Source organism: Micropterus salmoides, unplaced genomic scaffold (genome assembly GCF_014851395.1).
Source record: "Micropterus salmoides isolate LMB-PRFRI ecotype aquatic unplaced genomic scaffold, ASM1485139v1 Ms_hic_scaffold_2, whole genome shotgun sequence".
Classification (NCBI taxonomy): domain Eukaryota; kingdom Metazoa; phylum Chordata; class Actinopteri; order Centrarchiformes; family Centrarchidae; genus Micropterus; species Micropterus salmoides.
Window position 1 is genome coordinate 708,001 of NW_024041150.1, and position 144,179 is coordinate 852,179.

At 39.7% G+C, this 144,179-nt stretch overlaps 1 protein-coding gene across 3 annotated transcripts; it reads left to right on the plus strand.

Annotated features, from left to right (window-relative positions):
- The first annotated feature begins 6,111 nt into the window (after positions 1 to 6,111).
- cdh11 (cadherin 11, type 2, OB-cadherin (osteoblast)) lies at positions 6,112 to 96,449 on the plus strand. Of its 3 annotated transcripts, none has more exons than XM_038731501.1 (16): positions 6,112 to 6,626; positions 46,497 to 46,561; positions 68,043 to 68,449; positions 69,431 to 69,570; positions 70,319 to 70,613; positions 74,544 to 74,663; positions 76,362 to 76,529; positions 81,683 to 81,870; positions 87,003 to 87,116; positions 87,352 to 87,491; positions 88,176 to 88,312; positions 90,362 to 90,483; positions 90,653 to 90,770; positions 92,600 to 92,851; positions 93,482 to 93,633; positions 93,848 to 96,449. In XM_038731501.1, exons 3-16 carry the CDS (start codon positions 68,305 to 68,307, stop codon positions 94,211 to 94,213), a joined length of 2,457 nt encoding a protein of 818 aa, XP_038587429.1. In that variant the 5' UTR covers positions 6,112 to 6,626; positions 46,497 to 46,561; positions 68,043 to 68,304; the 3' UTR covers positions 94,214 to 96,449. The 3 variants fall into 3 exon arrangements, with proteins under 3 accessions (XP_038587429.1, XP_038587431.1, XP_038587432.1); XM_038731503.1 differs by having other exon boundaries at positions 46,500 to 46,561; XM_038731504.1 differs by lacking the exon at positions 6,112 to 6,626 and adding an exon at positions 44,185 to 44,200.
- The last annotated feature ends 47,730 nt before the right edge of the window (positions 96,450 to 144,179 follow it).

Consider the following 144,179-nt stretch of genomic DNA (forward strand, 5'->3'; position numbering starts at 1 on the left):
TTTCATTAGCACTGGTGTGTGTTAGGTCTGGCCAGTGCGGCAACCTCCTCTTTCTTTTTATTTTGTTTTTTGCTCACTTCCCATCAAAGTCCCCCCCCCCCCCCCCCCCATGTTTACTGCATCTCCAGTGGGCCAAAACAAGTCGCCTGTCCTTTCTCTTGACTTCTAACTCCCTCTTTTTCTATTGGTGGACATGTTTTAATAAAGCAGGGTGAAAGTCAGAAGTTTCTTCTCTCTCCTCCTGTCTCTGGCTCTGTTCCTTGCAGTCTTTCTCAAATGTATCCATTGAAAACTGACGTCCCACTGCCCTTGCACTGCTATATAAAGAGGTGGCTAATGTAGAGAGTTAGGGCTCTGATTAAATGAGTCTGGAGTGTAGGAGGCGAGCTAATGTTTAGCATTATCTGACTGATTAAAGCATGGCAAACAACTGATTGCTATGCAGATCTGCTCCTCACTGCTAACTCATACACAAGGCTGCTCTCTGTTCTCTCTCTCCACGTCTCTCCATCTCAAGATCTCTCTCTTTAATTCTCTCTTTCCCCCTTTTGCCTCACTAATTCTCTCAGTCTGTACGGATGGATGTCTTTTCTCCTTCTCTCTTCCACTGCTTCCTTGCTTCATGTTGCAAATTTTTTGTTGCATTCCCTATTTCTCTATCTCCAAATGAAACTCCATCCCTCTCCTATTTCTAAGACCCTGCTCCCTCAATTTCCCCAGCTCAGTTACCGTGCCGACAGCCAAAATTCAATTATTGCAGACTATGTGATAATCCCAGGCCGCTGATTGGTCACTGCAGCCCTCCATTAAGCAAACCCAGCATGGGAGAGGGACAAGGAGGCAGAGAGAGGAATGAGAGGAGAGAGCATACACAGAAACCGTAAGTATGCTAAAATGTGAAAGATGACAGAAAGAAAAAAAAAGGGTGAAACTTAAGACATAGTTTAGAGGAATAACACCAAACATGAGCCCCACTCTTTTTATTCCCGTAAAGCCCCTCGTATCCTTCAGGCTCAAGCTAAAACAAACAACCGTGCCCCTAAAAGCCTAGTCCATAATCCCTGTGTAATCACTCGGGCAGCCTCACCACACATAACCAAAACATGAGAATGAAGACAGAGATACGTGTGTGTGTGTGTGTGTGTGTGTGTGTGTGTGTGTGTTAAAACGAATTGGCTGGATTCCACATCAAAGACCAAGAGCTTGAACTAGTATATTATCCTGAACATTAGCCGAAAATGTAATTTGAAAGTTGTAATCCGTTTGTTTCTATCTGCAGTGTAAAATCAAAAGAGATTAGTTTGTTTAAACTATGCTGAGTTAGGACAAAGCATGTTTTCTGACTTCTAGAAAAACTCAAGAATTGGGTAGAAGATTATTTGAGGCCACTGTATAAACTGGGACTGTGCGAGTATCCTCCAGGAGTCAGCCACCTTTTACATGAGAACACATTTAACAACAACACAAAGTGTGAAAATGACACCTGTTGGGTATCTGGAGAATAGACCGTTTTCTCACCCTATATCCTATGGGCTTGATATAGAGCACATGTAGGCGAGTGAGTGGTAAATAGGGTAGGGGAGCAATAAAATGCAAAGATGCTGTTGAGAACTATATCTAAACTACTGAAAAGAAAGAAATGAATATAAGATTGGTGTCTGTTGGATTTATTTTCAATGTAGAATAAAGGTTCCCCCCCCCAAAAACATTCTGTTCGAGTATTTTCCAAAAGGAAAACTGTCGTCCTTTCAAAGCTCTACAAGTACCTGTTGTAATTATTAACACCTTGTGTTTAATTGCTATGCTATCAAGCATTTTATGTGTAACAGTTTTCTCAATTAAATAATCATTTTTCAGTGAATCTCAAAGTTGCACAAATGTAATTTTTACAAGCCACTCAGCGTGATATTGCCTTGCACACTGATCTTTTTTGTCATGGTCAGGGGCTTTTATGAAAATAAATAAAGCTGCATCAATTTATTAAACGAGTAAGCCAGTGACATGTCTTCACATTTCCACTCTGCATGTTCAATAATTCCACTGTTCACGACATGAAGCAAACAGACTTTTCAACCGCATGTTAACTGACAGATATAAATATAAATCCACTGCTTGGCGACAATATTGGACATGTAGCCAATCCATCAATTGAATTCCAATCAGCGTCCAACATGTTTCCCATTTAGTAGGTTAAAGGATCAACATCAACACTGAAGCGGTTTCTAAACTAAACATATGCCTGTTTTGGTACATTTATAGAGAACATCTAGTTGAAAATCAAACCAGTAACAGCATCAAAATGTAAACAACATTAGGCTCCTGCTGCAGAGTGAACGTAACACATTTCTGTAGAATGTTAAGTATGTGTTTCTTTCTCTCATGTCCAATCACCAGTAAGATGGTAACAGCCAAAATGAGGCTTAAATACCTTTAGCCATGACTGAATCAGCCTTAAGCACACACACAATCAACTATAATTATGTTTGTACACAAATACACCCTCGCTAAAGCACAACAAAATAACACACACAGAGGTGCATATGCAGTCAGATACACACACACACACACACACAGAGTTGTCTAAAATAGTGCAGTGTGCAGCCTTGCCTGTGTGTCTGCAGTTAGAGGTGTTCATACTTTATAAGGGGGAAAAGGTCTCATTCTGTCGTCTCGCTCCATGCCTTTAATTTTGCACGCTCTTGCAATCTTTGTGTAAGTTCAAACGGATTTTTAGTTTTGTGTTTCTGTTGTTTTCGATATGTCTTTATATGCATGTGTGTGCTTCCTGTGGGTGGCCCAGCTCTCGGCGAATATTCCCTTTCTGTTTGTGGGTCAGCATGTTCAACAACAGAATTGTCTTTCGACTCCAGACCTCTCAGAACTGCTGCCTCAGCTCAATGTTTGAGACTGCAGACTCTCACTGTGGCCACCACAAGCTGTATTACCGTACTTCTCCCAAATGTGCAATGTTTCAGTTTACAAATGCTCTTCGTGACATACATTAATGTAAACATCATGCCCGCTGAGAGACGGAGATCGCTTAAAGGTTTAAGGAGCGAGCTTGTGGTTTCAAAAGTTGTGGTTTGAATTTGCGGCTGGGTAAATCATAAGAGAAATACAATTTCCTCCTTTGAATATTTACTCTGTTTTCTCTTTTAAACATAATGATACTCTAAACGGTCATGTCTTTGTTTGATTATCAGTTTACCCATGACCTGAAAGCCCTCACTATATATTACTTTAGTCTGGGGGGCATGTTGACAGCTAGCCAGTTAGAGTAAACAAGGACATGTCAAAGCACCAGTGAAGACAGCATTAAAACTGCATGAGAAAGGCAAGACTTCAAATCTTTTTTTAAACGTGTGTCATTGAAAATTTGATACAGATGAGATGATGTTGAAATCAGTTCAAGTTGGATGGATATGGATCAGAAAATATCAGAGGTATGCTTTAAATTATGGAATTAATCTAAGAATTAAATGATCACACACCAAGACCTCTGACAAAACTACCAAATTTATTGTATCAAACAGTTTGTTTACTTAAAACAATTATGACTCAGACCATTTTGGGAGTTTTGGACAGCAATTAAACTGGGTTGTACCAATCTCTCACAGTAGGGGGGGTGACGCAGCTTCACAATGACCCTTCTGACACCAAACTGGTGTGGTCCGAATAAACTGACAGTTGTTTTACACTTGCCTTCCTTTAACCAATTACTTCAAAACCAAACTGCTCCAGTGACAGAAACTCAAATGACATTGGGAGTAAGTAACAACATATGAAAGGGAGTTCTTGGCACTGTTGTTGATGTACGGTAAGCGCCTAAAGTAAACCAATCATCTTGCATATTATTACTTTAATTCAATGTCTGATCCAACATTTGGAATTTTAACAAAAAAATTTACTTTACAGTTGTTTTGATATATTTATATTTTTTTAATCGAAACCAAAAACGTCCCCTAAAACCTAAGCAAGAAAAAAATAAATTGTTTAAAAAGTGAAGACCTAATGTTTTCTGGTCCAGTCATTTTCTGGAATGGAAATTGGTGGAACAGTTTTATCCTCACTCAGCACCGGTGAGAAAGGTGAGTGCGCATAGAGGCTTTAAAAAACCATGAAATTCCTCTGTCTTTGAAGAGGAGAAACAAATCAATCCCTCTTTTAGTTCTTAGCATTGCCTCGCTGTCCCTTGCACTTGCAGGCTCTGGCATGGACTTAAAAAACAAATAAACTAAAAAAGATATGGGGAGGAGTTGGTGTGCACTTAGAATTTTAAATACATGCAAAGACTGACTCATTTATTGAAACTAATTTTAATCTCTCTATATACCAGCAGGCACCCTGAAATGAAGGGACTGTGTGCAAAAAAAGGGCTGCAGTTGTTTACATGTTCATTCATTATGGCCAAAAATACTCTCTAATTACATTTGACAACCTGCCCTTTATCTTAATCTAATTATGTCATTTTGCATTCAAAGTAATAAAGGCCTGCTGAATGCCATAATGAAAATGTGTATTATCATCTACTGTTCACCACTGAATGAAAGCCCCTGCTGTCCCTCTTACAAATGAGCACTATATCAGAGCTTTTCAAACCTCTGCCATTAATGCCCCAAAATGCATCCAGAAATGTACAAAAGGGAGTGCTTTGAATTTTGAAATATTTAAAATTGACATCAGACATTGTTTTTTTTTAAGGTTTCCTGTCTAAGGCAAAACTATATAATTTATAAATGATTTATGTTGTATTATCCTAAATGCGGTTTTGTTTACACTTTCAAAACTGTGCAACTCAAATTACTTCTCTATTTAGACAGCACTTCTAATAGGCTATGGTGAATAATGTCTTCTGGCAACAGCAGACACTACAACGTTTGGACTTTAGAGCCACTTTAATCTGATCTGCTCGTTTAGAAAAATCTGGGGTTTTCTGAAAAACATCAAATTATGTCACTAAAACTTTGTATCAGTCAGCCTTTCAGGAGCCAAGAACTAAAGACTTGCTTCATCCAAATAGTTCCTGAAAGTGCACATAAGAATAAAACATTAAGAACAAGAACCCGTTCAAGTGTCTTTTGTTAATCAATGTACAATGTAGTGAGGAAGTAATGGCCATTAGTGCAACAAATTTCAAATGAAAGCTTTATAAGCCTCAGCAGCTCTGAAAAGACACATTTAGGTAGCGAATGAGTCAGGTTCTGACCCAAAAGAGTCAAGCAGCACACCAAATAATACATGAAAATATATTTTAAAAATGTTGCTGTAGTGAATACTGTTACAAGACATAAATGGAGGGAGTCATGAACCATCTGTTTCACCTGACTGCAATGATGATGAGATCTGCCTTTTTTCAAGAGTTTTGTACTCCTCTTCTATCATTGGCCAGGATATATTTTAAATGGGACTTTTATTCAGCTAATCACCTCTCAGAAAGAAGGGTCTTCCACAGCCGTCCCGCCCTCAACACTCCCCTCCTATCCCCTCATTGGATGCCAATGAGATTCTAAGTCTGCTCTGGCAGTGGTTGGACAGCGCTCTCAGCCAATGAGGAAAGAGCAACTGTTGCATTCATGTAGCCCTCCTGCAGGGCTCCTTCTTCTGCTGCTGCCTCTCAGTCAGGATTTAGATCTGAGACTGCAATGGTGTGCAGTGTCACAATGGGGACATAATGTGACCTGAGCTCTTCAGTATTAGGCCTAGCCTATAAACCAGACATATTGCAGCACAAGTGCTTTTTACAAACACAAATATATTGTTTTACTGTAGTCTATATTTATGAGATGTGTGGATTTCAAAGGTTCTGACATTTTGTTGCACTAGATCATTTATTTGTCCTCTGTGGTGCCAGAACTTATTCCCACAGTCCCATGACAGACAATTTAAATAGAATCCTAATAACCAAAATATTAAATGATTACTAGGCTATAGCAAGACACAATATACAGAGGGGACAGAAAGTGTGAGAGAGAGGATTACTCTAGTTTCCAACGCCCTCCATCGGCAGCGACATCTCTCTCTCTCTCTCTCTCTCTCTCTCCCCCCATCTACCATCCTCCCCCCCCTCCCCTCTCGTTGCTGCGCGCCCGTCCAGCTTCCCTCACTCCGCTTCCGAGGCTCTTGGAGGGAGGACGGATAAACGCCGCTGACGGTACCGGATTTGATACCAGAGGGAGGGAGGGATGCCACGGTGATTTCCCTCTTTTCTCTCCCGACACCCACCTCCTTACAACAAACACCACTTAATTCTCCTTATCAAGACGCACTACTGCTCTGTCTATCTTTTTTTTTTTTACCCTCTATTTTTTCTACTCATCTTTGAACCCGCATGGTTGGTTAGGTATTTTTGCCTCTGCGCTCCAGCGGATAAAACATAGGAGAGAGAACATTTTGGGTTTGAGGAGAACTGACTAGGCTCTGCTTTATTTTGTTTTTTTTCCCCATCTCTACTCAAAGCGCACAAAAACAGAAAAACTGGGTTTTCAATCAGTGGATGTGTTGGACATCTGAGGAAAGAGAGAAAAGAAGCAATACTAGTTGAGACAAGTGATCGTTTTCGCCTGGCTTGTATGTATTGGGGAAATTTCCTTGGAGAGACGGACTGCGCACGGACACTCACTTACAAGGTAAGGACCGCTCGAGTTAAATAACTGGGATTTTGCTGTTGTTACCTCAACACAGTCCCATCATCTCTTTTCAATCCCCAGTCTGTTTCTTTCTCACCCTTCCCGTCCGTGCGTCTCCTTCTGCAGAGGCTTTAATGAGCGTAAAAACAGGCGAGAAGGAACGAAGTGAAATGTTTCGGTTCCCGGGATGCTGGGGAGATTGTGGTTCGGTTCGGGATGAATCCAAACGCAGGGTTGTCACACAAACTGCATATAAATTTTAAAAAGGTCACTGTGAGAGGATGTCGGAGTTCGTTATGTTCGAGCACATAAGTAATAAGCCACGAAACCCCCATAGGGCCGTTGCGCATTAGCGATGGTAACAAAATATGAAGACTTGGGGTATTTGTTGTGCTGCGGGCTGTAACAGTGCAGACTTTCTTTGGCCCTCGGAGCCACTGAATGACGGTTGGGTTTCCACATAACACAGACAGTATTTTTTTCACATTTAAAGTAAATCGGCGTGTGTCTGCATATTTGCGCTAGTTTGGTGTGTGCGTGATCGTGCATTTGTGTGCGCATCGGACAGTGTGCGTGTCTGGCCACGTATATGGGGGCTAATCTCTACGAAGGCTCTCTTTCGCTGTCTCGGTGCCTCCCGGCGTCCCTGCGTAACGGCGACGCACAACTTTTACTTCGGATCGCCGTCAACACAGACTTGTTGTGTGTGTGTGTTTGTTGTGTGCGTGTGTGTGTGTTTTACGGTCAAATCGCAAATTCGCTAGCGGAAAAATAAACCATTCAATCATTCAAGAGACAAACAGTCGTTACTTTAGGAGAGACAGCTGGATTTGCATTTATTTGTCATAAAGGCCTGTTTCATCCAGAAATTCATTCAGTCAATAACTACACTACAGTCTAGAGAATTGAAATGTGAACCCCTAAAGACACCATACGTTTTAGTATTCAGTCCATTTGAATATTTCAACCGGAGCTGCGTCCTTGCCCGTGCCGTGTGCGCCAGCGCCTGTGAAACTACATAAAAATTGCATACAGATCACTTGCCCGTAGGCTCATTCAGGCTCATTCTGCACTCAATTAGGCGCGTGCGTTTGGCTTATCGCCCCTGTAGGCTCACAGATCATTTTTTAATTGTTGCACGGACCGAAATCTACTGAAAACGTGTCCTCGCTGGTTGAGTTTGAGTATGCTGGTCTGACATGAACGGAGTACTGTGCAATAGCTGAGTGGTTTTCAATGGACCCTAGTCTAAAGTGAGATATCGGTGTATAATTTGGGCAGCTGCAATTCTGCTGCGTTTTCAACGGGGGAGCAGAGAGAAGGAGAGAGAGGCGTTGACTGTAGGGCTGTACAGTCTTTGGTATTCATGGCACAGCTCAAGATTGCTGCTCTCAAGTAAGCAATAATCTCTCTCCCTCTCCACCTCTCTCTCCTTCTGTCTCCCACACTGTTGCTCTATGAAATGTCTCCCCACTCTCCCCCACCTCCTCTTCCTTCCCTCCCCCTTTGCACCCCCCCACTCCTCTTCCTCACCTTCTCCCTGGGTCTCTCCATCTCTCCTCACCTCACACTCCCTGACTCTCTCGCTCTCTTTCTTCAGTCTTGTGGGAGCCATTGAGAAAATCATTTGCTGTTGTTGTCTTTTATTTGACAGGGGCTTCTTACCAGCCAGGATTGGCTGCTATGCAGTGCTGTTTCTTGCAGAGCCTTTTTAAAAAAGAAGTCTGCAGCAAACAATAGAGTGAGAGATGCACAAAGAGAGCTCCTTGAGAGGTCCAGTTTGTTAAATAGAAAAAAGGGTTTGTAACTTCTTGTGTTACATTCTCACAGGCGAAAAGCTTTTTTTGATTCCACTCTAGTTTCCAGTGTTGCAACAGTGTTGTTGTCATTTTCCGCCACATTTCTTTATTATGTGGTTACTTCTCAGACAGCGATCCACCGTTTATTTTTGCCCCTTGCATTTTGCTAATGAGCCTACAGACCAGTCGGCATTGCAGAGAAGAAAAGCAGAATTCCATTTTTTCCTCTGGTGAGTTTACATTGTGGTTCAGTGGCCACTTAAAAGGCACATCACAACAAAAGAATGTCTCCAATATCCTAGTATTGAATGGCTGTTTCTTGTATTCTCTCCATGACTTGGCTTAACAGTCTGATTGTGGCTCAACAAAATGGTGTTTTTTTTTTTGCAAACAGCACCACAGTTGTGTCCAATTTGTGCTTTTGGGTGTTTGCTTGATTCACTAATTAATTCTTCTAGCTACTGTATTTCAGTCACATAGTAATACAGTTTGATTAGACGAAAGGATCGAAAGGATCAAGAAGAAAGAAAGAGGAGGCAGAGAGAAAATAAGGGGAAAGTGGAGAGGAGAAACAACAGGGCAGGCGATCGGAGGAGCAGGGCTAAGAGGAAAAAGAGCATGATTCCTATCAGAATATGAGGAGGAGGCGGGGGAGGAGAGGAGGGCAGCATGACTTCTATCAGCAGTGTCTTTCGGCTTACTCTTTTATGAGGGCCACTGCTGAAACGAGACCTGCAGCCAGAAACTGCTCGTCTTCACTTAGCTGTCTCAGGAACGAACATTAGCTCGCTTTTCACTTCCCACAAAAGTGTGGGTCTATGTCTGGGAAAGTGATTGTATACTTTAAAAGCAGGACAGAAACACAGAATCCCCTTGTACCAGTACATCTTTGTGCTATTTAGGGTGAGCGGTATACAGAAACCTGGCTTGGATGACAGATGAAAGCGGGGTGGGTGAGGTATCAGATTTTTCACTGATGTTCAGCCAAGAAATTGCACAGAAGCTGACACAGAAATGTCGTCAGATTTGTTGGAGCCATCGTAGAGGTTTCAGGATCTGGCATTGGAAATACAGTGCTTCATGGCTGTGTTACTTATAGATACAATTAAATCTGTGAACAAGTATGTTCCTGAAGCAATGTCTGAAAAGACACAAATAGTGGATGATGAGAACCGCACACTCAAACCAAGGTTACAGATTATGCCGTGTCTGAGGAGACATTCTTGGGAGTACACAATAAGTGCTTAATAGAGAGCCACCTGATTAAAAAGATCATCCTTTAGCAAACCATTTCAAATGTTAATGTTCTTCTGGCTTTGCAGACAAAACAAAACATGTACAGATGAGAGTTTTGTGCACATTAAACACTCAAAGATATGCTTATGTCATGCCTTTTACTTGTAAGTCTGACTTTGACTGGCTGTGAGCAAGATTTTATGGCCAAAGTTATTATTTCCACATTCTTGAAATATGATGGATTGAATTTCGAAGAAAAACTGAAAAAAAAAAAAAAACTTGTCTACTGGAATGGGTTTAAAGGCAACTGAATCCAAACACTGCTGACGTAGCTCACCAGGGGGGCAGCGAGATAGAGGGATTAATTTATTACACTGTAATCGTTATATTTATATTTAATTAGGAACCAGCTGCTCTTTCTCATAAGCCGTAGCATTGTAAACTAGTTTCTTTGAAACTGTAAAATAGGGAAACTGAAACATTAAACAGAGGGAGATGTTGAAGAAGAAGAGACTGAATTTGAAAGGAAGACAGAAAGACAAGTAAGGAGGGGAATGAATGAGAGAGGGACTCAACATTTTCCCGGTGACGACAGAGGGAGCTGTTGGGCTTTGCTGCAGCAGCGACTTCTCTGCTCTCTCTTTTTTCATCATTCTGCTTTTTCTTCCAAATTTTTTCCATCTCTCTCTCTCTCTCTCTCTGAGAGGGTCAGTCAGAGAGATGGAGAGGTAGTTAGGCTCCCCAGGGATGCAGGATTCAATCTGTACGCCCCAAACACACACACTCACACACACACACACACACACACACACACACACAGTCACAAAAAGTCTAGTCTGTCTGGATAAGCATGTCCACCGTGACTGGCTTCTGTTACCTTCAGATTCCCATTACCTCCCAAAGAGAGAGGGTGAGGGTGATAAACAGAAGGGGGGCAGCAGTAGAGAGGGGCTGGTGTTGAGGGAGAACTGACTTGATTTCTCCCTTTTGCCTCTGCACTATTTTGTTTTGCTTTTCCCCCAGTCCCTGGTCAATGGATGCGATAGAAAGCAGAGTCAGAATAACTGACAACTGGTTAAACTTGGGCCCTCTCTCTCTCTCCCTCCCTCCCTCTGACTTTTTTATCTGCCTCACCCCCTTTCTGCACCCCATAGTTCTGCTTCAGCTCTTCATCTTTGTTTCCCCGCTCTCTTCTCCTTGTCTAGTCAAGACAACATATCTGGAAGCCAGGTAGATGTCACACGGATTTATAATTTCCTGTGGCAGTACAGTGGGATTATACCTCTATAAATCTCCGGCCTCAACCAGATTAAGTGACAGAGTCAGTAATTAGTGTTTTTGACCTATAAACTCTTTACTTGCCCTAAAGAGAAAAAAAGACAGTAGCTGATTTATCTGCATTTAATGAGGGGTAAGGTGGATGTCGACATAATATCCTGGGTATTGGTGCAGGTGACGAGAACTGAGCCAGCACAGGTAGTTCACTGTTGTTGACACAGTCTCCTTGCAGTATTATGTCCTGGGTTTAGTTTCCTTCCTTTAAGCGTGGAGCTTGTATGTTTCTTTTTCTTGTGCTTGTGTGGTTTCACAAAGTCCTCAAGTGTTCTACATTCCTGTGACCTGAAAGTTATCGTACATAAACTGGAGAAGCCAAAATACCCACAAGTTCTACACATGACAAACAAGGTTTTAATAAATTGTGTCAACTTTATCGTTTAATCAAAACTAGAGTATGTTAGACAGCGTGTTTCCTATTGTAAGCCATATTATCAATATATTTCCAAAACTAGTGTGCTCAGTGGCTTCAAAGTAAATGACTGTCCATCTGTCTTTTAAATTTTTTGAGAGTGTTTCCCTGTCTTCAATCTAAGACGTGCTGCGGTTTAATTCAATCCCTGTAGCCCTGACAAGGAGAAAGAATATGAATGAATTAAACAGCAAGCTAAAGTCAGTAAACTGGAACATGCTTTTCATATTTTGGGCACAGATACAAACCAGTAACAGCGTAATTCATTAACATGTCCCGCGCTCTCGTTATTTGATGAGGAAAGTCACATTGAAGTCGTTAAAGTCGTGTAAGCACAAGCTGGATGGATGCACATAAGGACTCGGAGACAGGAAAACAGCGCCACAAATAACACCAGAAAACAGCAACGACACAACTTAGAGCAATTAAAAAACGAAACGTGTGGCGGCGCAGAAACGCTGCCGCATCAGTTAAATGTTGACTTTTAAAGCTGATTTGGTTTTTATCACCTCTCACCCTGGAAACATAACGGCAGAAGCTGCAGCCGAAATGTGTTGGCTTTTATTATTAAATCTCTGTCGGTTGTTCTTGGTCAGTTAGTGTGACCTTTCCTCCCGTACATTAGAGAGAGGGGAGTATGTGCAGAACAGGCGGTGTGGATTTACTGCCAGATTATGAGGCTCTGGTGTAATTGTGATAACGGCGTAGGCTGGATCAATGTTAATTCAGGATTAATGAGCGATTCCATCGATTTCACCACTGATGATCAGAATGCAGTGTTGACAGGGATATTGATCAGATTAGAATGAGAATTGATTACTCCGCATCGAGAGCGATATTGATCACAGCCTTTTCTTCCACGAATGCATGCATGTATGTGAAATCGAATTTAATGCCAAGGTGTGTTTGCAGGTGTGTAGATTTGTATATGTGTGCATGTGCGTGAGATACAGGGAGCATCTCTGTGCAATCCAGTGTAATTTGTTTCCTGTGACAGTCGTTAGGCGCAGTCAGGTGGTTTGTGGTCTCATGACACTAGTCACATGAGAGGAAGAAAAGCAAGGTTGGGCTATTTTTTTTTCTAACAGCCAATTTTAACTGCATTTTTGCTTTGGTAGACAGTATTCAGCAGGAAGAGACACTGAGAAACAGTGAAGGAGAAGGAAAGCGAAGGAATATGCGATGAAGGTCAAGTTAATCTCACATATTGAATTTCAGGAGGTACATTAGTTTGGTACAAAAACTGCTCCAGATTGGGGTCAGTGAATTTTTTGGGTTTGTTTTAATTGTAATTAATAATTCACAGCTGAAAGGCTTCTGACTTTGACAGATTTTGTATGAAGTACAGTGGACTCAGTGAGAAAAAAAAGGAAGAAGGAAAGAGAGGCTAGTTTCTGTGTGCGGGTCAAGGAGAGATTTAATGAGTCGTTTGCTTCTCATTATTCAGGATAATAATTAACAGTGTGTGTGTGTGTGTGTGTGTGTGTGTGTGTGTGTGTGTGTGTGTGTGTGTTCATTTTCTCTTTGGAGCCACCAGTGAAGCGGTCATTCATAGCTGTCTCACCCCACTCTCTCTCTTTCTACTGTCTCTCCTCTCACCCACATCCCCATTTTCTGCAACCAAAGTACATTTTCATTATTGATTAACCTCTTGGATTATTTCTTTTCCAGCATTCAAATAATTTATAAAATGTTTTGGTAAATACAAAAAAAACAAAAGGAGGTGACCTAAGGTGATGTCCTGAAATTTTTGGGGGTATTTCTTTTTAAATGTGATAAATAAATTATAATCATTCTTGTTGACTGATTTTCAGTCTAGCATCTTCCATCTATTTCTCTTTCTCTCTGTCAACCCCATCCTTCTCTCTCCCTATATCATTTTTCTCCTCTAAGCTTGACAGTATGTGAATCTCACTCTCCCTCTCTCTCACACACACACACACACACACACACACACAGGTTTTTGTGTGTGTTTGTAGACGGTGTGTTGTTGATTTGCATAATTAACATGGTTATGTTAATTGTAGTGAGTTAATTTTGCTGATGGAACACATTTGTAAAGGTGAACTCTATGGACAGACGGCTATGGCCTAAAGGTACAGTGTTTGTGTTTGTGCGCGCATTTCTGTTTACGTAGTGTGTGTATCTGCATGCATTCATACTGCGTGAGTATGTGTGTGTGTGTGTTCTGTCCACATTAGCGGCTCCAAACAGGTGTGTTTCATATGGAAACAGAATTTTTTAATTATTTTTTTTTTTGAATGCTGACGAAGACACACACAGTGATGTTAAGACCAGAAGCTGAACAACCTGTCATAAGACAGAAAGAAAGAAACACGCACATGAACACACACGCGCACAAACACACACACACAGACACAGCCTTAGTGGTCAGCCAAAACAGCAAATGCTGCATAGAGCTTATCTGATTATGAGCAGGGTTAGATAGAGGACTCTGCATCGTAGGGATGAAGAGACATGCAGATAAACAGACTGACAGATAGTTTAACTAAAAAAAAATACCCTCCTGGTGGATCACCAGTCTAAAAAACTGTGACCTCTGTCCAGCCAAAACCATTTTGCCATATGTTCCTCGCCGCCAGTTTAGACTAACAAGAAAATGGGAAATTAAACTGAAAGACACAGTGCATGTCGCACAGAAATAGCTGCATAATGAACATCCCTAACAAATAGACCTAGCTTGAAGGCAGAATGCACAAATTGTTGTGATGTGTGGTGTCCGATGTCATGGTGAGAGGAGGGGCTCTGGCACCTATTTATAATAAATTGTTCTCTGGAAATAAGTGGCCTGATCTCCATGTTTGTGTTTTTACAGTATTTACAATCTTTTAGCTTCCCAATGTGATTTCTAGTTCCTAAAGAAAAATCCTTTTGTTGTTTTCTTTAGTGCCTTCCAAGGAGACAGAAGTGTTACGGCGAAAACATTTGGATTGATTTGCCGGTAAAAATAATTTTGTAGGTTGCATTATTTTGAAAAATATCACAAAAGTAGAGTCATGGCAACCAATTTTTCAAACAAGAGAATGGTTGTATGTCCGTCTGCTGTTGTATATAGCTGGTTATGACAGTCTTTGTCAGAGAAGTTGAAGCGCGTTCTTTTACATACCTTGTGGTGGGAGTGGGTGTGCGATAATGGGATTTTTACCCATGATACACCTGTGTTTAAAGCAAATGAAAGTCATTAGACACAGACAATCAGAATTCATGTCTTTGACCATGTTTGGAAAGCTATGAGACCACAAATCCAAATACTAAGGAGTTTTAAAACCTATATGTTTTTTAGAAATGCAGTCTATCTTACTGTGCATATTTGTATTACTTGGACAAATATGAGAAAATGCTTCTTAGTCACACATATTTTAAAGTTTCAAAGTGTATGTGCATTTCTACATTAACCAGTCAGCATCCTGGCAAGGCCTGCCCGTGATGTCAAAATAATGCTTTGATCAAAGTGGGACTTATCTCGTAGTTCTCATCCTTTCCTGTCTCTTCTTCTCTTGTCTTCTCATTCCTCCCTTTTCTGTCATTCCTACCTGCCTTATCCTCTCCTCTTTCCTCCTATTTTCCCCACCGGCCACTTCAGCTTGCCCCCCCCCTTCTCTTCTGCATCTTGCTCAAATGTGCTGTCGATAAACAGAAAACAGTTACTCACCTGAAAAAGGTTCCAGAAATAAACCTGACTACAACAGATATGTTAAAAAATTTATTTGATGGAGTTATATTGATAGATATACAAAACTATATAGTTACTGAAGATGCTTTTTGTAATATCACTTAATATATTTGTTAAATTAAGCATCAGACAGAAATGCACAGATGACGTTGCCCTCTACTTTCTCATCACATAATAAGTATGTTTTCGTGTGAGTCTCTCACACGAAAATCTGAACTGCTTGTGTGAAAAGAGTCCTTATTGATTCAGCTCGGCAGATATGAAGGTGTGCGCTGTCTTTTTTGCACATTCACACACTCTGTTGCTACAGAAAGGGCCTTGAGAATGTATAACGACTCCGAGACTGAACACACAAATAAAAGTGCACACGTTACAGACTTATGTGTCAGATGATGGTTCTCCTGCTGGCACATACACAGAGAGAAATAGAGATCACAGTGCATCCTGACACACACACACATAAAAAGCCTCTTTTCTTTTCTACAGGACAGAGCATTACTGCAAGGTTGACCTCTTTACCATAATAACCTATTTTCTCTTTCTGTGTATGTTTCTTTAGTTTTCCGCTGTCCTTTCTCTCTCCCCGTTATCACTCTAACAAACTCCCACACTCTCGTCATGCATCTTTCCTCCTTTTTCCTGCCCCTCTGATTCTTTTTCCTTCCTCTCCCTCTGTCTCTCTCTCTCTAGCCATGCTTCATTGACCGTGACACTTATAATGGTGTAATATGATTGAATACGACTGCTGCTTCTTCGTTGGACAGTATTAATTTCGCTTTTTCTTCCATGCGAACGGCTTCACTCCAGTATATTTATTTGCCTGCTCTATGCCTTAATCCCTGACCATGACTCAGAGACTTATAGAGCATCACTTACAGCAACCTCTCTGTCTTTGTTCTTTTTTGTTGTGTCATCTGTCCTGTAAGTTTGTGTTGGTATATCTGCTTATTTCTCTCATCTTCTAAATTATCTTCATTTCTCATTCTCTGTCTGTCGTCATCTCTCGCTTCCAGTTTAGTTGTCCTTCCACTGAAGCAGTGAAGGACAACTAAAGCCACCTCTATAACAGGTTAATTGTTATTTCTATATAGAAGGACCAGGCTATATATATATACACACACACACACATATAAAGGGCTGATTCTGCCCTTTAAACCTTGATGAGGATGTGAGTGAGTGTTACGTCTGTTTCTCTTAACTTCAACTTCAAGATGTGGTGCCAATCACTTTGAATTTCAGCAGGAGTAATTATGAGTGACTCTGGAAAAGAGCACTTCCTTGACCTGATCTGTCAGGTTGCAGTCGTGTAATATTAGCTTACAAATATTGTTTATTTTATTTATTGTTTTGTTTAACAGAGACAGTGCACATGAATAAACATTGCTGTAAATGGGAGTTAGCCAAGCAGTAATTTTTCATCTTTCGTTTGTGGATGTTTACCATACTGTAGCTATGTTTTTGATGGGCTAAACAATGGCAGTGGTTGTCTTTGCGATTCATATGAAATGTAAACAGATAATCCAGTTGGAGATATTTTTAAATCCAGTGAAGTAGCAGTTGCTTTGAGCCATTTTCATACATTGTATGTGTTTTCAGTGTTTATGTGGGGTGACATCAAATTTGTCACAGCAATGCTTATTTTTATTGCAATGTTATGAAAGCAAGTGCCATCAACATTGTTTATATTCTACTGGCAAGGTTGAACAAACAAGGTCACAATGTGTGTGTGTGTGTGTGCATGCACATGTCACTCCAATGTGTCCGTGCATGTGGGCGTTTTCACATATGGGGGCTAAAGCTGACCATGCAAGGTCAGTGTGTAGTCTGTGTGCACATGCCAGTGCACCTGAGCATGAGCATCACCAGAACAACAAACAGTCGTTTCAGGCAGTTTGTCTGCATGTGTCCGTCTCACCTAAAGGTGAGATATGCAAGGTCAGCCTGAGCTCTGTGTGTGTGTGTGTGTGTGTGTGTGTGTATGGAAGTTTAAGCATCCGTCTTCACTTGTGTTCTTATCTTTAGTTTATTCCAATTTAGTCTAGTATACTGGAAGAAGTGAAAGAGGAAGAACAAGATGAAAAAAAAAGAAGAAATGCTTTATTAATCCCATAAGGGGAAATGATAATAATACAAAGTACTAATGGTAATAATAGTATGCAGATGTGTTTGGGGTCAGTCATACAGGGGTAAATACATCACCACTTGTCTAGACAGCTGTTTTGACCTTTTTATATGAGAAAATAGGCAATGCACCAATCTTCAAGAGCAGTTTAGAGCAATAAGAGCTGCATGTCACCAGGTTTCACTCTTGAGATGAAAAGAAATATATCAAAGAATATATCTTGCTGTGACATTTGGAGGTGATCACAGAGTAAAACCATAATTATCCCTGCTCACTTTTGGCACTAGCACCAACACCTGGTCAATCAAATCCAAAAAAGGGTGGCCAATACATCGAGGTGGTTGTTGTTGACAGACAAACATGCATCAGTTTGGGGAACCTTTGGCAAAAGGAACAACTTCTGCAGCTTTGTTGAGATATGCGATTCATATATGGGTCTTTGGTTAGAGGGAAGTTTGAGACCCAACACTGAAGGCTTATTGAAGTATTGCAGCTCAGAAGAACAAAGGGCTCTTTATGTCAACCTGGAGAAAGAAGGGAGGGGATTTAGCCTCATACGGGGATAGAAGTGCGGGTGTGGGGGGGTATTATCAAGTATCCAGCACGTCCATACACTGGTTTGGAGCGGGATGAGGGGGAATAGAAAATGGGTGAGGGAAATGAGAATGAGGGGAGAGCATGGGGGATCGTTTTGCAAGGGAGGATGTTTTGGCACAATGACCCTTGTGTCCTCCAGTTTGTCACTGAGTCGAGTGTTTGTCGGTGGTTGCGGGTGAGGGGTGGGAGAGGGCGATTCAAAGGGGTAATTAGGGTCATTAAACATGCATGGTAGGTGTAATTGTCTGCGACATTGCTGATCAATTCCTCCCTCTTACCTCCATGCCCACCCCCTGTTCCCATCAACTCACCAAAACTCATTCATCTTCATAATGTTTATTCCAAAATAAGTTATGAACCATTTGAACTAAAAGAGCAAAGGCTAATTTCTCTGGTACAAGACATTAAACTACATTGTTTAAGTTAAAGACATTTGCTTAAAATTGTTTATAATGTCAAGCCAAATCTAGCATGTGCAAATGTCACATATAGATTAATACCAGGTTAAAATGAAGCCCTTTAACCATTTATCTTGTGAGGTGTTGTATTTGGTTTAATTGTGACAGGATCAAAGGTCAAATCAATTGAGGATCCAACCATACTGCAAAACATACTCTTGTTTCAGTAGTACAACCACAAAAACTAGGATTTCTTTCCCATTTTTTTCTTTCTAAGGTTTCCTTGTTCCTAATTTCATTTTGTAATCCATGTTAAGATGTCCAACATAGAATAGCTGACAAGAGAAGAACTTGCTATTAAATATTATTATATATAAGTTATTAGCTATCCCCTGGCCTTTACTTTGGGGGAAATGAAGCATTTGATAGTGCACATACTGCTTTGAAATCAAACCCATCATTGCACTTTATTATTGTGAATAAAAACTGATTCAGAGCTATTAAACCACTAATAATCTCTAGGTGAACAGATCATGACCTGCCTTTTAGACTGAATGTTCGGCCAGTAAGGTCTCCATGGGCTAATGTAAATGTAAACGGTGTGTCAGTTACTGGATAAATGGGATGGAGGGGTGTACATCCCAGGGTGAAGGGTGGTCTTTAAAGGCTTAGTGGCATCCACTAAGACTCTATGTTCTGCCCCTTGCCTCCTCAATAGAGCAAATCTAATCTGGGTCTGCATAGGGCTGCTTCTTTTCGTCTCTTGGGCGACTCTCTCCCTCCCTCTTTCTCCATTTTCCATCTCAACCCTAAGCGACTCACTGTCTCGCTCAAGGACACTTTGACTGGACACATGGTTGTTGATGCACATATATTGCACTGAAAGAAGTGTTGACCTTTGAGCTAGAGACTCGTCTGCCAAACCACTTGATGAAAACCTCCCACCGGTGTACAGAGGTCTCCATCAAGCTCTTTCTCTCTGACATATGTCTGTCTCTCTGTGCACTCTTTCCTTCACCATCATTTTAGTAGTTTTCTGCCATGTTTAAGGAACACACACACTGTAAACATACTATTTCTATTTGTAAGCAGGTTTAGATATCAACAGGATATCATAAAAAATAGTATTTAGTATATGTAGTATAGTTACCTCATGACATATCAGTGCTTGATGCTGTATCATGTTAGCATTGAGCACTAATAACACTTAAATAAATAAACCATGTCACAAAAACAACAACATATTGTGATTTTCCTTCAGCTTAACTTTTCAAATTAAATGTTTTCCAATGAAAACAAAAGGTGTGTCTTGTCAATGTATGCATCTTTCACTCCCCATCTCACTATCTCTTCTGTCTCTCTCTCTCCCTCACTGGCTCCCAAGGGTCATGGTGTCAGCTGTTGGACAATGGGACAGCTGTATCCAGATCAGCTAAAGAGCCACAAGCCCCCAGGGGTGGGATTAAGCCAATTAGTAGATGTCAATCACCATGACATATCATGGACAGCTAGATCAATACTTGGATGAATGGAGGGAGGGTGGGACAGACGGATGGATGGAGGCTTGCAGTGGGTGCAGGGATAGATTGAGGAGCAAGTGTGGCCGGGTGGAGGGATAAACGGATGGAGAAAGGAAAGAAAGGAAGTCTTGAGGATGCAAAATGGACATTGGAGATTGGAGGGATGGTTGGACAGAAGAAGTAAGGGAACACAAGTGAGCAGCAATCAAGTGGGTTTTTGGATGGAAGGTTGGAAGGAAATTTAACTACACCCAAGCAGCGTTTGGACAGATGCAGATAGACAATGTAAGATAGTTCTTCTCATGAAGGCACTGTGATAAAGAACTGGAAATCATTAAAATGGTAGAAAAAATGGAGATATGGAAGAAAAAGATTAAATCAGGAAGAGAAAATGCTGGTAAGAGCCGAGTGATAGGTAAAGAGACATACGGGAGCAAAAATAAAGAAAGAAAGTGATCCACAGAGATACATAAAGACTAGTGCCATAATAAAGTGTAGCCTCAGCTTGCAACCCCAAGATACGTTAAAAATGAATCGGTCTGCAAATCAGTCCTCCCTCTCTCCCCCAATCTCTCTCTCCTGATCATCTCTATCCCATCTGTTTTGCATTTAAGTATTTGTGGGTGTGTGCTTTGTAGTACAAAGATTTTTGTGGGAGACATATAACTTGTTTATCATGGTTGGGGACATCAGAACATCCTATCTCCTTCTGACAGCTGAGAGATGAAAAAAGGCCCCAGAAGAGAACCAACAGGCCTCAGAGAGAGAGAGAGAGAGAGAATGACAGGGAGGAGGAGGATGTGGGGATACTTAGGAGGAAAGGAAAGCAAAAAATTATGCAAAAAAGGAGAGGAAATGAGGGGGGAAAGTGAGTAATAGGGATGCAGATGGTTAATAAAGAAACACACCACCAATTTCAAGCGAGAAAAGAAAGAAAGAAAGGATTTAGGAAAGACACAAAAAAATGAGTGTGAATGAAAGAATAGTACAAAGGCGGAGACAGGGAGTAGAGTGGAAAAGGAACGATGAGGATACTAAAAACTTTGGCACATCTGTCATATCCAGACTATTAGGAAATAATTGTGAATGAATATGCCTTCAATAGCAAACCGCTACTGTTCCTTTTAATGTTTTGAGCTGATTGAGCTGAAAGTGAATGGACTGAAGAACTACAGAATATAGAACTTGATTTACAGTAAAGGGACGTGGAGGAAGTGGAAAAAAGGAGAAGAGGGAGAGGAAAGGAGGGAAGACAAAAAAAAAGAAAGGAGGGGAAGATGGTGTAAGAACATCCAAACAAATTAACGATGGGGTAAAGATGCGGAGGCTTCAAGTGACACAAAGAGTAGAATGGAACAAAACGGGAAGGGGGATAAATAATGAGAAAAGGGACATGTTTTAAAAGCAATAAAGCTGAATGAAAGGATGGGAGAGGAGGTTCTATAAAAATAGAAAAATATGAATAAAAGGCCAGATGAGTGAGAAAAGGGAGGAAGCACGACAAAAGAGCAGAAAAGGGAGACAGAGGAGGAAAATGAGGAGGAGAAGATGCTGTTGTATGAATATTAAGCTTGGAACATCTGGCATGACTCTCAAAAAGTTCTTCAGCCTTTTGAATTTGTATGTTCGAGTGTGTGTGTGTGTGTGTGTGTGTGTGTGCGTGTGTGTGTGTGTGTGTGTGTGTGTGTGTGTGTGTGCAAATGTGCGTATGAAAGGAGGGTATTGGGTGGGGGTTTGTTAGTCTAAAGCAGTGATGCACAAAGACACACAACCCAGGCCTGCCACACTCGCTTATATACGCTTGGATGGATATAGAAAGAAAGATCGAAGGTTTGAGGAAGAGAGGAAATGAGATGGGGGAAAAAGAGAAGCTAAATATGGGGATGGAAAGAGGGGACAGAAAGAGGGAGGAGAAGGACAGATGGAGAGGACCGGAGGGGAGAGACCGAGAGCAAGACAAGGAGGGAAGGAGTCGGAGGAGAGATTTGTTTTTGATTGATTTACCTCGCTCTCCAAGGCCACAGAGTCATGTAATCATCAGGAGGATTTTTGATCTGCACTCTTTATGGAAGGGATGTGTCACTTCTTCAACTCATTCGTGTGACATACAAGAAGTATATTTTCTCTCTCTGACATGTAAATAGTACCCATCATGACTCTCACATATTCATAGAAATAGTCATAAACAATGTATTTCTGTCCCTTTTTAAACACATAAAAGCATGTGTTCTACGTGTTTGTACTCTCAACGAGGCTTTGGATCATTCATTTGTTTTCTATGAAATGTTTAGTTTTATCCTTTTTTCATAACCTCTGAGAATAAGGGCAAATTGTGCTCTTTAAATTTAAAGAAATGTATTTTGTCCCTTTTTTATTATTTCAAAAACCCTGTGTTTCCTGCCTGTTTTCACTTGTAAGGAGGCTTTGAATAATGCATGGTGTTTCGTCAGTAACATATTGTTCTAACTTTTGGTGGAGAAAAATTTATTTTTCTTGTTTTCACTTTCAAATTTAGAATGTGATTACTTTGATAGAAGAAACCTTTTTATATTTATTAATTCTGAAACTTCTTAAACGAGTGTACTTTCTCTCTCGCCTCTTTTCTTTCTCATTTTCTCTTTTTCCCTCTTTAAAAGTGTATTCTGTCTGGCCTTTGAGATCTTGACAGGCATATTTTCCGCCTGTTTTAACCCTTAAGGAGGCGCTGAATAATTCATTGGGTTGTGCTCCCACTAGTTTTTCTAATGGTTCAGTCACAAAGCCATACATTTGTAAATGAGGGTAATCCACCTTTATGAGTCCCTGCGTATGTGTGCAGGGCAGTGTGTGTGTGTGTGTGTTTAGACGGGTCAGGCTCTCAGGTTTTAAAACAAGGAGCGTTTTGTCCAACAAGAATTTTGTGTTGTGTGTGTGTGTGTGTGTGTTTTAGCTGTCGAGGGCTGAGTGCTGCCAGGATTTGTAGCTGTGCTACCACAATGACCCTTTCATCCAAAGAACCATCTGATTGTGTGTGTGTGTGTGTGTGTGTGTGTGTGTGTGTGTGTGTGTGTGTGTGTGTGTGTGTGTGTGTGTAGTCCATGCATCCATGTGTGCGTCTGTGCGTGATTTTGTAGGCCTCTTTTCTGTGTGACCCAATCTCTTTATCTGTCCAGCACAATAAAAGATGGAGGCCTGAAGGCACAGACACAAACGGACAGACATCAGACACAGAGACAGACAGCAGGAGGATAAGCAGACAGACAGAAATGGACTCTAAAGAGCTGTATAATTCAGGACACTGGCATGGCCTAAACACACACACACACACACACACTATTTAACCACAATCTGTCAATACAGTCAAAGCCTCTATACCTGCCTTCCTATCTTAACCTTAACACAGGTGCCTTGAACTGTTAACACTCCAGGAAAAAGAGGATCAGCTATCAGAGCTATTCTATCCACCAGATGGACTACACATCTTGCTGAATGTTTTGCTTACCTTTTTATTGCATGAAACTGACACTATTACAGCAATAGCAGAATATGGTAAAATTCCTAGATTACAAACATCAGCGGCGTGCAGTAGTGAAAAGTGCAAGAGTCAGACCGCAGGAGTGAAATGAGAGCCAAGCACTGAAGTAGAAAAGCTTTTCAGCTCCAAGATAAGAGCATATTAGGGCGAGTGCAGGTGGGGAAAGACGTGGGGGCCTGAAAGGCTTTATTAGTTCTTGATGAGACGCGTTTTCAGTCTACAAGAATAAGTGAAAACTGGGACGAGTGACTACAGTTGTGATTGGAAAGGTTGTTTCCACGTCGGGGAAGCACAGAGACAGATCAGACTTAGATTATATCTCCTTAAAATAATGTACAGGAGTATTGCAGCTTTACTCAATGCATCATCTATAACAGTAGTCAGCATTTTGCGGGCCTCTTTGTTCACTGGGTATGGAAAATGGATGCAAGGAGAAGAGGTGGAGAGAGAGAAACAAAAACGGAGATAAAATGAGGAAGGAAAGGTAGAGGAGTACAAAAATGGAGATGGCGGAGATGACAAAGAGGAGGAAGAAATGAGGCAAAAGGAGAACAAAGAATGGAAACTCTGGTGGTGCAGGACATCTGTGTGTGCATGTGATGCCAGTTTCCCAGCTGTGAATAGATCTGTTGAAACAAACCTTGTCTGACAGCAATCTCACCCACTCACCCCTACCTGCTTTCAGGAAATGCCATTTAGACTTTTTTTTTTCTTTCTGCTTTCTTTATTTTTCAGCAGACGTGTTTTTTGGCCTTGTAAGGCTCCTAATTTGATGAGTTTTCCATGGATGTGGCCCCCCAGTTCCTCTGCGTGCATGAGCTTGTGTATGGTTTTGGCAAGAGGGCCGAGCTATTTCTGGCATCCTTGATCGGTTGGACACGCTAAGCAAAGTCTGGGTTTATTAACCACCACTGTTTCTCGAATTTCACATATTCTTTTGCTTTATTTTTTCATTCCTACTTCTTTCCTTTCCTCACTCACCCGTCGACTCTCTCACTCCTCTCCTTTTCTCTTTATTTACCTCTCGACTAAACCACTTTTAGCCTTACGTTGTGCAGTGTGTATAAGAAAGAAGTGACAATGGTCGATTGTACCAAATTAAAACAGATACTTTTTGAGCGAGGAAATATTTCCGAGGTCCTTTATACCTTCAGACAAGAATTTCAACATTCAACATTTTTTCTTTCCACAATTCAAAGAAAGTTTTAGAGTAGAAACTGAAAATGATCTGGGCCTCCACAGTGACTGAAGAGTACATATTTTCATTTGCATTGCATTTAAACAGTCATGCTTGTTTTCTGGCACCTCTGGTTACTCAGCATACAGTATAACATTAGCATTCACCTCGCCTTCCCAGATACTAACCTGCTTATCAAAGTCTGTATGTGCATAGAAACACCCCTCTTTAACACGCTTCTCGTTGAATTATATTATCAGTGGAAAGGTCACACTGAAGTGCGTTGCAGTGGGAAGTTGGAGCACATTCACAAGTTAAATATATTTCAGATTTTACCAAAAGAGAGACACATAGAGAATCAGTACAATCCTTTACCAGAGATTTCCAAATGCACTGACAAGCTCATGCTGAATCGTCTGGCTGCTCACAAGGTCATTTCGGATTTCATCTAATGGGTTCAAAAAAAGAGTTTTGCCCTCAGCACAACAGTTTCCTTTTCAACAGGTTTTAGAGAAACACAGATGCTTTGTGGGTGAATGACGCACTGTTCACCTTCATGAGAGCACCATCATCATCAACGTGTCTCCAGTAGATACTGACAGTGTTGATCCATGCAAACATACAAAAACATACATTTTTGATAACAAGGTTTATAGGTACACGTCCATGTATTAAACATTAATCTGCTGAAAGGGGTCTTTAATCATTTAACCCATGTACCGTTACTGCCCACTAGGTATACTTCTTATATTCATGTAGCTTCAACCAAGTCCAGTTGCCCTTTGAACCTTCCTTGGATAACTGACCTGGATGAATGAGAATCTTCACAGATATCGTGCTAAGCATTTTGGGGTGAAAGTATGAAAGGAAACCACTTACGGTTTAACCTGAGACCTGACAACATAGAATTAAACCAAACAGTCTACACCGTGGATCCACTCCGAAAACACACAGAGCTGGAATGATCCTGGAAAAGGCATAAAACCAGCTACTGAATGAGAGTGATTCACTTCAATGTTGAAGAGAGTCTGACGGCGTCCTCCACAAACTGTAAACACATCTGTCCAGTACAGTATTGGAAACGGTCACTGAATCATTCCATGTATCCACAACCATTGCCCTTGATTATAACCTTCCTTGGATTCCTATTGATAGTACAGATAGTTCAAAAACCATTTGATTAACCTTTGATACTTCTGCCCTCTAACACTCAGCTAAATGTATGCTTAAGTGTTTGCAAAACGGGTTTAACTTTCTGGAAGCTGCAAGTTAATTCAGTCTGCAGTGACTGTGAAGTCTGGGTGGTCCTGAAGGAGGCGAGGCTATCGCTACAGAAACAATGGTTGGTATTAATGTCTAACCATTACATATTAGTAGAGGGTGGATGTCAGAGGCAATGTAGTAAAGTAGTCAAGTGCTTTGTGCGTGAGGGAGGGAGAGGGAGAGGTGCTGTAACGTCACACATTTACATAACACTACTGTCAGCTGCAGCAAAGGGGACACGTATTTTAATGGTGTGTGCCGGACCCACAGGGAGACACAGTAGGAGGTTAGAGAATACACTACACACACACACACACACACAGTAAACGGCTAACAAATGAGCTGAGTGTGATGTAAATGGTTAGTCTTTTCATGGTCCTTTGTTTGTTCCTGTTGAACAGTCAGTGGCAGCTCACACTGCTCAGCCTTTTCACCCCAAACTATAACCTCCAGGATGTCAGAGAAGAAGCCACACAGGCTGCTTTCTGATGCATTACAATGCACAGGAACGTGTGTCTAAATGTGAATAGTCTTTTCTGCCAAATTAAATTCTGTGTTTGTTTACCTAGCCTGTTGTGACACATCAGGAAAGGACGCTTCCTGGTGTATCACAACACACAGAGATGCTGATTTGAATGGAGGTGGACTGTTTGTTCCTCTTAGCCTCCATATTACCAAACACATACAGAAAAGGACAAAGCTGCATCTGAGGCTATGTTCTTGTGTAGCTTCACTCAGACTCCAGATTTTTTTGTTAACAACAAACTGTTGCTTCAAACTTTTAGCTCCTAGCCATGAGCATGACAACAGCAAAGGTACAGATGTTTTTCTCTGTTAAACACATTCTTTTAGTTCATGACTGCATCAAATATTTTCTTTAACAAAGAATGGTGTATCAAAGTGAATGACTGAATAATCATTTCAGTGCTGGATCATTCAATTACTGTCACTGAAACTACATCTTAGTTTTGCTCTTTCTTTCTGGGGATACTGTATCAGCCAAAACTCAGTCTTTACTTTTCCAAATGAGTTTCAAATAAATATATAAATTAGTACCATATGTAGATACCGAGATCAGGAAAGAGACAAATAGGTTTTTGAATGGCAAGGCATTGCATGTGGATGTTATCATAGCCACTTGTGCTCACAGGTAATGATGCCTCTCCCTTTACCTTTGTCTTTGTGTGTGTCAGAAAAGTACGACAGCGGCAGACAAAGTAGCCTTGTTCTACACGTATAAAACACTTCAAAAAGCGCCTGTACACTCACCACAAAGGGACTGGAGAGTGCAGGGAGGTGTGTGCCTGTATGTTTGTGGGTGTACGGCGCTGAAAAAAATAGTCAGAGATTTGAGTCACATTGAAAAGCAGAAGCCTGTCATTACCATGTCCTTGCAGGAGCCACTCCGTGTCTCTCTGTCACTCTTTCTTTTTACCGCTTCTATTTGTTTTTTCTGTAGATGCATCAAACCTGGTGTGTCCACTTATTTATCATCACAGGGCCAAAAAGTTCACCATTACTGTGATGCCATGATTTGTTCCCCCCTTACAAGACTCTTTCTACAGTGGTTACATCAGTCAGACTGATGTAAGATAAATGTACGTCACCAAGATTAATATAACAAAAGTGGGTAAACTATGTTTCGCAAGGTGGCCCTAGGTTGCCTCTTATTTCATCTGTTTATCTGCCTCACTCTGTTCCCCTGTCTGTCGCTCACACACTAAAACCAACCGACACAAAGGTCTCAACAGTGGGCACGACCTGCAGTTGGTTTTGTAATTGTTGCTATTATAGAGCCTACAATCTGTCCACTTGCTGGATTGATTAAACCGGAGGAGAACTGCCCCCAGCTCTGGTTTTTAGACCGCAGTGCAAAAGCAAGAACAGCTTGAAGGATTTAAATTACTGCAAGTTGCAACACACAGTAAAATAGTTCAAAAAACAATCAACAGGTTTCCCAGGAAATCGTGAGGGATCTGTAAAAGATGGAGGGCTCAATTTCTGATAGTCTCCCAGAACTATACGCTGTCACAGTGAATCAAAGCTTCCTCCTCTTGCTCCAATATGTAATGTGGTCACTGGGGTAAAATATTATTTTATAGCATTTATCTATCTTTAAGGGTGATGATATATTGTTCCATTTTCGGTTTTGAGGTTTGGCTTATTAAACCATAACCAAACATTATGCTGACTATGAACAAAAAATGACTCGCCTATAGGAACCAGTGTTTGGTTGCCTTATCTTTGCTCTTATAGTGTGAGATTTAATTAACTTTGGATGCCTGTGTCAACAATTTATTGTGTGGAAAGCGGAGCCACACTGTCAAGTGAAGTTTCTACAGATGAGATCATCAGATAACAGTGGAAAACAGAACATTTCCAAGTTTGAGATTCTTGACCATTAATATATTTTGTAGCTCACAACACCCGTAAAACAGAATGTGTTTGTAAAGCATCTCAAAGTCTCCTGATTTGGCCTCACTGTCACATTCTAACTGATCTAAATTAGCAAGACTGACACAAATAAATCAAAGCCTTAATGTCACCGTGCACCCTGAAAATGCCTGAACCAGTAGTACTGTGAACATACTTTAATCCACGGTTAGATTGGTTTGACCTCTGGTCATGTCTCTAATCAACCTCCAAGACTTACCTCAATCGATTTCTGGAAGGGTTTCATTTCAAAAGGCTGTATTTCCACACAAGCCATCGGGGAACCTAGAGGCCACCAGTAACTCGCTAATAGCTTCACCACTGTCTCTTAAAGCCTGTGGCTTTACATGTCATTTAGACTGTAGCCAGCAAATGTCACAACTGGCTAATGAAAGCACAAAAGAACCTTTGAGATTTGGTTTAATGGCACACTAAAAATAGGTGGTTTGCCTGATAATCTGCGAATGAGGGAACAGGTGTTTGCCCTCCTAGTGTGTTTTGTCCTGGTTTTCATTTTCCTTAGCACGGCTTCTCCATGCTCATCTACAGCCCAGGACACACCCAGCATCTCTGCTCTCACTCCTCTCTTTATCTTTCCGTGGATCCCCTGAGGCTGTTTAGAGGGGATCTGTGACAGATTCTGCTGTGTGTGCATGTAGCTCTAGTAGTAATGACAGGCAGATGGGGTTCTTCATCACCAGCCAAGTCTCTGCAAGCAAAGGAACCATCTCCCTCTCTCTCTCTCTCTCTCTCTCTCTCTGTCTTCCTCCGTCTTACATGACCTTCTGCAGTCACAGGTGTGTTGTCACTGCACTATAGCTCTGACTAAATTTCACTGTTTGAAATGTTGTTTTCCTACAGAAAGCAAAGCAAATTTTTGCCTCACTTTATGAGAAAACACAATAATCATCCAGGGATCAAACTCGTGTAGAACCACAACCTGTGTTTATACACCCTTAATATGGTTTACTACAGTACAGCAGTATAAACCCAAAATAAACATTTTAATATACAAAATAAACATTTTAATATACAAAATAAACAAATTAATATTAATAATAATTTGAAGTGATTTAATTGTAATAAACAGATCAAAAGGATGCTGAAACAACTATATCATGATGCCGATATGTTAAAAGTCTGAATTAACGCTTTTTCAGGTCTGTCCGCAAGATGACAAGATGACGCAAATTTCTGAATGGCTTTCCGATTGGTCAGGGCTTTTTTCATAGTAAAGTACAACCGATAATCAAATAACAAATACTTATTTTCAGACTTTACCTTTCCTTGTTTACTTTTCTCCAAGGAGAAAATTGGTGGCGTGCTGCTGCAGACAGGTTGAGAAGCGAGAGTTAAGATAAATACACCTTTTTAATCCCCAAAGTTGTTTTTTTTAAATTACTCTGAACCCCTACCGCCAGTAAGACAGCTTTTTTCCTCCACGCAGCACAGTCCACCCAATACAACACTCCACAAAGCCCCACATTACGCATACATTTTTTGCTAAAGTAGGATATTTTCAGCTCACGTGAATATGTGAATACGCACATGTGCAGATATGCAAATGGTGTGTATAATTTGTGTCACCCAATCTGTATGGCACAGCGCAAATTTGCGTCAGTTCGCATCTTTGCATTGGCATTGTATATACTTGCGCTATGCAAAAATTCCGCTTTGCTTTCTGTGTGAACCCACCATTTCTCATAATAGTAATGATCAATGAGATGAAGACTGCTCTCACTAAAAGTTATTCTGGGTAAGACTTTCCCTTTAATGTAAAACTGAATTAATTAGTCCATATGTCAAATCCATATGGGAAGACATTAAAACCAATTACAGCCTCATTTGGGAGCATTTTGTATGTGTGCACATGCAAATCAAAGCTCACACCCTCTCTCATTATCCATCTCTCGAACACACACATTCAGAAAAGCAGCCATCAAATAGGTCAAATCCCATTGACCAAAACCATTCGAATATCCATTTATACATCCCGCCTTGAAGAGCAATGCACACTTTCTCACACAAACACACACACCCACATACATGCTGCAGGGCTGCCACAGCTCTAGTATTTTTCTGAAGTGGCTTTTCAATTCCATGGCTGACGCTGGAGGGTATGTGTGTGTGTGGCTGAAGCTGTGATGGGTAGGGGGTGCTTGACAAAAATTGTGACATAAACCATTTATAGTGCTTGCCCTAGTGTTTGAGTGTAGGCTCGTGTGTGTGTGTGTGTGTGTGTGTGTGTGTGTGTGTGATTGCTGTTGACATTAAATACTCTGTCCAGGCTAGTTTGGCGCAGGACAATGATGAGAAAAAAAAAAAAAAGATGGAAAAAAAAGAAGAGGAAAGAGGAGAGGAGGGAAAATTGTGATTCGTGACAGGAAGGACGAGTTTGGATGGGAAACCATTTCCTATATTTTGCTCTGACCAGTAAAAAGTGCATCTCCTACATGAATTATTTGCATTAAAATGTATAATCAGTGTCTAATAAAAACAATTTCACTTTACAATCACATATCCTCAGCTGACACAAAAAAAGCTCAGTAATTTACACAAAAGGTGGCCCAACACCTGCTGTGCCACCACCTGGGGACAGCTGCAGGTTTCCATTGATGTCACGGATGGTTAACAGACAGTTAAGCAGCCAGGCAGTAGAGAAAACAGAAAAGAGGATGTAGAGAGCTTAACAGGCAGCCAATTTAGAGGGAAAATATTTGACACTTGCAAGGTGTTTGGACCCGACTTGGAGCCTCGTGATGGTAAAACAGAGAAAGCATATACGCAGGGCAGAATAAAAGAGAAGGACACAAACAGATTCAAAATGGTTAAGACAACAGGCAGAAAAGTGAAGCAGAAGAAGAGGCAGAGGCAGTTCACGATTCTCCACCAGTAGTTGTTTTACCATTCCAGCAGCAGTTAAGAGTCTAATTGATCACGGCAACCCCTATTTTCTAACTGCAGTCTTTTCATTGATCCGGTTACTGCTGCTACTGTTCAGCTCTCTCCAAGTGATTGTCCAACTCATTACTGCCAAGAATAGGGCCGCTTCTCTCTGTGGCCTCAGAAACAACTATAATGCAAAACCTCAGTCAACTCTTCAGGGATTGTTAGAACGAGTAAAACAGGTTGATCTAAAGACCTGTGGTCAATCTCTAAGGCTAATTTAACCAAAGCTAAACAGAATTCATAGTAAAGACTAGGAAATGAGCTCTATTAATAAATTGACAGAGGAAGGGAAGACATGTTTTTTTCTAACAGCCAACATATAGCAGTGAAAAATGAAGATATAAAAAAAAATTTGTTGATTTCTGAGGTAGTTTTTGTCCGCCATACCATAATGGAGAATAACCTTTTGCTTTTCTTATAGTATACAAACGTACAATAGTGCTGTCACACACTCCACAGGCAGCAGCCTCATATGTTCAGCTACTTTACCTTGAAATCAATTTCATGTTAGGTTACAGTGTGTGAGTGTCCTCTAGCAGAGGTCACAACCTCTACCTGCTGACTGTGTCTCCTTTCCTAAATTAAAAGACTGCATCACATTACACACACACACACACAGCACATCATATTACCTATATAAGGCAAAGCTATTGCAGCTTGTGCAAAGAAACTCAATAGGCTTTTAACATTCATTTAGCCTGGACAGCAGGGCTGACTTAGGCTACACCAACTAGATCTGATAGCTCATACTTTACATTACAACCTTCTGACAGCATAGTGCTGTAGAGGTGACAAAGAGAGAGTCCCGGAAAAGGATGGCTGTGGAAGGAGAAATGTCTAAATATATAACAGGTAAGTAAAAAACAAAGACAGACCTGAAGAGGATAGTTGTGTTGGGGGTGTAGATCAATTCAACATACAATCGCGCAGCCAATAAAAGTAACAGAGTGGTAGATTTGTTTCCAGGTTTACTGTATTGTAACACAGCAAACTGTCTTTTTTTAGGCCTCCATGTCGGCAGAGTGGGCAGGTTGGCTAGCTGAATATTTCTCACAGCCTCTGGCCTCTCTTAGCGCATCCTCGCCTACAACAGGTCGAAATGATATCCTGTAATTGGTTTGGTTTTCATTTCCAGCATTGTATTTCTGGCTAACTTTAATTCAATAATTCTGCTTCTAATATGCTTATATTTGTCTTTGAGGAACTAGCGAGTCATGTTGGCTTCCACAGCAACTTCCAAGCTGGCACAGACATTATATGAAAAGATCTGGAGTCGCAATGAAAATACCGGCGTTTGCTTGCAGCGCTGTATTCGACAGCAGTTTGAGAACATGCCAAATTCAATTTAATTTGGAGTTTACTGCCTGCCTCGGGTAAGAAGAAAGAGGGATGCAGTAGGGAAGCAATAATGGTGATGGAGACAGGGAGACAGGTAAAGGTATAGAGGAGATTGAGGGTAATCGAGGGAGATAAATGAATATCTATAAATGCCCCCCCAACTCAGCTGTGATGCAGGGAGGGGCTGAATTATAAAACAAACATCCTGTATTTAATGGCCCTCTCTAATTTCTACTCCAGCTCCAGATTAGGGCTGAACATAACTCAAAAAGGGATGTGTGTGTGTGTGTGTGTGTGTGTGTGTGTGTGTGTGTGTGTGTGGCTTTGGATATCAGTTCCGATCTATATCAGCTTGTCTGCAAGTCGAAACTAGAGAATTAGACGGGAGGAGATTAAAGGGAGGGATGGCAGGGGCTGTTATAAACTCGAAATATTAAAAACTGCTTTGCATATATTCCATATGTGTGTGGGGGTGTATCTGTAAAAAGCATAACACAAGCTGAAAATGTTTAGAAGAGTGTGCTATCCTTTCAGCGTGATTAAGTGAAGTATGAAGGTTTCATATTAGACACAGAATGAGGTCATGACACTTGGCATACATTCAGAGGTAACGTTATATATTAGAGGGCAACTTGTGACTATGTTTCACATTTCTCAAAATCTTATGATCACTGTAAGTATGGTTACAACCTCATTTAAACTCATATTTCCTGCAGGAATGGGATTGAAATTGGCAGGCATCCAGTCACACTCCCACCTACTCTATAACCTCTAGGTCTCCTTTCATGCTTATTACTATTTATAGACGTTTACAGAATGAAAATCTGTAGTACAGTATCATCCATTTCAGACAGATTCTCCTTGACATTAGGTTGATGGTCAGCTAATATTTTGAGGGATGGCTAGCGGGAGGCATTTTTCGTTTCTCTGTGTGCTGCAATCTTTAAGAAACACCATGAAAATATACCTGTGGGCCTCTTCAGTGGCAAAATTAAACATCTTAATACCCTTAAAATGCTGTTCTTTCATCCTGGCCTTTAGATGAAAATACACCACCAAAACAAAGCTGCCGGCATGTTACAACTGAGGAGGGACTTTTTTTGTTGCATCAAAATGACAAAGGCTACAAAAGGTACAGATTCCTTCTTGCATTGATAAGAGTTAATACGGCTCACTGTTGCTCAGCTTAGCTTCCCATTACTAAGGCATATGGTGGGTATTTTTTGCTGATTTATCATTGCCACAGGCTTTCAGCGGATCTTAAAATAAACGGCTAAGACGCTGTGAGCCTAGAAAATCACCAGATGTACAGTAACTTTCATATCAAGGCACTTATTAAGTCTACATGTTTTTCATGGTCTCAGCTTAGAACAGAAATCCATACAGCATTTTGCAGCCGCTCTCCTCATTCTTCCTCTCCTTTTCTCCCCTCTCCCCAGATGCCTTTTAGAGTTGTCATTGGAGAGTGACCTGTATTATCTATCTCTGACTCTCTCTCTCCAGCTCTGTCTCTTTCGCCGTCTGAATGGAGATTTAGATAAGAGAGCCTGAGCTGCAAGAGAGCAGTCGCTGAATACCAAGAGACAGACCAAAAGAAAGAGTGCAGGCCAGAGAGAAGCAGTGAGTCACGGCCAGATTTACGGAGCCATTTGCACCTTGTTTCAGACTCCCCCTGCAGCTAGAGAGGTTCCTGTTATTTATCAGGTGCACTGGGCTCAAAGTGCAGTTTGACTGTCAGCTGCAGCTCATCTTGCTTGTCATGAGAGAGCTTTACCATTCTCCTTTACACATTTGCATGCAAGGGACGATCATGCAAATACCAGGAAGACATAAGAAAAGTGTGGTTGTGCTTTCAGCTGGATTCGCTAAGGTTAATGCTATGTGGTGGTCAGTTCCTTGTGTAAAAAGAGTAGGCATAAACAGCTGTGTGGGAAAAGTACATTTAGTAAATCTGTATCATATACTGTATAAATCTAAATCATGACAAATCATTAGTTCAAAAACAGAAAATGGGTGGTTTCATTATAGAAAAAGGAACAGGGAGTTAATAAATAGAAGTTACAACTCTGCAGCCTGCGTGACCCTGTTTGTGTGTGCATGTACGTAACAATGTCCTAATCTTTTTTTGTGTTTTTTGTTTGTGTGTGTTGGAGAGCTGCCTGATGCATATGAGACACACACACACACACACACACACACACACACACACACGGTCCACCATTTAAAATGTCCCCAAGGTGATCGATGAGGTGGTGATGGAAATGTCATCTGGTGCTAATACATTTATCATCGCTCATCCAGCCTCATGAATTTCATCTTTTGGTTTTCAATCATTTTTGCTCTTTTACCACGAAACCATTTGAATGCGGTGATTCATAGTTCTGCCAGCAGTTTTCTCCGAGGAGGCAGACCCACCGTGCAGGCATCCAGCACTCTGACTGGACTCATTAATTAGTGGGCCGGACAATGATAGCCTGTGTTTACATGAACCCATGTGACGGGGTGGTAAATAAAGAGCTGGGAGAGCCGGAGATCTCCAATCAACCTACTATTTAAATTTACATTCTAACACTGCATGATTTCTTTTGGGGATGTTTTAAGTTCACAGTCAGAGTCAAAGATAGCCTCATCACATTTTAATTTAGCTTTAACTGTATAGTATTTGTTACTTGCAGCAATCTGTTTGTCCAAAAACTAAAAATAACCCTATTTTTTACTGGTGGAGTCATACACTATAAAAGACATGGTGGAGCTGTAATGTGTTATTGATCCCTACAACTTTTTCCCCTTTGTTTTCTTGCCCCTTCGCCAAAGAGGTGAGAACACTGGGTCAGCAAGAGAACAGCGTCTTGCAGAGAACAGTTTCCCAATATTTGGGTCACAACACCACAGAGGGTCACCTGATATCCATATGGCGCAGGTGATTATTTAACTGATGTGCAGGATAATTCTGTGATCATAAACAGGATCAAGGGGCTAGGAAAGGTTTAGTGACTCAGTGTCTTGCTCCTGGGTAGTGGAGCACAAAAGGATGCTTACTTACTTACTTGCAGCACATAAAAATGGAAATCAAAAATAACATTTCTAGGTTAATCTTCCAGAGTTCATGATGAGATGTTTGGGAAATGGTCTCTTCATCTACACGTGATGAGGTGTCAGCAGCAGCTACATGCTGATCTGATTGTAGGGTTTTTATTTTGGGTTGGTTGTTTTTTTTATGCTCTAACTTCAAAGAGTAAAATCACACTGCCAAGCTTGCGTCAAGATTCAGTTGTGAGAGATCATTATATATTCATGTGTATTAGTGTGTGTGTGAACTGCAGGCTGAACTGCTATATGAGTAAGAGAGCGTGTCATACAATAACAAACTATCTAAATGAAAATCATTGACAAGTGAGGCAAGTCATAACTGAGTGTGCACGTACATACATAAGCGAGCCAGCCATGCAGAACTGAATATGTAAAAAGGAATATTTATTTTCTCTCCCATCTTCCTCTCCTCCTCTTTATCCATCATCTATCTCTTTCCTCAAACTTTGTCCCTCCTCCCCACCCTGTCAGTTAAATGACTGCTGCTCGTTTCTCTCTGTCTCTCTAAGTCAACATGTCAACTAGAATATATGTCTTCCCTCAGTCACGTTGCTGGGAAGACACACCGTCATTATCTTGTTTGTGTAAGCACTCACTGCATGTGTGTGGGCATCTCTGTTACACATGAAGATGTATACTTGTTGGCCTGCATTTAGGTTAGTATGAAAATGTGTCGACATACTTTATGTATGAGTTTGTGTGTATCTCTGTGTATGTGTGTGTCTGTGGGAGTCTAAGCCAGCATACAGTATGTGTGAGTGTGTGAATTTCTGTTTAGAAGGATATGTAGTAAATCAGCTGCCTCCCAGCTTCAGATGTCACAGTTTTATTTTATTTTTTTTCTCTGCCCCCCCCCCCATGTCTCTCCATCACCTATGGCACAGAGAATACCAATTACTGTAAAGGTGACACAGGATGCAGTGATGATGCTCTGAGCAGTAAAAGAAAGAAGCCTTCAGAAACAATCTTGCCTTATGAAAATCTGCCAGATTTATATCTCCCACTCCAAGGGTAGCATATGTGTTATTTGCCAAGCTTTGCACTGCATCATCAAAATTCGTTTTCTTTGAATCCTGAAATAAGGAAGTTTTTAGTTTCCTTATTTTATTTGCACAGTGATAAACAGGGGAAGGAGAAATTACTGATACTGTCCAGTGTGAAGAAACGATGAATACACAAGATGCAAATGACTAGTTTGTGCAAATAAGAACCTCAGAGGCTAATAAAGGCTTCTCATCTTAAAGCAACAAAGAAGCCCGTGGCGGTGGGAATGCTGAGGGTGAAGTCTTAAGAGTTTTAAATTACTTCACTGATTTTTTTAAACATGGTTTTGTAAATGATCAACACTGCCATCTCTAAGGACAGAACCAAAATAGGCTACATTTACAATTTCAAAAGCAATAGTCATCATCTATAGTATGTTGCTTTTAAATAGTTCCCTGTGTAGATGTGATTACAAAGTCTAGACAGAAAGATCAGATCACGCTGCGTCATGCTGGCCTTGTAGAGCTAGCTGTTAGCTGAGCTTGAGTAGCCACACTGGTAAAGCAGCACATTTAGACAGCTAGGGATTAGTTTGCCTGCGATGGACTGGCGACCTGTCCAGGGTGTACCCCGCCTTTCGCTCAATGTAAGCTGGGATAGGCTCCCGCCCCCCGTGACCCTGTACGCAGGATAAGCGGTTGACGATGAATGGATGGAATTAGTTTGCTGACTTTGGTGGCACCTGTGCCAACAAAATTCTTTATGTACTTCTGGTAATGTATGACACTTAAATTAAAAGTGTGTTATGTTATATTTGGACATAACAATTGTTCAAATTATTCTTGCAGTTGGAACAGTTTTGTCAGATACTTTGAACAAGTCAATTAGTGGCTCTTAAGGAGGGGGAATAATAAGAAAAATAAAACTCTCTCCCAACTACAGGGGGTTCTCCATCTTGCCATGGCTGTTCAGATCAAATTCTGCTTTAAAAGACATTCAGCATCAACATGTCTGCCGGTGACCTTACACCCATGCCTGCTGCTCACAGAGATTTAGCAATAGTACCGAGTTGTGCTTTGAAGTGACAGTAGTTTACTTTAAAATAGCATTTAAATGTCCCCTTAATTGTATGTGGTCTGACATATGTTCGTATTTCATGACAATATAATTAAAGGCCAACATTGATTGATTTTGTTGTCTGTCAATTGTCACTGTAATTGCTGTAATGTGTGTTTTAGAGTGTTGGTAGGACAAAACAAGCAATTTGCAGCCCTAGTCTTAATTTGAAAACAAAAACAAGTGTAGTCATCAGCACCATCACAAACTTCTTTCTTCCAAGTTCCAAAAGTACTGAAAATGCTGGGGTTTATGTGTGACCTATATCACAACATCAAAAAAAGTAACATACGAGGGAAATGCAGTCACAAAATTACTTGCAGAGTAAATTAATGTATTCAAATCTGGGTTCAGTGATGACTACAAAATTGTCTTTGGACGATGTTAACAATGAAACACCGGGATGGACGATGACTTTGATAAGCTACGTAATTAACAAGCTGGCATGTGGTACACCTGCTGCCATGAAATATGCAATTCCACATAATTTTGGAACATTGTTGTTACCACATCTGTGAATAATAAGTAGGAAAATCTAGAGCAGATTTTGAATGAACTACACCCCGAAAGCTAAACTTGCTAAATAAGTCTTCTGGGTTTGAATTATAACAATTAGATCCTGGAAAATTCATGTGATTAGTTTTGATTCTCTCCACAGTGATTTTACATTCATGGCACTGAGCTGTTTTGAGCCTCACCACCTTATAATGGCAGGAAAACACTGTTATTATGACCTCAGAATTATTACAGATAGGACTGTTCTTGTTTGCCTTTCATGTCTTCATTTACTGATTTATACATTTGTTGAAATTACCATAAAAATAAGCAACATGGGAACGACCTCCCTTCTATATAATTCCAAGCATTTCATTTGTACATTGAAATCCAAAAGAATAATCTCCTCATTAGTTTGACTAGTTTGCATCCCTAATTTGCATTAACGTTACTAACCTCAGCTCCTCAGCTAGCAAACCCTAAGCTCTGTTTCTTTCAGGTAGCACTTTCGAACAGCTGAAGAACAAATCTGTTTTATATTTGTGGTAAAATCCGAAAGAGACTCGCAGCAATAACACGACAGCTGCATGTTGGTCTTTGTAGTCGTAATACAGCAAATTATATTTGGACTAGCGAAAGAAAGAACTACAACACCACGGGCGGGGGATTGTAAACTACTGCGGAAGCATTTTTAATTAGCAATAGAGGTAGCACTACATGGACGCTGGAAATTAATACCTTTTTAAAATTATTTAAGACCTAGAACATAAACTTCAGCGAACTTTTTAAGGCCTTAAATTTGGATTTTGAAATGTAAGACTCTTTAAGACCCTGCGGACACCCTGATATAGTAACATCTTAACGGTGTATATTTCATAGAATTATTTGTATGTCCATGTTTTGAAGCAAGTCCGTTAAATATAAAATAAAGACACTACATATTTCAAGGGTAGAAAGTTATTGCTAGACACTGGATGGTAGAGATAGAAAAAAAATAATACTAACTTCTATCTTTCATACTTATCTAACCACATTGAGCTATTTCAGAGCATCTGACAGAGAAGCAGTCTTATATTTTCAGATGAGAACGTGGAAAAATACACTGCTGTCTAGAGCAAGTGTTGTAGGAGTAGCACTATTGTGGGAGCTGGCAGTCTGAGCTCAAAGATAAAAAAAAAAAAATTAGGTCTATAGTTACCAGCCAATCCTCTGTAATGTAACAGCCCGCCACTTGCACCTGCATCTCCTGTGTAGCATTTTATTTTAGACTCAGCAATGAGTCAGAAAAGAGGTGAGAAGAAGAAGAGGAGGGAGAGGAGGAGGAGGAGGATAGTTAGAGGAGGATGCTTGCCTGAATATGAAATATATGAAAGGAACAGTGCACCAAAAATAAGTTTAAAGAGTGTAGATGAAGAAGAGTCACATAGTTAAATACAGTAGGTGATTATTTTACAGACTGGTGCCAAATTTAGACAGGTGTCATAAATTCTTGACTCATTGCTTGGCCCATGTTGAAGGTGTCACTTCTTTCCACGATGCTCTCCAATGCGACTGTGATTGTGGAAATCTTGCAGGGGTATTTAAGCAGCTGAACAATGTGTGTGCAAGTGTGAATTGACAGTACATGGTAACTCTTTAGCAGCTTGTATACACTTAAAACAATGAAATGTGCCTGTGTGTGTTTGTCTATGTGCCCATACACCTGTGAATGCATGCTGGCACATGGATAATACTGACACAGCTGGGATCCACCAGTCCCTGCCAGGCAATATGTTTGTGTATGTGTGTGCAGCTACCAGCTGCGCCCACTGTGCTGATCTTCAAAGCCGCCATCCCAGTCTGCTTGCATCATTTCATCACAGTCGTACCAAGAGCGTATAACTCACAAACACATGCTCACTGTTACAAGCCCATACTCACTCTCATATTCATGCATGTGATCACTTTCTCACAAACACCCATTTGGTGACATGAGATATTATTACATATCATGGGTTTTAAGCTGTTGCTATCAAACATGCGATTTATAAATTAGATTTTTGCAGCACATGGAGTTACAGCAAGCTGCAGTCATCCTTCATCTTCTGGCCAAGATGGCGGCGTACCGTAAAACTGGAGAAGAGGCAGAGTTGTTTTTAGTGGCGTCTGTGGCCTATCCCTGGCTATGTGTACAGACGGCAATCAGAAAGACAAAATACCCAGATCTTCGTTGCCAAGAAGGCCTTCAACAACCTCGGACCTCAGCAAAACGAAGAACTTTATGTGACTGCATGAACATGATCATCTGACCGGTAACGGAGGTTGGGTTTATTTACTTTTGAGGGATCCTTGATTGATTTGTTTGGGAAGATGATTAACTCATGGATTAAAAACTGAACTGAACCATTGCCAGGGAGACTTGTTGGGAAGAGGGTTTACTTGAGACAGATCTATCTTTGTTAAATCCCCAAAGAGTGGTGTTTTTGTTGAACTCTGGACTCCTTATTGTTGGTGAATAAAAATTGGACTTGGATTATTTGGATGCCAGTAATTGACATTTTCTTTTATTGAAAGTGAGTTTTTCATTGTACCTAATACACTGATTTACATTGAAGGACCTTGTGTTGGCATCGTCACACTGCTTTTTGCTTCGATTATTTCTTGGTTCAGATTTATGATTACTGGGTTCGTGAGTGCTTGGAGCACTGATTCATGTTTCAATGTGGGGGACTGACTAAAATTTTCAAACAGTGACATTGCAATATGAAATTCTGGCTGGCTTCCTGAAAACAAATCTGCAATCAGCTACAAGCTGTTAAAAGGAACCACACAAAAAGAAAAGCTCTCTTATTTACAAAAGGTCATTTTTAACTGTTACACGTGGGATCAGATGGTGCAAATTCAACTGATGTGGTCAGTTAGTGCCGTAGAACACAGTCCTAAACGACAAGTGCCTTCCAATAACCATCCATTATTGTCAAGAAGGTCTACAGAGACCAAAATGGTTCATAAACTGAATAAGAAATGAGTTCAGGGCCCTTGGATGTAGCAAAGTTTCTCCATATAAAGGTCCTCTGTTATCCTGCCCTATAAATCCAAAGAGCAGTGGCTGTATGACGAGTAGAACATGGCTTTGACTTTGATCTCCAGTCCAGAAAAACTATTAGAAATTGCTGTTTGCCTTTACAGGTCGGCATAAAACTTGGCTTTTCTCCAGTTTTAGTGGCAATGTTGAGATTCCAATTGGCTGCTATCATGAAATAAATCCTAGCATCTTGATTTAGAGACTAGATGAAACACCAGATTTAATCCGAGAGAGTGTAATGTGTTTGGATAGAACTCAGCTAGAGGACTATAATCAGAATAATTATTCTGGTCTCACTCCAGCTTCAGGCCTTTTAGCTAATGACAGACACAACACTAATGGCTGGATTTCAAGCCGTCTATTTGCATGTATACATGAGATGTGTTTTGTGTGTTTATGCAGGTTTGCATGCCTTTTTTGCACACTGGTCCCAAAAAAAAGGTTTCTGATTATTATGGGTGGCTAAGCTGAGAGATGATGCCTGTTTGTATCCTTAAATGACCTTGTCCCTGGCAGCTGCAGCCAACATCATATCATACCCGCTTTTTTTCTTTTGTTGAATAGAACAGAACCGAAGAGAACAGAAGTCATACAACATCGTATCGCAATGTAACACGAATAATACATTTCTTGCAATATGAAATGAAAGCTGAGCACTAAGTGCTGGTGTTTTTGCCTCTGGATGCAAAAGAGTAGAATATAGGATGTGCATTGCTTTTGATGTATAGATCTACATGATAATATAGTCTGACACATTGAACAGTCCTATTAGGAAAGCACACTACAGACAAAACAAACAATATGTACACCCAGGGCTATGTTGGAATGCAGTCATACATCTATCAAATGTTTCTTTATTGTCATTTATTCCCCCCAAAATCTGTAGGTTCTCACCATGTTAATCGTCAGTAAAATCCCTCTTCAGATATGAATGCAATTCATCAAAATAAATCAATACAAAATATTATCACTTACTGGAAGTGCATGCAGTGAAACATGTAAGCAACAGAGTTGTTGGCAGTGGACTAACAATCAATAGGCCTTTATTCATGCACAGCACATTACACACAAAAACCAATTCAGATAGTGCTTTATGGAATTGACAGTATTGTCTCAAGGTCCCTTGCAATACCACAACGTGGCAAAATCCATTTTCACTCACATAACGAGCTGCCATTTTCTGGTTGGAATGAGCTCAATCGTCTCCGCATACAAAGCAGGCAGATTTAGCTGCAGAATGATAATAACAATAGCACAATAGTGATTGGTGTTACTCTACAGCTACATTGCTCATATCACACAATAATGATTAGCGCAGGGCTTCTAAAAGCTTGCCTCATTTTTAAAACATCTATGGCGTAGTTACAAACAGCACAGTGCACTGATGCTATTAACGACGTGTTGCTACAGATCCTCTGATGAAAATCCATTTCTTTTCTCCTTTAACAAGGTGAAATGAGCCAGTGTTCTCTGCAAACAATGTAGGGTAAAATTCAACATCACAATAATGAGAGCATGATGATGATTGGTGTTAGACTAGAGCGATATTACCAACACTGAATAATAATGACTTGTGATAATGCTCTGCTGATGAAGGTGTCCATGACACAGAGTTACGCAGAAAACTCAGATTATGTTGATGCAGCTGTGAAACTGACTGCACTGCTGCGTTCACTTTTTTGTAATGGACACAAGTTCATCCATTAATTAGATATTTTAAGGAACAAATGAGGGGAACGTGGCACTATGTGTTCCCAAAATACTATTCCATTATTAAAAATTCTTCTTGAGTTTTTGTTTGAGCAACTTGAACAGTATTGTTCCATTCTGTTGACAACTTGTTCGCACACATAGAGAAAAAAAAGTGTCTTCAAATCTAATTTTATCAATCACAACCGATATTAATTCACCATGTGCACACTTAGAGTAAAACAACAAAGTAAACTGAATTCACAGATGTTCAGAACAGCAGCACATTTCAAGGCAGTGAGGATTTTTCTTACTGCCTCGGGTACAATAATGTATACTGTAAGATCCCAAACTGTTAAGCTGCAAAAATGTAAAAATTTTCTTCCCATTCTGGTTGTTTAAAAACGGACACATTCAATTTCTTGTTTTGTTGTTGTTGTTTTTTTTGTGTTTTTTTTGTTTTTTTGCTAAAGCTACTTCCGCTGAGTGCTGATCTTTTGTTCCTGCAAAAAAATGGAGGGGAGGTTAATTATCACACCGTCTCGGAACTGTGTGATCTCTCACTGCACATTTATAAAGATGTGGAGAAATGGGGCACAGAAGATGAAGGCAGTTTTTGGCCTTTTGATATTTAGCCATTACGATGTTATAAAATATCTCCCTCACAGTATTTTCCCTCATACTTTCACTCATGTATCATCACACCCACATAATTACTAGATGGAAAGGAGCACATTCTTTTAGAAAATCTTATGTTGCTAGACTACAAACCACAAATTTTCATTTTCAGTAATGCCCTGCTTCACACTCTCACAGGGGAACTGCTCTGTACAACCACTCAGCACCACCACAGGCCCTGAGCCGCTCCACTGGGACAGGCCAGGGTTAAGTAGCTTGCTCAAGGGCTTCTCATTGGTAGTTACTGATGGAGGCAAGAACACGCCATGTTCATTTTCCTGCCTAGATAACACCTCAGGTGATCTGGGGATGCAATTGAAACATAAAGGCAGTGGCTTTATTACAAATATCCTTAAACTCATTTGTGTACAATTCAATTCTAAGCTATCTTTGTGCCCTGACCCAGACTTTAAAGAAAAGTATCAGTTAGCTCACTTGCTGCATGCATGTGCTGCTCCAGTCGCTTAAGACATAAAAACATAAGGCTTAAATACTGTGTGTGACATACTGCTGAACATATTCATTTGGTGACATTTGTGGTGACCATTACCAGCAACTGGTTATCTAAAGTTGAGATATATCTGTCTATGTTTGGAGTTGGCAGGTTGGCTTTGCAGTCAAGAGACAGTCCCATAAGCAAAGGGTCATGCTGAAGTCCCACTGTGTGTCATGTAAGTTGTAACACATTAGACAGGGTACAATTTAAGACTTTTTAAGACCTTTTTAATGAAATTTAATACCAACTTTACTGCCGTATAATGATAAATCTGTATGAATATTAAGCCCGAGAAAATTATTTACAAAGTTATATGAATTTAATAAAACATTTTATTAACATTAATATTTAACACACTATAGCTTTTTGGGATGTGTTTGTACTTTGATATGAATCAAGGACGTCACTTTGTGTTGAAAAGTGGTGGGGACGTAGGGGTTCAAATTAGGGGTGTGACAATACACTTAGCTCACATGCACGATTTACAATATTGGGTTCACAAGAACAAGACAAGAAGATATTTTCTCTCAAAGTATTTTCACATTTTTTTTGTTTCAAGCCATTTTTCAGAACATATTTAACAAATGCTTCAAAAAAAGTGCTGGAAACATGAAATTACACCTATGAAATGAATCTAATATTTGTGCACTAAGAACTCTTAAGGGGTGAAATCAAAAATACTAACAAATTGTGCAGTTTGAGTTGTTACAATTAGTTACACCTTGGCTAGATAAGGAAATATAATATTATATGCCAATTGCGTCAGTGATTATTCACCCCGTTCGGTTGTTACATCTTAAGGCTGTTTGAAATATAGTGTGACATAGTATTGGCTTGAAAGCAGCGAAGATGAGGAGTTGGGCTCCAGTTTGTTTTTTTCCTCTTCCCTGGTGATCAGCACATCTGGGTGATGTAAGTTTAATATGCGTTAGCATGTGGGATGTTTCCATTCACATAACGTTACACTACAACAGCGGTGCAACGCCGACACACAGACACGGTCCTCATCCACAACTGTCTCTCCGTTGCTGTTGTAACATCCCCTGACCGGGAATCTACAGCGGGTCTTCCAGCTCCGCTGTTTCATTAGCGCTTGCCATAGTGTGAGCGCCACTGTACTCGGCCTCAACCGCCACTTGTCTGTGTCACTAGCTTTCAGAATTTCAGACACTTTCCCATTCTCAGGCGACAAGCTAGCGTTAGCTTGTTGTTTAATACTTTTTAGACCCTGCGGGTACCCTGATTACATGTCCTGTTATATGAAAATAATGGCCATGGTGAAAGCAAAGAAGGGACGCCACTCTGATATGTGTCGTGGGGGGTTCCTCCACTACGTCCGGCGTGCCCTTATGTCAGGACACCTTGGACAGCAATAAATCACTAAAAGAAGAGAGACTGACTGAGTTCATATTGTCATCCTTTCTTGAAAGTGTGTTTGTTGCCCTTGACTTTCATTGCATCACGAAAAATAGCTCATAAAAATGTAATACTGAAAATAATACCTCATGGTAACATTTAAAATTTATAGCAACACTTTTTTAGCCCAAACCAACCCCTGACAGTATGCACGTGAAAATAAAATGCAGAACTCCAGAACCCGGAATGAATTTGTCAGATTTTTCAGATTTTTACCTTAGGGCCAATCAAAAAGATCATATTTTCTGTTGTGAAGATGTGATTTAATCTGTAATAAATCAGGAAAACTTTAGAAAAAGCTAAACTCTGTCCACTATGTGCTCATACGTCAGGCTGTCGGGTTAAACTCTTAACAATCATAAACTAAACTAACTGCAAGTTGGTGCACTGTACATCCAGGAAGTGGCTTGGTGAATTTAGAACAGTACTGGCTATGTCAACACATGAATTAAATATCCATTATTCATAATTTACTCACTCCAGTCATGCATCACTACAGTGCAGTTGTCTTGATATGAGAGAAATGCAATAAATTTGGGAAGACAGCGAGGGCAATATGAACACTGTTTAAAAATCTCTGCTGGAACGCTGTCAGCCTGCTGCGGGCTTTATTGTTGCTGTAGTTATTTAATGGCTTACAAAAATATTTTAAACTTAAAATTCAGTTTCAGAGAGATCTGACAGGTTCACGTGTATTTAGAGGTTACAAAGGGTTTGTTTGTGAAGTTGGTAATGTTCAAAGTTGTATATGAGACTATTTTAAGTATTTTGTGTATTTCTCTTTCTTATTTTATTTATTCAAGTCAAACATTTCACTTTGTATTTGTTTATTTCCTGTTTTTTTTATAAAGCCACACATATCTCCACTTACTCTATGCCATGCATAATTACATGCATAACATAATGAGATACACAGTACATTAAATCACCACATATCTAATTACATGAAAATCACAATATATTTGTCTTCTTTGAACCCTTTCCTCTTCCATAAATGGTACTTCCTGCATATGATTCATCTAAAATCCCTCTCTCCCTCTCCTCTCTCTCTCCAGCAGATCTGTGTTGCCGTCTAGAGGAGAAAACCCTCAACGTGTCCGACACCAGTAATGAGCTAAAGGTTCGTTCTGCCATTTTTTCCCTGTGTGTGTGTGTGTGTGTGTGTGTGTGTGTGTAATCAAAGGCCTGTGAATTGGCATTGACACATCAGGCCCCACTAGCCTGTTTAGCATTCTGTTAATCTGACTCCCTGTCTTTCAGAGAGATAGCACCAAGAGTGATGAGTGAAAGCACTTTTTTCTGAGAGCTTTATCTCCAACTCTTTCATTCATTCTTTTTGTTTGTTTCTTTTCATTATATTATTACATCAGTTTGTGTTGTCTTTCCTTTCTTTCTTTATAAAGACATTTCCTGTTTCTCTCTCTCTCTCTCTCTCTCTCTGTAATGATCTGTGTCCTTCATTGCTAATAGAAAATTATTCTGAATTGTTTAGCTTGTATCTGCCTACAGCAGCTTGTTAAAGAGGACTTGTAAAATGCATATTTAATATGATTTCATGCCCGAAAATGTAGCTTACAATGCATTTGCCCTCTGGACACATGTACCCAAAGTCACCGTATCGCGCACCTCACATCTCCCATACTAAGCATTTTTCCATTCGCTTGAAAAAGTTGAATAGATTAAAGGCAGATCTAATCGATCCTGAGTGTGCTTATCAGTGGCTGGCAGGCTGACGAGCCGATTTCAGAACAGCACATTCTAATCCTTCAAGTGCAGGCTAGGAAGTGGAAAAAGACAAATAGGTAAAAAAGACTCACAGACAGTAGGACAGACAGGAACCACAGTGAAAAACAAATCACTGAATATTTATAAGTCTGAAAGAACTGTTGGAAGACAACAAACCAGCAGATTATTGCACAGATATGTTTAAACTCTACCAATTAGAAAAATTTGCAACAACAACTAACAACTTTACAACAACAATTAAAAAGGCCAAAACTCCAAAAAGAAGTATCAACACACTACTCATGATTCAGAGTATGCAAATACATTGCTCTTGCCAATGCATTTCTAAAGTGATTAGTATATAGTTGTGTGACTTGCACTGGCAGGAGTATTTTGACATTATTCCATGTCTGCATACCAGCTATGGGTGTTGCAGCTACTATATGAGGGCAAGTTTATATGAGGGCACCCACTTTTAAGTTAAGGCAAGGCAAGTTTATTTGTATAGCACATTTCAACAACAAGGACATTAAAAGTGCTTTATATAAAACATATCCTAAGGGGACTCTAACCCTTTAACACTTAGGGACTCTAACCCTAAGGGGACTCTAACCCATCTTTCTTAGATACAGTCGTCACTGTAAATCCAGATTGTCCATGCTAAAAATTCTGGTAAAAGCAGTCTAAACTAATCATTAAAAATGATGATGACATACATGTGAGTGTGCCAATAATGTTGGCTAGTCATTGATGACAGGTAGCCAGAAAATGTTCAGGGAATTGTTAACTTATCAAAACGATTATGGATTTATGTAGTGATTTACTTTAACAACTGTCCAGTAGAGCACAGTCCAGCCGATGCAACGAGCCAACATTGTTCGTACAGTCCATCAGCCATTAAAACGATTCAACATTTGTTAAAATCAATCCTTGGGCTTGGTAATCAATCAAGAAAACACAAGGTTAGATCAAAGAATTTGTTTCCCATTAAGATCACAATTTACCTGTTATTAAAAACCAGATGTCGGCCAACAGGTGTCATCAACATCTGATTAGATGAATGTGATGAACTTCAATTAATTACATGCTCATGGTGAAATTGGTCCGTATGCTGTTCAGTGTTTGGTGAGTTGATTATGGCTGTCCAACGAGATTTAACACATGGGCCTATTATTCTGACTTTATACTATGAATATACTCTTCCATTAATTTATCTGTATCTAAGTAAGCATGGCTTAAGGTGTAATTAATGTAACGTAGCTCTTCCACTATGCCATCACAATCAGATGTTGTCAATACACTGTCCGCATTCAGTGCAAGCAGAGCCAAATTCATAGATATTGACAGCCAATGTATCAGTTATTGGAGGCTTAAACATTGTCCTTTAAAAACTTATATCAGTCAGACATAAATGAAGACTTAAGCTCTTTGTCCATCTGGTTTTGCCTGGATTAAACTTTGTGGCTGCCTATTAAATGTGTCCTCATTGACATGTATTGATTCTGCTGCTAGCTTATTCTGATCTTTGGTTTTAAAAGGGTTTAGCTATGCTCTGTGCTGATTGGATGTTTAACCTTCTGACCTCCAAATGGGGGATCTGAGCACATATCCCATAATAGGAGGCATTCATCCTGATGACCTCTTCTGTCACTGTGACAACTCAGCGGCAGGCAAACTGACAAAGAGATTGTGTGTTAGCTTTGTAGAAAAAGAGAGCGAATAGGAACAAAAGTGCTTATCTGAACCAGTCTCAGGTCGCATCAGCTCCCTCTCACTTTCTGTCACTCACTGTGTATCTCTACCTCTCTCTCTCTCTCTCTCTCTCAGATTAGTGCCCTCTCCTTTTGGCATATTGCCGCTGAAAGAAAGAAACACACGTGTTATCCTGTGTGCATGCATGTTGCAGCCCTGGGCTATGTTTTGCAGTTATTTCAGTCTATACCAGTTTCACACACAGAGACAGTAGGAGGACATGAGGACAAGCATCCATTCGCTATCTTCGCTTGCTGTGCTTTTATGAAATGGGTTAATAAATCACGCTCTATTTCGGTTTAGATGCACTCCAGTTACAGAGTTTTGCCTAAGTCACAGGCGTGTGGCTTGGTGGAATTCATCTTGTTGAGATGCAACCTTTAGCTGGACAATCCTCAGCACACTCCAGATTCAGTGAGACAAGCATTGTCACTGCAGAATTTATGTCAAAATATAAAGAATTTCTCCAAGCTGGAAGTTAATTTCAACACAAGAAGTTCTGTTGCATCTACATCACTGCTTTGGGCTTGTTTGTATGCAGATCAGGTATACAATACATTTATTTTACTTGCATGCTTATCTTGCATGCATTAACAACAGCAAATGTAAAGCTTAGAGCAGCATGATTGCTGATTAAGTGTAGCTGCAGCGTAACGATTCCAAAATGAGATATTAAGTGAGAATTCCCCCCAAACGATGCCAAAGGTTTATACCAAACCACATTAAAAAGCCAACTCAAAAACCTTGTTTTCTACTAATGATCTGACCTACTGTGTATAAGTCAATCATGTCACATTTGCTCCTCTCAGTATTTTTTGTCCAATACACACATTTTTGTCAAATTTAGCGAGCCTCACAATCCGCTAGCTGTCCGTTCTGTGTGTGTGCTGGAAAAGAAAAACAGTGTTTGTACACACACAAACACGCAACACTATTCCAGCTATGATTTGTGTGACAGGTAACGGACATTCAGCTTACCTTTTAGTTCACAAAGGCTGTTGTGATGTTATCTATAGTAGCAGGCGAGTTGTGAGTCGCTCTCAGGAGCTGGTGGACTGGTTCTTGAAAACAGTCTCCTCCTATGTTGGCGTCGCAGAAGCAACTGCAGCGACTGTTTGCCAACACACAACCTAGCTAACGTTAGTTACATTACATGCTGTCGTTGTTCGCTCTATATCATGGTATTTGACAAGGTATTGGATTTCTCCAGAATCGCATTCCCAACCTTAAACAATAAGAAAAACATGCGTAGAGATGAGCACACAGATGCATGGATCCATCCAAGGGAAAGAAGTTATCAGGTGAAGGACTGATTATTTTGTGGATGCCTTTGTTGTCAAAATAGTTTATAGGTTATGTTTAATGCCACACTGGTAGTTAGAAATGATTTCCTGTCTGACATTTGCAAAACACAACAAATTTGGGTACAACAATTAATGTTAACACAACAAGCAGAAAATGCAAAGTGCATTAGATTCCCGTTTTAAAAGTATTAACACATAAAGTCAGTGGAGAGTGCAGTACAGTCCTGATAAGCCTTTCTCTGGAGTGTAGAGAAGGAAAATGCTGTTAAAATGTGTGAACTATCAAGCTCATATATCTTTAAAAATGTGACACTGATGGGTGTCTGGGAGGATAGATAAGGAGCAGGAATTAGAGAGGAGAAGATTCCCTTTCCAGGGATTTACACAAACACACACAGAGTGAGTTTTAATGCCCTCTACCAGTATTGATTACCCAGCAGTCTGACTGATTGAGAGTTAGATATAGAAAAGCACACATCAATAAAATACTCTGGAAAACCTGGGGAGAGTTTTAAAGACACTGCCCTTTCCCACCCATTCACACAAGCACAGGGGTGATGTAATTAAATTATACCATAAGTCAGCTGAGCTGCAACAGGGACAGTTGGAAAAACTAAACAAACAAACAACAACAACAAAAAAAAACACCCTTCTCTCTCTGACACACACAAGATTGATTATTCTGACCACCTGCTTGGTTATGACTGATCTGTTCATAACTCAATTACAGATATTGCTTGTTTTCCATACCATAGCTGCTTCCATCCCCATCCATCATCTGGCGTTGTCTTATTGGGATATCAGAGGTTGAAGTTTGTGTTTGTGTGTTATCGCTTGTGTACTTGTTGTGAGGCTGGAGAGCAATAGAAACTGGCAGTGGGTGAGATTAATCTGCTCTGGAGGCTCATTATAACCTGTTGATTGTGTGGCCACTTAAGAATGACAAAAAGGCTGATTTGCAGACGGCTTAGCTGACGGTGATGCTGGCAGATGGGTGGATGAATCATCAGAAAATGGCAATAAGGCACATACAGTATCAGGCGTCTTTGAAACATAAATCCTTTAATGGAACGTGAGGATAAAATAACTGCATTCTCCTGCTTACTCAGTCTGCCATCACTTCTCTAGGATCATTTGAGGGCAACAGAAGCGTGTCACTACAAATGCCGTCTGGATACCGACTGTGGCTTTGATGCATTCACCCTCGCCTGATGTCTTTTGTAATAATTGCAATGCAGTGTTTTAAGCTTATACTACTCTTGCACTCAGCCTTTCGCCATTCTGAGTAAAAGCATTAGCTTAATGCCTAAAACATGAGTGTGAAGTACATTACATCAGAAGTTTTGGATAAAGATTCTTTTAGCTTTAGATGCTGTTCAGCTGCACGGATCCAAAGTGAGAGTTGGGGTTTTTTTGCAAGATGGCACAGTAGTCCGTAAGTGAGCAATGATGAAACGATTGTGTGGATTGACATTTACAAAATAGCATAATTGCAGTCTCATTTTATAAAATATCTGGCAATTTTAAATCCCTGAAGGAGCTTACACTGGCATTAAATTAAAACTTATTTATTCCAGCCTTTTTATCCCCTTAGCACCTTCGGAGGTTGGCTAATTCAAATGGCACATGAAAGATGTGAACTTGAGTACCCAGCAATCTTCAAATGTCATGCCAGAAAATAGCAACTCAACTTCAGTTTTTAAATCACCCAGTCTCTGTACTCAAGTCAGTAGACAACAACAGAAAATAAAACACACAATACTACATGTAAAAGTACACACAAATGTACCCACACAGACCTGCACAGGTAATAATGTTAATAGGAAAAAAAGGTTGAGGTTAGTATTTTTTTAGAAAACAACATCTGACAAGGTAATCCAACTTTCTCTGGAAGGAGTGAGAGGCTGTTATGATATAATTTGTACTTCTTTCTTAAACTTTGTCACTTGGGATGCACCAAATATTTGGCCTCTGAAGGTCAAAAGATCTAACAAATTTTACCGAACAATTACGTTGACGTGTCGGCAGTGTGGAAGCATTTTAAAGTGTCCGAGAAAGACCATTCGCAGACACTGTTCTGCTGAATTGTCTCACATCCACTCCATCTGTGGCTGACTTCTTAGAAAAGGCAACAAACGGCCTAACCTAGGGCTGGACAATTAAAATTGAAAAGTAATCGAAACCGAAATTCAGAGCCTCTAACTAACGTAAGTTCCCCATGTCGGTTATTTAATCCTGTTACTGTTGTGTGTTCATGTACTTTCCCCTTGAAACATCCTACCGCGTGTGTAGTCACGTGACTCCTACTTCAGACACAGGGAGATGTTAGCTAGCATTAACCGCCTTCACTTTCCAGCAGTTGCGGAAACAGACTAAGACTAACGGAGACATTGTGACCTACACTGTACATTTACAGCCAGACTGACAACTTATCACTCGCTCGCTTTCAGGGTCACTTTCTGCCGCTCTCTCTATCACATGCACTCGTCCGCTCACTTGCACATTACACTGCAGTTGAAAGACCTAACTCTGCTGCTCTCATAACAGCACCTGTCACGTAGATGTCCTTTGATGAATGAGGAGAAGAAGCTAGCAAGGCGTGTTTTACCGTGCTCACACAGTGTGCGGGTGGAAATCATTAGTTCCGCACTGATATTAAATAACTGAGTGAAAGTTTAGTTGCAGCGGTCAAGCCACGTCTCTGTAATGTGCACGTCAACATTACCATATTTATTAAAATTAAGATAGTCTAACGGATCTTTGAAATCTGTGAATAAACCCAGCACTCCAGCTAGATGAGCGTATTTACATTACAAACCTTTTCAGTGAAATATGAGGGGGGAAAAACAACAAAAAACAACATTCAAAAACAAAATAATCATGAAATGTTCAATTAATGTGATTTTGATTTAGATTTCAAAATAAGGTGTCTATACAGTAGGGAAAAAAGATTAATTAGATTATATTCACAGAAAGTATAAAACATATCATGTGTACATTAAAAGTAAATGGGCATATGGCCTCGGACCCACCCACCATAGTCTCTCCAAATCCTGTGGGAAACACTGAGTAAAGAGCAGATTTTGACTATTTAATTTATGCAATGGTTAAAAAAAAAAGGCAAAATAAATGGAGAAAGTATGAATGTACTTGTTTGGTTTCAACTTCAGTGAAAGGATTTTCATTTTGGTGCATCCATATTTGTCACCTCCTGCGGGCAGAGAGGTTAAGATACCTGACACCAGAGTTTCATTATGGCAAAAAGGGTCAACCAAAGGCTTATTTATGGGCTTTGGGAAGCTCTTCTCTGAAGCCTGATTTTGTGTAAAAATCTGTCCTAGATGTATTTGCTACAGCTACACAGGTGATGATGTAACCACCAGATCTTTGGGAACACCGTGTGATGAAATCAGGTGACATTGTTTAATTTGGAAGCTTACGGGATCTACTATCAGGAGGAAATGGCATTTCAGAATGGAGAGAGATTGCTTTTTGGGGGCTCAAAGGATGCATGATATGGAGTTATCCGCCAATATGAGATTACAGGCTTGGCTTGTTCAACCAAGCCTACCTCCACAAAGCCACCTGCGCTGGATTTCCGCAAGAACCAAATGTGATGCTTTTTTTTTTTATTACTTTTTAAAAATAGATAAACCGTTACATGTGAATCAAAAGGAATAGGTAGATAGAAAGATTGATAATTAATATGCCGGTAGATTATTTTTCTCACAGATGTTTGACTTTTTCCCTTATCCCTGGATGTAGGCCTCGCATGGATTTCATTTTAATTCTGCTCTGCTCAGTGTTGGCCGTTATGTGTGGTGCTCTGAATATGTATTCACTGCTCTGTTAAGTCTTGTTCAGCTCATCTTTACTATCTTCTGTTCTGCGTTCCCTTCCTCCGTTTTGTTCTGTTGTGCCCTCTTCTGTTCTTCTGTCTATACATTTCACTCTGTTCCATATGCACAAATCAAATGTAAATATCCTATAAGCATCATCACACAGCTCAGAGCCCCGCTGAGCAACAAGGGGCGGAAAAGAAAGAGAGAAAGGGAGATAAAGAATGAGCAAGATAAATGTGTTTGCGGTGAGATTACCATGCATCATAAACCCTGCAAGGAATCAGAGGGTTGGAGGGGAGAGAGACAAGAAGGGAGAGAGGAAAAGACGGGGATACGGTGACAGGAGGAATTCAACAAGAGAAGGACATGGAGGGGAGAAAGAAGAGATGCAAATATGGGTGATGGTTAACAGCAGAATGAGATCAGAAAAACACCAAGAGAGAATGAGAGGGAGGAAAAGTGAAGATCAGGAGGGAGCAGAGAGAATGTCAGAAGGCAGAGATGCTGAAATACAGAGAGAAAAAACAAATGTAAGCCCCTGAGGATTAACTCTCTCATTTCTCTATGGGGAAGAATGGGGGAAAAAAAGAGGATTTCCACCTCCTATCCTCTCAGCCTCCCTTTGATATCTCTCTCTCTCTCTCCGTCTCATATTCTAATATCTTTAGTCTCTATTCATTGTGTTGGAACAGACTCGCTGAGCTTGCTAAGACATGAACACACATGGCTAACCTAGCTGGACACAAATCCCTCTCTGTTGCTCTCTTTCGTCCTCTCTCCCCCCTACTGCTTCGCAATCTCAGTTGATCTCTTTATTTCTCTGTCAACATCACTCATTATTTGTTTCCTCATAATTTCACATGTTTACCATGGACTTGAAGGCAGCATTAATTCTTTTTACCTGCCTCTTTCTTCTCCATCTGCAGCGGCTTGGCAGCTGTGTAACAGTTGCACGGGGCCAATAACACACAACAGCGCTCATCATTATTGCGGTCCGTTTAATGAGCTTTGCTAATAAGATGAACAAGCTTCCTGCTGATCAGTTAATGGCACATTCACTGGTCCTCCGCAGCGTAGTGATTCACAGTTTCCACGTGAAAAACCCTGATCTGATGGGTTGATTTTATTTTTAATGCAAGGTTATTTAAAATGTCTACCAGTCAGAACAACAGATTATTAAATTTTTCCATTTGAACGTCCTCGTGCACACATTTCTTTGGATTCTTTCCTCCACCTTTGACCTTTTACTGCTCACTTTGAAGGTGTCAGTTCATAAAACTTCCAAGACTATAATATGCAAACACTAATCTGTTACAGTTATGGCTAAACATGATTTACTTGATTCCTCTTTGCACTGTTACAGAATAGTGTCAGGGGTCTTATCTAGTGTTCTTTGTATCATATGTGTTTTTTTTCCCGATCACTTTGTTTAGAAACGTGCTATACAGTTCACGTTTTACGTTCAAATAGTGAAAGTAATGATTGATTTGTCTCACAGAAAGGACAGGAGAGAGTTCTCTTTCATCTCTTCTCTGCCACTTCAGCTTTTAATAAAGATGTTTAAGTTTAGCGTCCTCACAATTCTTAAAGCAAATCTTCAGTTTCAGAATGATGATATATCAATAATATATATCTTGGATTAGTTTGTTTTTTTTTGTTTTTTTTAAACCTTTTTGCAGTGTTAGTGGTTCAGCGCTGTCTGAATGACCTTGTCAAGAAACGTTCCTACATGTGTGGGGATCACAGTGCTTACACAGTGCTTTTGAAATGGGATAGAAAATAAACAGTTTCACAGCTGTAGTGTGAAACAGGTTTTAAAGTGAATATCAAGACACTGCAGCAGCTTCTCCAGTTACTCTCCTTCCCTACTGCTACTCACCCCACTACGCTGTCTTTTCCTCATCTTCCCTTCACTCCAGTTATCCATAGATTTTTTTTTCAATGGCCGATTCCGACACTTACAGAACAGGGCGGCTGGGGCTTATATATAATGCAGATGTCAAAGCAAAGAAAAGCCATGCATGATTTCATTATTCCATGCAGAGTTCAATCTAAAAGACCTGTGTGGCTGAGCCAGTGACATGTTGTTTTAGATGGACTTTTTAATAATTAATGAAATGAAAAAAGTACACTGGCTTATGCTGTAGATTTCAGAACGAGACTGGTGTATAAGGGAGAGTGGGGTAGATATTTCCTGTCATTTAGGATAGGAGAAAAATTTAGACAATTGTGACAGAGGAAATTTAGGGCAATTTTAAGGGGGAGTGCCAAAACAAACACAGCAGCCACACTGATAAGGCTGCCTGTAGATGTGTCCACAGACATTTATTGTTCATCAGCCTTGTGAGATGCTGATTATCCTAAAATGCCAGATATAGGTCTGTCACTGCTTCATGGTAGTTGCTATTCTTTCCTATTTCACCTCTTCTCTTCTTTCCATCTATTTTCTCAATCTCCCATTTGATTCTGTGGTCATTCTTTTCCTACACTAAACCTCAATTACACTTCTGCATTGTGATTTTGCTGTAGCTACTCTGCAGGTAACTTCGACAAAGTGACTCATTCATATTGCTGCGTGTGGCTTCATTGACTTGCACTGCTGCAAAGTTGGTGTGCCAGAGCTGATATTTCTCTCACGCTTTGAATATTAAAGTCATCTGGCAGTCCTTAAAATCTGTCTTCAAATGCTGTTTTCTCTGTCAACAATCTATACCAGTACCAGACACAAAGACATCAAAATTGGTCCAAGCTGAAGAATCACCGTCCTCGTCCACATAGCCTGTATAACCCTTTGTACATTTCAGAAGAGGTACACATATGATTCAGCAACATTGTACATATGGCGACCTCATAGACTTTGCAGAAGTAAAATTGTCCTTTAGGTTAGCTTTATACCCCCCCCTATTTTCCTCTCTTGTGTTTGTGTGGCCTCTCTCTTCCTCTCCTACCTTTCTTCATTTCTTTGTGGTCGTCTGTCCCCGCTCCCTGAGACTTTAAGAATCTGAAGCATTTTATTTTTCCTTTAGCCTCAAATCAATTCCAGACGCCACCGTTTCCTGCCCCCACACCCCCCTTCCGACCCTCCACCCCCACCTCCTCTTCTCCTTATGTCCCTCCCTTAGGGGCTATAGACCTAAACCACACACACACACACACACACACACACACAGAAATTGAGTGAGAAGACAGAGTGAGCAAGGGGGCATAGAGAGTCTCAGGTGTCGTTTGCTTTTCCATAGCATAAATTCCTCAAACTTTTCTCCCTCCTCTATTTCTATTCCACAAATTGTGTGCGTCTTGTGATAGAGCAGCATCTTTTCCCAATGAATGTTCCCCTTTTCTCTCTGTGTTTATCTTGGCATGCCTCCTTTTGTACTAATCTGTCTTTTTATCCACCCGATTAAAATGTGTAGTGACAGTGTCATCAATCTATTGTTATGGAGAGTGTGTATGTGACCGTGACCTCTGAACCTCAGCAGATGTACTGTAATGAGTTGTTTTTGAAACACTTCATTCTTTAAACATGTGTGGATGTGTGCAAATATGAAAAAGACTGGATGATTGCTTTTGGACATTTTTGATAGCTGTGCAAGAAACTTTCTGGCTGTGTCTGAAGGCCATGAGCCATTTTTTTCAAAAAGAGAGATAAAAAGTCAAATGGGATCCACACAAATAAAAAAAACCTGTGATGTTCTGCAGCACAGTGTGACCATCCATATTCATTTTCCATTCCTAAGTATATTCTAAAACTCCTCCGCAGTAATTACAGCGTCATTCTAACACTGTAATGCAAAGCTATAATTGCTTCAATGCATCCTACTGGACTGTGGCAGGAAAAAGAGAAAAAAAGGATGAGCAATATCTAGGGAGGAGGAAAAAGACATAAAGCAGGAGAAAGGAAACAGACAATATAAACAACAGAAAGGGAAGGACAGAGCAAGATAGGGAGGGATAATTAAAGGCTTGTTAATTAAGGACGCCCTCCAACACCACATTCAGAGTCTTAACACAACTTTGACTCTTTTTTTTTTAAATTTCCACACTTCCACACTAATTCTAGTGTTTGGCATTTTGGAGATTGCTCGTCATAATTAACTGCGAACATCTCTTATGTGGAGTTTGTCGTTCCGATTGTCAGGAGTGAACAGCCTAATACTCACAAAGTTAATGCTAATGAACAGGGCATTCCCATGCAAGCCAATAAACAGCGGTCAGCAGGCTAATTGGGGCTACATTGTTTTGCCTCAAGCTTAACTGTATCTCATCAGCTCGCCTGTTGTTTTACTGTCTATTCCGGCTGCTCATTTGAAAGCACACAGAGAGCTTATTGGTTCGGTCATCAACTTGTTTTCAGCCCAGAGGATTTCCTTAAGAATCCAAAGTCCAAATCAGGAAAACACTGTACTGAAACATTTCCCCCCCTTACTGGCATTGTCATTATGTTTCACTGCACTGAAAACATATTTTTCTTCCCCAAATTCATAGTCTGTGCTTTTTATACGAGGAGGATGTTAGCAACAGTCTACACAGTGGATGAGGCCTTTACTTTCTGTTACAGTAAAGATGCCAAAATGATCATTTCAATATTAAGTTCTGTGAAAGTGTGCTTGACTGGACAACTTGAATGGTACTTAAGTAGGGTTGTTACGACGATCAGCGATTGGTTTTCCATGCGCTGATATTAAGGCGATTTTAACTAACTCACTATCAGAACTAAGATGACATAAAAACAGTCTATAGAATCTGCACCACACTGCAGTGTTTTCCATTCATTGATTTATCTGTGGCGACACAACACGACACAATATCAACGCTGACTGCCACATACAATTTATTATGAGTAAAATAATTCATTGTGGAGCAACACGCGGCGCATAGATTCACTGAGCACCTCCGCTTGCTCGCTCGCTCGCTCCCTCTCTCTCTCTGGCACACAAACACATTTAAACAGAGCCGTGTGTTTATAGAAAAACTAATGCATTGAAGTTAACTGTGAGAAGTTGGTCTATATTTTCTTAACACAACACTGTCAATGTCAGAGATGGATATGTTAACACTAGAATACAGCTGGGTTGTCAAGGTTGACACGCTGCACATAGCTGCTATTGAGTGCCCCCTCGTGCTCCCTGCTGCGTGTGCGCGGCGCCACAGTTACACGGTAATTATGTGGGAAACTCTTTACTGTGCATTTACAGATGTTTCTGGTGGTTTCTCTTAAAGCTAATAAGCTCGTTTCTTCCATGCTGGCATTTCACTGACTTGCTGCAACATAACTAACCTGGAGATCAGATTGCCAATCTTTGATCTCAAGTAGCCATGATTAGACGATATGAAAATAGAGACGATCGCCCAACCCTATACTTAAGTTTGAAATAGTTTAACAATGCAAAGAACACTCTCACATGTGGAAAATACTGGCGTTGTGTTGCAACCAAGCCGTCCTTTGATTAAATATGATATGAAATTATGAGGCAGCTGTCTTTATAGAGGTGAACCATGGTCACAGTGATATAAAACAGGAAAGAACAATGGTACTAAAAATATATTAAAAAGCACAAAACATGTTTGCCAAATGATTTTAAAAAGCCATGTCTGTCTCATTAGCAGAAAAAATTGTTCTGATTGCACATAATTTACCACAAATTGCACAAATTGTTTCTATACAAATTAGTGTGATTCTCAGTAATTGAGGATGCTAATCAAAATGAGCAAAACAAAAATACACGCGTAAACTGAGTTTATTTTTATGAAATAAGGTACTTTAAACTGAATAATTTAGCTGAGGGTGAATTAGACTTCCCAAACACAACCATGGCACAGTTAATTAGATGCTAGTTAGCTGAATACAACAAATGAAGTCTGTGTGTGGTGTCAGCACATTGTTTGTCTTCTTCATTACCAGCTTTGTTTATTTAGCATTCTTCAACTTAATAAAACATTACACAAGTTGTTTTTTATTATGCCAATAAAGTTGGAAAAAAGTTACCAGTTAATTTCTATAACTGTAGTAATGACATTTCTGTAATCATTACTCTGATAAATGTAACTGTGCTACAAATAACTTTTGAATTTCACACATGGATCTGTATCAAAATAAAAAAGTATAATGATGGACAGTGAAAACCTGATGATGTAAAACAAACAACAACAAAAAAAAAGGATGTAGCTTATTACAAAATACGTAGAGGGACATTTGTCTACTTTACTGACTGTCCGCAGAACAAAGCAGAACCAACACGCACATCAAGGATGAAACAACAGACTGCCTCCACTGCAGAAAACATTTTCCTTAAAAACTGTATCCAACAAAGCTATCATAATACTGAGAGGCATGAAGCAAGAGGTGAACACTTCCTGTGCCCCATCTTCTAGAGAAGACTGGCTCCAGGATTATCTCTCTCTGTAGCGGAACTGTTCCTGTGTGCAGCTTGTTTTCTGCTCTTTCGCTGAAATCACTGACTTGTTTCCTAACTGTTCTCCAAGGCCCACAATTCTGTTTACTAACTAGGTTTACTGCTTTCAAGCTATGAGAGTCCACATTCACTTACGATGATTCTGCTTCTTCCACACAAGGGCATCGGTTGATACTTTTGTGTCTCCCAAGAGGAAGTAGATCATCTTCACTGAGGAAACTGATCCTCTTCAGGCTTTTCTCCCCATCAAAAATCTATCAAGGCCACATGACACAAAGTGCATTACCTTTAGAGAGATGGATAACAGGTGGTGACTAATGCTGGTCCCCAACACATGTACTGGGTGTGTATGCCTACCATCACCACATTTTTCACTGTACCATGCACCTCTGACCACAGTCTCACTATGTGTCTCTGACTGGGCTTTGTACTGTGTGCCTGATTCAGGGGAAAAGGTGCGCAAGATCAAGTAGGAATGCTAATAAAGCATAATCATAAACTGCACTATGATTAGATTGCATAATAATTAAATGTCCTAATTTATTATTTAGATTTCCATGTTCTGGACATTAACCATCACTACAACGTTCAGTAATTAATTTCCTTTATGTAAAAAGATACTAATGAGATAATGATAATACATGAAGAATATGTGTGTGTGTGTGTGTGTGTGTGTGTGTGTGTGTGTGTGTGTGGAGGTTGTTGAATCCTGTTAAGCCATTAGTGAAATTCATGTGCTAATTACCACCCACAAGACCCCACGTCTGCTGTTTTCACAAACACACACACACACACACACACACACAAAATGAAGGCTAACTTTGCAGTAAATGTGGGTCTGTGTTTGTGTGTCAGAGTTGCTAGCCTCTCATTAATACCTATTTTCGCGAATGCTGAGAAAGCTTTGCAGCTCTTTCTTTGTAATCGCTTCACCACCCACCCAGCCACCCCACCCCCCCCACACACAGGCCTATTAGTTCCTCTAATTGAAAGGCAATTAAGCCTCAGGTTTCATGGTGTGAGCTAAACGTTGGGTGTCTGTTTTCAGCACCGCTCTGTTTTTAAGCTTTTAACAGACCGCAAAAAGCCGGCCACCGAAACGAGACACCCAAAGTGAACTTTAATACACCGAATTTCTGTCTGTCTTTGCGTCTTTGAGTTTTCTGCATACCCCTCCCTGTCTTCTCATTCTCTCACTCTGTAGTCACTGATTTTTATATAATAATTCCTCCCAAAATAATAACAATAATGATAACTAACCTAATGATGAACATAGCTACTTATCAAGCCTCTATTCTCCGGGTTTTGTTTCGTAATTTTCTAGAATCTAATGCATTTGCTTCAACAAAGCAGATAGAAATAATGACAATTTATGGTTACATCTTTGCAGCATCTCAGAAGTTTGTGTAAATTTCACTCGTTGGACAGAAACTTGACCACTCTTTGTGTTTATTCCTGTCAGTCGCCTTCCTCTTGGTCTCTGGTTGGTTCATTTCATCCATCCCTCATCTTTCTAAAGCTGCCTTTGCAGAACATGTCGCTTGAAGGAACCAGACTTATCTTTTTTTTTTCCTTTTTTAAAGGGGGGGGGGGGCTTGCAGCCCACATATTTGCATCTACAGCAGAGTAGCTCTGGGATTTGTTCCAGAGAGTAGGAGGGGTTTTTTACAGTAACAGAAAATCTCATTTTAAACCTCACATGACCCCCTTTCTCATCCCAGCATAAACATGGAAAAATAAAACATCACATCTGGTTCAAATAGTGTTTAGGGTTCTAGAGGGGTCCAGTGGCTGGAGGAGCTCGTGTGAGTGAATGATTACAGGTTTTGTCCTGGCAATAGCCCATCATTTATGTGGTGTCCTTGAGTTCATCTCCTCAGGCAAGACCCATACTGGTCAGTTTACTGTAAATAGCTCTCTTTTAGATCAGAACAGAAATGGCCTTATAACATATTGATGCAACGATGGCAAAGCAGGGTAACGTAACAGTCTTTGTCATAACTATCATACAAAATACCTGTAAAAACTAAAGTTAAAGAGTTTATTCCAATTGCTATGGTTTTAATACATACAGCTTTGTTTCTGTGGCATCTTTTTTATTTCAAAGCCTCAAATTAATTAAAGTTGAACGAAGCAGCGACCCATGATTCTCTGCCGCAATGCCATCTTGGTTAATGTCAGAGCAGACTCACCACCATGGCAAATGACACCAATGTGGCAGGAACAAACGATGATACAGTGGATGCGAGAACACAGAAGGGACAAGTGTTGCCTTCAGGCTGCGCCGTGGGAACAAACAACACTTTCTACATCCATTTTGTGTTCATGTCATCCGCTTAGCTAATTCAGACATAATCCTTTAGTTTCCTGGCTTAGGGACAGTTGATGTTCACTGTTGGTCAATTCAGAACAGAAACAGCAACTTCCAAAATGTGAGTCAGCATTTTAATTGTGTAAAGTCATGTCAGCTATGATGTATTAAAACTGATCATATATTATCACTGTCAAAAAGCCACTTTCCCAGTGTTTACAACAGTCAACATCCATTATCTTAACATAAATTAGCCTTTCAGCTATGGATAAAAATCTCCGGGTCTCTTTTTTTAAGATCACATGATCACCCTTGTCCAAAGTGAAAAGGAAAGAGGCTGCGCCAAATACTCTCCACCATTCTCCTTTAATTCTCACATGTTGTACAAACGGTGTAGACAAGGTAATATCATTGTTTTCCTACACATCCCTGAGACAGGCAATATGTGGAGACAAGGGGAAAAAGTCTGAAAAGACACATACAGTCAGCTACATACACAATCACACGTGTGTGCCAAGACAGACGGGGATATATATCACATTTGTACATGAATGAATCACCTTTATTACAACTGACCCCGAGAGACAGAGTTGGAGCAGAGGTCTGTTTTTTTCCCTCGGTATAGTATCCAGGCATTTTCCAATGTTATTTTAATGCTGCTGCTGGAGGTTTGGCTCGAGGTGGGCAAGAGAAATGAAAGCACAGCCCAGACAGAGACACCGACACAAGGAGTTCTAAAAGATAGAAAGATGGAGGGATAAAAAGGGAGAGCAAAACCTTATTGTTGATTAATGGTTGAATCTTAGACACAACACGTCTCCAACATGTCTAAGATAGAGACAGTGAATGAGTAAAAAGAATCACAGTAGTTGAAATGATAATCCAAATTGTTTTGGGATAACACTGTTGAGGCCCTGCGATGGATTAACGACCTGTCCAGGGTGTAACCCCACCTTTCGACCATGTCTGCTGGGATTGGCACCTGCCCCCCCGCGACCCTGTACACAGGATAAGCGGTTGACGATGGACGGATGGATGGATAACACTGTTGAATCATGTTTATTGAACTCCAGGTTTTAAGTTTTGCAGCAGAAATGCAGTTCAAAAGCATCAGAGCCACATCTGTCAACACTAAACATCAATCTGTAGGGTGGAGAACTGACTGTAAACTATAAAAACCTGTACATTTACCATGGTTGGCGACCACACCATTGTTTATACCATGTTTACTGGGTTACCAGGCCACACTTTCTGGTTGACAGTACCAGTAAAGTTTCAAAGCATCTAACATCATGTCATCAAAGTCCAACATCAGCTGCTTTATTAGTTTCACAACTTGTGAGTCAAGATATTTTCACTTTTGCAGGGCCCAGTTCAATTACGCAGCAAGCAACATCTGTACACTATTCGTTACAGAAGATAATGTGTGGAAAGTATCTGATTTCAGCTTTAAGTGCGGAAAGGAAAACCACAACCTTTGACCAAGCACATCTCAGAGAGAACTGAAGAAGTAGTATGGTATAAGATAAAATATACATAATTATATGATGAAGGAAAACTACAGAAGTTTGAGAAATTCTGCTTTTAATGTGTGTTTCGGTTCTGGAGTTAATCGTTGCGATTGCAGCTGGGTAGCTATTACAGCTACTCTGACTAAAGAGGCACAGCATGACAAACAATCAGAGAGAGGAAGAAAGAGAGCATGACCCAAAAAAACAAAAGACTCGCATTTACCTTCTCAATCTTTCACTGCAGTCCCAGATTCTCTGTTTAACACGATTAGGATGACTGCTAATCATTATGTTCTATATCCTAATGGGCTTTGGTGCAAACTAAAGGAATGCAAGACGGATGAAGGAGAATACAGGATGCATTCAAAATTTAAACTATAAGTCAATATCAGAAAATGACCCAATCATACAAAATAAAATCTCAACTCACTACTTGAGGTTTCTCCTACTTGTCACTTTACTCAATACAGGAAGAGAAGAAGCAGGAAATTCAAATCTGTGTTTCAGTATAGTAACACCCCACTTAAAAACCTAAGTAATCTCAGGCGCACAGATGCACGCTCACAGTCACATGCAAACCATCACAAGTATACACACATTTAAAGACACATTCAGACAAACTCAAATGGACAGTCATAGTTATTCATATACACACACGTGGTCTGTTAGTGAGAATATGTAAGCCAGCGGGGACATGTCGTGCTGCATTTTTTGTTTTTTAGACCCTACTGAGCTGACCTCTGTGACACACACACACACACACACACACACACACACACACACACACACACACACACACACACACACACACACACACACACACACAGTATGGGTCAAGTTACCCTCTAATGTTAGGCAATGAATCACACTAGTCACTTCCAACACTTGACTCATAGATTCACAATCGCTCCGAGCCCAAGGGAATAGTACACACACAAACATACACACACACACACACACACGTATGCTGTTCCCTATTCTAATGTGACTCTTGAGTCGTGTATTCAGACAGAGGAAGTGGTCTGGCCAAAAGGCATGCTCGCCCTGGGGAGTCATTATCACTGTCTGTTTCTGTGTTGCATTTTCTGTCTGTCTCTTTCTCTCTCTCCTCTCTCTCCCTCTCTCTCCTCCCTCCCCCTCTCCCCCTCTCCCCCTCTCTCCCTCTCTCCCTCTCTCTCTCTCTCTCTCTCTCTCTCTCTCTCTCTCTCTCTCTCTCTCTCTCTCTCTCTCTCTCTCTCTCTCTCTCTCTCTCTCTCTCTCTCTCTCTCTCAGCCATTAGCGATGGAAGAAAAGAAAACAACCGAAGCATAAAAAACATAGAAACTATGTGCAGGACTCCCAATCCATAAATGCTGATGATGCTTTTAACTAACACGTCAATACTTACCAAATCTACCTCCTTTCAGTATATAAGAATAAACAGGCAGGTTTTGCTGTTACTAAGCAGAGAGGAAATATGTTTTCTAGCAATTGCTTCATTTGAATTTGACAGCGGGGTTCATTTAATTGTCATCAAGCAAGTCACGCATTATCATATTCACAGTCACACTGAGTATTTCTGAGCTGTCAGTCTGTACGCTGCTATCAATTTATTGTATTATTAATGTTTTTTATGTGTTTGACTTGACAGCTTTTGAGACAAATAACAGATGACCAGTTGCAGCGTATCAGGATATTGGTGAAAGCAATTTATTTTGGACTTGCTTTTTTTTTGACACATAAATGACAGTTTGAGAGGCTGTTAATAGATTCAGCATAGCAGGTGTCAGCTCTTTGCACAACAAGTGCACACCAGGGTTTCTAAATGTTTTGGTGGTGGTGTTTTTTATCACTTCTTATGAAGTTTAGGCTCATTCTCTGTTCAAAGTGACAACTTTCTTAGCCAATTCTCAACTCAAATTGGGCACTGAAAAAACCTGGATAATATCAGCCCTTTACAAATTAAGCAAATTATCATCTTCTTCAAGTCGTGTCCTCTTTCCTCTCTTCACTGTTGTCACTGATTTGGCTTCAAAATTTTACTGAAGATAATTTCAGTTTAGTCCCAGATATGGCGCGTCAATCAGCCACCTTGCTGTAGTAGTGGCAAAGACTTAACGGCTTTGAGGCTTATACGGATAAATGATAGAAATACAAACAGATATACACATCACTCAGAAGACTCAAGGATAATTAGCCAGATGATGAGCCGGTATGGGATTAACTGTCAACACTTACTGGTTGGCTGGTCATGTGGTCAGCAGGAACCAATGAGCCCTGAAGGAATTTTCTCATCTAGTGAGCTATTGAATATTAAACACATACACACACATTTGCATACACCATCATTATTCGTATGTCCCAAGCAGAGGAAGAACAAACAGAAGACAAAATAAAATCAGAACAATGAGATACAGAAAGGAAAAGAAAAAGAAACGTCCCCGACAGTCACACCATGAGAGATTGTCTGAACAGCAACAGCCGGAAAAATTAATCTGTTGCTGTTGTAAAGGGATTTGTGCACACAATCGGTTACTCTGTGTGTTTGCTTCTTGCACGTATTGAGTGATTTAGGAATACGAACGGCTTTATTTTGAAGTCTAATTTGGCTGTATTGGCATTCATTGATTTATTAGATTGTCTGGATGCCTGGCTCTTCAGTGATGTGGAAGATAACATGGGGGATCTGCATTTATGTCCTAAATCTCCTGTCAGCCATGTCAGGTGCCATTAAAGAGGTTCATTGGCGATGCAGTTGTGTGCAAATGATGCATCAATATACCATAACCACTGGGCTGTGAAAAGAGATATCTGACATATACATTAAGGGAAGTGTAATCAGACACTTAAAAAGAAAAGCAACAGCATTTGTCGTTTATCGCACAGTAGCATCAATAGAGGTAATGTGACATTGTTAAACCACTTAAAGTAAAGTTTTAGGGAGAAAGTTGTGGTTTGATGGTGGGACATAGAAAGTGTATGTAGCTTAAACACATATTAACCAAGTTCTGTTAGTGATCTAATCATCTGACCTTAAATATTTCAAAACCATGAGGGTGTCAGACATGGAAAAAATCATTAGGGGTTGTTTGAAAGAGACAAAAAACCTGGGAGTTGTTGGTAGTAATAGCTATTATTTGATTCATTCCCTCATGGCTCCCATCAAATTTATTTTACAAAAGTGCATATGCCAAGACATTTTCATTAAAATGGCAAGCAGTTTCTGAGGTCAGGTCTATTGACAGACGCACTGAATTTTGTAAGGATCAAATTTTGTGTTAGTTCTGCTGATTCATTCGCTGCAGAGGCAGAGATGCCTTAATCAAACTGTAAAGGGGTTTGAGGGAGAGTCACGGTACAATGTATGTCTTTAATGACATATGTTTGCTTTACCTTACTTTGATTGTATTTGAAAGAGCTGTAAATTGAGCAATACAGCAACCCGGTGTTGTACATGAGCTGTACCTCCCACACAGAATCAGTCTGTCTAATTGAATTAAAGCTAATGAGTTTACAGACAGCAGTAATTAGTACAATGTCCTAATCAACACAACAACTATTAAGATCTCCAACTGCAGTCAATTAACATTACCCTCTATAACAGACAGGGATGAATGATAGATTTTATATAGATTAATCTGCTTGTAAGGCAGATGTTTTATTAAACTGAATGTAAATTAGTTAAATTGCATATATTCTTATGATGTATTTTCACTATTATGACTGTCATGGACCAAGCGGCTTTCTCCTCTACTCTCTTTTAGGCTTTGTGATTAGAGGAGAGAGAGCGTGAACGACCTGTGAGAGAGAAGAAGAAGAAGAAGGAGGAGAAGAAAGGCAGTGACGCGAAAGACGGTGATGAATATCCGTACCAACAGGCCCCATATCAGCTAATGAACTAGGAAGTTCATCAACAACATTTCATTAGCTAAAACAGGATATCACCTCAGTGGGAGCGGAGCTCCGCTGAGAGGAACCAGAAAGTAAGGGGTGGAGTGAAGTGCACGGCTGCTCAGGTTGGGCAAGATGGCAATGCAGAAGCGACAGGGCCTTGGGCCACTGAGGGCCTTCCTGGTGTTGGTGGGAGTTTCTGCACTCTGTAGCGTTGCATTAGGAACCCGAAAAGGAAACGCTTCTTTGGATCAGAGGGCCCACAAACACAGACATCCAGGTATGACAAAAGCAACACAGTTTCCTTGTCATTTGGCTTTAACACCTGTCATGTACTAGGATTTTTTTCTACGTCTCACTGAATCATACTCAAACAGTAACTGTGATGCATTCTGAAATACAACACACACAGACGGTCATGCACGCCAGTTCCTTTTTGTGATATTTGTGCATTTTTAAAACAGACCTTCTCTCAATTTTTAGCCTTTGTGACCATGAGTCGGCGTGTACCTCAGAGACCAGACAGTCATTTTTGACAACTGCTGTACATAGATCCAAGCAGATTTAAGCTGTGAAACAAATGTTAACCTGAGCGAAGGTCCCTTTCCATTCACATTTCTGAACTGGAAAATCACTACATTCGCAGGTTCTTGTCCACAATGGGATCTCTTACTCTAAAAATCTCCCAAGGTGGTTTGGATAAACAGGTCTTCAATGACTTCATGTTTTCTATCCAATTACCTTTTTTTGTTTTACCTTTACTCACATAGACAATATTTACCTTCCTTTCCATCTATACACCCTTCCTTTAGAGATGCTCACACATGGCAGCTCCTCAGTGCAACCACAGCCTGCTCATTTCAATAACTCAGAAGCAGCACTACAACAAACAGAGGTTAAGTGCCTTTCTAAGAGCCACCTAAAAAAACTGCTTGTTGAAACGTGTGTCGTTCACACCAGCCACCCACATTTTCTCAGCTGGGATATGAACTGGTGACCCATAATTCAAAAGTGGACCTCTCCGTTCACGAGGTTACTGCTTCCCACCCACTTTTGGATTCAGTCTATTGAAAATTTTCTCAGAAAACAAACTGCAGTAGTGGTGATAATTAATTAATTCAACATAGTGACCTAAATGAGCTTTCTTTTTTTATTTTGCTTCTAACCATTTAATAATTTGAATGAAAGCCCACAATACATGTGTTTAATAAGTGGTTAATAGAAAAATTTAGTATCTGTATGTTTGTTTTTGTGATTGTAGGTCACATTTCGCTGCATAAACACAGACAGAGGGGAGGAAAGGAAGGGCAGGTACTCCACAGGTCCAAACGAGGATGGGTCTGGAATCAGTTCTTCGTCATTGAAGAGTACACGGGACCTGACCCAGTGCTGGTGGGCAGGGTGAGTATAATCAAGCGTGAGTTAATAAAGTGTCCTTACATAAACCTTTCTCCTGAGTCAAAACGAATTAGTACGTAAATAACTATTTAAAATTTGACGGTTTCATTCATAGCCAAACCGCCCTCCACTGACAGTCATGGCAGGGGCATGCGGGGTGATTCACTCCAATTGGATTTAAAAGCACTTTTCACATTTATCAAGGAGGGAGAGAGAGATAGAAAGGAAGAAAGAGAGAGAGAGAGAGGGGTCATGTTCACATTCAAGGGTGAAGATGATTGGTGATACTCCTCCACAACAACAACATCACTCAAACCGAGCAGCGGCTTTCATAACAAACAACAAATGATGTTTACAATGCGTCATATTTCATAGTCTAGGGGTTGTAAAGGAAGAACAAGCATTTAATTGAATGTTGAACATTCTTCACTTTTTTTTTTGATGACAACGGTTTAAATCTTTTTCTTGTTAGTGTTTGCCTGTCTCACACGGCACATCTACTACCTTGTCAATCTCAGCCTTTCACCTTCTTTAATTTGTAGCCTTGAGAAAAATGAAGCCTCACATCACATCTGCCAAGCAGCCAAAAAGTATGTTTTCCAGTTCTGTCAGATGAACAGACATCTGAAATCCAGATGTTGTCAGCCCCCGTCAGGTCCTGCCTTTGCAATTATGTCTTTGTCTAAGTTTTCCTTCCTGTTTGTCTCACTCTCTTATTGTCTCTCGCCCTCATCCCCCCGTCCTAATTCAGCTCCACTCAGACGTAGACTCAGGCATTGGCAACATCAAGTATATCCTGTCCGGCGAAGGTGCGGGAACGATCTTTGTTATTGATGACAAGACAGGCAACATCCATGCTACAAAAACTCTGGACCGTGAGGAGCAGGCCCAGTACACTTTAACAGCCCAGGCCGTGGACAGAGGCACTAATAAGCCTCTGGAGCCTCCATCGGAGTTCATAGTGAAAGTTCAAGACATCAACGATAATCCTCCTGAGTTTCTGCATGGGCCGTACTATGCCAGGGTGCCTGAGATGTCCAACGTTGGTGAGTAAAAAGAAAGGGTAAGGGGACAGGAGGGGAAGCTAAAGTAGCGATCAGATAGAGTGTGATTTTTGCAGTGAGAGGCAACGATAAACAGGCGGCTAAACCAAAAATATAGCGTTGAAATAAAAAACAAAAACAACAACCTACGACAATCAACTGCTCAGCCGCTCGAGAAGACCAATGGACTCCCTGTAGTTAGTGGTTATGTTTGTGATGACAACTGATGGCACATTGTCCCCAACTCACCCTAAAATAAGCCTTGAACCGAACATCATCCATGCGAAGCTCTTAGACCACCTGGTGGTAACATTACTCCCCATGATTTCTCCTCTTTCTGCAGGTCTCATGTACCCACACGGATCTTTGTTTTCCTGTGTCTGGGATACTATTTGAGAACAGCCTCTCACCCTCAATCACAACTAGAACAAGTCCACTGATTGATATATAAAACGATATTCAAAAATCACAGTTTTGGCTAAGGACAGATGATTCTGTGGTTGCAACAATAAAATAAATAGTTTTAGTTATTTGTGACTAAACCTACCCCTGTCTTAAGTAGAGTTATCTGTGTAACTGGCCAGTAGATTTGTTTTCTTTCCAAGTATCAAATATAATATGACAACAGTGATTCAGAAGAGATAATCAAATTCAATCTTTTTAGTACACAAAAGCTCTCCATTGCATTTTGAGTGATGTTTGTTAATGAAGTCACTGATGGAGTTCACCGTCAGTGTTGTTTGTCTGCTAAACAGCCTTTTTCATACATTATTCATTATCACTGATATCTGACCAAAGGAAGTGTGACTGAGAAGTGGAAAACAGACCGTAGCATTAGCTCACAAATTCAGCTCCTAAAAAGCCCCTTTTTCTTTTCTTTCTTTTCTTACATGTGCCTAAAGTAAAATTTTTTTTTTTTTTTTGGGCTCAACCAGAAACAGAAGCAAGGAAATATTTAGCACTAGGTTGGTATGGGCAAGAGCTTCTAACATCTCCTAAGAGTGTCACTACTTGGAGAGCTAGAGCTTCTGATCTTGATAGATTTTCTTTCCTAATATTATGTGGTCTTGGAGAGTCTTCAACCCCTCGAGGCTGACCTGAAATAAACCACACTGGCAGTCGTGCTGCGTGATACTCTGAGAGCCAGAGAAATCCCTACTCTGAATGGACTGGACTTTCAAATAAAGAACTTTTGAAAGGTCTTCTGAATGAGTTCTGTTAAGGCTTTTTTCACCCATCCGCTTCTTAAGCTGAAACCTGAATACAGATGTCGGACAGGGAGGGGCCACCGGCTGCCATCATCCTCAAACACCGAAGTGGAACAGACCGAAAAACTGCAATTTGACTAACTAGGTCCATGTTCCCTCGTGGATGTCAGAATTAGAACAGAAAGAGAAGGCAGTGTCTTTCAAATTAACATTCTTGGTAATTTACCCTGCACACTTAAGGTAGCTGCCACACTGAGACAAAGGTTGAATGAAATTTGATTACAGTTATGTACCCAATGGATTTTGTACGGAGTAGGATAGTGGTGTGTGTAGCCTCAACTAGAAACTGAAAGATCCAAACACCATGGATCTGAAAATAAGATTGGGAAGTAGTTGAGCTGCAAAAACACATTGTGGCCTAGCCATTATCGTCCAGTTGCAAAGACTCAGCACCTAGTTGTTGCGCTTCCAGTCCAACTTGTGCCACCTAAACCAACACATTTGTAACTGTGCAAAGAAGAAAGAAAAAAAAAAGTCAACAAGTAGCAATTTAGACCTTTAAAACTGACTTAAAAAGATTAAGTCATAGTCATGTACGTAGAAAGAAACCTGAAAGATCCATTAATTGACAGTGATCTTGACATGGTGGTAGTATTTTACATGCACTTAAATGCATTAATATGTCATAATCTCTTTTTATGCATTATTTGATGGTGTTTAATGTGTCAATAAAAACACAAAACTGCAGGTGGTGCAAATGTCGGGTGGCTTAAGCTGCTATTGCTTTCGTTGCCTATAGGAGACGACGAAATGCGTACATCTGTGGGTCTAAACTGCTGATGATTGCACTCTTCTTTTAAATAAATAATACAAGTTGGCATTTGTAGAATTGGCCCACCAAGAACCATCGGCGTCGCCTGGTCATATTCCAGGGCTTTAGCCCGGATGTTTTGACTGTAGCCCCGAATGTAAATCAACAACAGCAACGAAAATATTTTCCATGACATGCAATAATCTTCATGATGCAGCAGGTCTTCAAAGAGCGGAGGCTACTCGCAATAATATTGCTGCATTTTGTTTACCGTTACTCAGCCCGCCTGCGTTTAGAATGAGCACGAGAGAAGAGAGAGAGACAGAGAGACCGCATTGCTCACAGCTTCAGGGCTTATCCGCGACTTCTGAATTGTCCCTAGCAAAACTGTAATCAATACATTTAAATATAAATGTTGTCGGTCAGTGTCTAGTCAGTGTATAGCTACACAAACGGTTAACAGTCACCGCAAAGTAGGGAGAGAATATCATGACACACCTAACCGTGACACTTACACCTGTCGCTCTGTTTGTCTCTCTGCTCTAGGATGCTTCATTCCCTCTAAAGCAGATGTGATCTGCACTTTATCAGAGGTGCTGAAGTGAACATTAGTGTGGAATTGTGGTGATATTTCTGTCTGATCAAAAGTGTTTTCAGTTTCGGTTATCTTCCTCTGATGAAGAGCAGTGCGCTCGTCTCATCGAGTAGTCAAATAATAGTCAAAGAATATATAACTGTTTTTAAAAAATGGATCAACGATCAGCCCAGAAAGCAAAGGCCTATACTGGGCTGGCCCATCACATCTCTTACAGCACCCACTCCCTCCACCTCTGCTCAGCTGTTTCTTGTGTTGTGGGCCAAAAAAATTTGCCAAATGCGCGAAAATAACGGATATATAGAAAAGCTAAAAAAATTTATTTAATTTAAAAAAAACTGATTACTGCATTACATTCTTATATTCTGAATTGCCACCTGCTACCTAACTTTTGTACTTCCCTCTTTAGAAAACAATAAAATTGGTACAGAAAATGTCTCCAGAATTCAGGAAATTAAGTGTTTAATGCTCAAAATCTTCTGGGGGAAAACCCCTTGAATATTTTGTCAATAAATAATTCTTAACTGAATTCTATAATTAATTAATTAAATGGTACATAATATAAAAAAAATACATAATAAATGTAGGCTATATATAAAATTTACTGTTGCTTTATAGACATACTTTGGGTAGCCGGCAATGGGGGGTGGGGTGGGTTAAAACATGAAAGATTTCTGTGCTGGGCTAAGCCCCCAATGTTTCAAGAGTCTGGGAACGCCCCTGCCAAAAACCACACAGCAGAGAAGTATTGTTGTGAATTTTTGAGTGAGTCGAGTAAGATCTGAAAAGGGAAATTTGAACAATTATGCAAAGTTAATATAATGTATTTCACACTTCTGCAAATTTAATTTATTTGACCTATTTGCTCAGCTTAGCTGTGTCAAGTTCAGTTAACAAAGATTAACTGGAAGTACATTGCTGCAGTCGAACTGGAAACACCATGTCTTCAAAAGGCCTTGTTTTTGAGCTTGACAACCAATGGGTTTTGAAATGGTCTCATAAATCCAGGGGTTGTGGAACTCTGTCAATGCATGGTTGAAATATAATGTTTTACTGAAAACATGAAAATCACCAAAATTGGAGAATGGATGTTTCCACCTGACAATGATGAAATGTAGAGAAATAACAGTGTAGACCAACCTCACAAGTGCAGTTTGGCTGCAGTGTTTGAAAGTGTTTTTCATTCCCTTTCCTCATCCAGCCAGTGCAGGCAGGTGAATCGGCACACACTCTGTGACATGTTGTTTGTCAAACCGTTCTTGAACCGAATCACTGAGGTAGAGTCATCTGCTGACTTGTCTGTCATGTTTCACCTGTAGGTACGTCAGTGATACAGGTGACAGCTACAGATGCTGATGACCCCACCTATGGAAACAGTGCCAGGCTGGTGTACAGCATACTGCAAGGACAACCGTATTTCTCTGTGGAGCCTCAGACAGGTGAGGCTAAAAACAGAAGCCTAGCAGCCCAGGGTTTACAAACATCTAGACAACAAGCAAATGCAGGATTACAACCCTGATATAGTATTACACAAAGACTAAGGCTAACTAGTGTAATACATGGAATACAGAAAGTACCCCTCAACATCCACACTTTGGTAAGTATATGCTCAGTTAGCCAGATACGCTACACAGGGCTTACACAATCAGAGTTGCAAATTGTAACTTCTTATCTCAATTGTTTGGTGCAACGAAGCACTTTCATTTTGTTTCACTACAGTGTGTATTCACGTTTGTAAAACTTGTCCCTTTGGATTCACCTTCAGTTAGCAGCTGAACCAGGCAATATGGGCAAAATCAATACACTTAATATTATCACAGGTGATACGCTCATCTTGATATTTGCATTATTTATGAATAGCTTTTACAGTTCAAACTTACCTGGTATAGAACAGAAATATTAAGTACAGTAATACCCTACTGCCATTACCACTAAATGTGTCAGTCTGTCAGACACTTGATAGATACTGCTATCTATCAGTATTTGCGAGGACTGCTTGTCGCTAAGACCAAACGGAAACTGTTTTTCCGTCTGCAATATTTTTACCGTCTACCGCTCATAATATAAAAAGCTAAGAACTCACTGCTGCAGGGATCATGTAACAGCACATCCTTTCCAGTGAAATTGGTAAGGAAAAGAAGGCACTGCTGTAAAAAGAGGTCCCCAGAGGACATTCAGCCTGGGTCTCTGCAGAACCCAGGCCTTATATTTGGGTTTGCATTAAAAGAAGAAATTGGATGTTAGGAGAGAGGTTAGGGCAGACGCGAAGCTATGTTGGTTCAGAGAGGGTGAAGAAGAACAGAAGAGAGGGGATAGCAGAGAGAGGGAGAGAGAAATTGGTTTAGAGAGAGAGTCCATGTAAAGAGAGTGGTTAGGGCATAGAGAGGGAGAGAGATTTGGGCAGAGTAAATCTGGCTAATCAAACCAGTGTTGGGTATTTGACTGGCTCAAATCCATAGCTCACATTTCTAATTGGTTTGGAGATTATCAGCTTTTCATGCTGTCACACACACACATATATGCACACACACTTGGCATAATATGACAGTAGAAAGCCTCAACTCCCAGACACTGCAGCTAGTGGAGACAGAAAGAGAGATGGAAAGAGAGCAGCCAGTGATGAATTAAACAGATATAAAAGATTACTAGGGCTTGAAATGGAGAAAAATAAGACTTCACACATGTTTAACTGGAGTTCTTATTCATGTGAACGATGAGTGATGATGTGTTTTCTTGCAAAATGAAATATCTTGGAATAAATGACACCCGCTCTACGTTTTTGCTTAACACGTTTCTGTTTTTTAAATACTATGTAATACTATATTACAAATTACATTTTGGAATTACACAATTTAGATAGATAACAACACAAAAACCCAGGTACATAGTGTATATCATTTGCATACACTACATATACACATACAGAGACATATCTACAGAGACACACACACACACACACACACACACACCAGTGGGTATGTAGTGAACCTGCATGCCTTTTGAACTATCTTGTATCCGTAAGATTTCATCCAGTGATACAGTTTTTAGTTTCAGATACAAAAATATTTACCCAGGATGCAACAGGGCAAAAAATAATTAATCTCAGCTTTAATTCCATGTTAAATCTGTCCATTCAGGTATAATTCGTACGGCCTTGCCAAACATGGACCGTGAAGCACGCCAGGAGTATGATGTCGTCATCCAGGCCAAAGACATGGGTGGTCACATGGGTGGGCTGTCGGGGACCACTGAGGTTAAAATCACCCTCACAGACGTCAACGATAACCCTCCAAAATTCCCACAGAGTGAGTACAAACCTTCTGCATCTATTGCATCTATTCATCTGTAATATCTATTATATGACTGTATGTTACGGTCCTCTGGAGTGACATTTCTTTTAGAGAAGTGTCTGATCTTCAACCAAATAGCAAATATCAGCCACATTACAGTCTGTGTGCACAACCATCCCACAGCTTCTTATCTTTTTTCTGCACTGCACATCTGTGCATTTGGATTATGTCAATCCACATCCATGTGTGTGCATAATTCTGCGTGTACTATATGCATGAGTGTATGCATATAAGCCAGAAAACATGTTGCCAGCTAGCAATATGGAAACCGAGGAAGTCACTGTAGGAGGCACAGACGACAACTTAAGAAATCAATTATTAAAGGTTCTTTACTGGCCTCCTGCAATGACCTCAGGCGTGTGTGTGTTTGCTTAGTATGTGGGATTTACTGAGAAGGAAAAGAGACAGAGTGACATACAAATTTGAATACTTCTTTTTGGTAATAACATTTTAAAAGAAGCCGCACCTTTTCTTTTCCTGAAGGCATTACTCTAAAGTATTCTTTTATTATTGTATAAAACAAATACGATTAATCATCTGTTGATGTCGGTATTACCAACCTTAACGATGCAATCGAGTAATCAAATGCTAGTTTTCTGATTGGACTGTCAGGCTTAAAGAAACAACTAACCAGAGGGAGTATGACTTTTTGTTTTGTTTTCTCTGCTCAGTTGGCCATGTCACCGTTTACTAAAGAATATGGCGTCACAACAACTAAAATCCAGTAAGGAGGTAGCTGATGTTGTTTATTGAACCTATAGATGGTAAATATTCCCAGAAAGCTTATGCTCAACCAAAGATTCAGTTTTTAGGATTCACCTGACAGAAACAAGAATAATCTAAACCTAAGCAGCTATTTACACCACTTTATTTTTTTCACTTCCCAGTCTACCTCAATGTCCAACACCCTCTTTCCCTGTATCTGTGTCCATCTTCTCTTTCACTCTGTCTTAAAGTTTCTTTCAGCCTTTCTGGGGTTTTTATTTTCCTTTTTATTCTTCCACAATCTCCCCTTCCTCCCCTCCTGGAGCTCTGAGCAGAGCGACTCCTGGCAGAGATTCAGCAGAGTGGCTGCAGGAATGGAGAAAAGAAGAGACAAGGGCTCAGGTTTTATCCTGTAGAGAAGCTGAATAGACTGGAAAAAGGGAGAGACGTGAGCAAAAGAAGCAAGAGAGGGAATGTAGAAGACAGAGATGCAGCGAAAGAGAAAGAGACTGTCAAAACCATCACTCCAGTTCTTGTGTTTTCCAAGAAGCTGACTTGTGTTTCAGTGTGTTGTAAAGCAAAGCTAAAAATCTGGTTCTGAAGGTCATGACAAACAGACAATATTTTGAGGGAGTTTTATGGCCAAGAGTACTAAAAATTAAAAGTACTTTTCTACTGCATATTTGTATGTACATTTGGAAGTTTCCATAGTGAGATATCCACATTTAATGTAGTACCAAGTGGTTTTACATTATGATGGATGGCACAAAATTGCAACATACACTCAGTGGCCCCTTCATTAAGTACACATTTAAAATCGAATGCAATCCAAGCTCAGGCATAAATTCCACCTTTAAAAAAGCATCAGATTTGACAAGTGTCCCTGTTGGACCAAAAATTCTAAACAATCCATTTTTTAAATCCAATACATTGACTAAGAGCTAAGATTTAAGACAGCGCTTTATTTAGTAACTAAACATATTCACAAATGACAAAATGTTAAACGACAGCAGTTTTTCAGCACCAAATCATAACCTCTAACCTTAATCCAGTGACTTCGACAGCTGCAAACTAGGTGCTTTATCAACCATCAAACATTTTACTTATAAGACCAAACATCTCCTTCTGCACAAGGTTTAAATGATCAGGACCAGAAAAATGTTTGAGAAGAATGGTCAAATCACAGACATATGTCAAAAGTGTTTGCTCTGTTGCTTTGGTCAATACAATTATGATGGAACGCATATACAAGGACGTGAGAAATATGTTTGTTGTGAGGAGTCAGTAAGGATGGGCTCGCTAACCACAAGCTACCCTTCTGTTCCCATATCCAAAGAGGATATAAAACATTTTTAAGGACAAAAGGTTTTATAACCAAACATTACAAGTCCTGAGTGTTTACTAATTGCCTTCTTGCATAACTTTTGAATATCAGTTGTGCATCACTGGCAGTTTACATCTGTGATACAAGACAACACATCAAATAGCAATATGCTGTGGTAGTGGGTACTCTTGTTTAAAAAAAAAAGTGGAAGGAGTACAAACACCTGCAAGACAAGTCTCCCAGATGGTGTGAATGAGGACAGTGATTACTTATTTAGTAGTTGGGCAGAGTGAGAGAGAGCAGAGTTAGAAAAAAAATGGTAAATGAAATAAGCAAGTCAAGAAAGAAAAACAGAGCCAAAGCAAGAAGTAGGAAATAGACAAAAATAAAACAGATAGAAAAAGAGAAAACACAACAAAAGAGATGAAAACAGACAGAAAAAGATATATGGCACAACGTGACTCCCTCATGTGTTCCTAGCGTTTCAGTTTCCATTCAAGCCGTTATTTTTTTTTTTGCTTTCACTCCAAAGCTTGATGTCTCCATTTCTCTCAGACTTTCTGTCCCTGCAATTCTCTCTCTTTCACCTCATTATCAAGCATCTTCCGTTTGCCACCACAGAAATCCATCGCAGCACAGACAGGGTGAGGACTTAAAAAGATGATAACCATTGGAAAAGTATTTCTGTGTCACTGCAGTCATTTAAAATCCATCTTCAATCTTCACTTTAACTTGAAGCTCCTCCCTTTAGTTTAGGCAGAAATACATAACATTAATAAGTAATATTGTTTAGATAATGCGTTAAAAACTGAGACAACACATAGGGTATAAATGGTCCAAACAAACTAGCAGAAATGACAATAGTAATTGGCATTTCATCCATCCTTCTTTTTTAGGTTAGGTTATTTAGGTTTTAGGTTAAAGAGACTTGAGATGAGAATGTGCAGTCTAAGAATGTGGTATAAACCATAGCAGGTCTGAGTATCCGGCCCTTTCAGCATACAAAAACACTATGTTGAGTACAAAAAATGGCTGCCATCATTTCATAAGGGAGAAAATTATAGCATGCAAAGCTAAACGGTCCCAGAACTGAATCTTGCTTAAATCAAGAATATCGATCCAAATAGTTTTAACTTTCAACAAATCTAAAAATATACGATCAATATAATGACAGTTCGGTACTGTTAACCATAAAGCAAAACTCTGATTTTAAGTCCAATAACTTTCCAGTCAATACCTGTCCACTCAAAATAACTAAATCACTTAAATAAATAAATAAATAAATAAATGCATAAATAGCCGTTTGTTTTGGAAAAACAAAATAAATGCCTCTTGGTGTTTTTCTAGACGCTACTAATGGATGTGCTGAATATGACCCATTCTTTCTAAAGCGGTCTTCCTGCCAAGTTTAAATTACTAATATAATATAAAATGCATCTACAATACCATCTAAATGATAACACATCAAAGTGACCAGTATGACTCGTAGTAAATTACAAAGCAATATAAGGCATTATCGTTGCGATTTCAGTAATCACATTTAAATTACTTTAGAGATTGTGGTCATTACATGAGTTACATTTATGAGGCACTTTATTGGTGTTTATATCTAAACTTTGCGGTTTTATGAGCTTCTCCTTCCAAGATTGGACATCTGTGTGAATACAAACAGTGCAGTCATTTATGTGGGAGTAATGAAAGCAACTCCCTTTCTCATAGAGTAGCTGGTAAAATATTGGTTTTACAAAGTATGAGTGAGTCACCAGTGCTACTGGTGATTTCTATTTGTTTAAGTAGAGATCTCATTGAAAGTCGCATATGCTTCCACTGTGGTCCTTGACCGTAAATGTACATTTCCTGTATGTGCTGTGCTTCATTTTAGCCCTTGGCAGGTATGCCAGGCGGCCTGTGTGTTCTGTCATACAATGTTTAACTTAGCTTCCAGAAGCCATTGAAGTTAAGCTACTTAGGAAAAGCAAGAATAGAATGACAGGAGAAGAGAGGGAGGAAAGGGGCAAAGGGAAGGCAAGGATGAAATGAGCTTTTAGCCAGAACAGGCAGACGGGAGAGAGAGGGGGGAGGTAGACATGAGAGAAATAGGGTTGGAGAGGGGGAGGAGAGGGGGAGGATGAATGGAGAGATTTGAAAGGATGCAGTGGAAAAGTTAGAAGCAAATGTGTGGAGGCAAAGGTGTTACCACCAGAGAGTCAAACAGTATGGAGAGAAGTTTAAAAAGCAGGGACTGAGATGGCGTTGAGGAGTGATTTGGGGAGGATCGAAGGAGATGTGTTGGAAAAGGGTAGAGGGCTGGAGGGTGACAGGAGGGTATTAGGGCTGGATGGAAAAAGTCCTGTGAGTCGCTCTCCTCTTCCGCACATGTTTGCTCGGGAGCCACATGACCAAATGAATTTCATGATTCACTGGATTGCTACACCTGGACAAGCAGGATAAACATGCTAATAATGTACAACCCCTAAAATGATGAGTCCACTCTGTGCTCAATGCCTGAATCATAGAGCGGAAGGAGGCGAGGAAGGAGGGATTGGGGAGGGACAGATGAGGATGGGGAAAAGATGGAGGAGGGAAAAGGGAGAAGGAGATGACGGATTTGGGAGAAGAGTATAGAAATGCGATGATGGACAGAGGAGGATTTTATGATATCATGGGTAAAGATAGAAGACAGATGAGATGATGATGGGGTGAAAAGGTTTGGGGGATAGCCCGAGAGAGCACATGAGAGACGGGAGCGGGAAAAGGATAAAAGGGAGAGTAGACATATGGTCCTACTGCTCGCTACTGCAAGCCAGGTGTCTACTCCCCCAGACACACACACACACCTGACACTATAGGGGATATTAATATCCTTTGGGCCATATGAATATCCTTTGGGCCATATCAGACAGATGGTATACTTCATGTTAATCCCTCTCTGACCTCCAAAACTGACCCTGCCGCAGATAGTAAACATGGTGGCAGCCAGCCAGGAATTCTCTAAAGAGTGTTGAATACAAAAAGCAAGCTGTGACCAGAAGTTGACACTAACATCACCAACCAAAGCCCCCGTCTTTATTTTTCTCAGGTGTATATCCCATGTCTGTATCAGAGGATAAAGTGCCAGGAGAAGAGGTGGGCCGCCTTAAGGCCAAGGACCCCGACCTCGGAGACAACGGACTGGTGAACTACCGCTTAATAGACGGAGATGGAATGAGCATGTTTGAACTGAGCACTGACTCTGAGACCAGAGAGGCTGTTATTAAACTGAAGAAGGTAAGGAATGAAAGAAAGACACTTTTTTTTTTTTAGCAGCAGCAGAAAAATGACAGCACTGGCATTTCACCTTTTAAGTTAATATGACCAACTTGTTAGCAAACAGTTGTTTATTTACACATCCAGCAGCTATAGAACAACATTATCATTCATTTGGAGTCGTGTTTATGTCCGCCTGATGAAAAGTCAAATATTAGCTTTTTTTTAGCTCTGTTTTTGGTCTGTACAAATTCCTAAGGGAAATATTTTGCTCTTTACCCAAATGAATGCTTCACCATGTTCACTTACCTTCGTCTTTTGTCTGCCATTTGGTGCTGAGCATGTAGTGTACAGTGGGTTATGAGAGCTTTTCACTGAAAACAACACAGAGAATGAACCTAAAGAGTAAAGTTGTGGCGGAACAGCTACACAATGAACTGAAACTCACTATGAAGCTCTATAAAGTAGAAGGGAGCTGTTGATCCAGCTGATGATTCTCTGTAGGTTTATCAGTACGAGTGACCTCTTTCACAGTGTGTTCAGTTACCATTCAATACACTGTTACTGTATAAATATTGACTATAGAAGAAATGGATGGATTGGGAAACAAGGGAGTTTGGGAGGACAGGAGAGAAAATGAGTCATTAGTAGGTGGGGATCCAGTTTTACCACATAAAAATCTAAATGCTACAAAGCTCACAGGAAAGGCAAGATTTAACGATGGGAACTAAGCCTCTACAACGACCATGTGATTAGTTATTGATGACCCAAGGGCAAATTTCACAATTTTTGTAGCAGTTTCTGGTAAGAAACAATGGTCAAAAATACTATTAGTTGATAGTGGCTGCTTCAACAGCTAGCTCTTATGAAAATGAGTGCGTCATCAACCATTTTTTCAATTTACCAGCACAGAAATGTACTTGAGATTGCACTTTTCCTCCAGACAAAGCAGTTTAGTGTGTTCCTCAGCCAGCCCACATGAGAGTCCGTGTCCATGTGTGTGTGTTAAAAAAGAAAGAATAGGAGAGTTGACAAAAGAAAGAAAAAATATGGAGCAGTAAAGTCTGTGTATGGAAACAAAGGGGAGACTTTGTCGGGTTCAAGTCCCCTGACGTCCCTCACAGTAGTGTCTGATAGGAACACTGACTTCCAAGCTCATGTGTGTACGTGCAAGTGAAAGTGCATTAACTGTCATGCTTCCCTAGGCCAGAGAGCTCATCTTCTGCACTGTGACTGTAACCCACACGTGCACACAGACACTATGAGTATAGCTCGCAGTGATCCAGGTCAGAACACACAATTACTACTCTCACTCTTTCTCCCTCTCTATGTCTCTCTAATGCACACTCAGTCTTATTCTCTCAAATACATATATTCAGCCTCTCCATCTCAAATACACACAGAGCTGTCAAATACAGTTTTTCTCCCTCTCTCACACACAGTTTTACTGTATATGTAGCTGCAGGTCAGGATAATGAGCTGAATTCACCAGTGAGCTGTGGTAGCCAGCTTTTCCGTGCTGGGGCGTCCGACCTCTGAGTCTCTCAGTTAAAGAATAATAGCATTGAAAGTTAGGATGAAATGTACACCAAAACCTATATCACTATTTTTTCTTCTCTTTTGGATATTTATATTAGAAATTAAAAGAAGACTTTTCAACCCACAATCACACAAAGATTCTCGATTCTCGGAGATTTTTTCCTCTTCCCAATCCATACCCTTATTTGGTAAAAGGTTTGGCATTCATATATGTAATTAAAGTATGTACATAAAAGTATGATGGCATTCGTGGCAAGCTGCGTTTCCTGTCCAGACAGCAATGACATTGCTCAAAAGAGCAGCCAGCCTTAACTCATTGCTCGTTTTTACTGATGCTGTGGGAAAATCTCTGTCTGAATCAATCGATACAAGTCTGTTTCATGCTTTTTCTCACAACTGTCTGCATGAGCGATTCCTTTGGAGCTCAGCGCTATAGCATGGCATTAAGACTGCCAGGGTTAGGGACTCTCTTCCCACTGGTGTCACCTGGACAGAGCAGGGAAATGAGCGAATGATAATAATGACTCATGTTCCCTCTCCTCTCTCAACAGCCATAATGTGTGTGATCTGGAGGAGGGCAGTTAACCCACAGATCAGGCATTAGCCAGCAATAGAAAACGATGTGGTTGTCCTGGGCAGTGCTCAGGTGGGAATATGTAAATTTGACCAGATATGAAGAACTGAAATACAGTCCCTACTAGATAAAACAGTCAAAAGTGTCATCCCTCAAAATAGTTCAGCTCCACTTTCTGGAAAGCAGTGACAGTAAGATAACAGTTGAACGATAAAATATCCATCAATCTAATCAAATACATGGATCTTTTATTATTCACTTTATTATTCACTTTAATTAGTTTGAAGTCATGTCAATAAAAACATTTATATAGTTATCACCATCTGAACCATTTCAAAACATGTAATCATGAGTTAAATTCTTATGATTTGCCAATATGCTACAACAGCACAACTAATGAACATACTCAACCAACTATTCAGTACTAGTTATATTAATTTGACATTTATTGTAAAGGCAACCTGGTCACTTACAATTTTAACGTGAAATTAATTATTATGTTTCATTACAGTGTGAGGTCAGGAGGAAATTATAGTTTTATGATGATTTGAAGACAAAGAATGTGTGCCTCCGTGTAAGACCACTGACTGATGCCAGTAGCTATTACACAATAAACCATCTTAATGGATCCCTGTGTTTCTTGGGATAATAATTTAATAGCCTGATGCTGATTGAAGTGTGCGTGTGTGGAGACAATGAGAGACACCATACAAACCCACTTGAGCTCCTCTCAATCTGATTATGGCATCTTGACTCAGATGTATGTGCAAGTGTGTGTGTGTGTGTGTGTGTGTGTGTGTGATTATTGTGCCGTGATGCCTCTCGGGGGAAATCAACACCTTTTCCACCCTGTGGGCGGTGCCACAAAAAAATTAAAAGGCCAAACAATCACACAGCGCGCACACACACGATAACACATGTACAGACTCACACCTAAACACACTTTCAAATCATCATCGGGAGTAGCCTTCACTAATCTCTATTCTCTCACTCTCCTACTCGTAAACACACACACACACACACAGGGATGAGCTTTAATCAGCTATTCTCTTTCAACTGTGTCCTGACGAATGCAGTCTACAGAATATTAAGGAGCTGTGTGTATGTGTGTATGTGTGTATGTGTGTATGTGTGTGAGAAAGAGAGGGAGGAGGGAGGTATTATTGTGAATATTATTATCTCACACTGATTACACAAAGAGGGAGAGAATGAAGAGAAAGACGATCTATAGACTGGGAGATGGAGGGAGAGAAAGAGGCCAAATGAGACACAGACAGAGGGAGGGTGACAAAAAAGGGGGAAATGAAACAACTGGGTCAATTATATCCTATTAGTATCGTACCTGTCATCAACCAGTTAAACACCTACACCGACACCACAGAGTCAGAATGAGTGTGGGACAATCCCTTGAGAGGAAACGTCCCTCCAGCATTGAGTCAATTGGCAGCTGCACCACATGAAAACAGTTGCTGGATTAAAGAGCTATTGCAAGCTGTTTTCAGAGGCGTTTCGGGCAGATGATGGAGACTTCACGTTCTATCACTGACAACAAAAGGAAACAATACTACTACGATTATTCTTGCCATCCCCTTGGTCTTAACCTCTTGTCTGCTATAATCTTGATTTGGTTCCTTTTATCAATAATAATAACAATGATAATATAGTAAAAGACATTCTCATCATGCAAAATCTTGTCAATTGGCAGCTTCAATCCATAATATTTGGTATGGGTATTCTTGGTTACCATCCTAGTCATTGGTAACCCCTGGAAAAAATTTTGAGTCAAACTAATAAATCTATAGCAACTTCACAGATGCTCCCACTGGGATTTCATTAAGTGATGCAAGCGTGAAGATGAAAAGATCAAGCTCGCTCTTGGGACTTTGCCAGTTCAACATCCCCACATGTGATTAGGGCTACGACATAGCTGAGTATGAGTGCAAGTCACAGCCAAGTGCTGTTGGCAATGCACAAGTCCTCAGAATCATAGCAGAGAGCATCCCTCGAGTATTATAGCTTTTATACAATGACTGCCAACATACTGGTTGACATAAACGTTTTCCCCGTAGTAGGATTTTACTCCATGCATAAGAATACAAGATTTGTTAGATGCTCAGCACCAAGCAGACTCTCTGGCTGAGGGTCATCGCTTTGTAACTGCTGCGCCATTTTTTTATGACTAAATGAAAATGTGATGTGAGGACAATGTGTGATTTTTTTTTGTTGTTTGGACATTGAATGGCATACCTCAAAGCGCACAATCAAGTGAATTCAATAGCAAGGCCATTACAAGTCAGTGGGTTTTCTCCCAATATAGAGTAAGTGAATTGAAGCTCAGCTCAATAGGATTTGATTGAATCTCATGGTTTTACACTGGCCTACCTGTGATATTGAAACCCCATGGCAGGGATTTTAAATCATGATGTATTCCTAATTTACTTGTCTCAATTGTAAAGGTCTAATAAATAAAACCTATATAGGAGAAAACTGTAACTGTCAGCAGACAGTAGTTCCCGTGGCCTGGAACTTCAAATCTCCCACCTTGTGACCCAAAACACTTTCTATTCCCTTTTATTGTTTGGTGTCCCCAACCCCCAAACCTAATCCTGGCTCATTAAAAACAGACTACTATTGTTTTCATCTGATGATGAAAACAGCCCAACAGAAACTACCACATGATTCATTGTGGTCCCAAAATACACATATAATATCATGTAATATCATGCAACACAAACTGTCTTGAGGTAAAAGTCAGCATTTGGGTTATGCATGGATTTGTTGGTATGTAATAGTAGAGGTAATAGCTGGCCTGCTACTGTCAATACTAGTGAAAATATGTGTGCTTTCATTCATGTAGCAACAGCTCCCCCTACCACAAGACAAGGATACAGCACTGGTCACCCACTGCATTTCACGAAGCCAGTGTCTGCAGTGGACACACAGTGTATTTTCTTTGCCATTCACATATCATTACACTAAAACAAAAACACCTGAGAAAACCTGATTGAGTGACCTGTCTGCTCTCTCTGTATTCTCTCAGCCAGTGGACTTTGAAACAAAAAGATCATACACCTTGAAGGTGGAGGGATCCAACCCTCACGTGGACCCTCAATATCTGGCTTGGGGGCCTTATAAGGACGAAGCCACAATAAAGGTAAATAAAATATATATTTATAAAACTACGTGTGTCTATGTGAGTGTGCGCTTAGTTAGCCTGTGTGTGTTTATGTGTATGTGAACAGAATTGTTTAGGTGCTATGAGTTTTATTGTGTCTATGAGTATGTGTGTTTCTGATGGCAAGAGCTTGTATTTGTTGTGTTTCTATGTGTGTGACTAGATCAATATCACAGAGGCCTTTTAACAATGATGTGCGTTTGTGTGTCTGTAGATATCAGTAGAGGATGCAGATGAGCCTCCTGTGTTTGTAGCTCCCAGTTACACTTTTGAGGTAGAAGAGAATGCGCCTGAAGGCACCCTGGTGGGACGAGTCCATGCCAAGGACACTGATGTTGCCAACAATCCTGTCAGGTAACAAAGACACATACACACTTACCAAGTCAGGCTTGTAGCAGTGGAAGAATTAAAATTTTCACACCAGTGTAAATTCTCATGGGACACTGCCAAAAAAAAAACTTTTTAATAGTGTTACACTGAACAAACAATAACACTCAGAGAAGTTTGGCTTTACAATCATATTTTTATACAGAAAACAGATTACATATAGAGACGTTTTCAACAGAATAGGGAAGCAAAATAGGATTACAAAAGCATAGCCAGCCGCATTTTATAAAAATGAACTGGAAAAAAACAATAGCTGGATACTTTAGTGTAGTTTAACTCTCGATTCTAGACTTTTGGTATAAAACATAAATGCATGGCTCACATATTTGTATTTCACATATATAGTGACTACATTTCCTATGCAAACACCTGTAGGATAAACTACTGGCAAGCTAGCAAAGTTAAATTTCTTTTTGTAGCCAAATTATCTCTACAGTTATTGAACTGAAAGCTCAACGTGTCCCTCTTTGAGAGTGCGAGGATTGCTCTATCTTGCTCCATTTGTTTTTATGACTATCACACAGAAAACGAGGGTGTCTAAGCCTATAACTGTGTTGTAATGCAAGTTTTAGTATGATTTATAACAAATGAATTCTCTATAAATCTCTCAATGTGTAATAGCACTATTATGTATTTGTGTGCTCCGTGTAGGTACATGATCCCTCGCTACACAGACGTAGAGCAGTTCTTCAGCGTAAACTCAGAAGATGGCATGATTACCACAACAAGACCACTGGACAGAGAAACACAGGCCTGGCATAATATATCGGTGTCAGCCACAGAGATAGGTATGCATAAAGAGAACTGGGACTGAATCTGATGTGTGTGGGTTTCTACATTAGTCTCTTCGTCTTTCAAACATAGGCTACAAACAAGCACACGCACTTATCGCCATCATGATATGAGCTAAAAAAGTATTTCTGTTACTGTTTTGTCTCCACACCAATTACGTTTGAATGTGAAGTGACACAATGGCTATGAGACTGTCAGAGATAATTTAATGATATTTTCAGCCACTTCAGAAGAACAGTTAGTCAAAGAGCTACAGTATTTGATCTTGGCTGTTGTGTGATTTGTGCTACTTAAATGATTAACAGCATATACTGAAATAGGATGGAGAGACAAAGTCAAAGACGAACAAACACATGGAAAAATCCCAGACAGCCACCAGGCTGTACATTTACTGGCATCCAGAGCCCAAGCTGTCATTCTGCAGTGCTGGATACTCTCCATGACATCTTATGTACAACATTTATGTGGATCTAAGCTGCTGCCTTTATTTTCCCCCCTCTGGGTGGGACTAAAGTTAGCATTTTTGCTGTGAATGTCAATGAAGAAATGCCTAAACCTTCGTAAACTAATTATGTATTCAGCTTCAGTCAGGAGGGATTGGTTTTATGCAGATGTGGTGGTATTATTTTTGTTGAGTTTAACCATGCTGTTACCCCAGTTAGCGTTCAGTGTTTGGTGTCAAAGGCCAGTGCATGTAACTGTTGCATTCATGTGCAGTTTGTCCACATGGCATCTTGGGGGGGGGTGGTGGTGGGGGGTGGTGGTGGGGGGGTTATGTAACATTTTGGCCAGAAACAAACATGGATCTGCTGTGTAATGTTGGCTACAGCTAGATTTGCAAGTTATTAGATATATGGCTATTTATAATGGCCAAATCACAGTGAAAACCATGATTAAAATTATTTTCACTGTTAGTTTTGTTACAAGAAAAACACAAAGTAAACAAATCTGACAATATGAAAAAAAGAACTGTACAAACAACTGCGCCCCACTAAGATTTTGGCTGTTAATAGATTTCAACTGTTCGCTTTAATTAACTGAGTATGTGAAATCGTTACAGTACAGATGGTTGGTAGGTAGATGCTCAGTGACACAAAAACTGTTTTCTAAGTGAAGGAGAAGTGAAAAACTAAAGTTAAAACAGTGAGGACCCACTAAAACGTTTATCCATCCATCTCCACCACAAACACTCTTGCTAACTACCCAGAGAAAAGGGGAGAAAAGAGGGGATTGCCAGTTGACCCACAAACCCTCCAGCCAGTTAGCCACAGAGGCCCCACCCTGGTATTCTGTGGTTGGGGCTCAAACTAGCAGAGCGCCGCGTGGTTTCCCTGTGGCGTGCTAGACGCCAGACGGCCAGATGGAAACAGGCTCGCCGCCCACAAAGCTAGGACCATTGCAGGCTACGCTTACCGCTAACAGACCTTGGGAAGCTAAATAAATGCCTAGTAATGACAGGGTAGTGGAAAAATCATACCGACTAGAATTGCAAATATGCAAGGCAGTTCAGCAGAAATGGGTGGTTGTTTTTTCTTTTTTTAAAAGATAAATGGATATGGACACTGTTCTCTCTCAGTCTGTCTTAGTTGATATTCTGGATGAATCAGGGGTCTATTTTGGCCATTTAGACATCATTCCGTCTGCCACACAGCAATTCTTCTTCATTTTAATCTCCAGCAGGCATAACTTGACATTTGCCACTTTTGCATATCAAAACGGTTTTGGTAAAAAGCGTGGGAGCAGGCTAACTGAGTGGCATACTGTTTAACTGGATATTTTGATGTCTCACAAACTCGTGTCAGTAATTTTTGCAAATCAAAATAACAAATAGCTCAGCATAGCAGCTGACTGATTGACAGGCAATCTTGCTGGAAAATATTCATAGTTAGCTTTGTCTTCAACCAAAGCAAAACACGGATTAGAATGCAGACAGACAAACAATCAAACACAAATGACATTCTGTCTTTTATGACTTTGACAGTGCTTTGAATTTTTGTACGCAGCAGAATGCTGATGATTTTGCCCTATACTATGTCTATGTGTAGGAGGCCACCACCAAGACACCAAAGTGCGTGTTAACATCAAAGTGAAAGATGTAAATGACAACTCCCCAGAGTTCGCTACCAACAACGAAGTCCTGATGTGTGAAACTGTCGCACCAGGGAAGGTACGACTGTGTGTGTCTGAGTGTGTGTTGGAGTCTGTGTATGTGCGTGCATGCCTCAGTATGGAACTGAATGCATGTGTTTTGAGGGATTATGGTAATCAAATATAAAATTCGCCAAATTCACTTGAGCTTGATGTGTTTATTTCTGATTTGTGTTTCTGTGTTTTAGGTTATTGAAACAGTAAGTGCAGTGGACAAAGATGAGATGGCTCACAGACAACACTTCACATTCAGCCTCGCTCCGGAAGTCGCCCACAACCACAACTTCTCCCTCAAAGACAACAGAGGTAGATGACCTTTACAAAGTTATTTTCCTTATTTCTCCCCTCCTCCTTCGTTTCTTTTCATTCATTCCTTTCTTTCTGTTTCTAACCCTTTCTAGCAGCCATCTTACGGCTTCTTCATCTGTGGTCTTTTTCTCTTTCTTTCTCTCTCTCTCCCCCCTTTCACTCACATTAGATCAAAGCATAACCAGATGGAGGCTTACACTACCTTGTAGAAAGCAGCAGGTGCTCTGAATCACACTCTCTCTCACACACAAATGCACACATGTCCTGCGGGCTGTATTAATTGCAGTGGGGTCTCTGTCCGTCTGTACATATATCTTGGGGAGCCAACTGATTGAATTAAGTTTTGGGAGTGCTGTGAGAGAGACTAAAAGAACGAAAATGAGCGAGAGAGCAAGAGAAAAAGGGAGAGAGGCGAGAGGAGAACAATACAGAAAGAAGTGGCTGCAGCAGACTGAAGAGGAGAAGTGGAAATATGAATTGTGTTGAGCGGATTTTCATAAAATCAGCAGGGACCAAGGTTTTGGATTTGAGAGACCGACAACAAAATCAGGTAGTTTATCTTTTACAATTTAGACTGACCGATGGAAGGGAAGTCACTCATTCCACTTGTCCAGATATTTTCAGATGCCTCAGATCCACACACACACACACACACACACACACACACACACACACACACACACACACACACAGCTGCCAGGGAGTATTGGTGTTGGCAGGAGGCTGAAAGCAACAGATGACAGTGACATCAGCAACAGAGAGGGCTGGGGGTTACCTTCACTCTGTTTTATGGTGAAAAGTTTTAGTGAGCTCTTCTGTTTGTGTTTGTTTTTACTTACAAGAGACTGTGTTGCACCATTCTTTCTTTTCCTTTTACCCATGCAATATTATTTTGCATTTATTAAGCACTTTACATTGTAATCTTTAATTGTGCTCTATAAGTAAAGCTGCTATTTAGTTTACTGTGCAGTAAACCTTACAGAGAGTGAGGCTAAGAGTGTGTCATGGATTGGGGTCATTTGAGGGAGGTACAAATTGGAGCTGAAGGTTAAGAAATGCTTGCAGCGTGTGGGGGGCCCTCACAAGTATAGTAATACTGGTGTGTTTGTAATACTAAAAAGTTAGTCCAAGACATCATCAGAAACAATTCTGAACTACTTTGTTACATTTCCAACGACCGAGTTCAGTGCAGTACAATAGTTTTTCTCTGTTTACTTATATTGCTCTGTAATGTATTTTTAATATAAATGTAAAATACTGTTTGTTTGGTGATGACACTTCTGAAATGCATTTCGTGTACCTTGTCTCTTCCTTTGCCGGCAATATGTGTTTTTTTTTGTTTTGTTTGAATTGTTTGGATAGGGTGGAAAAGAGGTAGACAGAAGCAGAAGCAGAGCTAACTAGGCCTCGTCATAACAGCAGTGGCATTTGATTACATTTCCTCCTAAACTGATGATTGGACCCACTATTTAACAGAAATTTAATATCAGCAAAGTTACACTTCGCTGGCTCTTGTGTGTGAGCAATGTGTGCGGCTCTGTATGTGGGTGGATGACATCGGGTATGTGTGTACAATGACAAAGCAGGCAAGTGTGTATATGAGTTACTGAGAGACCAAACAAAGAAATACATCACTATATGTGGTTTTGCACGTATACTGAATGCCTGTATGTGTGTATGATGAAGTCCAAGCTATGATAACAGTCTAAACACAGAGTTTTATTAGAAAAGTCACGAGCAATATATGTACTTGCTGTATGTTATACTCTCCTGTTCTCTCTCTATTATTTATATTTCTCTCTCTCTCTCGCTCTCTCTCTCTGCAGACAGCACAGCAAGTATCTATGTGCTCCGTAAAGGATTCAGCCGTCTGACCCAGGACGTCTATTACCTTCCCATCGAGATAAATGACAACGGGTTCCCTGCTATGAGCAGCACCAACACCCTGACCATCAGAGTCTGTTCCTGTGACAGCAGAGACACCATCCTGTCCTGTAACGTGGAGCCCTACGTCCTACCTGCTGGTCTCAGTACCGGGGCATTAATAGCTATATTGGCCTGCATTGTGATTCTGCTGGGTAAGGAGCTAAAAGCTTTGCTTGTTTTGATCCATTTAGTTTGGGAACATGATAAAGGATTACTGATTTACATTATTTTTTTGTTAGGACTTGGAATTTAAGATTATCTAGCAGTGTGTTCACAGAAACCAAGTCTGTCAATCTGCTGTCCTAATAAAAATCAAACACTGATATTTAGAGGTGAAATGTGAGGAATGGAGCTGGGCTATCCACCTCCATTAATGTCCTCATTGGAACTGTACTGAACTGTTAAGATTAGTGGTCCTGGGGCACTTGTGTATCCTCAACTTGTGTTTTCTTTCTCATCCCCCAAAACACATTTCAGTACTTGCACATTGTTTCCTTACAGTTGGAGTTTATGCTGCATTTTATCCATACACAATACAACAGAGAACTTTCAGGAAGATTAACATGTTGATAACCACCTGAAATTAAAATGGCATGTGTATAGCACAATACAATAATGATATTAATTAAACTGTCCGAGGTCTAATTACACTATCTTCCACAGTGCATACTAATTATCTAATGCTCGACTTTCTTCACAGAGACTGTGTGGGGATTGTTATGCAATCTCTAAATACAGAACAAGTTTTGAATTGTGCGTGTTTGTGTGTTTCTCCTTGGCAGCAATAGTGGTGTTGTTTGTTGCACTGAGGCGTCAGAAGAAGGAGCCACTGATCGTGTTTGAAGAGGAGGACATCAGGGAGAATATTATCACTTATGATGACGAGGGAGGTGGAGAGGAGGACACGGAGGCTTTCGACATCGCTACACTGCAGGTATGAAATTATTCTGTTTCTCAAGGAGACAATAGGTACAGAAAATGTAGAAATGTACTCAACTTCACTACAGGCATGTGTTAGCTTCTGCTTACTGTAAAATGCTTATATACAATCAATGTAAAAACAAAACTATTTAAATTCTGTTCATAGCTGTATTTTTCTCGATATCTAAACATGATGCAACCTTAAATGTTACTTTCTAATTGTTCAGAACCCGGATGGTGCCAACGGTTTCCTGCCAAGAAAGGACATCAAACCGGAGCTTCAATATCCCATCCGGCCCGGTGCTGGCCATACTGCAGCCAACAGCGTTGATGTCGATGACTTCATTAAGACTCGAATTGCAGAGGCTGACAGTGACCCGACTGCACCTCCATACGACTCCATTCAGATCTACGGATACGAAGGCAGAGGATCATTGGCTGGGTCATTGAGTTCCCTCGAGTCTGTCACAACAGAGTCTGACTTGGATTATGACTATCTGCAGAGTTGGGGGCCGAGGTTTAAGAAGCTGGCAGATTTGTACGGGACCAAAGACTGCTCCATTAATGATGGGGATGATGGTGAAGACTCTTAACAGTGGTCTTACTGAGTGGACGCCCCCGACTTCTGATTTATTGATTCCATGAGGATTTGTTAACTGAGGTTTAACACTTCCCAGTACCCGATTGTTACCAACTACAACCTGATCAGTTCATGCCAATTTGTCAACGGATGTTAACAGCTCTCCCTCCCATGGCGCCTCCTTGGTCCTCCAAGATGATTTGTTAATGAACACATAATGAACGCTTGGACTCAAACAGCTCCCAGCTTTTTTCCAATTCTCTCCTTTCCCACATATGTCTTTTTCCCTCTCTCTTTCTACAGACTTGAGCATCGGAGGGCTGGAAGATTTGTTATGTCACCAGTTTGTCGGTTTGAGAGTAAACTGTTGGGGAAAAAATGTTGCTGTATGATCAAAATGACTTGCTTATAGCCAACTGTTTAGTTTATTAGAGGTTATCTATACTTTTGTGGACTGGATTCACGTACTTCCTCAAAAGGTTCCTGAGAGATTTTATTCCCATAACAGGTTCCACAGTCGGCTTTATTTTCCTTAGCTCCACTCTTTGTGGTGTATATAAAAGGACACGCAGAAAGAGAGTAAGAGAGAGATACAAACAAATTGAAAGAAAAAGTTACTATGGGATCCAGCAACCGCCTGATGTTATGAAAGAGAAATAAAAGGTAATGAAGATTCAAAGTTGTATTTGTTTGTGCAGAATTCAGCAGGTACTGTGGTTTAGATAGCGTTACAGACTCTGGGTTGTTGATACTTTGAAGACGCTCAAGGCATCTTCACAGTATGGTGGCCTTATAATAAATATTCAACAACTCCAGGGGTAAACACAACAAGAGTAATGATGGAGACCGCTACCTTCAGCAGCTACACGCAGACAGATGAACACACAAGGACTGAGTATCTGTGAAAATACTACACAAATACTGTTTTTATTTTACTCCCAAAAAGAAAGAGACAGAACCTGGATTCAATTTAAAGACTGTGGATGATTTTTTGTTTTCATTCTTCACGGCAGAGAAGACGTGAAAAGAAAAGCTGCCCTTCTCCACGCCCCTGTGTCACCATTCCTCCCATCAACAATCACTCCCCATACCGAGTCCACCAATGAATGATCGCTTCATCATTCAGAGTCCTCCAATGATGATCAATCACAATGAGTAAAAACCTGTGAGCTCTAAAAATCGCCTTAAACTTAATGGACACTCTTGCAACGCAGTGCATTCTCTTTTTTTCTCCTTTTGTTTCTTTTTGTAACTTGAAAAGTATACTCAGAAAGCAAACTCTTCTCCATGTTAGGTATGTACAGAGCAATGTGCAGACATGTGATATAACACTTTGAGGATCCAACTTGCGCCTCGTGCACTCTTAAAAAGGGGATGTGCCGTTTCTGCCAGTGCAGTAAATGTAGACCGGGAAAATGTGCATTGTGTTTTTTCCCCAACACCACCTATGTTGGCAGCAACATCTGTTGTATCAACATGTGTTGCTATTTAAACATAAGATGTGCACATTGGAAAATAACACAAAGGTGTGTTTACTGAGCCACATATACGGAGAGGCTGAAACCAGAACATCCTTTTTAAGTGTGTAGATTTGTGTTCAATCTCTTTTTAATGTTATTATATTATTATGATTATTATTGCTGTTTTTTTATTATAATTATTATTATTGTTATTATCATTATTATGACAATAATTGTTTTCTCTTTGGCTGCAGCCACACAGGAACAAATTCATGTTTAACTCTTTGCAGCTCGGATTTGATGTTCTTTTGGTTGTCTAAACATGGAGAGACTACATACTATTCGATTTTCATTTTTGGACAGCTATAAGAAATGCACTGCCAAAAGTTAAATGTCAGCTTTGGTTCATGCCTGTGTGAAAACACCCTCTCTAATTTCCTTTGTTTTTGTTTCATTTTCTGTTTTCATTATTTGGCGTTTCTTCGTTCTTTCTCCCTGTTCAAGAGGAAAACTAGCAATCTGTGTTTGTTGCAGTGAGAGAACGCCTCGTTTTTATTCTCTGTCAAGTTTTATGGTACCAATTTGTACAATTTTAAAAGTTCTTATTTTAGTATACATGCAGAATATTCCAGTATTACAACAAAACATGTTAAGAAGATAAGATTAAAAAAAATGTTACAGCATCACACTTATATTTTCTGAACATTGTAATGTTGCTTTACTATGTGCTTCAATCTCCGAAGCGAAAAAAAAAAACTTTGAAATAAATGCTCTTTTTATAAAATTGTACTGGACTGTGTGTGGAAGTAAACTTTGTGTTAGCTTCACATACTTGACTGCTTATACTGAAAGGATGCCCAGTAGCAGTGGTGGTGGTCTTCCTGGGACCCATGCATGGCAGATATTACAGTCCACAGAAAAAAAAAACAGCCCCTGAATGCCAGCGCAATAAAATGTAAATAGGCAAATGCAGCCTGTCCCCGTAACCATTTCAACTGACTTTACTTCAGTGATTTTACATACGGGAACGGTTGTTTGGGGTAAATGAAAGGAAATCAAAGAAAACCGTTCAGACCGCCTCCAGCTTTGCATGTAAAAACATCAACTTTTGCTTAAAGAAAGTTTTTCCTTGCCCGTGTCATCAACTGCTTGCCCATGGTGGGATTTGTCTCTGTAAATAATATTACAAAGAGTACAGTCTAGACATGCTCTATATGAAGAGTACCATCAGATAACGTATGTTATGAATTGGCACTATATAAATAAAATTGAGGGGTAAAAATGACAAAACTAATGCATGTAAGGGCACATTCCTGAAAGGAAATCTGCACTTTTTTGGCGTCTGACAACATTTACACTGGACTTCCTGGATTGGATTTCATTTCTCACTGGTACCTGAAACAACAGGCTTCCACCAACATAGCCATTTGTGTTGATATAAAGGCAGTCTGCAGTCATGTTAGCAACTCTGTGAGGCTTTACTTAGGCACGGTATAGATTTGAGCTAACAATGACAACGCTAACATGCTGATGCTTAGCACGTATAATATTTACCATGTTCAACATCTCAGCTTAGCAGCCAATTAGCACTAAACACAATGTGGCACTGAGGTTGAATTGAGGGACACTGGTTTACATGCATCTTGGAGAAATTAAAAGTTTGACCTGTGTGGCTAAAAATTAATTTTTAGAGACAATAGATTATTTACAACTATTTTCTAGCTTAGCATTCAGAAGGACACACACACCTTTCTAATTTTTTTTCCTATGTGTGTTTTCTGTAATGACTAATACTGCAGATAAATAATTATTAATAATAATTAATGATTATTAATCAGCTCCAGAAACACACCTTTGGAAAGACATTACAGTTTTTATTCACCTCCATCATAAAGAAATGTCATGTGCAAATAAACAAAGTATGTTTGTCACTCTCACACACACAGGTTTCATTCCCTCACTCCTAGGGGAGCAACACTGAGAAAGGTCAGGCTGCACTTTGGATGAACAACAAAAGAGGTGATATGAAAAGAGGGAGATGGTGAATGACACAAAGGAAGAGGTGAAAGGAAAGACGGGAAATAGATCAGCAGGAGGACGTGAGCAGGGAGTGAGAGGGGGGAAAGGAATGAGAGGACTGGTGCAGCAAAATTACGCCTTAGGCCATGCTGCACTTATATTACGGACATTTTATTATTCCAATGTGGGGAGGACATGAGAATGCAACACTAATATTTCTACTTAGCTCACCTCGCATGTATCTTTATGATCTTTCTTGAATTATATTGTTTTGTTGAATTAAAGGATTCCACAATGAATTCCACAGGGCAGTAACTAATCATTTTCATAAATTAATGTGCTGATTATTTTCTCCTTTAATACTCGTTAAGTCTATAAAATGTGTATAAAATGTCCAATAGTAATAGTATAACAACAGTAAATAAGAATAGTAAATCCTCGACCCAATTCCCCAAAGCCTAAGTTTACTTACACACACATATAATACTTCAAATAGTTTAAATATTACATTGGAGAACCTAGAACCAGAGAATTTGTGGAATTCTTGCTAAAACATCAACTAATTGGTTAATTGACTAATTGTTTAAGCTCTACAATGAATACTGGGTATGGTAGGAGTGGTTTAAAACAGGTAACAGGTAAATGTCATTCCCTAGTCTATAATATTTTTAATAATTGTTGCTTCTGGGTTGAACAACTACATTGAAATGATCCTTAAGTAACTGAGGCAGAACAGAGAAGGAGGAGGAAGGAGAGTTTAAAGCTGTATCAAGATTGTGATGCCAAATGAAGGTTTGTTGTATCAGTCCAAATCACAAATTGGGGCTGTGACACAGAGGAATGTCCAATACCTGCTAACTGACATCCCATGAAACTGCCATACTTAACCAAATAAAACGTTCATGTGTTGCATTTTTCTAAACAGAAGCACAGTAAAATGTTTAAGACTCAATAGCATATTTAATGTCTTAATCAGTCAAACTGCTTTTCTCTGCTGCAGTGTGTGATTTACCCTAAGATGGGTGTCTTTCTGCATAAAAAGCGTGCCTCCTGCTATCCGTGGTCCCACTGGGGAAGAGGGAGGTGGCGAGTGGGGCGCTGAACTTCTGCACCTGACTGAACCTTTATGGCTACGTCCCACTGGGAGAGAGAGAGAAGAGACAGAGAGAAATCGAAAGAGAATCACTCAAAAAAAGGAGGACAAATAAACTATTATGTGTGCCAGCTAGAGGTGAGAGAGGACTGAGGAGACAGAGAGAAGAGCACGTGTAAAGGATTGAGTTTTAGAAGGGGGGAGGATTGCAAAGCAGAGGATAGAGAGAGGAGGAAGCGGGGGAGAGGTGAACTCTTGCACCTGTTTATGCAAACTTAGCATCTCCACCTGAGAGGAAGACAGATGCAAAGGCAAAGACAATCATTGCTTGAAAGAAAAAAATGTTTTCATAGCTAATGGGCCAAATGTGATCTTATTAAAGCATATCATCAGATATTTGTTCATTTTAAACAGCAATCAGAAATACGGATGGGCATTTCAACTCAAAAAAAATACTACTTGATAGTCACTGGGAACTATTTGACTACTTATGTTTTTAATAAACTTGTGAGAATTAATACAAAATTATGAATTTTAATATTCAGAGAATATTAATCCATAAATCTCTCATTTCGGGGCACCGCCGGAGATCCAATTCGCCCAGAGTCCCCGGACCTCTGAGTATGGCTTTAATAATTATACAATCATTCACTAGTGATCAGTTAGTTAATAATCGCTCAATTATCTTAAATCAATCAGCCAGTCTCATATCAAAGGGGTAAATTCTCGTGGTAGGGACTTGGAGACAGACAATACACACGCACAATTCCTGTGATTACAGTGAAGTTTATTAACTAACTAAGGTGAATATAAATGCGGTTACATATACATCAAAAAGATAAACAATGGCTAAACAATGACAATGTGGGGTTCGATTGTGGGGAGAATTTGACTCATACTTTCTGCTAGGGAATTTTCCGGGGGTTCTCCGTGTCTTGAATGAAGAAAAAAACCCTCAAGTGTTGACCTCGGTCTGGCAATGAGGCTGTTCTGTTTGGATGTCCTTGGGTTACTGCTGGCGGGCCCACATGGCTGACCCGGGCGTCGGGGGATCAGTGTAAGTTAGCTAAACGAATAAAGCTTAAAAACAAAATTGTGTAACTTAACGATCTGATAACTTTTAACAAACAAGCACGCCGGGTGAAACTTCTTAGGGCGTTGCCGGGAGACGGTGCAGTCGGAGAGAGCCAGAACAAAAGAGAACAAGTGAGAGCAAGACAGCGTGTCGCTTTTCAGTTTCCTGAGAGACTGTCTTTTCTTTAACTTTTAATATGTCTAATCAAAAATCTATTTGCGCATATTATAATCAAATATCTTCCCACAATCAAACCTTAATTGTCAAACGGGTATACCGTTCTTAGTTTAAGCATTTGATAAAAAGGAAAACAATTGTTAGTTAAACCTTGAGGTTAGCATTTTCTTGGAATCACATCAGATAACAGGAACTTAATTAGCTTTCTGGATATATTGGCTGTTACACGTTCTTAGAGAATATAAGCAAGATACACGAATGTCATCAGATTATTGGACAAGATAAATACAGTGACATTTATACATTAAACGCATTTCGGGTTACATTTATAAACGGTGCGTACATAAAACAGGGCTGGAAACGTGCGTACGCCTCTTCCCACGTAAAGGTTGTGATCAATAAAAAACAAAATTGAAGGAAACTGTGGTTCTGTAAGTAAACCCTGAACCATGCATACGCACATAAAGAGGAGAAAAGAGAAACGGGGCGACTCACATGGCAGAAGGATGAAACAGTTTGAAATGAATAGGCCTACTATTGTGTAAAATAAACCGAAATATTACCTCTGAGTAGTAAAGGCTTACAGCCTTTCTGAATAATCAAACACGTGTTAACACGTGCAAAAAACACACAATTTAAGATCATTTACACAAAAAGAACTAGATTTAGGATAATAAACACAAACGTTCTGTTTCTGCAAAAGTACACCTAAAATATATTGTACAGTTTAATCAGGAATCATGCTAATTAATACTTTATTATTAATTTATTCTCATAAATAAGGTGAACAGGAGGACAAACTACATTTAAATTGATGCCTGTTACATGCCAAGCAGGCCTGTTTTTGTTTTCCTCCTGCTTTCTTCCTTCCCCCACTAGTTTTTCTTCAGGTGCTGAATGGGTGATTGGCTCGCACCTGTACAGCCTGGCCGAGCTGCACATTGGCCAATGGAGGTAGAAGCTGGCCAACCAGGATGAAGCATGGGAAATAAAAAGGAGCACCCCAGAAGAGTTTGCGCTCTCTCACCCATGCAAATAATTGTCTGATCATTTTATTTTGTGGAATAAACTTTAATTTGTCGTGTTTATTGCATCAGCGCTTCCTTTATGTTGCCTCCCTCGTGCATATTTTTTGCCGTACGCCATTTTTGGCTTTTGGCCGCACGTACACTTTTAGTGAGGTTTCTACACACAGTTTTATAAATGAGAGCCCTGGACTACTCTGCTGATAAATGATGGTAGCAAGATATTGTGTGTTCATTAGGGTTGGGTATCGTTTAAAATTTTACAATACCAGTACCAAAACCAGTACCCTTAAAGTGATACCGATACCAATTAAGTGCTTCATTTGATACCTTACATAAAATGTCACCTGTTGAAGCCATAGTAGTTGATTCGTAGCTTATTATTATTATTATTATTATTGTTGTTGTTATGGACAAGGTTATCTATTTTATTTATCTTGTTTCAAATAACTGCTACATAAAAAGTATTGGGAAATTGTATCAGATCACTCTTCATCCTAATTAGGTCATCCTCACTGGAAGTATTAGCCTGAAAGTAAACAACAGAAGATTATTTTATTAACTTTCGATCAATAAACTGAACTGAAAGATGCTTTTTCCTTTATTGGTGAGTCGCAAACCTCCGAAAATACAACGGTCACAAGAATAAAATGAGAAAGCAGTCTGTTTAAACAAGTCCCTAAACTACAATAAAGATACAAACAGAGGAAAAGAGGCTCCAGCCGATCAAACTACACCTGAAGCAGCTGCAGCCGGAGGCTCCGTGAGTAAAATCAGCTGATTGCTGCTGCGCCACGAAAGGATTTAATTAATGTCACTGATCGATCGCTGCGTTCCATTACAAGTGATGTGAATAGCAAAATGTACAGAGAAGTGTTAAATGATACCAAAAGATGGAACCAAAGAAAAGACAAGCTTGTGGTGATAAACTTGCAATAGTGACGAACATGCCTGAGACTGCAGCTGTAAAAATCACGTGTGGACTCGCTGCGTGCAGGCCTTTTTTAATACAGTTTATGGTGCAGGCACATAAGGAAAAAAGGGCATGCTCTTCTCTTTTGTTTGGTGTGTTGCTTGTGTGTTTGGCTGCAAGCAAAACCATACAAATAGTCATTTTTTGCCACAATCTGGTTACAAAAAGTAGGCCTGTTCATACTGTGAACAGGAACTTTATTTCCTCTGCAGCAACAAACACAACACACAAACATAACACGATTACGCTGCAGTCTACACATCTATCCCACCTCACAGCGCAGTAGCTGGACTGAACACGCCACAGGAAGGTAACTTTATATTTAGCGTAAAACATAAGTAGTGAAAATTAAACTGTACAGAGGGGTTAGTGTGAAACGAAATAGTTAGGACCAACATTCATTTATCAGCGTTTCTTTATCTCTCCGTCTGTGTGTGCAGTTTGTGTGAGAGATTGAGTGTGTCCTGTTATTTAAATCCTTAAATACCTAAACTCCATGAGTCCCCTAGGAGCCAGACTCCATTCTGCATCACAAAATCCCATCAATGGACACTGAGGGAAAGCGTTTGTGTGTGCGTGAGGGGACAGGATGGCTGTGAGGCTGTGTGTGCTGGATATGTAAGAGAAAGCATTCACTGAAAATCTTTTTTGCACTCAGGTTTGTTTTCCTGTGTTTGAGATGTATTAAAGTCACATCATTAGTATTCATGTCAAAAATGTACTATGTGGTGGTTTGAAGTAATCTGTAGCTCACACACTCTGTTTTTGGTGCCTCATGTGGAGAACAAGCTGCTGCTTTGTCTGTGCATGGTAATTCCAGTGTGGGTGTGTGTTTGAGTCAGGGTTTGTGTGTTTTTGTCCTCTTTTGCTTCTATTTCCGTGGTGACCAGTTTTACGCCAAGAGAATGAGCTAGTTTTTGGAACGAGACTTGGTTTCAGAAACCAAAAGGGAGAATTTTTTACTCATGCAGGTGCCCGCTAGTTTTGCATTTATTCCACAGAATACAGTTAGGTGTACATCGATATAGATTAGGACCATATCCCTATACAGCCAATCAAAATCGGTTGCAGTTGTGTCAGCATTCGATCAAAGGTAGAGAGGACGGTCACACAGAGCCAGACTGCAGTCTGCTACACAACACAAGAGCCACAGGCGTTAAACAATGACCCACATTAGCTTTCATGCTAAAGTCTCCTTCTTATCTAACTTAATAACATGAACACGGATCTTGTGCTGCACATTAGCATGTCGAATGAGCGACCAAACGTTTATCAATGAAAGTACCTGCAAATGGCACTTCAGTCGAGTGAGATGCTGGTGTGGTCCTTACTCTTCAATACAACTAACAACACTGTGTGTGCCCATGAAATGAGTGCGCACATAGTTCAGTCAGGAACACACAGAGACCCACCTTTTCAACTGGTTGGTCAAGTTGATTAAAGTTTGACAAGCCCAAATGAACCACACAAATGCACCAGGTAAGGTATGAAAGACTCTCTGAACTTACTGTTCTTACATTAAAATCCGTCAAATTAAAGACTTTTGCCACCAGCCATTACTTAATAATAAAATCAAGAAATAAATCAATGATAATTCTCCAATACTAAGTGCATATTTAATATTACTCTACCTGGTGTATTCACCTCTGTCTCCCTGTCTGAGGTGTTCTTGCTCTTCTCTCTCTCTGATTGAGAGTACTCGTGTACCTGTGTAGACAATCTGAACATGATACTGTGACAATTTTGACATTGACATATTTAATTATTCCCATTTATATTAAAACAAATATTTTTGATGAATTGCAAGGACTAAATTGTCAATTTTCCAAGAAATGCAAAGAAAAAGTAATGCAACGTCCACATGACAAATCACTCCCGCTTGGGAGGAATAATTGCTATTTTCAAGCTTAACAGTGTCTGTGTTGTTTAGTTCGTTTCCACACAGCAGTCCTTGTGCTATAATACCTTGTGCACTTCAGCATTGTGGGAAGAAACAGAAAAGGCATGATTCAGCAGCTTGAGATGGCAGACTGGATAAAATACTAGTCATTTGAAGTGGTACTTTTTAGCCTCACAAATGAGTTTTATTTCTTTCTTCATTCCACTTTCTCAATTTAAACTTTCTAGTTGAGCTCGAGGCCTACATGAGTAGATTTAGTTTCAGCCAGGGACCTTTAAAGAGGTGGTATTATGCTTTTTTCCCCTCTCCTTTATTGAGTTTATGCCTTTTTTTGCATGTAATAGGTTTGCAAAGTGAAAAAGCCCAAAGCCCAGACCAAAGGGAGTTCCCATCTCCCACAGAAAGCTCTGCTCCGAACTGCCTGAAAACAGCTGTTTGTAGTCCAGCTGTTTCCCTTTCATCCCTGTGACGTCGCAGGGATGAAAGCAAAATGTGCCTCATATAACGCTCACTAAGCGGCTAGTCTGACATGCCCTCAAAAACACCGGTGGAAAAACACTGAGCTGCAGCACACAACTCTACTCCCCCTTCCAGGCAGTCAGTGGACATAAAGTTGTTACTGTGATGTAGAGACGGAGCTCAGTTATAACTTTATGGATGAAAGATACTTTTGTTACAGATTAATAACTCACCACTCTGAAACTCTTGCTCCAGTCTATGTTGCTAAGCTGGTCGGCAACATGTACAACTGAAACGAAGCAGTGTTTACCGGCTTCTGGCTGACCCTCCCTCCTCTGCTTCTGATTGGCTAGTAGTCCTACACTGGGAACTGCGCATGTGCAACTCCCAACAAAGATCATTTACAGACAAGATGTATCACTCTATAGCTAAAACGAAGCCTTCACACACAGGGTGAAAAGAGGAGCTGCAGCAATGTGCAGTATGACAAAAAATATGGTGTTTTTTTGAAAATTAAACCATGTAAACCTGTTCTGGTACAACTCCTAAATAGGATTTTGAACCTAGAATGAGTATAATACCACCTCTTTAAAATACACTTAATCTGAGGTGAACATGTTTGATTCATGTTGAGTCAACATTTTGTAGCTTAACCAAATAGAAAGCTGCCATCTCACCCCTGCTTATATTATATCAATACACAATCACCAAGGCTAAATGTTGAAGCTAAGGAGAGAAGCTGTTATTTCTGAATAAACTGATTTACCAGCTTTTAACAACAGCAGCTTCATGCCTTCTTCCTCTGTTTACCTCCCTGAGTGCCAGTTTTATGATTTTTCTGGATCTGACACCACTCCTGCTTTATCTCCGTTTCTTTTCTATTTTCCAACTAACTCCTCGCCATCCCCTCACACTTGTCTTTTTACTTTCATCCTTCGTCTCTCTCCGTCCATGTCTCTCTGCCTCTCGCTCTTCACTACCCTATTAAGATAATTACAGTTCATTCTGTGTCAGTGTGTAGGGGGATCCCAGGCTGGCTGAAGCCTGATTAGTTTTTAATCATGAAGTGGCACTTGAGTAAACAGGGAAATATTCTTCCCGTCACTCCAGAGAGGAGAGATGTGTGTGTGAAATAGTTTGTGCACAAACTGGATGCTGGATGGATGTCCTTGGGTGCACTACAAACAGACCGACATTAAGTTAATTAACCAGTCAGGCATCCAGTCAGTAATGCAGTTATTCACCTAGTTTGCCAGTAAGTCTGTAAGTTGGTTAAATGCACGGGGAATGTGTTTTTGTATCAGCTGGATGTCCTTGAGCAAACTGCAAACCGGAACACAGTAAGATCAACCATCAGTCAGTCAGGGGTTTTCCTGCATAGAGAAATTTCTGGTGCCCCTAAAGAGGTTTTAGTGAGTGTCAAACCAAAATCCTCAACGCCAAAATGATCAGAATTGAAAAAAAAAAAACAAACTTTCAAATCCTCTCCGAATGTCTTTTAATAGCCATTTATCAAATAGCTGTTGAGCAAGCATAACATAAACTTAAATACAACGTCTTGACTTTCAGCAGTCACCTCTCCTCTCATCCACAGCCACTGTATTTCACACATGAAGCGGTTTGTGCTTCATGTGTGCTGGTATTCACCGGTACTGTCACTTTTACATTTTACTCTTTACCGGCACCGGGACTCTCCTCTGCCATCTGTAAATCAGGTTCTCTGGGCACTACGTGACGCTCACCTGTCCCCACTCTCTCCTGCCTGATAATCTCCGCAGGGAGATCGGCTGCCTTCCACGCAGAAGTGTGCGTTAGTTGCTCGTCAAAGTCACTTTCCGTGAACCAACCACTCACAGGAAGAGGCAGGACATTAAAAAAGGATGAAACACTACAGCAAACTTTATTATTATTATTACAATTATTATTATTATTATTACTGACAAGTTAGTAATTTGCATAAACAAATCAGAGACTAACCACAATGTAGAGCATATTTGATGCACAATAATTTAATGACTGAAAACAATCCAGAAAAATTAAACTGCTGTTTTGTCCAACTGGAATTAATATTATAGGCTGTTAATGGTAAGCTATAGTAGCCTATACTATTATCTGAAATTATAATGAATACACAAACATTAGCACTAATCAAACCTTAACCACAGTGGTGTCAGAAAAATATCAGAAAATGGTTTTATTTATGAAATAATTCAAATAATTAACTACCTGAAGGCAGATTATCCAAATAAAGTGTAGCCTGTGAATATATTATTATACTAACATTATACTTTCTATTTAATGTTATAACGTTTAATAATTAATTACACTAATTTAAACATTTACTCCTCCAGGTTGTGGATATATTTTGTTTATCAAATGCTCAGAAATAACAAGAAAATGTATAGATTTAAGGTAACTTGTTGCCTTTACTGAACACGTACCGAACATGCTTACATTTGTGCGAAGTCACCCCCTAAAGGACCATTCTGAGCCAGGAAAAACCCTGAGTTAATTAGTGAAATGGAAAGTTAGTCAGTTATTTAAAGAGTCAGCCAATCCCACATTTAGCTTCTCTGTATGTAAATGAGTCATTCAGTTTGGCAGACTGATCTTTCAGCATGAACCTTAATCCAACAGGTATTTGACAGATGGTAATTGGAAAGAGGTTGAGACAATCCAAAAAACCACAAGCTCTCACAATATTACATTATACAGTATAAATAGCTTTTAAGATGTGTTATGATCGCCTCACAAAGATGTCTATGAAGCCTCATTGTATTCAACATTCTTCAATCACAAATTAATCATTAATAAGTCGTTATTAATCATTAATGTTGATGTCAACAATCTAAATCTTTCTCTACATGTTTGCTAAAGAAAAATCAACAATTTAGCTTTTCTTATCAAACTATACCCAGAAAATGAATGGATTTTAGTTAGTTAAATCTAGCTTCTGACAAAGAAGAAAGTGTCCAAAGTATGGGATTATTTCAAGCTAAAGAAAACGACAACTCTGTAATGTTACCGTCCGTCCACCGTAGAACGAAATTTATGTCGCCTCGGCAACAGCACGAAGGCATCTGATCAGAAAGCACCCCGTGTTCTGCCAGCGACCACAGACAAGGTAACAGTAACAACAACTTTAGCATTTAACTGAAATGAAGCTGCAGTCCTCCGCTGAAAATGTAAACACATGCGTTTGTTGTTCTTCTTTTTGGGCCGTGAGTTGTAACCTCACAGTCATGAGTTAACTATGTGCTGGGGAGCAGCACCTTTTAACTCACGTCCAGCTCTCTCTGTAGCTCAGACAACCCCTGCTACGTGCGTGTGCTAATCCATCCTTTCACACAGATTCTTTGTCTTTATAACTGTTATCTTTATATTAACAAACAGCTGTTTCGTGTGTAGGTTCGTGTCATTTCCCGTTTCACATTTCACGTGTGTTTTCTTGACAAAACGTGATTTGGAGATCAGCCTCGGGTGACACAGCCGCTGTCAGCTCATGTAGTGTGTGATCCCCTGTCACTGATCAGTCACGGAATCTGAACGCCACAACGACTCCCGTCACATGACTGAAAGTCGTGTGGTCTGTACGAGCCTTTAGTATAACTTGTATAGCACTTGAGTGTTTGTGTTTGTAAAGCAGCTGTCTGGTTGTTGGTCTGATGTTTGCTGTATGACGCACTATGAATTTCCAAAAGGACCAATAAATAAATGAATCGTTGAAATAATCTATAGAAACTAAAATCATCGTTAGCTGCAGCCCTCACGACAACAACCGAAAATGTTCATTACCAACGCTTTCTTCAGAAAACTAACTCATTAGACAAAAAATGTATTTGTTGAAAAGCAAAACTGTTTGTTGATAATGTTGACTGCTGACACTGTCATGGCATGCCCTCAGGTGGGAAACTTTTGTTGTTCACAAGGATCAACACAGCAGCCAAATCTGGCCCAGCTACTGCAGCGGCTAAATCTCAGCTGTGTGGTGCACCTGCTTGCATGTCCCGGGGAAATATGAGAAAAAAGGGGGTTTTCATGCAATTTCAGAGAAATTGAAGGTTGTGTTGGCAATTAGTTGAGATAAAAGCTTAGCACTGTTTGAAGCCACCAGCTGGACTATTATGTGTCAAAATCTGGCTTGCTACTCAAAGCTGTGTCATGGGAAGATTAAAAGGGTCCCCGAATGATTGAGGGCAAATTGGTATTCAAGCTTATTGACAGAATTATTTTGAAAATGCCTCTCCAATGGGTGCTGTATGCAGGACAATCACAGTAGCGTAACCTCCCAAAAAATAGCTGCAAATGGAATGAAAAATAAATTTATAAGGAATCTTAATTTAAGTCACAGGTGGTGAGTGCAGGATTTAGTTCTACAGGCAGGTGCGTTAACTCCCTAGTACATTTATAAGCTCACGTAGTGTCGGTTTCCCTGTTACAGCAAAAATGGACAACGATTAGTGTCAAACTGTATGCCGACAACTGAAGTCAGATATTTATGACTGACTGATTACAGTTTATTTTTATTTATTTTTGTTTTATTTATTTGTTCGTATTGACAATATGCCAGGATTTGAGTGCCTTAACTGTAAGAATTATGGCCTATCTATCTATTCATACAGCCAGCTTTCCATCTGTCTGTGTGCCTCTCTTCTTGTGCTCCTCAATCTCTTTATGTCCATCCATCAAATATAATGTTGTGACTGATTGCTGTTTTATGTGAAAAATGAAGAGGTCTTCTTGCTATAGCCTCTTGCCGTCTCTAGATCCACATCTGGGGGTCACTGTTTTCAGATACACAAACACTGGGACATCTTCTGTGTGGGAGTCAATATGTCACTTTGCCATCCCAGCTCTCCACACAGTCACATGCACATGCCAAAAATAAAAGACCTACATGTACGCAAAATCATGCACATACACACAGAAAAGCGAAGGCAGGCTCCCCGACGGAGAGGTATGCACCTCTGAGTTCTGATAAATCTCTCTGGTTTTGAGTGTATGTCAGTGTGTTAGTGTGTATCTGAAGCTGAACATAACAGATGACAGGTTAGGGAGAGGGCACTTTGACACAGGAGAGACAACAGAGGAAGCAATGAGACTAGAAGGAAAAAAAACTTGTGCGTGTGCGTATGCTTGAAGAGCAAGCCTGTGTGTCAGTGAGTGAAGGTTATGTAAAAGCAATCAGTGGCCTGTTTAATCTTTCAGAAAGAGAGCTTGCTCATTTCCATAATGATCATCTCTCGTTCCCTGATCCCCCACACTGCTTTCCAGCAGAACCACCAGTCCAAAACAGTGAAACAAGTCCAGTGAGACCACCTCCTTCACCCCTCTGGTCCTTCTCTCCTGATCTGTCCCCACAATGCCCCAGTAGTCTCATCGCTCGGCCACACGAAGGTGGGTGAAAAGCCTGCTGTCATAGAGAGGGATGAGATGCTATGATTGTGGACAGTCTCTCTCCTCGAGGCACTCATAGTGTTACTAAACTGTGCACACAAGTGACAGAAATAGTTGTATAAAGAACGAACAAAAGAGAGAGAGGTTCAAACCCCACTTACTTTCTCTCCTCTGCACACCTGGCCAATTGCTATGTGAAGTGGACATGATTATCAGATGGTCCATTTTGGAAAGTTACAGAAACGGCAGAGTAGGAGAGATGTGGGTGGAGGGCGTTTCAGACACTGTTGAACCCTCCAACAAGCGCTTTGATTAGAGCCAGGATGCATTTGAGCTCTTCTGAGCTCCATCTGATGCATTTCTATAAACTCTGTTTACTAGAGATGTCCTGTGCATGCTCCTATTTAATTTCTTACTAAGCCAAAGACTGGAGGCATTGATAAAAACCCTGTTTTAAACGCAGATTCTGTCAAGATTTGTTTCCTGTCTCTGATCAAGGGATCAGATCACAAAAGAAAAAAGAAAACGCAAATACAGTATGAGACATAAGTGGCAAATCATTCTTGTTAGGGGTGAGGGAAAAATTGATGTGATGTGCTTTGTTTTGAAAATTTATAATATAGAAATGTGTGATTTAATGCAATAAATTGTAATATCAAATCGCAATGCTTGTAGAATTGCAATACATATTGAATCGGCACCCCAAGTATCGAATTAAGAGAAAGGATGTTGCCCCCATCCTTTGGATTTGTGGGCAATGGGATCATTTTCTTGTGTCTGCATGAGTCATTCAGATAAAGCTTATGTTTGTAATTTGTTTCCTACAGTGTAATAGCACAGCATGCAGCAATTTCTTTGAAACTTTGTTGACCTCATTGTCTCACACTGGCACCTGCACAAAGATAACAATAGGTGTGCGAAGAACTTGTCTCACATTCCTTTCTTCTTTGTCACATAATCCAGCACACAAATTGTCCTCCTGTCTCCTCAGAAAACAACTGCCAGTTCTCTATCCTGCAGTTACTCTTCTCCTTTCACTGTCACATCTATCATCCCATCATAGCGGCAAGCATTAGGTGACAGGTCTGTAACCACAAAAATAGTTTTTTGCTCACATTGTTATTGGATTTCCAAAACCACACATGGAAAAACTCTGGGTTGCATTGTGATAAGGATGTCTTGGTACTGCAGTCTGGAAGCAAGCCTGCCATGTTGGAAGGAAGAGCAGAGGAAAGCAGTGCAGACACAGACCACAGCATATTCAGCCAAAACATTTTTGGCCAAGTGAGGGGACACGGCAATGATCCCTGCAATTTACAACAATACACTGAAAAATGGTGTCTGTAGCCAGCGTCACCTGGTAAACCTACATGTTAAAATTCAAATATGCAATCCATGGGGCTAAAGCAAGGCTGCCAATATATATCTCAGAAATATATGACTGGACAAACAAACCGCAATCTCTCTTTACCAAGTGGACCTCTGACGCTTGATTTGCCAAATTCAAAAATACCAACCAAAAATCTGTTATCTGATTGAATACATTATAAAACTCCAGTGCATGACTGGTTTGCACCCAAACCCATCTGACAAATAACTGGGTCCAAATAAGAGTCTCCAGTGGATGGACAGGCTGAAAGGATGTCTCTGCACCGTCATGGTTACACGCAACTGATTCTGACACAAAGGAAGATATTACAGCCATTTGAGATGTGATACTACAGTCACCAAAAAGGCAGAAAAAGCTGGAAAAGGGGGTCAGGGACAAGAGACTGTCTAGATTAATCCCCCCTCCCCCTTCCATTTAGCATCAACTGAACCCGCTCATTTTTAATGCATTTTTAATGAACTGATCTTTCATTACAAATCTAAAGCTAATTTGGTGTGTTATGAATCCTCTTTGCTGGTTAGCCAATGTGCTAAAGCTGACGTTTGCGGTGAAGAGTGTGTGTGTGTGTGTGTGTGTGTGTGTGTGTGAGATTTAGATTGCTGCAGTGATATATATACATATGCAGGATCCTGCGTTTCAATGTGTGTGTTTGTGGGCATGACAGTTGTTTTGGTGTGTGTATTGGTAAGAGCTGTGCTGTAGCTATGTGTGGCTCACAGATGGGCTGGATATGCAGAGTGGGCACAGAGGGGCTGGCTGAGCTACAAGCCATATCAGCCAATAGCGTCATTACTCACAATTAGACCCTAAACAGATTAAAGAATAGGGTGACAACCAGGCAGCCAGGCAGTCACATAAAAAGAAAGAAATTGTTTCATTATTGGCCCTATTTTTAACATTTGTTTATTTTTTGTGTTTTGTGCTTTAATTCGGAGTTCAGCGGCATGAATTGTTCGCTTGTAAGTTTTTTCATTGTGATGCTCTGAAGTCTTATTCTTTGGACCTGACTTCATAACTTTGACTTCACCTCCACATCATGGAGTTGCTTTACTTCTAATGGTTACACATAACTGCCAGCTGATGCCCTCTCTGGTTATTAGTATTACCAGGGGAGACTGGTAATTTGGTTTTGCCTATGCACACTGGTAATTCCAATCAGTCACCCAGATGGTTAAATAATTTACTGGAGGTTTATGGCAAACCAGGGACTCAGCCACACCACAAACTCAGATGACTGTTGTTGCTCTATCTTGCCACTGGTTTTACTGTATGGCCACATAACCTATAAGAGATGCCTGCTACAAAGGTCAATAAGGGTATGAAACACAAAACAAGAATGTAGGTGGGATTAAAATAGTCTGGGGTGTCATTGTTATCCCGAGATAGAGATGTAAATACAGTGTTTTCTTGGGTGGTCCATTCAAGTAAATTATTTTAAAGCCAACTACTGGGGTAAACATTAACAGACAGGCTACTGTGGCTACATCGACGAACAACCACAGAGCTGATCCAAATTCTATGTGAAACTTTTTAAGTAACTTTTTCTACTGTGACCCACCACTTTGCTAGTTACGTTTTCCACACACACACACACACCTACTTCATGCCATCCACTGAAAGACGGCCTACAGCTGCCTGAATTTTCTGTCTCCTAAATGCAGTATTATTATATAAAAATAAAAAATTATTCCTTTAGTCACACTCTTTTACAAGGGAGTCTTGTATATCGCAAATAAAACAACAATTTTTCAGCCATAACTTGAAATGCAATACACTACACAATACAAAATTAAAATACAGTACAATGCAAATTAACACATTTTGTAAAAATATTTACATAGGCAAAATACAATCAGTTATAAATACATAAACAGTAAATTAAGAGACTAAATGTAGTTATCCAACTGAAATTTTTCTTTTTTTGGATGCAGCTAAAGAGATTGGTATGCCAATCTTAAGTTTAGACTGTAGTTCACTCCAGGACTATGGGCCAAAACAATTCATTACTTTAAGGCAATAACCAAAGCCATAAGCCAGTGTTTCCCGCAGGATTATGTGAGACTATGGTGGTTGGACATTGACCCTATGTGTGGGTCCGGGGGCATGCCCCTGCGAATGAAAAATGTGTTCATTTTAAAGTGAAGTGCATTCATTTTATGCACTTTAACAGCAAAATAAAGAGGCTAGATCTATGAAGAACTTTGCACTCTTGTTAATAATTTTGTGGCCTAGTAAACAATTTGATCATAAACACATAAATGGTGTTGAAACAGCAATAAAATCAACTGATTTATTCAATGTTTTTCTAGCAACCCTAAATCAAAGAATAATTTGTAAGGAATTACCCTAACATTTTATTTTAATTTTTAAAGGACACAATGTTTTATACTTCCTGTGAATACAATTAATCTTATTTCCATACTGTATACGTTGTGTTAAAACCTTATTTTGAAAACCGGACTTTGTCACATATGTATTCTCACGCTACATTCACCAAGTCCGACGCAATTAGATAAAATATATTTTATGTTGTGCTCATATTGCGTACAATTAAGATTTAATAGCCTCTCTTCAGGTAAGACTCTCATACTGTAACGTGAGAAAATGACAGAATAAAGTAGTTAACCCTGCCTACAAAAAATATTATCATCAAGATCCAATATTTTTTACAGCCTCTTCTGGAAAATCTTTGCTACTTAACATTCATTTTCAAAAAAACTTTTATTAAATTACATAAGTTACTTTAGGGCTCATATCTCATCATGTCTATCTAATGAGAACGATAATTTCATCAGAGCAGGGGCCTGTTTAATAGGATTGAGCCCAGCATCATGGCATGCTCTTTACTCATGGCACCGTGGCTCCTTTTGACCAAGTCATATTTTGATGTGGCTCTGTGCAGAATAAAACTATTTTAAAAATGTCTTAAATTTCACTCAGTGTGGCCAAAATGTAACATCTAAATTCCCCCTTTAATTTATCTCTGCTGTTTTTTTACTCACTTTACACTTTATGTTCAAGCAACAGCAGGAAAGAAAAATGTTACTGGAGAGATTAATTGATGTCTCTAGAGGGTTTGATGTGACAGGTTATACCGAGATCCATAATTGAAGCTTCAGGCACACAGTAACTGCAGTTAAGACATTGCTAAATTGATTTGTCAGAGAAAAATCCAGGATGAATAAAAAACTGAAAATACATGGGACTCCCCTAAAGTATGTATGACACTTAATTAATAAGTAAGGTTTTTTTCCCCTCACATGTGTGAGATATTTACCTCTTTCTTTGGGTTAAATCAAATGATACTTAAAAATATTAAGCACATTATAATATAATTTCTGGTATTATAGGCATTGCAGTATGAGTTACGTTGTAATCTTAGTTGTAAAGATTCTTCTCTCAAATTGCATATATTATTTATTGCTAATTGGACATTAAAAAAGTGACACATGATGATGCCTTAAGGAGACTAACCGTGAGGAAGCATGTATTACTACACAATGTTATATATGTAAATAACAGACTGGGATTTGAATTTGGGGAACGAATGTTGAGAAGTCGTGATTTGAGTAGGTAAATGTGAGTATAAATGCAATTTTTGTGTGTGATTTTGGAAAAAAAACAATGTATTGAACACTATTTTATCATATTTGAATTCCCAGATAGCTTGAGAGTAGTCAATCAGCCAACTGTGCCTTCGCCTTTCTGTGACTTTTCAGTTACTTTTCGATTAGGATATGTATGAAAATGACTTCTTCCTGTTTAGAGGTTAGTTATCATTTCATTCAGGGCTCTTAAGACACAGATACACACTTCAGAATGGCATCTGGGATTAGACACAGTTTAGCTTACATTGTTTAATAACAGATTTTCAGCTGGGCCCTGTGTCAGAAAAGCAGGTTTAAACTCTTAGCCAAATCCTGAACTGAGTTGATTAACACTGAGATGGAAAACTCCCAGAAGTGCCAAGCTAATGTCAAGATCAGCCCGTTAAAGTGTATGTACCTATTTTAAAACGTCATTATATTATTTTGAGACATTTGCGGAAGTAGCTACTTAACTTCTTGATGCGAGTGAAAATATAAATAATGTCAGAGAGAGTTAGTTTAAACCTAAATGAAAAGGGTAATTTTAAAAATTGATCTAATTTAAAGTAGTGAATGTACAGCTTGTATAACAGTGTAAATTTGCTGTCCCCTCAAAATAACACATCACACAGCCATTAAAACATAAAAGCAACAACAGTGAGTACACCCCTAAGTGAAAATGTCCAAATTGGGCCCAATCTGTCAATATTTTGTGTGGCCACCATTATTTCCCAGCACTGCCTTAACCCCCTTGGACATAGAGTTCACCAGAGCTTCACAGGTCGCCACTGGAGTCCTCTTCGACGACATCACGGAGCTGGTGGATGTTAGAGACCTTGCGCTCCTCCACCTTCCGTTTTTAGGATGCCCAACAGATGCTCAATAGTAATTTCCCTAGTATAAGCACAATGTGTGGACATTGTTACATTGGTAAAAGGTACTTTATTTGTCACATGGAGCAAAATTCATCCTCTGCAATTAACCCATCCCTGAGGGCATGGGGAGAACATGCAAACACAGAAAGGCCGCGACGACCGGGGTTTGAACCCAGGACCTTCTTGCTGTGAGGCCACAGTGCAGGTTCAACCCAGTTAAGATCGGTGAGAAGGGAATGAGATGAGGGACTGAAAGGTAAAGTTTGTGTGTATTCAGGTTTATTCTTCAATTTCTTTTGTATCATACTTTAAATATTTTTTCTTTTGTTTGATTTATGTAATTACAGGGGCTTAACATGCAAGTTATTATTCGTCTCTAGAAGTACTCATTATCTCTGGTCGTGGCACAGCGTGACTACAGGAGGGATGGCTGTACGGCCAATTTCGTTTGAGCTGGAAAATTAAGGGGATGAACCATCCTGTGAAATGTAAGAGAGTCCTGACATTTCAGTTAAAGGTTGAAATTGCTTTTCTTCAGGAAACTCACCTAACTATAGTTGACCATTCACGTTTCCGTTCTAGATGGGTAGGTTAAGTTTATCATTCAAAGTCTCAAACTAAGTCAAGCGGGGGAGCCCTTATCAGTAAACATGTGCCATTTCTCTTTCCAGATTGATGCAGACCGTATGAGCCAAAATGCCATCGTTACAGGCAAATGACCTAACACCCCAGCTATCCTAGCTAGTGTTTATGCCCGTAATTGGGAAAAAATGCATTCTAAATTAATTTCTTCTCCTGATTACCCGATTTAAATTAACATCAATTGATAATGGGTGGAAATATGAATTGTGTGTTAGCCCTAGTCTAAATCATCCCTCTCAAGTATTGCTTCTTTTCAGCTGTTTACAAAACATTTTCACACACTTATTATACTGTAATGGATTAAGTGTCTTCTTATGTGATTATCATCTCTCATCAGTTGTTATTCGTTCTTTAAAAAATATGGAAACAATTCAGACCATCCTTCCAGATAAATTCTCAATACTCGCTCCCATTGTAAAGAACCATGCATCCCTGCCATACTTGACATATGCTTTATTCAGTGCTCGGCTCATTGGGTCTGGTGATTTAAAGACATGTTCATAAATGGCTCATTCGCCTCTTTTGAGCAGTCAGAAATTCAGTATCTCGGGGTCACACTTCCCATACTTTCAAATTTGCAGCTTCATATCTTCAAATATTACTAAATTCCCTTCACGCACCCCCAGACTCAAAAACTGATAACGCATCGCCCAGAAAGAAAATCTTTACTAATAAAAATATGAGAAGTCTTAACTCGCTTAAAGGACAATGAGAGGGTGATCTGGGTAAATAATCAATTTGGTCAAAGATGATGGGGGGGAATATATTTATCTTCAATATGTAGAAAACATACGGTGATGCTGTTTAAAGTTTCCCACCGACTGCACTGAACCAAAGTTAAACTATTCCAATTCACATACAATTTAGACCCTGTGTGTGACAATTGTAAGCGGAACCAAGCCACTCTTATTCACATTTTTTGGGATTGTCCTAAGTTATACATTTTTTTATCAACTTTTTGGTGTATATGTATGCAACTAGGAGCGCTGAAAACAAAGCACTGAAAAAATCCTTGATGTGTCTTACTGTTCACATTTCTCTGCTTCCCTCTTGTGATTGTTTCCATGTATGTCAGTGCCCTAGATAACAGGATGTACTGTTTGAGACTCGTAACAACTTGCTCATTTATTTATTTGTGTTTCTTGAACTATGACTAGTTTACATCACTTAAAGTTTCATGTTAACTTATTTATTCATTTACATATTTCCTTTTAGTAGGTTAAGTTGTATACCATCTGTTTGCTACTATGTAGGGGGGGGGATCTATCAGTCCAAACATGTTTATTCAGTGAATTATCAAGGTCTTATTAACACAAATACAGAAAAAATCTTTGTTAAAAAATATATACAGATCAAAGACAGACACATTATTGTAAGTGATCCAGTATTAATGTGTTTGGTAGATTTAAAATTTTAGAGATTAGTTGGATTGGCTCAACAGCATCCAGCGGCGTTATTTCAGCTACTTAGGCAAATGTTGTACATTTAAATAAAGTCACGGAAGTGTTAAAACAAGTTCAGACTATTTAGCAGCCTATTTTAAAAACTCACTTTCTAACTACATTCTGTGGCTGTACCAAGATCCTGCTCACTCAGAAATATTAACATATTCTCCAGTATTATAGGAATTATATTCCATCAGTGCGATCCTTCACATCACAACTATTCATTGGTCTCTCATGTCTAAAGCTTCATACTGATTTTTACAATTTACCCCTTGATTACACATTATGTGCAATATATATTTTAGTGCAACAGTTGTCTTTAAGTTATTAAAAAAGGAGGATATGCAGAGGTTTTACTCTGAGCGGAGATTGACTTGATACAGTGTAATATTTGAATGTGATGGGCAAAACCTCTCTTTCTGTAACAAGAAACCAGAATAGAGTTTCCCTCATCCCAGGGTTTGCTTTGCCGTTAGGTCACCAAATGAATGTAGCTCAACAGTTGCTGCTGTGTTGAGACTCAGTCTGGAGACTGAAGTGGATGTAATGAGGGTAGGGTCGAAAGCATAGACAGAGTTAGGCATGGTTTTACATTAATTTTAGGTTTCATAATACATACAATTACATGGATTTCTTTACATTCCCGGTGATTTTTTTGAGTAAGACCCTACACTTTTAAGAGTTGGTAACAAATTCAAGATTTGAATATAGTGATGTGAGAAATTTTAACAGCACACTCAGCAGCCGATACAAGCTAACAGTCCTAATTGTCTGCCTGTCCTTTGGCTTGGAGAGTAATAATCATAATATGAGGAAAGAGACATGTATCTCCTTACTTGTCTTTATCCTTTTATTGCTGTTACTTTCTGTTCTGTTTTATCCCTCCTTCTTTCCTGTTTTTAACCTCCTCCTCACCACCTGAGACAGTCCATTTTATTTCTTCTCTCATTTTCTCCTCCATTTCATCTCTTGCGTCCGCCCATCTGCCCTCCTTCCGATCTCCTTCCCTCTCCGCCATAGACTGTCCTCGACATTTTCCCCTCTCCTCTTCTCATTCTCTCTTCTCCCTCTCCTCCTCCTCCTCCTCTCCTGACAGAGCTATGAATAACAATTAGAGGATATACAAGTCACAGAGAAACCGTTTAAAAGTTTGAAATCACTTCTCTGTAAAGTATCAGCCTGTTTCAGCCTGAGGGAGGGAGGAGGGGGTTATGGCTAAAACCATGTCCATTGCTGAGGATACTGAGAGAAAAGAGGGTAAATTATTATTTCTTCTCCGCCCTGCTGTCTGCCAGTCCTCAGTAAAGAGGAGATTATTTATCAGCCGTTCCTGTCTGGTGCCCAGAGAGTTCTAGTTATCATGTGAGAGGCGCTTGAACAGCAACACAAAGAAACTCCTCTGATTGTTGTCGTCATGCCGCTGCAGCTTTAATAACAAGCTGGTAACAAAGAAACGTCTTTGGCTTGCTGCTTATTAAACAAGCTGCTTTGACAACGCGCGTCAAACTGAGGTGAAGGCACTTTTATTTTATTTTGGGATAGGATCTGTGCCACGCCTTTCAACATGTGAGAGGAGCTATCAGTTTGGAAGCAGTGAGTTGTTGGCTTAATGTAAAGCATTAATTAAAATCAAGATTCATTTAAAAAATTGCTTTACCTCCATAATAAATACAAAGTGAAATTAACATTGAAATGACAAACTAACAGTTCTCTTACCATTTTCCAAGTTATTTTATCAAGTGTGTCAAAGTGTTAATTATGATACAATAAAAAAATGCCATTGTGGAGCTCATAATGTTCCATTTTGAACAAGATGAGGTAATAATTTTGATGTGCTCTTACTCCTGATGCATTGCTATTATATTAACCACCCTCTGAAATATTTCAATAAATAACTGTTAATGATTCAAATCAGTCATTCATCTCCTCCATTTGCAAGACAAGAATCTGTTTAGCCTTAGTGCTCCTTTTCGCAATGCAAAACTAGCTGCGTCGATTAGGTTGTGTGAAACTTGATGACAGGACACATGTTTGAGCTCCATATGTCAGCTTTTAAATATCACCACAACAACATTTTCCGAGCACTTTCAGAGGAATTCACAAGCGTGCATAGATGTGGGACAGCTACTTAATGTTGGTTTGGCATCATGTAACGAGGCCTGAGATGTTCAATTAAGCGTGGAAACCTCATGGAAAGGGGTTGTTCATCCACCACAGTAAATCCCATAATTATTTTTACTCATCAGCTTTGCCTTGTTGTTGTCTGGGGTTTCTCACATTCCATCCAACATGTTTGTTGACCCCGCATTTTTTTCTTGAATGTTGTTGTTTGTGGTGTTTAAGAATCTTCCCCTTTGAGACACTGTCACTGTTTGTATTTCAATTTTTAATAGTAATAACAATAAATTAGATTTATATAGAGCTTTAGTAAGTACTCAAAGATGTTTTATAGGGGGTAGGATGAAAGTATTTGTTTAAAAAAAGAAAAGGATGGGAAAGAGGGGAAGGAAGTTAACTGGGGAATGCAGTCTTTAAAAGGTGGGTTTTGAGGGCCTGTTTGAAAGATGGCATGGAGTTCACCTGTTGGATGTGGCGAGGGAGGGAGTTCCAGAGGGAGGGTGCAGCAAAGGAAAAGGCCTTTCACCGCTGCGGTGATGAGTGGAGGTGTGGCGTGGGAGGAGGTCGGAGAAAAAGGGCGGGGCAAGGTTGTTTAAAGCTTTATAGGGGATGAGTAGAAGTTTAAAATGGATCCTGTATTGATGAGATCTCTGTGACGGGAGGACGTCAGCAGCAGAGTTCTGGATGTACTCAAGTTTATTTTTGATTTTGTTAGGTGAACCTGCTGTTGCAGTTATCTAGAAGTGATGAGGGCATGGATGAGTATTTCTAATGGTAGTAAAGGACAAGGATGGCCGGAGGCGGGCGATGTTCTTGAGGAGGAAGAAGGCAATTTTTGTTACCTGGTTGACGTGAGGCAGGAAGGACTGGGTGGGGTCAAAGACGATTCCAAGGTTGCGGACCTGAGTGGAGTGGGGTGACAATGGAGCCATCGATGTTGAGTGAAAAGTTCTGGGTGGAGCGGGTAGGGCAGATTTATTGCAGTTGATTTTGAGGAAGTTCTGTTGAATCCAAGACTTTAAGTCGGCAAGACAGATGTTGAGGATGGCGTGGGTGATGGATTTGGAGGAGACGGAAAGTTGAGTGTCATCGGCATGCCACTGAAAAGTGACTTGTTGTTTAGTGCAAAATACCTTCATGCTAGTGGCGTGACTCTCACTTCTATGCTAACTGACTGCTGTTATTATCATGTAAAGTGTTGCAACTTTCATATCATATTAAATGTTAACTTTGTGTTTTACACAGTGTTTTTTGTGTTGTATTACTGTAGCATTTCTAGCTTAAATAAAATGTTTGCATTCACATTAATTTTGATAAGATTAAATGTAGTTGTTTGGTAATTATATTAAAAAAAGAACCAACACAAAAGTGCATGGGAGGTAGTTTTGCGCTAAACTTGACATAATTACCCCACAATGCAAAGTGACACTTAAACATCAGTTCATGGGACATTTCTGGAGCGACAACAGCTTCAGATCACACTTTTTTTTAAGAAGGACGCTACATTAATTGCTAAATAGCTGTGTCCCTTCCCAAACAGCTGGAATATAAACATTAATAAGCAGAGCAGCAAGAGTTTTCAGAGCAGCTTCCCAAACACTCCACCAAGCCTCCAGCCCCCCTCGCACCACCACCCCTATTTTTGAATCCCGCTTCACTAACCAATTTCCACCACAGTCACCTCTGTCCCCTGCAACGCCTCACGCTAGCTAATTGAAATTGGCACATTTAATTTAGGCCCACAGCCAGCTTCATTCCAGTGATGGATGGCAGAGGATGAGTGTAATTGAACTTTGGAGAAAAGAGGAAGGAAGCAAAGGAGGAGACATCAATTAGCATAACCTGACTGGCCACTTCATTTATCAGCAGGAACCGAGGGCTGGGAATAGAATAGAACAGAAAAGAATAGAACAGAAATGAACCTAATGTAACTGTCCACTTTATTCAGCGGGCTTTTAGCGTTTTTGCAGTAAATGCATAAATGCAGAAGAAGACAATTCAAATGGGGAACACTGGTGTAAACTGCAGTATAAGTGACAATTAAGATCTCTGGATTCCACTTCATCTCTCAGTGATGCAGAGGGCTGATGTGCACTGCCTGTCTTTTTAGCTAAAGTTTAGTTTTATATAAAGTTGTATTTTTGGAGTGTAGATTACTGTCAAGCCTCTGCTTGCCGATACCTCACGGGTGCATTTTAATAACGTCCTGTTTTCCTTTTTTCCTCCCTTTCTTTATTTTACAAGCAGTCCCTGCCTGTTATCAGCCCGCACTGACACCACTGTATGTACTGTATATATTTATCTGCTTTCATAACAGCTCATTTTCCCTTATTTTATTATTTATAGTGCATTTCAAGACTTGATTCATGTTTGTGTCTCTCCGATGTTTTCCAGAATCAGGCTGATATTGTTTCATAACTGGCAGCAGGCTGTATTCTCCCTGTCAGCTCTGGTTAAGTTGCACTAACAACAGATAGCATGTCTGTGTGTCAGCTCTGTTTCCCATGCACTTAAAAGAAAGACGGTAGTGCTGTATGTAATAACAGTTCAATTGAACTGAGTCTGTGTCTGTATTAGGGTATTGATACCTTAGGCCCAAACTGATGTGAATAATCATTTAAGAAAAAAGTATAACAATAATATTTTTTACCAAAAAATGCAAATGCCATTACAGTGTCAAAATCCTTCTCACTGTTGACAATATTATCAAAACTGGTCTGTAGACCAAACGTTCTTGTCAGTGACAACATTTTAACAGATGCTGATTTCTTATTCAGTTAAGCCATTTTGCTTCATTGATTTTGATGTGTGACTATGCATTTTAACAAGCTACTTAACATCATAGATGGTGCTGAAAAGGCCAACACTGTAGATGTGCACTTTAATTAATAATTCATTAAATGCATTGTTTGGCATTTTAATATTTAAGGAAAATAAAAAGTGAAGAATGAGCATCCCGGTGGCTTAGGGGAATACCAAACAGGTAGAGCAGAAATGAAAAAAAGAAAGATAATTTCGAACAAGACAGATGGGTTTCTGATTTTGGGGATAAAAATCTTCACACTGAACCATATCGAGTGTGTAAATATTTGATACACAAACCATGAATTACCAGTTTAATATTTATCAACTGTTGTTGCCGCGTAATCCAGGTGCTGTTGTCAATTATTGGATTGACTGATGGAGTTCTTGACACAAGAACTGATAAGGAGAGACAGGCAAACAAAAACATCAGCATTTAACATGATGGTGACGTTACTTAACAATTCGCCAGAGACATAGCCTATATATGAATATTGCACAAGCATATCTACACACAAATACACAATCCACATAATATGGAAGTCATGCAGAGAGATCCGTAGACTCAGGAAGTACTCTACAACAAACACTGCTTGAAGTGTGTTTACAAAGCTTCCAGGCAAAACATGACTTCCACACTTCTGTTTCTTCCCTTTTGTACTTCTTTCTTATTCTCTTCCCTCTTTCACCCTCCCTGTCTCCACCTCTTGCTCTCTTTCTCTTCCTCCCGCTCCATCTCTCCTCTAGCTAATTAGATCAAGACATATAGTAGCTGTGTGACAGTATTCTCAATAGAGCGCAGGGGCAATATGAATAATTGAGAAGCTATTATCCCCTGCTATTACACCCTGAACAGAGCAACAGGGTTGGCTGACACGGATAATACCACAACCACTGTCATTTGTCATCATTTGTGTCCACTGCTAATGAATCAGAAGACATCTGTTTTCTTTCTTCTATCCAAATTATTACAATTAGCAGTGCTAATATTCACTATTTTACAGTGTCATGTATTGCAGTAGATTGGGATTTGCCTCCAGACATGAAGACACAGGAAATTCTATTTGTGTTATTGTCATGTTAATGCCCTGTTGCCTACAAACAAACAAAAATGTATAGTATAAAATTAATCAAGGATGACACAATAAATCAGCTATGACAACCTTTTCTATCAGTATAAATACTCCAAAAGACGTGGTAATGCATTTATTCTTAGATGCTATAGCTAGCTGGCATTTCTTCAGGGAACAGAGATGTTAATTAACTCTGCTCATATGAACATGCCTTTGTTGTCAACAGGCTGTAATAACTTCGTAACATTTTAAAATAATAGGCATCAAAAGAAAGACTGAGGGCAGTGAGCTCTGGCCATTTGCATTAGCCTGGTCTTATTAACCTTTGTGAAAAGAGCACAGTGTCAACGCAAACAACATGGTTTGTGCAGGCATATTGGGGAAAAATGGATGAGACAAAAAGACAGGAAGCAGTGGTGGCCAATAAAACGTGATGCAGTGCCTTCAAGGGTGCCCCTTTGTGTGAGGAAATTTGGTAATGTGTCCTCCAAGTTGCCCCTTTGTGCCCCAACACATGAAGCTGTTGCCTTTTTAGTTTTTTTCACCCCTGCCCCTCAGACAGCCCGAGACCGCCACTGTTCAGCAGTCAGTATTTCCGAGTGAAGCCAGAATATGTGAACAAGGTGGGATTTAAATCAGATCCTACCCATTTCATTGGATCACTTAAAAGTGCACGGCTTTGCGCATATTGCGGCACGATATTGGGGTCAGAGAGAGATATGGAGTTGTAGAGAACTGTAGGCCTCAACCCACACCTTCCTCACCTCCACTGTTAGATAAGGAGGAGGAAGACGAAATTTATCGGTGGAAGAGCGCTAACGTTAATGAGCTGCTAAACTATAGCATTTAATTTATTCTGCCTAAATGAAGTAATGGTAAATATATCTATGAGCCGCATGTCTGTAACTTAGTTACAGTTGGTGCATCAGAAATGATTAAACCAGATGGGACATGTAAATAAATATGAACAAATAAGTAACACGGCTTCCTGCCTTACAAAGTTAGCAACGTTACTGTGAAATCTCAAAGTTGTGGACAGTCATGTAGTATTAGATGCACTCAACAGCAGTGTGTCCACTAGGTCAAATGATTTCTCGTAGCTTGCTTTAGATAGAGTTAAAGAGTGCTGGTAAAGGGACAAACTACATGTGAATATGCTACATTAAAAGTAGTTATCATGGCAGATTATGTGTAAGGTAAAACACATGCTTATTTTCTGTCGCTCTCTCTGCATTACAGATGGCTGAAAATGATGCACCTTCTAGCAAATAAATATTAATGTGCAATTGTTTACATGTTCAGTTGTTGAGACAGTAATCCAAGAAATGTCTGTGAAAAATAAACAGGGGTGTGACAAGATCTCATGCCACGAGATCTCGCGAGATTAAATTGTGACGAGATATCTCGTCAGGTAAAAAGCTGTCCTGCAAGACTCGCACTATTGACATTTTTAACACGCTGTCAGTCAAGCCACACATTAATTTTCTCACGCAGTGAAATACAAATGTTTAACTGATATGATAGACTCGCGGAGCTAATCAACTCCTCCCAGCTGATGCCACACCGGCGTCCGCCCTGATAGTAATCAACCGCACCGCTCATGCTCTGAGTCCAGACAGCTGTGACTAGCGGTAACTAACTGGTAGGGTTTTCAGCATAAACATCTATAAACTGAAGCGCAACCTTGCTCTGTTTAGGACTGTCAGTTGTACGGATTTGTGGTGAAATTTCTGCCTGATCACAAATGTTTCAGTTACTTTCGGTTTCATATGCAACATGCAGTCTCAAACTGCGTCGGTCAAATGGTCTGAAGGGGATAACGTTACTTCAAAAAATGGCCATAAACATGTTCATATAAGTCATTAGATATTTCTTTTTAAAAAGTGTTAAAATCTCGTCTTGATCTCCTGATTTGATTCTTGTCTCGTGGGTTAAGTGTTTCGTCACAGCCCTAAAAATAAATATAAACAGTAGATAGCAGGGAAAGCAATTAAATGTTAATTACATGTTAAAATAACACCCTTCTGACTTTGGCACAGCTTATTAAGCTACTTGTTCCAAATACTGAAGGTCCTTTCTTGAACTAAAAGCTGATTTACTTAAATTATTGATATGATATAAATGAAATCTAAACAGTTTAAACAGAAAGTTTGATTTGGCCTGTCATCAAGTTAGTCATGGACAAACTAAAGGGGACAGAGCGTTTTCTGTCAGGGCCCCGAGGCTCTGGAACAGCCTGCCCGAGGAAATCAGGTCGGCTGAGTCAGTGAACTCTTTTAAGTCCCTTCTTAAAACATACTTTTATAGGAGAGCCTTTCCCGATCTTATTTGACTTTATTTTATCCCTTTTATTTTATTGTATTTTACTAATTTTATATTAATTTTTCATGCTCTTATCTTGTTTTTTTGTATTATTATTTACACTTGTTAAAGCACTTTGTAACTTGTTTTTGAAAAGTGCTCTACAAATAAGGATTATTATTATTATTATTAATTAAGGCTAGTTAGCAACTGCTGAACTGACCTGCCATTTGTCATTTTATAAAGCGCTTTGTTAGTTAAGGTAGAAAAGGGCTCTATTAATGCAGCCCATTTACCATATGTGAGCAAAATGTTCCCACTGTGCATGCCTGTATAAAGTGCTTTTAAGGAGATGCAACAAATCCACATGATCATGATGGACAATAGGCTGCTTCAAAGGGAAGCCCGGATTAAATCACCCCGTCATCTCGGCCACTACAGGACTCATTATGTAAAACTAAAAAACTTTTCAAAAGTTCGAAGTGACAGTAGTCGGACATTGCATTTTTTTGTGAATGAAATCTCCTTATAGATTCTGCTTAAAATGAAAAACACACCCATACACATGCGAATGGTGCTGAAAGAAATCCAATCAGAAAAGGTATTTGCTTTTGGTAATGGGGGCAGAGAAGAATTTGACACTTTTTTTTTATCTTCTTTCTCTCTTCTATTTTCCTTAAATCATTTTTTTTTCTCTCTCCATTATCACTCTCTCTCTTTTCCACACCGATTCATTTTATGTCCTTATATCTTCACCACTTTTTTCTTTCTGTCTTTCTGTTTGCACCTGTTCTTCAGCTCAGACGCTGTTCTTTTTCCATTTTCTCTCTCACAGCCAAAACACACCATGATACACCAAGCCATATGGCAGAGTGGAGGTGATATCAATTTAACTGGCAGGTCGAGAAAGTGTGTGTGTGTGAATTAGACAGAGTGCTGGTCTCTGGAACCCATCAACCCCGCAATACTCCCTGTTAAAGAGCAGCCATGTATAACCAAACAATCCTTTACACACACACATACACAGAGACTGAAGCTGAGCTTATGACACACAAAGAGAAACAGAGAGTTATCAAGGCATATATACACTGATGAAGTATTTACCATTGTGGTCTCTGGATACATATGTGTGCAAATGTGTGTGTTTTGCCACAGTCCTGAGGACAAATCCACATCTTATGTGTTCACCAAGGGCCGGAGTGTTTATGCATGTTTTAGCCAATTTATCCTGCATGCAATTTTACATAAGTGTTTTAAGTTTGTTTCTACCTTCCCGTCAGCCAACGGTTTCTACTGATTTCTCTACATTACTTAAAATAGATAATTCATCACCGTGATTAACATGTTTCCTTTTGGTTCTGTCAAGATTTGATTGATATAAGTCTGTGCTGCATTAGTGTGCAAAAATAGGGGTACAGAACAAAAATCAGACATTTTTCTTCTGTTGTCCATTGAGCAATAAAATTAAGATGCTCACTATCTGCGATGGCCTGGCGACCTGTCCGGGGTGTATCCCGCCTTTCGCTCAATGTCAGCTGGGATTGGCTCCAGCCACCCTGTACGCAGGATAAGCGGTTGACAATGGATGGATAGATGGATGGAGATGCTCACTATGATGGACTGCCTTACTCAAGCAAGTGTCAGCAGCCTCGAGTGCAGAGTCAACACTACTATGTAAACTTTGTAGTTTGTTTTACATTACACTTGGAACTTTAATTTATATGTTTCATTCTGTGGGTTATTTGTATTTTTTTGAAAGCAAAAGCCACAACAGACTAGTGACATAAATTAATACAACAGACTTTTTCATTTTTTATTAAAAGAATAAAGTAGGGCTGCAACTATCGATTAATCTATCGATTATTTAAATGAATAACCGACTATTCTGATTATGAATCGCAAATTGACACAATGCCTCTCATTTAGCTATTAGCCTTGAAATTAAACATGAGGTTGTTTTAGGCATAGTGCTAATTAACAGTCAAGACAATAAAATAAATACTGCTTTCAAAAATGCATCTTTTAATGAACATTTCTGCTGCAGCAATAGAAAGTTCCACTGAATTCACGTTCTGAAAAGCAGCTGATCTGCTGTATAGTGACGGAGCAATTTACAAGAGGGGATCAAAAATAACGATTTTGTAGTAGACAGCGTTTCACAACATTTATATAGTTTCCCCTAACTCAGCAATTCACAAAACTCCGTGATTTTTCAAGGGCAGCCTCACGCACAGATAGGAGAACTGTTTTCTGTTCTTTAGAAAGTATTAAATTGTCCGGTGTTGTCTAATCTTGCGCACTCGCCATGAGCGATGCATCGTTTATGATTGTAAAGTCAGGGCACATCTGGAATGTGAGCGCAACCGTTGTCTTTCATAATTATGTGCTACTCACAACACCATTACTGTAACAATCAATCAAATTGACCAACTGTATAGAAAATGTTTCAGCTCATAATGTGAAGTAACACGGCTTTAACGTGAAGCTTGCTCGCTAACTACCTTACCGAGACGAGTCTTCATCATCCACAGAGACACGACGTTACGCGCCTCCTCTTCAGATGCTCCGGTGTTTCCAGGAGAGCTCAGCTTTGCTGCAGTTCACGACCTTTCTGGCTGAGTGAAGAGTGAAATGCTGCCACGCTCTGATGTTGTTTTAGTAACTTTAATGTTACTGTTCACATCAATTTACTCTATTAAGCTGACGGTGTCGCTACGGCCTGATGACGTCATGAACTAATCGATTTTTTACGACTACATTGATTAGTTGTTGCACCCCTAGAATAAAGTAATGTATGCTATCACGTGTGAACTAGGTAACGTGCATGATTCTATCCATGACTGTTAACACATTAATAATTAAATCGTATTGATGCTTCCACATTCACTGCATCCATCAAGTTTATGTGGAGCCAACAGCAAGTGAAGGCAGCATAAAATCAAATTTGTCCCCTTCTAATCCAAGTAGTGGTAAATGTCCGACATAATACCTGTGGTGCTTGTCAGTGTTATCATAAATGTAAGGGGATGTAGTCTGTCACAGGACATGTGCTCCTATAAATACTGAGAAAATGTCCTCTGGCTCTTTTAACATACAGTCACTACCATCAGTTGATAAGGAATGACTCACGCCTGCTCTAATTCTAGCTTGTAACTAATTTGTATGGTGCAAACCATTTTTATGAACCAATGCTACACCTGCAGATCTCCAAAAAATGGAAAAATACACTGAACATTATATCATAAAGTAGACTTTGGAATGAAAACTGCTTTAGAAAAAAAATTTGGGACAGTGTGCCACCATACCAAGACTGGCATTATGTGGAAACGCTGCAAAAGCTATAAGAAAATATTAAAAAGAAGATTTCATCAGCTTAGTTAGGCAAGTTGCACTACAGCTGCTGAAAGTACCAGAGCAATTTACAGACATTAACGTTATAAAGTTTTATTTCTCTAATTAATTCTAGATTTGGTACAAAATATGTGCACAGGTAAAATATTTTTTCTCAAACAAGAAGTCTGGATATGTTTGAATGTTTTAGTTAACTGTACCAGGATAACAGGATTGCAAGAGTTAATTCAGCAAAAAGATGAGATGGTGTGGACAGTTTGTTTTGTTAGCAACACAGCTGATCACTAAATAATTAAAATTTATTCAGGGGAAAAAGAAGAGTATTTGAAAGTGTTGAGAGTCTTAGGCACCATCTAGATATTTTGGGAAACTGTCAGATCTCTGTGCCACAAAGTTGCATGTGCTAATTTTTCAGTTCCTGTGAAAATCAAAACAGGATGCAACAGTTTTACAGTTATATGGGATGGAGTTGTATGTATACCTGCAGCCCACGGGTCACTTGGGAGCAGATGAAAGTAGGCCAAACCAGCGCTAGTTGTGCCTAACTCTGACAAAAAATAATAATAAAAAGATGCGCGATGTGAAAGGATTATTTCTGTCATGCCACAGGAGAACTACTGTATGAAAACAATTAGTCTCATTTCTGCAGGTTTGATTAACACTACCTCATGCTTAGGCCCTGAGGCCTTAGGGCCACAGGAGACAGTGCTAATTAAAACATATATCCTCAGCTTTTCACTGCTGGCTAATTAAAACATATAGCACCTTCAATCGTCAGAAATAGCTAATCTAATCATACAATACTTTCTATGTTGATTGCTTCCTAATTAGAACATATTACCTTCAGTCGTCATTGCTGGCTAATTGAAACATATACCTCCGTTCTTCATATTTGGGTGTTCTTAAGGAATACTGAAGGTTTTATTGGCTCTTATAACCCAGCAGCAAAAGGTAGAGGCAGCGCTGAAATGAGGAGGAGGAAGAGCTTTCACTCAGTCCCCATTTGCAAGAGAGTGTTATTTAAAGTGCGAAGAAAAGCTGCTGTCAATGAACTGGTGTTAACGGAAATGTTTTAAGATGTATGGAGTTCTGCTGGAGATGGTTTCCATTCAAAACTATTTTATATCACACATCATTTACATCATACATAAAACTACAACACTGCCCTTAATTGAAAATCTTTAAATATATTCAAAGATTGTGTGGGTAAAATTAACTCGGTTTCAAGTTGAGCTGAGAACTAGTTCCACTGGTAACAGATGTGTTTCATTTAATTTTGTTTCTTTAAACCATGCGTCACTCAACACAGAAACATGTGATTCTCCCAGATGATGTCACAAACCTAGAGGTTTTATGTTGGTTTGGCTGCCGTTGCTATAAAAAAGAAGCCATTCAGCGTACTTAAAGCACCTCGTCATTGAATTTGTGAACAAAATGCATAGGCAGTCCTAGTTAACTTCCCACTAACAAAGGTTTTATTTACACAGGCTTGTACCTTAAGCTTTTCTATCAAAGAACAAGTTATTTTCTGATGCATTTGTTAATCTTTTGTACTGATGATTAAACCAGAAGAATTTCACACCCATACAACTGTAGAATTACAGAAAATAGGAAAAAGTAATGGGACTTCTACTTCCAGAACTAGATTCGCCCAAATATAATTTACTCCTTAGCAACTCTATAACTTAACATTTTAGAAGATTCTTGCAGGCAGTTGTTGTGCAAGCATGTTGTCTCTTTGTCGGTAAAATAAGAGCACAGCATGTGCAAGATGGTCAACAGCCACATGCTTAGACATGGAACAACAGAATTGTCACACATTAAAATGACATGTAAAAGGAACAGAGGTATGGATTTAAAAAATTACCATCTGACCACACAGGCTAATGTGCATCACAGGTGTTATTGTTTTGTCAAAACTTGGTATATGAAATTCTATCAGGTTTTGTTGTTCATTTCTGGAATGCATCTGTATCTGTATGATGCTGGGTCAAAGTAAACTGAAGATTTAGTTACCATCCCATCTAAAATGTGTATCTGCTTCTGTTATCAACAGTTCTGATTCTCATTTTCTAACCTGCCTGTGCGATGTGTCCTAGAGCAAGACATTGAACACTGTAGCTGGATGTCAGCTGCCTGTCCAAACTGCACAAAATGTAAAATTATAACATTTTTGATGAGGATTTTGTGACGCTGATAAGAAACTTCAGGTATTCAGGAAAATTTATCAATATATTTAGAGACACATTTACACCTACTGGTAAAATGTAGTGTCTGGCACACAGTGAAGTCTCAATGAATATGGTTTGTTCCCATGAGAATGCTTTTAAAAGGTCGTCAGTAATTACTACTCATGTAAACTTTTACGGTAAGACATTAGCAGGTGTCGTGAAAGGTCCTTCTAATTATACAAATGTCCCTGCGTAATCTGTGTGTACATAATCTGTGTCTAACATTGTATGAGGACTTCAATCACAGAGATACTGTGGCTTCCTCCAAGAACAAACACCTTGAATTATTCAGTGAATTCTAACATTTAATGCGTCTAATGGTAATTCTGTCCTCGATTCATCATTTCTGTTTGTTTTACCGGATGAGGAAATTCACATCCACTGTATTGATATTAAAGCGTGTGTGATTATCTTGACTCTTCCAGTTGGCTAGAGGGCTTTTAGTTCTGCGACTCCGCTCCCCATTCATCAGCTAATCACAGGCTGTAAATCTCAGCTGTTCATTCTAATATCAACACTACCCTCATGCAAAATAGAGAAGCAATGTTTATGCAGCACTCTAATGCCAAAGGCAGTCACGTGTCCCTGATTTGAAGAATCATTACATTATCCCGGGGTTTACATAACAAAATGGCAGATTTATTAAAACATGAGAAATAAAGTCCTATTAACACCAGTGTCTTGCTAACATATGCATAAAATACACTGACTGTTTTTTTTGTTCTCATCGTTATGTAATGTAGTGTATTACATTTGTGTAAAACACCTTCCAAACTAGGACCAGATGAAACCGTGGATGATGTATTTATTTTAAGACAAATGGCTGGAGGTTTTGGCTGTACGCTGACCACATACTAATGTTTACAAATGCATTATAAATATGCAGCTTGCTTCCTAAATTTGTAATTTTTGTGTTTCTGTATATTTTTATCTGCTTTCAAAGAAGTTTAAAATAAACTATTTGAACATTTTGAAACAAACTGAGTTTCTTTACTGAAACCTCATTAGTTGCATGTAGCTACTCAGTAACAGGTAGCACTGATGGCTGTTCACACAAGTCCTTTGAATATGACAGGCCTATATTTAGAAAACCCCGGCATGGAATATCTTAAATCCTGTGTAATCCAGTTATGCTTTTTTAAAAAGGCTGGTTTGCCATAAAAGCATTTGAATAAGATAATGCAGGGTTAAAATCAGCTGTTAAATTTTCCTATAGGGAATCCAGCTACCATTCTCTAAGAATAGTATTCATTAACCTTCTCTCCTCTCTGCTTTCTCTTCTTATATATCTCCATTTTTCTTCTTTCTCCATCTCTCCCACTTCTTTACACCCGCTGCCATCTCTGTCTTGCCATTTTCTTCATCATTGGATACTTTCAAAAGAATCTTTTTAACAGTAGTATTGGCTAAGTTGTATTCAGTACAGTCTTTTACCTTTTCATTCAAACAAAGCTTTTTTGATAAAAAATTAATTAGTGCATATTTTTATAGTAGCTTCAGTCAGATGTTTTTCTTGAATCTGATTCATTAAACAAAATAGACGTATGTGACAAGTGATTTCCTCTATGCCAAAATTTGGATCCTAGTGATTTCACATGGTAACAAGAGATAGTCAACCTAATTACAACATTTAATTGATTCTAACATGCAGACAGTAAATTTCCCAACATTTCGGATTGCATCAACAAAGCTTCTGACCATTAATTCAAAACTGGTCTATACATTAAGTCATGTATGTTTCCAATTAAATGCTTAATTAGAATCACTTTAATTAACCAGTTATGTGCGGACATACGAGGAATTTGACTCCAGTCTTACATTGCTCTCAATGTACACACATAGAACAAGCATAAACAAACAGGACAACATGCTAAACAAAAGCAGACAAACTACCATGCACAGATACACATACACACCAACAGCATCTGTAGACAGCAAGACAATAGTGCAATAAATCAGTGTTGAGTGCAAAATATGCAAGAATAAATATTTTTATGTACATGGGGTAGGTGCATTTGATATATAGTAGTATGAGCAGCATGAGCAGATGTGTTTTAGGTGATGATATTTATAAGAGAAAGTCAATTACAACAATGATAAATAAATAGTATATTGTTTATATGTAAATCAGATGTTAGAGTCAAAGTTTTATTGTACAGGGATTGTTCCTGATCCTGTGGGGGGACCAAAGTTATTTTTATTTCGTTTTAACTTATTTTTAATTAGTTTTTAACGTGGGTGTGCTAGTTTAGTTTGGTTTTTTTTGAAAATGCTTAGTTTTAGTTTAGTTTTTATTAGTTTCAGCGTTAGTTTAAGTCTTTGTCGCTGCAGGATGCCAAGCTCAGTTCAGATTAGTTCAGTCCCGTTAGTGTAGTAGAAAGTAGAATACAAATAATGCAGATTTGTGAAAAGGGACGCCCTTTTTTAAGCTATCTGAAGCTTGTACATAGGGGCCCAAACACTAAGCGCATACATACACACATATATACATACTGTATATATATTTGAAGTACTAACACATTGTCTAAATAGATACTTAAAATAAATGAAGCATATGCAATCTACAGTAACCCTACTGCCCAGTGGTCCCAAGAAATTCATTACATCAGTCATCATTCATTCATCATCATTCTTGGTTAAATAGGTGAAATACAATAAATGGACGTGGAATACAATTGATGGACAGCTAAGGAATTGGAAGATAGTGTAGCCCCCCTTGCAGCCACAAACAACAGCTCCCTAGCACACTGAAGGCAAGTATGACTGGAAAGCAGTTATATTAAAATCTAAACCTTTATTAATCAAAAAACAGGTATTAAAACAATGTGAAGCACAAAGAGACAGGTTGGCTGAGATATCAATGTGCCCATAAAAACACAAACTAGCTGACATGCAGTAGATATAATGACCAGCAAACACGTTAACCCAGTGCTAGGGTAGTTCACAGACAATGTACTAGGGGCAAGTTCATCTCATATGGCTTAGTGCTCATGCAAGATGAGCACTAAGCCAGACCATCAGAACAGTTGTTGCATTCATTATACTTTGTACACATGTATGTATAAAAGATAATATAAAACATGTTAAATCCCACCAACTACGCAGCCGATCTCTATCTGTGTCTCCCCGACTATGTTAGCCTGCCCTTAACGTTACATGGGGCTCTCTTCGTAACAGCAGTCGCCACCTGCTACGCTGCGGCCTGATCGCGGCTCTCTTCACGGATAAAGCAGTGAGCCACATGACATGCAGCTTGTAAGCTCTTCATGCAGAGGACAAAAGCAAAACACATCCGTGGCTTACCAACAGGTGCCTATCGGCTACTCACCGTGCGCACTGCTGAACTGCCGGTCCAGCCAGACCAACTGCCCCGAAACGTCAGTTCCACCGGCTTCATCTCCACTCGAAATGTAGGCTAATGCAGGTCCTATGAAATTAATTCATTAATTATAAAAAACTACGGACATTTTCTCTTTCATGTTGGTTAGTTTTAGTTAGTTTGGCAAACCGACAAAAGTTATCGTTTTTATTTTTATTTTTATTTCAGTTAACAACAATGTTTTTTCACATCCAGTTTTCATTATTTCGTTCGTCTTTGTTAATGGTTAATAATAATAACCTTGGTAGAGACATGGCTGTTGAGCATGGGGAAGGGGGCAGAGTTGCTGGGCTCCTCCTAATGTCCATGGTCATCTCCACAGTTTTGAGCGTGTAAAGCCCAGGTTGTATGCAGACTCATCACCGTCCCCGGATGAGTGATGAGTGATCTTCCCCAGCCTCACCTGCTGCCTCCTGTCGGTAAGGAAGTTTGTGATCCACAGGTGGAGACTGGCGCACTGAACTGGGTGAGTCTGGTGTGAAGAATGTCCAGGATGAATAGGACCCCTGAGTCCCTGGAGAGTCATAGTGTTGCAGGATGTAGTGCAGTCTCGTGTTTACATCATCATCCAACCTGTCACACAGCTCCATCTGTTAAAGATCAATGTGGAGGTTGGGCTGGGCTGTGCTGGTCAGCACAGATTTGTTCAGGCAGGATGGTCACACTCCATCTGATCCTGGTGCCTTCCTGATCTTCTTTCTCAGAGAGCTGACACACATTCTCTTTACAGATCCTGAGTGCAGGTGGGAGGTCAGTGGGGAGGGTGGCAGGGTGGCAAGAGGTGTAGGTGGCTGTTTGATGTTGAAGGGGTGTGAATATGGGCTTGTCAAACCTACAGTAAAACACATTCAGGTTCTCCACAGTGAAGGCAGGTTGTCTCTTGTGGGTGATAACCTGCAATCCCTTCTGCACTGACGCAGGGACGTTGGCTGAAAATCTTCTGCCAAAAAGAATAGCTGGTCTTTGCTGCTCTGACCTCTGTAGGCCTCCTCTTTGGTCTGATGAAGTTGCCTGAGTTTTGCTGTAAACCAGTGTTTGTGTCTGTGGCTGAAACCTCAAAAACACTCCATTCAGTACAGTTAAAGCATGCCTGTAGTCCCAGCTTTGACTCATTGGTCCATCTCCTCACAGTCTTAACAACAGGCTGAGCAGATTGTAGTTTTCCCGGACAGCTCCTCTCCACTTTGAGGTAATGAAATCCCAGCAGGTGAAGTGAGCTGTCCTTGATATGCCCACGGAGGCAGGTTTCAGTGAAGCACAGGGCGGCAGATCTGAAAAAGTCTGTATTTGTTCTGTCAAGGAGCAGCAGTTCATCCATGCTGCTTGGCCAGAGGGTGGACATTTGCCCGATATACTGACTGGAGCGCAGAGTGAAATCCCTGCTGTCTCAGATTAACGAGCGCTCCGGCTCGCTTCCCTCTGCATCTCCATTAAAAATCCAATACAGAGATGCTGCTCCTCCAACTAAAAACTCCGGAAAAGTTTCAGGATCAACAAAAAGTCCAATGCTTAAAAGCTCTTATCTGGTAAATGTGACCAGAGAGCGAGAGAAGAAAACAATAAACAAAAAGTACTAGAGAGCGCAATAACAAGGTGGCAGTCCGCATCTTAAATGGGTCAGTAATGGATGATGGTGTCAATGTTAAAGTAAAGGTTTGACGACCTGCACATTTTAAAAAGTTAAGTCTGTATATAAAGCATGTCCAAGTCAATCTCTTTGAACGAACATATGTCAAATATGTTAAGCACCTTTAATACATTCTGTTTCATGCCGTTAAGTATGCTTTCTTTGTAGTTCCCACAGGGAAGGTCCTCCTGGTCTTTAACTTGCATCACTTCCCTTCTCAAAGACAGCTAGGTAGCATTGGAGCAGCAAATCTGCAAATTTATGCCATTGAATGTCGCCAGCTTAGACATTCATTGAACACACTGCATATCTTGAACAATATCAAGACACTGAGAGAGTGAGCTCAAGGTCTCATGTACGTAAAGAGTAAATAATTAAATGTAAGCCGTCATGATTGAATCATAAAATCTAATATTAATATTGTATTCCAGATATAGCTTAAGATCCTTTCACAGATACCTAAGGGAACCAGGCTCATTAAACCAGAACTATTGTTGAGCAGACAGAAAGAGGTCTGTGCCTTATTGTATTATGAGTCCACCTCTAAGAAGTCAATCTCTCTATCTGCAATAGAAGATAGAAGCTTTCAAGATAAAGTTTGATTTTAATGGTAGCTTTGGGTTTAATTAAACAGACCAGTGTACTGCTGTGTACTGAGGGCTGTATACCTAATAATCTCATAAATAACAGCGCCACAAAAGAAAATCAATCAAAAATGAATGTAAGAATGGATGGTATTAGTCATTAAACAGACTCAGCAGATCACTAGTCAAGTACACTTTTGGTTCAATTAAAAAAAAGGTAAAAATTGCAGTACTGTGGTTTTCATTTGAGGCAACAATATACCCTTCTATAAAAAGGTCACCCTGAGGCTAATTAGCATAAGCTGCTGTCTCTTCAAAAGCATATCTTACATCCCGTTCAATAGCTACTACTGGTAACAGGGTTAATTTTAAGTCAGGGCCTTATTGCAAGTGAAGGACAACCAATTGTTATCACTGAAAACAAAGTGTTTCTGTCAAAATTATCAGGCTCAGTTAGACAGTGCATGTTAATGGTTTTTTAAATGAGTCCTGTATTGTACACTGGACATATACATTACAAACACAAATAATTACAGGTACAAACAGGCAAGGAAAGTGTAGAAATCATACTAAAATTGGAGCCAAAACTGTTAAAAATCCCCCCCAAAAAACAAAACAAATACTTCAATAAAAGCCAGCAAAGCAGACAGAAGATTGTCTACCCTGTAGACTACACACTGTATTCAGTCCAATGCAGCGAGGACTGCTGGCCATATATTTGGGGGTAGACCAAACAACCTCTAAGCAAGCATGTGGCCCCAACCATGGGGCCTACTCCAGAAGTCAAGACAAAGCAGTCCATTTAAAACTAGGTTTTAAATGGACGGTTTAGAGGAGAGCGATGTACATAGGGATGTGCAATATGACGAGAAATATATCATTTAATGATGGTAAAACGTCAGTCATTAACAATTATGCTCTATTGTTTATTTCATTGTGTCGCAAATTCCACCCTTTAATGTAATATTTCTGCGAGGGGACGGCACGTTGCACCACAGTGAAGCTAGTTTTATGTTGGACATTCAACTGCTATTGAACATCCAACGCAAAACTAATATCCAATTTGAAACCAACTTCACCGCGGTCCATTCTTCCACATATGCCAGTGTTGAGGAAAACAAATTTGCATTCAGAATAAACAAACGTGGACAGTGAAGTTTACTCATAACAATACTGAACAGGCGGGATCAGACCATGCAAGCTAAAACGAGATGCTCATATCAAAGTCTGTTGAGCCTCGCGACATTATTCCAGCCGTTCCAGCCATGATGTGTCCGTCAGGTAACTTTTAATGGCTTGCCCACGGGCATCCAGGTTACTTTCCAGTTCACCAAGACATGCTGTTGTGATGTTAGCTATAGCAGCAGGAGAGCTGTGAGTATCGCTGTCTGGAGCTGCTGTAGTGCTCTGGGACTGTCTCGTCCTCTCGTTAGCTTTGCACCAGCAAGTAGCAACAGTTTGCTAATCCACAACCAAGCTAATATTAGTTACATTACATGCTGTGTCGTTGTTCACTCTATATCATGGTATTTGTCATGTTATTGCATTTCTCCAGGATCGCACAAGTTACCCCACCTTCATGATGCAGCAAAAAATCATGAGTTAATGTTGGAAATTAACTCAGTAACAGTAACTCATGATATTTTATTGAATTTACAACAAATGTTCAATATCGGGATATATATCGTTATTGGGATATGAAATGACCTATATTGGGGCTATGAATTTTTTGTTATATCGCACACCCCTAGATGTACATATATGAAACAGAAAAACAGGTTTGAAGAGGGCTATATCAAACTGAAAGAACCTGAATTGATTGATGCTGATCTAACACGTTACTTATCAGCCTGTCCTGACAACCCTTTTCAGGCAGTTTAAGATCCATACCTTGATTGATGTGACTCCAATGACTCTCACAATACAGCCAAGTGGAATTAAAACCTACATGTGACCTTAAGGTGCATGCAACCCTACAGAGTTTGTGACACTCCACTAGTCAGTCAGAACTGAAAAGACCTTTCGGATGAGAGGCGAAACATCTTCAAGAATCTAAAGAAAGCCAGATGCCACTGACTTTTCAATTCAATTCTAGATATACCACAAACGGTATGACTGGGCATACACAGAAATAGACAATAAGGTAATTTTATGAAGAGCTGAGAACCATGGAAAAGATAACTGCTCTTCATGAGGTTTGGATTTTGTGTGTGCACATTACCTGCTGGTTAAATATTGCAAGTTTAAACCTCCATTGTGGGCTGACTGTATACTGCATAATTAATAATTTAAAAGATGTGGCAAAACATAGTGAATTTTAATTGCTTGGTCTTAATTTTCAAATAAAATAGATACTGCTGTGCTTTACGTGTAAACCTTCAAAGCTTTAGGGTAAAAGGAAAAGGTTTTTTCACAGAAACATGTTAAAAGGAGATGGGAGAGATGAAAGATCAATTATAAACCTCAAGGTGTTTGGTTTACATTAAAGAAGGAGTAAGAAAACGAAGTGTCCAACAATCAGTTCAGGTGAAATGAACTTAACTACAGGTATAAAAGCAGCCTTACAGATACAATTTATCTTTCATAAATTCTGAATGCTCTCAAGTTGGATGATGCTTCACTTGTCTTTTTCTTCCTTCCTCTTTGTACACACACACACACACACACAGATGTTGTTCACATGTATAATAAATCACTGACGGATGATTCTACAGCTTTTTATTTTCTCCCCCCTCTCACGTTATTTCCTCATCTCTCATTTTGTCTCATCTCAGTGATAATTTCCAGCATTGTCCCATCTGGATAAACCACAAAACATCAAACAGACACATACATATGGTCTTGTCATGTTGAAATCTGTAGTGTGTGTGTGTGCGTGCGTTCTGTCAGTTTTGATGCATTTATGATTTATTGCCTCATGTCTCTAATTTATCACATTGTCATCTCACACATTAGGCACAGGCACACACACTCACACAGAACACATTAAGTGGACATGTTATGTATCCAGAATTGGGAGTTAAACATGGAAAACAAATACCACAAATTGCAAGATAACTTTCAAAAAGAGACGGCTTCTGTGTTTTCAAAGGCGGAAATTTTTCAAATGTAAATTTTCTCTGTCCAAATGTGAAAAATGTGTGTGATTTACTCTAAAACAGGTTACAACTGCAGGCTAAATACTTTTGAATACACTGAAGTCTTGAAATCAAACTGACCCTTCACTGACTACTAATTAGCCACAAGGGTGAAAACACACCAGCTACATCTCATAATATTATATCACGACACTTGCAGGTAAAACATGATACTTGTCATTTAGGCTGTGCACTGTATATTTCTAGTAATTCTGGTTTAGGTGTATTCAAGAAAAACATCTAGTAATAATATGTTGAGTAAAAACAAAACAAACAAGGACTGATGTGAAAGAATCCTACTACACCATCGTTGTAAGTTTGAAGGTGTGAGAACATCAATCACTCAATGTAATGATTTTCGCTCAACATCTTTGGCTATTTGAGTCAGTATTGACTGAATTACCAAGAACGGATACTAAGGTAGCAAAACATGCACAGGAAATCTAAATGACATTCATTAGACTAGCAACGGCCAGATTGCAATCCACACTCACCTGTTTAAGATGCCTCGGTAAATAAAAACCTTGTACATTTGTTTCCTTTATTTCTCGCTCTCACTCCTGGCTGCCTGCTGCTTTCAGGCCAGTAGATTTGGTTTGAAACTGCACCATCTATGGCTTTAATTAGAAACAAACCAATTTCACCCTCTACTCAAACACAAGATAGGTTGGCTACAATAAAGAAATGCACATTCTGTTCATGTTCTGCCTCCTCTTCATCCCTTTTTTCTGTCTGCCTCCTCACCTTTCTTTTCTTAGCTTAGACAAAAATACATGTAAATTGAATATTTCTGTCATTGGTGCAAGCGTGTTGAAGCTCTCTCCCACTGCCAGCACGTCAGGCTCTCTGTTGTGGCTTTCAAAGTTATTGCCAGCACTAAAAGCCAAACAGCCCTGTTATTGCTGCGTTCCTCAAAAGAAACAACATTTATGAAGGTGGATTCATGATGTGGCCAAGCTAAGATGACTCAGTTATTCTGTTCTGTGTCTTGTTTTAATGCTTACTGTTATGTTGTTGGTATTTGGTAGTACATCACAGAGTGCAGTAGGTACGATGGAGACAAAAGCGAACTTGTTTAATATGCATTATATATGTAAATCACCTTGACTCACTTTTGAGAACAAATGTACTTTTACTTAAATTGCAAAAGTGAAGTGGAAACATTTAATTGCTGTCACCAGAATTGTGTAAAACTGTCACTTAAATATCTAATGATTCATCCAATTAACAGTTCGAGATGTGAGACAAAAAAAATAAAGCCATGTAATAGCTAAAAATCTGATTACTATGCATCTTTTGCTGTTTAAAAGGTTTTAATCATGCATAATTTGCACTACAGATGGCAGATGAACTTGTGTTATAAAGAATTAAGTTTAGTATGAAAGTATCAAAGATCACGGGTTTCTTTCTAGAGTTTGTTTTGCCCGACTAACTATCCAAATGTTTTCAAATGTGTATGTTTTAAAATGTTTCAGCAAATACACTCACTGGCCACTTTAATAGGTAGACCTGTTCAATTGCTTGTTAACACAAATAGCTAGTCAGCCAATCACATGGCAGCAACTCAATGAATTTAGGTATGTAGACGTGGTCAAGACAACTTACTGAAGTTCAAACTGAGCATCGGAATGGGGAAGAAGGGGTTTAAGTGGCTTTGAATGTGGCATGATTGTTGGTGCCAGACGGGCTATTCTGAATATTTCAGAAACTACTATTCTACTGGGATTTTCATGCGCAACCATCTCTAGGGTTTACAGAGAATGGTCCAAAAAAAGACAAAATATCCAGTGAGCGGCAGTTTTGAAGACGAAAATGCCTTGTTGGTGTCAGAGGTCAGAGGAGAATGGACAGACCAAGGTATGCAGAACACCATCTCTGAACGCACAACACATCCAAACATGAAGCAGAAGGGATACAGCAGCAGAAAACCAAACCGTGTGCCACTCCAGTCAGCTAAGAACAGGAAACTGAGGCTACAATTCCCATAGGCTCACCAATACTGAACAACAGAAGATTGGAAAAACGTTGCCTAGTCTGATCAATCTCAATTTCAGGTGGCGACATTCAGATGGTAGGGTCAGAATTTAGCGTGAACAACATGACAGCATGGATCCATCCAGCCTTGTATCAACAGTTCAGGCTGCTGGTGGTAGTGTAATAGTGTAGGGAATATTTTCTTGGCACACTTTGTCAAATTGTCACCACAGAAGTGAACGTGATGCCCAACGACAGAAACCAATGTGCACCATGCATCCATGTGGTGGGTTTTAAGTAAAAGGCTCAAGTCATTTCCTCTCACATGCTCACTATGCTATGCCATTTCTGTACCCACTAATACATATAATTCACAGCTGAAAGAAACAAGTAGCCATCTAGGACCATGGTGTGTTCAAAGTAATTTTGAAAAAATTAAATAGACAATGGAGGTAGAGGTAGTAACGTGGGAACACAAAAAAAAGTAATTTAAATAAATTAATCTCAAAACAACACCTCGAAAGAACTGAACATCACATTACTGATATAAAAGACTGACACAGGGTGAACTTTGTATAATTTTTTTCTGTCATAATATCAGCGTGAAAATCCTCTCCTTGTTGACTGGGTTGATATTGAACATGGCCACCTACTGCTAGCTGCCATATGTTAGATGCTTGCTGAGAGAGAATGAGCATGTGTCAAGCGTTGAACATGTTGAGGCAGAGCCATACCCGCGTTGTTCAGAGCGTGGGATGAACTATGTTGAGTCGCAGCTGGAGTTTCCTCAATAAGCAAGGTTGTTCAGTCAGCCAATCTATGCATCCATGTTTCAGCAAGCCTTCATATACAAGTCTGTCATTTGTACTGGTTATATTAATTATAATAATACATGCCAACTAAAATATCTGGATTTTTTTTAGACATGACATTTATTTTATCTTTTTATACACTGCTATATTGTTGTGCTCCTAGAAAATGTGTTCGTCACTGCGTTTCACGAGTTCAGTGTAATTTGTTTATTTTTGTCACCGTGGCAACCAACCAAGAAAACTGCCATGCGGTGATCTTCTACGGTCATGTGTGAGCTCTCCCAGCTTCTGAGTTGATTGCTCTTCATTCTCCCTCTTTGCTTAGGCAACGGCTGTAAGGATTTTTCATTGTGTAACGTTAAGTTATCACCTATTTTGAGTTTCTAAGACTATTGTGATGGCTAAGACGCTAATTAGTTTAGGCTAGGCTAAGTTAACTTTATGTTTCATTGCTGCTAGCTCGGTTGTGCTTCATTTTATAAGCTACACAGCGCTGCTTACCTTCAAACTGTGTGTTTAGCTTCTTTAATGATATAAAAATCTCATTGTACTCTTACAGTTTCACAAGATTCCCAGTAAACTTCATGGAAGTGAATCACCTGTGTCCTGGAGTTTTTATATATATATATGTGTGTGTCATGGGATGCATTTCCACTCAGTTTAAACACTCCCAAGAAACTCCAGGACACAGGTGATTCCCTTCCATGAATGTATATATATATATACACACACACACACACACACACACATACATACACACACACACACACACACACACACACACACACACACACACACACACACACACACACATATATATATACACACAGCAACATGAAAATACAAAAGTAAAAAGCTGTTAATCTTTACTTGGAAAAGTCTTATAAGTAAGCTATTGTCACTAAACAGAATAATACAATGTCTGTTTTGTATTAATACAGAAAAAAAGATGAACTCAACAAGGATTAATCACCTGTCCCAAGCCAGGATGTATTTTTCCCTGAATCAAAGACAATTTGGTTGTCAACAGCAAGATTTTCTGGAGGTTAAATATTAAATAATGTAATCTGACA

Bases quoted from the DNA above. Each gene is read 5' to 3' on its own strand.
- cdh11 (XM_038731501.1), top strand. From the start codon at position 68,305: ATGGCAATGCAGAAGCGACAGGGCCTTGGGCCACTGAGGGCCTTCCTG. The intron at 68,450-69,430 runs GTATGACAAAAG...TTGTGATTGTAG, and splicing joins CCACAAACACAGACATCCAG to GTCACATTTCGCTGCATAAA. The intron at 88,313-90,361 runs GTATGCATAAAG...GTCTATGTGTAG, and splicing joins GGTGTCAGCCACAGAGATAG to GAGGCCACCACCAAGACACC.